Consider the following 144,179-nt stretch of genomic DNA (forward strand, 5'->3'; position numbering starts at 1 on the left):
GGAAGGAAGGAAAGTTTTGCTTGACTTGCTGTCTGTTCAGGCTCCTGTAGCTTGACGCCATTGTTTTGGGGCTTGTGGCCAGGCAGTGTGTGTGTGTGGGGGGGGGGGGCGCGACAATGAAGCATATTCTCACCTCACAGAGGACAAGAAACAAAAAGATCTCAGAAGGAGCCAGAGACAATGTATGTCTTTCCAGGGTGAGTCCTCAGAAAGCTTACTCCAACAGGTCTCTCCTTTTCTGCCACACTCCAATACTCTATGAGGGGATTATTCCACTGCCTGGGGCCTCAGGATCAAGCCTCTCCCCTGAATCCCACCAAGCCTTTGTAGGACATTTCAAATTACACTACAATCAGGAGTAAAGGCAGCTGGTGCAAAATGGAGAGGAAAATCAAAACAGCTGGAGTGGCCACACCCTTGCTGAGGACCCGTGGGGCCTTTTGGGTGAAGGCAGGGGCTGCTCTTTTAGCTTGGGGAGTTGGGGGATGACCTTCTGGGCCAAGAGCATTTACTGTTGAGCTGAATGCAGCGTTTAAGAAAGAGGCCAAGGGGGATTTGTACACTTTTGACCTGTGTAAGGTGAGGTTTGTCCCTGAGGTGTCCTGCACAGAGGAAAAGGCGGGCTCGGTGAGAGGAAATAAAGCATTGGTCAGAACACTTGAACTTTTGCTAATAAACTGTCTTATGCTTGGGGGCATAAAGCTACAGCCTACAGTAGCTCTCAGTTGCTTTTGTTCTTGCAATGTGAGGCACTTGAGGTTCACTCATATGGTTGGCGCATGAGGCTGGCCACTGGCTGGGAGCCCAGCAGGAGCAGTCTGTGGCAGTGCCAAGATAAATTGCCTGCCCTCCTCTGGGTAGGAATTCTCTATAAAACTTTATTCCAAGAGATTTGGGTGGAAGGAAGCTCCACAAAATTCCTGTGACCTAGCCTCATACATAGAAACTGTAATTTGTTGGGAAAATAACTCATTAGGCCTCTAGTCCCCTCTTGATTTAGGGAAGAGGGGGCAAGAAATTGTTGAGGCATTTTGTGCTTTCATATTTATGATGCTGGTGGAGTAATGAAAGCACACGACAGCATCCCTGGACCATGCCTCTTCATTCAAGGGCCCCAGGCAGCTGTAGAGACTTACATTAATGCCAAGAAAATCTGAACTCCACAACATACACTCTGGTTTGTAGTCATTTCGAGAGAAAGAAGGAAGAAGAGTGAAAGGCCAGAGCATCACACGTGTGCACTGTGCACACACACTTTTCTCTTTCAAAATTGTTGTTTCAATTCTTGTAAAACTCTGGACCCAGCTGTTTCTGTTATTGTTGTTTTTCCCACTAAAGGTCTTTCACATGTTTGCGATATTCTAAGGAGATTTGCTCACTGTGCTCTGGACAGACCAGCTATTCTGAGTCCTGAGACTCGGGCCTTGCTGTTCCCATGCGCCACACACCTGCTGTGTCATCCTCTTTCAGAGCACCCTCCCTGCTTCCGTGCAGAGCTAGCTCGTCCTTTCTGATGGCCTCCATTCCCTTTCGGAATGCCCTCCTCAGAGATAGCTAGCTCATCCAATAGTCTCTGTGCAAACATTCCCTTTCGGAATGCCCTCCGTAGCCTCTATTCATAAAGAGATCGGCCTGTCATCCCTGACCATCTCCTTGATTGCCCCTGTTATCACCACAGGATCTATTGGTTAAAATGTTTATGTACTCAGTACCTGCTCGTTCATGAGACTGGAAAGTGTTAAAGACAGGCTCCACAGTCATCATGTTTGTTTTCTTGTGTTTCACGGTGTTGGGGATCTGAGCCACCTAAGCACACTAGACGAGCGAGGGTATGCTCACCCACGGACCTCCAGCCCATAGCCACCATGCTGACCCTTGTATTCTCAGCATCTAGCTCACCCTATGATAGATAAGAAACCGAGTAAACATCGAGAAATACGGCGATCCCTGCATTCTTGATCTAGTGCATTCCTGGACACCACAGCTCCCAGGAGGCCCTTGTGAAAGTGCTGAGAACCAATTCTGTAGAAAACATTCAGTAAGTAAACAGAAAGAGCCAATGGAGGGACAAGAGCCCCTGGGGGAGCCAGATGGCAGAGTGATCTGAAGCAGAGACCGGCTTCCCAGCAGGTGTAGCTTTGCTATTTAAGCTACAATGCTCATTTCTTCTCCTTATTCCCATGGGCTGCTTTGCTCCATGATGCCATGTGAGAGGAGGAGAAACGTACTTTAAGGGCCAGAGTGAGAGCAATGCAAGTTGGTGCTCTGCCCTGGCTAGAAAGGAAAAGCAGTAGGCATTGCTGAGTGCAGCTGAAGTGTTGTTCAGAAGAACAACCAGGTCTTAAACCCCAGGTATTTCCTTACTTAGAACTCTGCTGAAGTGTGTGTTGGATACTTACTGTCTTCGTTAGGGTTTCTATTGCTGCGATGAAACACCATGATCAAAGAACAAGTTGAGGAGGAAAGGGTTTATCTGCTTAATGCTTACACTTCAGCATTGCTGTTCATCACTACAGGAAGTCAGGCCAGGGACTCAAAACAGGTCAGGATCCCAGAAGCAGGAGCTGATGCAGAGGCCATGGAGGATGCTGCTTACTGGCTTGCTTCCCATGGCTTGCTCACCCCACCCTCCAGAACCCAGGACCAGCAGCCCAGGGATGGCTCTACCCACCATGGAATGGGCCCTCCCTCATTGATCACTAAATGAGAAAATGCCTTACAGCTGGATCTCATGGAGGCATTTCCTCAGCCGAGGCGCCTTCCTCTGATGACTCCAGCTTGTGTCAAGTTGACACACAAAACCACACAGTACACTTACCATTTTTCATTGACTCATGTGTCATTTCTTCTGGAATTGATTTTAATAAAAGCTGCCATGCTGTGGCTTACTTAATTAAGTGGCCTTTTTCTTTTTAGAGAGTAGCTAGAACTGTGTGCATTTTACAGTTTATAAAACTTTGGACTCCATTTTAGAAATACAGGGGGTGATGGTCTAGTAGCGTGTTTGGTGAAGGAACTTGGACACATCACAGTAGGAGCCAGCACTAAAGTAGTTTCTCGGTGAAACAAACAAGAGAACTCAGGCTTCGGCAAGGCCTGGAGCAGTTGCTCAGCAGAGGAGTTTTTCAGTTCTGTGTGATTTGGGATGGTCTTACATTTTTCCTTGCTCAGTAGCATGTGGCTGAAGAAAGAACAGTGTGTGATTCCTTGGGCCTTTCAAGTGTGTTCAGGCTTGAGACTCTGCCACCCTAGTACAATACAACCAGAGTGATGAATGATTCCACAGTGGAGAGAGGAACTTGGAAAAGCAAAGCCACACTCTATGTCTTCCAGCCCCGATGATGTGGCCCAGGCAACCCCATGGAAGCTGAGATGAGTCACCCACAGAGCTCTGACTGAGTTTCCCAACTCTCAGAATCATGAACAATAGGGTAGTTGTTATTTTAAGATGCTGAGTTTTAAGGCAGTTTGTTACTAACTTTCCCCTCTCTCAAGGAATCAACTCTCTCCTTCAAATAGCCTTTGATGACATGAGCCCCAGAGAAATGGCTCATGTTTTCTTGCACTAACAAAGCATTGGAGATGCTGTCGGAAGTCACATTTTAATAACAAACCCTGCTGGGATAATTTCCCCAAACACCTTTTCATTGTTCAATGTCACAGTGCATCACTGAGTGCCAAGGGCTCCCAAAAGATGCTTGGCTGCCTAGCCTGATGTAGAGCCTCGGGACTCCCTTATCTAATGCTTCTCCTTGCCTGGCCACAGCAGTTCCTTACCAGAGCCAACTCTGGTGACTTTTTCAAGACTGTAATTGGTAGACTGGCCTGATTTTGACAACTTCCAGGCAGCCAGCAGTCCACTCTTGAGAACTGGCACTCTGAAGAGTCAGCCCAGTGACCAAGCAGGATATCCTCAGTGTGAGCAGCAATTTCTCAATAGGAAGTGTGAACACCAGGGAGGGCCAGCACCCTGAAAGATTAATATCCGGTGAAGTGTGAGAGGGAAGAAAGCTACTTCAGAAAGAAAAAGCTATTTCAGTAGCCAACTGTGGAAAGAGAAAACCAGCTGAATGAACCGCAGGCCATAAAGCTGAGCATGCACAGGAATTTGTGAGTCTGGCCTTCCTAAGATTGTGTGAACTTTTGAAAAAGAGTTTCCTCTATTGTTCCATGAAATATGAGTATGTGTGCGTTTATATTTGAAGATAAGCCACATTGTGTCATTAATTCCTTTATTCCTATCCTGTGGAAGGCTAAATCCATACATGCAATGCAATAACTGTTTATTTAAAACTCTCTCAGCAAACCAACATAGTGGCTTGCTGAGTGACCCACTCAGTTTCTTAAGTGCCCCCTAAAACTGAGAAAACTAAATTACCTTTTGTAGCCTCTGACTGGCACATAAGGTCTTCTGCAGAGACTAACTCCTCCACAAGTCATAGTGTAAACCGATCTGCCAAGCCAGAAAGCACATGGTGCTTCTCCATCAGACTCTAATCTCTGGCATAGTCTGCTGATGTGTGCAGTCAGGCAATGACCAGCACCATCCTTCCTAGAATTCAGAGAAGCATCCTTCTTGGGACTGGGTCATTGTACAACTCTTCAGAGGCATAAGCCCAGGAATTGTGGAATGGAACCATTGCCAAGAAGAAGGAAGTTACCCAGAAGAGTGTGCTGGGGGCCCTCTCAGCCTGCCCTGCCTCTGCTGTCAATGGCTTGCTGTGGGCAGAAAGACCACTGTTCTTTGCCAGCAAGTTCAGAAGTCCATTGTGGCTTGGTCATTGCAAAAGGACGTTGATTGCCATTGTCTAGCAAACCCTCTTCTGAGGTTGGGTAGGCAAGCCCCTCTGAGCCCTCCTGATCCTTTCTATGGCTCCCAGCAGCAGACCCAAAGCAAACAATGCCAAAATGTCATGGGCCACATGCCACAAATCTTCATTTGAGGGCAGTCAATCACCATTGGGCTTTCTTCAAATAAATATATAAGGATTTCACATCAAATCAGTGAAGCGAAGCTGGGTGTCTGGAGTGTGACAGGAGCAGCTAGATGTCACAAGAACAGCTCCCCAGTCCTTGCGTTTCCCCTCACAGCACCTGAGCGCTTTCACTTCTCTTTCTGACACCCTGCTGAAAGACCACCAATTTTACCTCCTTCAGAAGATGCAAATGTCTCTGGAGAAGGCGTTGGGGGGAGCGGTAACTGATTTGACATCTCTGTACTCAGAACAGAAAATAGGGAGAAAGCGGGGCCCAAGAAATGTGTTTAAAGCTTGAAGGCTGGACGCTCATGGGACACTGGTCTTGTTGGACACCAGGTCTGTCACAAGTTTGAACAGTGAGATACAGGAGAAAACTACTGAAATGACGCAGCTCTGGGGGAGGAACAACGCCCCTGAGAGGGGCGGGGCAAGAGCGTGAGGGACACTGGGCAAGGAACCTTCATAGGTGGCTGGGGCTTAGAGAAGTTTGAAAAAGTGACTGTGGTCTGGGTCAACCTGAGATGAGGGGAGGGCATGGGGGAGTGTTCTTCCCATCCCCAGGGCCCAGGAGTACAAGAGCTACGGTCCTGGGCGTTCACATCATGGTAGATTTCATCAGTGATTTGGGCACCGTCGTTGCTGTGGACAAGTCTCGATGAAGGCAGTCAGCCTGTTAACTCACTGCACTACATAGCCTGGTTTCTCTGCAAGCTACCAGTTTCTAAATACATCTCACCACTACTCTGAAGATGATGCTGTGTCTCTGGCCAGAGAAGATTCCCCAGGATCGGTCACATGTGGTCACACCGAGAGCCTTAACAGAGTTAGGTCCCCTTTTGTTTAGGGGCCCAGTTGCTAGCACAGCAGTGCTAGAGACTGCTGAGTAATATGTCAGTTTCTGTTATCTTCCTCTGCATTTCCAACCGTCAGCATGACATGTGACAAATTTCCTCGAAAGACCAAAAAAAAAAAAGACGCAATCCAAAATTCAAAGAATTCTCAGAATACTTTCCATTGCCTGTGGCTCGTGCTATATGTTTTAATATGATTTATAAGTACATAGCATATGTCAAGTTGTCAGTGCTAGAAGAATACCACCGATGATTAAATACAGGTACTGAGTAGTAGCATTTGTTTCTCGTGTATTTTCTAAAGACTTTCTCCCTTAAACAAAGTGAAAAGTAGAAGCTTCCATAGCAAACCAAATGTGAAGAAAAAGACTTAGAATAAGTGTGATCAATCTTGGGAAAGTGGTATGTTTTATTTTGTTCAAGACAGTCTCACTTGCAACTCTAGATGCCCTGGAACTCACTATGTAGACCAGGATGTCCTCGAACTCACAGAGATCTGCCTCTGGAATGCTGGGATTAAAGATGTGTGCCACCACCACCCGGCTTAGATCAGTATTTTTAATGTTAGATTATGGACTAAAATCCTGATGTTTAAAAATCTTTTTATCCTGTGAGTATGTGTGTGTCTAGGTGTATGTGTGTGTCCAGGTATGTGTGTATCTAGGAGTGTGTGTGTGTGTGTGTGTGTGTGTGTGTGTGTATGTTCTTATGTGTGAATCCAAGTGTGTGTGTAGAGGTTAAGGGATAACCTTGGGTGTTGTTTGAGATAGGGCCTCTGTGGTTTGCAGGCACATACACAAGGCTAGCTGGGCTCTGATCTTTCAGTGATTCTCCTGCCTCTGCCCACATCTCTGCACAGGAGAACTGGATATCAGATGTGTGTCTACTGTGCCCAGCTAACACGGGTTCTGGAGATAGGAACTCGTCCTCACACATGCTTGGCAAACACGTACTCACTGAGCCAGTTCCCTGGCTCCTATCGCTTAGGTTGGTGGCTCATGCCTTTAGTTCCAGCACTCAGGAGACAGAGGCAGGCAGATCTCTGAGTTTGAGGTCAGCCTAATCTACAGAGTGATAGCCCAGGCTACATAGAGAAACCCTGTCTTGAAAAAAGCAAAGCAAAACAAACAAAAAACCACGGTCTTTAAGGTCCTTAATATTCTTAAAGAGTATAAAGTCCTCTGATACTGAAATATTTGGAAATGGATACATATATCTTTCCAGTTGGTTTTCCTCAAGTTAATCCTTTAAACTTTGTAGCCATCTGCTGTGGTTTGGGTATGGTTTAAGGATTCATACTTTTGTTTGTTCCTCAATATGGCTGTGGTGAGGTAATGGGCCTAGTGAAAAGTACTCAGGTCACTGGGGTCACTAATCTTGGAAGAGATTAAGGCATCTCTCGTGCAAGTCCTAAGATTTTACAAGAGTCATTTATGAGAACAAATAACCCCCCCGACCTTCTCCCTGGCTTCCTCTTTTGAGATATGGCCTCTTCTTTCACATATTTCTACCAATAGCATCCGTCATGTGGGGACCCAAACGGGGCTCTCACCAGAGCCTGTGCCATGCTGCCTAGACCTCTAGCATCTCCCAAACTATGAGCTAAACAGAACTCACAACTCTTTTTGTTCTAGTTAACCATCCTAAATAGTTCCTTAGAGTGATGAGAAATGGACATATACACCCTCTAAAACCCTTTAGCTTCTTAGACCTCCTGTCTCCACTCTGCTCTTCACCTCCCAACAGTGTGTTCTTTTTTTTTTAAAGATTTTATTTATTTATTATGTATACAACATTCTGCTTCTTGTATATCTGCACACCAGAAGAGGGCACCAGATCTCATAACGGATGGTTGTGAGCCACCATGTGGTTGCTGGGAACCAAACTCAGGACCTCTGGAAGAGCAGTCAGTGCTCTTAACCTCGGAGCCATCTCTCCAGTCCCCCCAACAGTGTGTTCTTATGCAAGGAAATTATAAAAACAATGTAACAATCGGCACAACAATGAAGCAACCAATCGCAGTGTTTTCAAAACCACAAGCAAAGATTCCATCTCTGAGCACCTGGTTTTTCCCTCCCGACTTGTAAACTGTCTTCCTTGAATATATGAGAGTTCCTTCTTCCACACAGACGTCCATTCTCCCCCCCCGGGGGAATCCTGGGGTTTAGCACTGTACCTAGTGCATACCAGATGCTCCCGGATCTGCACTGCAGTAGTCCTCAGAAATTTGGAAGAACACAAGGTGAGGGTTTTATTGTAGCAACAAGAAGGAAAGGGGTCTCCGACATACGGAAATGGTGCTTCAAGTACTGTGATTTGTCCAGTATCTTGAGTTCAGATTCCCTTGACCAAGGATGAGCGAAAAGCCTCAGGGATCTGCCAAATTACTTTAAATAAACCCTGATTAGCACATTGCGGGAGAGTGCAAAGATGAATGTGTCATCAGAAATGCATGGAATGTACTTAGATGTCTCTCTCAGTGGGATGAAATTCTGAGAACTGGAGGACCAGAGCAGGGAATTTCCAGGGGTCTGAGGCTAAACACAAGAATGCCAAGTCTGCACACTTTGGTCATGTTCCTCGGGAGTGAGTGACTCCTCCAGCCCTCGCTCTTCCTTCCTATGCTTTTGTGAATAAAACTGTCTTCCCCACCATGTCCCTAACTCAGAGGCCGAAGTGTAAGTCCTATTTCTACAGCCTATGCTCTTATTTAGAGACAACGTCTTTACAAGTTGTAAAGCACCCTTTACAAGGGTGAGCACCAACCCAAAAAGACTGCAGTTATTATAAGAATGGGAAATTCAGACCCACCAATACATACAGAGACAGACTGTGTGAAGATACAGCAAGAACAGACGTGAGCATCAAGACAGTGTCTTCAAGCCACTGAGAGAGGCCCGGAACCCTTCCCTCACAGCTCTCGGAAGGAATCAACCTTGCAGATAGCTTGATTTTTGGATTTTTCTCCTGCAGACTAGTGACACAGGGATTTTCTGTTTTTAATCCACTCAGCCTGTGGGACTTGGTTGTAGCCTTGGGAAACTTTCCTTCAGGTTTGCAAATACAGCCAAAACATCAGAGACGAGAACTGGCTCTCAGGGGAATAAATCTCAGGAGCCCTTTGCTTTGGTAAATGGGGTCTAGCAGCAACCCCCGTTACAGCCCTGACAGCTGCCTCATGAGTCTTCCTCCACCTAAGACTTAAGGCATCTTCAGTAGGAATACGGGGAAGCCCGGTGCCGGGGCGAGGAGTGTGGCCTGGAACACACGAAGGCCAGACTCACTGATTCCCTAGCTATAACTTTCATTCTTGGGGATTTCTTGCTGTGCTTCTCAGGGTGGCTGGAACCTGATGCCCGTGTGTATCTGGCCCACCCACATACGCTGTGCTGTCTAATCACCAACACTGTGACCTTTCTGAGGACTTTGATGTTGCTTCTGACCTGGACTTAACAGTTGTCCTCTCTCCTCCTGAGCCCACGCCCTCTCCGCCACACCCTCTCCGCCACGCCCTCTCCGCCACGCCCTCTCCGCCACGCCCTCTCCACCACGCCCTCTCCGCCACACTCTCTCCGCCACACCCTCTCCGCCACACCCTCTCCGCCACACTCTCTCAGCATCTTCAGTTCTTCTCATCACTGCCATCCAAGGTCCTCTGTAACCACTGTCACTGCTTCCATCTGTTACCGACTCCTGCAGATCCCGTGGACTCTTCCCTTTGGTCTCCTCTCACCTTTCTGGTCCACAGTCACCAGACTTGCTCAGGCCGTTGGCGACGACGCTCAGACAGCAGGCAGTTTTAACATGAGTACTTGGAGGGGTGATGTAACGTAGAAGGGGTGAGGGCCAAGAGTGGAGCTGGGGATTTGGGACCAGGAAAACCTATGAAAGGACATGGAAAATGGCTTAAGTAAATCCTTCACATGTCTCTAATGGTGTGAAAAAGAAGTTTAAAGGGCTGGAGAGATGGTTCAGCCATTAAGAACACTGACTGCTCTTCAGGAGGTCCTGAGTTCAATTCCCAGCAACCACATGGTGGCTCCCAACAATCTCTAGTGAGATCTGGTGCCCTCTTCTGGCAGAAAGTCAGACATGCAAATAGAGCACTCAAATACATTAAATAAATCTTTTTTAAAATGTTTAAAGTTCAGTGTTTTGTTAGGAGTAATTTAAAAAATGCTGTGAATGTTAAGATGTCAACAACTACCCACAAAATGGCAATATCAGAACATTATGAATTATTGCTGAAGCTCCAACTTGTTTGAATTTCCTCTCCCTAGTATTATATTCCCTGCCACCACATTTAGTTGTTATTTTGGTTAAATGCTCTGTTTCATTTGTTAAAATGCCATTTCAGGGTCAACAACAGGTTAACTGAGTGCACTTCTTAAAATTGAGACTTATAGAAAACAAGACTGACCAAATCCCTGAGTTCAATTCCCAGCAACCACAAGGTGGCTCACAACCATCTGTAATGAGATCTGGTGCCCTCTTCTGGCCTGCAGGCAGACATGCAGGCAGAACACTACACATAATAGATAAATAAATCTTAAAATAAAAAAAAAGACTGACCAAATCCCTGATACTTTCCTACCCTCTTCTCCTACAACTCCTGTTCCAAATGATATTTTAAAGCTGATTCTTAAAGGGCAAATCATCCAGTGTGTGTGCACACACGAAGGTACATATGGCAACTTTAGCCACTCCTGCCCTGACATAGATTTTTCACTCATTTACTATGATGGAGACCAGAGGGTGGATCCTGGATGGTTGCTGGGGCAAGAGCAGGACAGTCATGCTTTGCTCTGGTCCCTTTTCATGTATAGGATGCAATAGGGAAATGTGGGGATTTTCCCCAATGTAGAATCCTCCCCCTTGTACATTTTTGGTTTTCCAGTTCCAATTATTAAGTTTGAGAACTTTTTTGTATAGTGTGTGTGTGTGTGTGTGTGTGTGTGTGTGTGTGTGTGTGTGTTGCTTGGGGGACATGCCTGTGCTTGTGGACATGCACCTGTTCAGGGAATATAGAGGCCTTCGTGCTTCCCCATTGCTCTTTACATGATGAGGCTAGGTCTCTCACTGAAACCAGACCTTATGCTCTGGACTAAACTAGTTAAACAGCTTACTCCAGGGATCCATGCCCCTCCTGCTGTGGTTACAGGGGGTGGGGTGCTGTTACACCCCTTCAGCTCTGTGCAGCTTCTGGTGATTTGAACTCCAGTCCTCACGCTTGCCTGGAAAGCACTTTACTAGTTTGGGGACTCTGAAGCTGACTTTTTAAAGTTTACACAAGGTGAGCCAACACAGTTGCTTGGCTGGTACTGTTCTAACTGCTCAGCAGGTAATGCAGGGCAGTTTCCAGTTTTCACATGGAAAGGCAAGAGTTCAGTTTTTATTGTCTCCATCTTTCTCAATCACTGTCTTTTATAAAGATTATCAGTCAGTCATAATAGTGTGTGTGTGTGTGTGTGTGTGTGTGTGTGTGTGTGTGTGTTAAGGGGTCAATCAATTAAAAATGTGTGATAGTTATATTAATTGTAATGAGGTTTTGTTTTTTTTTTTTTAATGACTACAGCACAGACCTCACAGAAGGTCAGGCATGATAAATTGCTGAGTGCTTTCTGAATTAAGCCAACTAAAGCAAAAGCTTGAAATTGCATTGGGCAAGCACAAAGACGGAGGCTGTCTGTGATGAGCTGCTCAATTCATCATATTCAACATCTCTTCCTGTCTCGGCTGTCTTTATAGATTGAGAAAGTGTTGGGGAGAAAGGGGCAGAGAAAGGAAGCTGCTAGAAAGTGCTCAGTGTTTACCCCCAAATCTCCTAGGAGAAACGACTTGTCTAATCTTGCTTGCATAGTTTTAGAGAAATACCTCAAACATGACAAATGCAGCTCTGGTCACAGAAACAGGAACTTCTTCAGACTGCCCTGGGGTCACAGCAAGAGGGAAGAGAAGCTTCAGTTAAAGCCTGAGCACAGAGAGAGGGGAGGAGGAGGCATGCAGGTACTTTGTGTCACAAAGCCAAGCACACAGCTCCATGACAAACTCTCACACACATACATGAAGTACTTGCCAGCCATACTTGGCATGTGGCTTTAGATTGAATGAGCGCTTTCCAGGAGCCCTGAATACTGCAGTTTGCAGGAACTGGCTTACTCCTTGATAGGTCCTACCTTAGCCCCTGCGCTGGAGCACTGAGACCCACAAAAAGATTTTAGAAATTGCCCAAGCATAGTCAGGTGTAGTGGTGCTCACATTTAATCCCAGCACTCAGGAGGCAGAGGCAGGCAGATCTCTGTGAGTTCAAGACCAGCCTGATCTACAGAGTGAGTTCTAGGACACCCAGGGCTGTCTCAAAAGACAAAAATGAATACATAGATAGATAGATAGATAGATAGATAGATATTGCACAAGTGCTCACGCACGCACGCATGCACGTGCACACACACACACACACACACACACACACACACACACACACACACACACAAGCATTTTAAATACCACCACAGCTCTCAGGGATATCTAGGGGAGGGTTTTCCCTTTTTAAAATTTTCTTCCAAAATCTTTTCTGAGAAATAAAAGCAGAAATTGTCCAGTGTGCCATCAAACTCACTTCCTCCACCATGTTGCATGCTGAGTACTTTCTGAATGGAAATGACAATGCAGGCCTCTGCTAAAGAGGCCTGTCTACTCATTCATCTCTCCACCCATTTGCCTGCCTAGCACACTTTGCCTAAGTGGATTACTACCAGGCTTATACGATCCATAGCCCATGGGCGCCATGTACCACAGGTTAGCTAAGAAGGTGGCTCAACACAAAATTCATAACCTTAAAACATTACAAGTGGTTTTTTGTTTTGTTTTTGTTTTGTGTTTTCTTGTTGGGGGGTTGTTTGTTTGTTTGTTTTGGGTTTTTCGAGACAGGGTTTCTCTGAGTAGTCCTGGCTGTACTGGAACTCACTCTGTTGACAAGGCTGGCCTTGAACTCACAGAGATCCACCTGCCTCTGCCTCCCAAGTGCTGGATTAAAGGGGCACTCCACAACCACCCCGCAGTTTTTTTACTTTTTTAAATAACTCAATTGTGTTGTTTCCAAATGTGAACTTTGTAGATGACGACAGCATATTGCAATGTCAAAAGGCTGAACACACTTGTACGCCCCATTGCTATGTGAGACACAGAGCCAAATAAGATAATATGTTTAAAATTGGCAGTGAAAATAAAGTGCTAATAATGATGTCTGCTATTTCCTGGGCACTTTCCTCTGCCTTTCACTATCCCATGTACCAGCTGTCAACTTCACACAGTCATGTGGTCTTCATGCTCTAGCCACAATCTTCACTGGCTAGAGAAAGAAGCCCAGGGACAGAGGTAGCAATAAACTCATAATGGGCCAGGTGGGGGTGGCGCCGCCTTTAATCCCAACACTTAGGAGGCAGAGGCAGGTGGATCTCTGAGTTCCAGGCCAGCCTGGTCTACAAAGTGAGTTCCAAGATAGTCAGGACTGTTACATAGAAAAACCCTGTCTTGGAAAACCATTAAAACAAAACAAACAAACAAACAAACAAAAAACCCCTTGTGATGGGTCCAAGATTCAAACTCAAGCAGTTTGAAAACCAGACATCAGTGTGAGAAACAAAAACAAGAAAACTTGCTCAGAATGTAGTGACATGAGTGAGAACCGAGGCAAGTCACAGCCCTGAGTCAAGGGAGACAGTGGACATGTGTGCCAGTGCCTGGGGCTCACGGGGCTGTCTTATCTTGTCAGTGGGTGTGTGGCTTTTGGCTTATACAGGTTGTCAGGGTAGGCCTGGAGTGGTGAACTGGGCACTTGAAAGGCAGACTCGAAATCTTTGCACCTCCATGGCAGAGATGGCTTTAGTGTGTCTGGGAAGTGTCAGCAGGGTGGTAGCAGTGTAATTCCAGTAGGAATCCTGGGATGGTTATGTCTCTTATTAGGATTTAAATTCAACTTATTAGGATTTAAATTCAAAGAGGTGGGTAGTGCTTATTATTTTATTTTAATAAACAAATACCGGATAAGTGCCCACTCCACTCCCTGCCTAGAAACCTCCCTAGACATTTGAGATACTCTATGAATAGAACAGAAAAACTATTCTTGTTATCAGAGAGGTTGTGTTCTTGAGAGTGAGACAAGCAATAAAATGAGCAGACTAAATGAGAACACCACAGATTAAGTTGACCTTAATCCCAGCACTATCGAGGTGGAGGCAGGAGAAATTTGAGTGCAAGGCCAGCCTGAACAACATACAAGATCCTGTGTCAAGAACACCAACAAAAAATAAGCTAGAAGACAGTAAGCACTATGAAAAAGACATCAGGCAGTAGCTGAAGATGGTCCTGAAGGAAGTAGGACTAACCAGAGCTGAAGTCCTAAGGCAGGAGATGCCCGGTGTGATACTCAGGAGGCAAGGCTGGAGGAAATGCCTGACGTGGTACTTGGAATGCTGTGAGGACTTTGCAATGCAGAGGACAGTGGTAATGGAGGGACGGAGAAACGAGCTGACGTGACTATTTCAAAGTCCACAAATGGGCAGATGGCGAGTAGGTTGGGTATTGAAGGAGAGGTACTGAGCATTAGGGCAGTTCATTAGTCTAAGGGCATCACCTAAGGATGGAGATGCTATTAACTGTAACCAGTTTAGATCTAGCTGAGCCCTCAGTCTAAAGAAGCCTGGGGTCAGGGAGGCAGCAAGAGAACCTGGAGCAGCTTCCGCAGAGAAAAAAAAACAATGGAGACGTGTGTTCGTGAAGAGGATCCTGGTCCCCTGGTCATCCACAGGGATGGGGACACCCAAGTGAGAGCCAGGGCAACCTTTCTCAGGAGTCAGCAGACAGGGGGTTAGACAGACAGTTTTGGGGTGAGAAACAGCTGCTGCTTTCTCTTTCTCCTTCTTTCTCCTCCTCCTTTCCCTCTGCAGTTTGCTTTGACAATTTGCAGAAGTGAGTCCTGAAAAAATGACAGCTCTGAGTCCAGAGGCCACCAGAGGGGCAGCTAGTAAGTCATTAGTCGTTAACCCCTGTGCACACCAGGTTTCTGGCCAATATGGAATTTGTTTAACAAAACAATGGTGGTCTCCAATCCTACACACGCACCCATTGTCCTTGAAGCAAGCACTTCTTCTAGTATAGACTGGATTATCTTAATTTTCTTTTTCCTAATTTTATAGAGAAAAAAAACATATGGAGCCTTGATAAGCATTTTTGCAATTAAAACTCAAGTTGGGATATATACATGGACATCTTCACCATTTTGTGCCTCCAAAATGTGTTCTCCAGCCCCCTGCTGTCCCTAAGAACTAACACTGCCCATTCTTAAAATGAATCCACTATTTTTTCACTCACTGCTTTTCACTCTCTGCTTTGGAAGGGATCCCAGGGGAATCAGATTTGGTTGTGTCATGGTGTGGAAATGAAATCCAGAGAAAACAGTCTGGATTCTGTGCAGACACTGGCAGGAGGCAGGAAATCATGTGAAGACTTCAGCCACTTAGGCTGCAAGATTGGGCCACAGTAGGTCGAATGGGTGGGCAAAGCGAGGCCCTGGCTGTGAACTACGGGCATTTGGGAGGCCCGGCTCTGGAGTGCTGAGCCTGTGGGTGGAGAGGAAGCTGGTAAGAACTCAAGACCCATCATCCTCCAATATTCGTATCACTCCACGTCTCTTCCTGAGTTAACAGATAGTATGGTTCTTACATTGCAGAAACCAGACATAGCTTCAGAACGGGGCGTCTGGGAATGATGGCACGGTACTTACTGGGGAGGCAGCTCCAGATGTTGAGTCATGCTGGCTGGGGTTCAGTCCTACCCCTGACCAGCTTTCCTTCAAGGCTATGCTTCACTGCCTGGAACCCAGGCGTTTCCTCCAAAGAGGATGTGATGGTATGTGGCTGGAGAGATGTCCATGGGGATCCCTGATGAGCTGTGGAGAACAGCTGATCCTGTAGTGGGACAGCTCCAGACACTCCTGTCAGGACTGTACATGCTGGAAGGTTATTATTGTGTTTGTTGTAGTAGGATATGGGGGAAAGGGGCCGGATGAGTGCTCGGGGTTGAGGCTGAAGGGAAATTTTACTGCCGCAGAAGTTGATGGCGACCGTATCCCATTCAGGAAACTGCTCACAGATCAATCCACTTTTCCCATCAAACTGGGAAATAGCTTCAGTCAGGGCTCCATGGAGTCTGGTACCAACCACTGGAGCTTGTGCTGTGTGGTCCAGTTACCAGCCATCCAAAGTGGAAGACACTTCTTTAAGTGTGTGTGTGTGTGTGTGTGTGTGTGTGTGTGTGTGTGTGTGTGTGTGTGTTGAGGCCATTGTGATGAGAGAAGTGATTTCCCTTGTAGACAGCCTCCAGCAGTGGAAACTGAGGTGAATGTAAGCCTCCACCATCAGCACTGAGCTGTGGAAGGCCACCTCAACAAGGAGCACGCTTAGGAATAAGTTCCACAGTCTCAGGGTTCTCTTCTCAATGGCTCTAAGCAAACTCTCCCCATTGTCCATGCCCCAGGAAAAACAAATTAGGCTGTAGGTAGTCCCACTTGGCCTGCTGTGTCCCCTCAGGCTTGGTACATGCCACCAAGAGGGAACACACGTCTCCTACCCTTAAGTATAGTGTCCCCATGCCATCCCAGCTTCCTGGCTCTCTCCTTATATCATCAAAGTCAACCCTTGCCCAGAGGAGCCAGGAAGGGATGGGAGCTCAGCTTCCTCCACTCTTCAAGCCCTGCCTCAGCTACTGGGAAATGGGAAGGGCATTGTCTCCCCCTTCCCAAGACCAAGAGTGTAGTGCTGAGTGGAGATCCCCATCGAGAGACAAAGTCTGAGCTTGAGGGCATCCACCCCCAAGTACAGGCCTTGAAAGAAGATTCAGTAATGAGTAACTACAACTAGTCAGGAAAGCCAGGGAGTGGGGAGGACCAGGGGATTCTTGGTTTCAAATTCCTAATCTGGCCTCATCCTGAGCAATTCTGTTGCTTCTTAGATGATCTCTGCCCGGACTGGCAGAGTGGGAGAGGCTGTGGCACCTGTTTGCAGATGACTCAACCCATCCCAGGTGCTTTAGAAGGCATTTCCCTGAAGTACCCCCGGCAACACATCTTCAAAGACCCAGGAAACAGAAACTACCCTTCACGATGTTGGGACTTTGGGCGGATCCTTTAATATTCCAGACCTGCCCTGGGGCCAGCATCCATTATGTTTAAATGGGATGAAGGCACCCGTCATGTGAGGCAACGGAGCAGGCAGATGGGATGAAAAAGGCTGGAGAGTCAGTGCACAAGGCAAGGGCCAAAAGACAAAACAACACCCCAGCAAACAGAATGCTCTCTGGGAGATAGACCCGGAAATGCAAGGCGTTTATGGGTGAATGCCGGGGGCCCAAAGCACCAACTATGAGAACAAGGGTAAGCCAATCTCCCAAGCCCTACTGTAAGCGGGAAGACAAGGTGGAACCTCAAAAAAACACTCAGGGAATTCGCTGGGCTCAAACCTGAATCAATAAGTCTGCAGAGACGAACTTTTGAAGAGGCTGTAGATGTGGTTTAGTGAATAAACGGCCTAGCTTGTACACAGTCCTGGGTTCGATTCCCCAGCCCCATATAACAAGATCTAATGGCTCACACCTGCAATCCCAACACTCCAGAAGTGGAGGCAGGAGAATCCAGAGCTCACAGTCATCTTCAGCTTTATAGAGAATTAAAGGCCACCCTGGGCTTTATAATAGTCTTTCTCAGTTGGGTGGCGGTGGCACATGCCCTTAATCCAAGCAATTCTGAGGCAGAGACAGGTGGATCTCCGTGAGTTTGAGGTCAGCCTGGTCTACAGAGTGAGTTCCAGGACAGCCAGGGCTTAAAAAAAAAAGTCTGTCTCTCAACAGCTGTCTAATAGGACTTACAACCAGCCGAATAGGAGAGCATTATTCGTGCACAGTACTATCAACCTAGCCACCTACCTGTGGCTGGAGGGGCTGTAGGCCCTAAAAGAGAACCTGTTACTGCCACCTTCCTAAATTAGTATCATCTGGGGCTTCATTCTGAGTTCTGATCTTATGATCACAAGATGAATGCTGCTCACCTCATCAGAGGCACTTCTGTTGTCAGCAGAGAGGCTACTGCAGAAAGCCACAACTGGTCAAAACACAGAGAATAAGGGACCAAGGAGTGTCTGGCTCCAACTGGTATATCTACAATGCAACCTATATGTAAGGAACACTGCAGACAAAGGGGTGGGAAGATTATAAGAGCCAGAGGACCAGGACACCCTTCTGCTAGATAGCACCTTCTAGACATGACAGGGAAACTGCACCCATGACATCTCAAAAAGTGGCTGCATATTGACACCACCAACTGACATGCCAATATGGATGCGGGGATGTCAGAAGGTCCCACCCCTAGACAAAGAGCTACAGGCAGTCAATGGCTGCTGAGGGGAAGAATCAGTCTTCTCCAGGGCCAAGTCCCTATCGGTCATCCGAATCCAAGTGGTCAGCCATAAACATGTGTATGTAAAAAAGACCAACACTAAATGGATCAGTAGGGTGTGTGTGTGTGTGTGTGAATGTATATATATATATATATATATATATATATATATATATATATATTTAATAAATCTAAAAAAATTAAAATATATAAGAAAAACCTCTCTCAAGAAAAAAAATCACCTCCAATTAGTCTATACAAGAGTGAGACTAGAAAACAACTGGTTTTAATTTACTAATTTTTAAAAGTAAGTGGTCCTTATGAAAAACATTAAGTGCACTGTGTTCAGGGATAAGATCAGTGTGTGGGGTGGTGTGTGGAAAGGGGAGTCTGCTAGCATTGGTGGTCTTACTGGAAACTGACAGGAACCCTTTGCTTTGTTCTAAGAACCATGTGTAGCCTTTTGTATACATTTGTTCCTGTAGTTCTCGATAATGATTTTGAGAATAACATTTCAAAATGGTATAACAGGTTCAGAGAGTTTGGGCATGGCTCCGGGCCATCCAGTACACACCAAAGCAGCCCACACTCAGATCTTCGGTCTTCACTAACTGCTTGGCCACACAGTTACCGAGAGTAGACACAAGACAGAACTATGTGGTCACCAACTCCTCTCCCTGGGCCTCCCACGTGTGGCTCTCATTCTCCAGATCAGTGTTTCTTGGTCTTCCGGCATGAACTCTCAGCCACCTGCAGGGCTGGTACAGCTGAGTGGCTGGGCTTCACCCTAGAGTTACTGTCCTTATATCTGGGGCAGGAGCCTGAGAAGTTACTTCAAGGCCATTCTTAAAAAGCTGGTGGTGGAACAGCGGGGAGCCACAGCTGGGGATGAATTTGCTCCGTGGGAGGGCAGGGTTAGTGTCACAGATGACAACCCCCTCAGCAGTAAATACACAGCACACAAGCAGTGTTAGTGTTTTCGGGATATGGTATCAGTCCCTTGGTGGTGTGGTACTACAGGCTCAGTATGTCCAGGGGTGAGGCTCATATATCCATCAGCAATTTGCTGTGACCATGCGTTTCCCAACACCTGGTTGGTTCTAGGACGTAGCCCACTGCAGAGCCTGTGTTTCCTGAGTCTTTCCCATTGGCTCGTGCTCTAGCTGGATGTGACCCATGAGTGAGGCCTGCAGCTGCTGAGTGTTTCTTTCCAGGCCTGCCAAGATGCCAGGCCTCTGCTCAGTGATAGCAGCAGAATGCTGGGGATCACAACCACCCTGGAGCCTTGTATTCGCTGTCCCTGGTTTCCACCTGTCCTTCCACGGTCATTTCCACCTTCTATGGAGCACCTGTCTGATAAAAATACACTGTGAGTGTGCATTATTTAATCTTTCCCAGTAGCCACGTTAAAATACATAAACAGCTGGACATAGCAGCTCATATCTGTAACCACAACATTCAGGAGGCTGAGGCAGGAGGACTACTGTAAGTTCAAGGCCAGCCTGGGCTGTTGTATTAGTCAGGGGTCTCTAGAACAGGGTTTCTGAACCTTCCTAATGCTGTAACCCTGTAATACACTTCCTCGTGTTGTGGTGACCTTCAACCAGAAAATTATTATGTTGCTGCTTCATAACTAATTTTGCTACTGTTATGAATCATAATGTAAATAGCTGACATCTGACCCCTGCGGGGGTTGGGACCCACAGGTTGAGAACTGCTGCTCTAGAGGAACAGAATTTATAGAATATATATATATATATATATATATATATATATATATATGTATGTATACACACATATATATGTACACATATATATATATATATATGAGTGTGTGTGTGTGTGAAATCGCATAAATATGTATAAATCCCATCTGTATAACATTTATAGGACTGGCTTACAGACTGTGGTCCCACTAGTTCAACAATGACTATCTGCCAACAAAAGATCCAAAAGTACAATTGTTTTCAGTCTGTGAGGCTGGATGCGTCGGCCAGAACCCTGAAGAGGCAGGCGCTAATGCCAGTGAGGGGTGGACTTGCAAAACAAAGAGCAAGCAGGCCAAGGAAAAAGTGTCCTTTTGCCATGTCCTTTACACAGGCTGCCACCAGAAACTGTGGCCTGGATTAGAGGGGGAATTATACCTCTTCAAAGATCTGGATTAAAGCTGTATCTTCCTGTCTCAAAAGATTTGGATTAAAAGTGAGTCTTCTCCCTTCAAATGACTTCATTAAGAAAAAACTCCTTCACAGATGTACCCAGCTGCTTGGGTTTTAGTTAATTCCAGATGTAGTCAAGTTGACAGACAAGAATTGCCATCCCAGCTATATAATGAGACCCAGTTTCAAAAAACAAACAAACAAAAAGACAGGAGGAATTAATTTAAAAATTTGTGTTTAATCCTTTAGAGGATCCAGTGGAACCAGTGCAGAGTGATTAAGGGGGTATTTTTACACACTTTATCTATCTCCATTTCTTAAATGCTCTCTCACATTTCAGCTAAGACGCAGTGCAGCTGCAGGGTGACACCTAGCTTCCTGAGACGAGTGTCTACGAACTGACACTGTAGCTCATCCGCATTTGAAGTCCTATAGGAGGCCGACCTGCAACAAATCACTTCATAAAAGGCAAAAGCATCCAGTACATCTGTGTTCATCAAAACAGAGTTCTCTGGAGACCCTTGTTAAAAATAGAACAGCAGCTTCCTAATCTCAGATGTGCCTCATTAAAATGGTGCAAGGGAGAGCATTGCGCAGTTGTCAAAAGCGCCTTGAGCAATTTTCTGCATCTTTGCCAGAGTCCAGAGAGGAAGGTTCTGAATCACCGGATGGAGGATTGACATCCCACGCAGGGCTGTCAGGCTAGATGCCCAGAGCCAGCTCCTTTCCCTGTGCCCACACTTGCAGCATGGTTTACACGGGCATGTATTCTTCACCAGCGATCATTTTAACTTCCAGGATTAGGTTATCACCCAATTTGTAGAATAAGCACAGATTACAACACTTCTTCAGCTTGCTTGCTTGGGTGGGTTTTTTACTTTACAGCAGGCTTGTGTGTAGCGATTTGTGTATAGGTGCTGCCACCTAGTGGCAAAAGACTACTGGCACCTGTGGAAAGGAATATGGCCTCTGCCTGCCGAGAAACCTTGGGCCAATGTAAAAACAATGCGCCAGCTGATGAAGATCCTGGTTAAGTGTGGCTCACGGACCAGCATTAGTAGCACCCCTTGAAACCTGCTAGAAATGTGAATTACTGGGTCCTGCCCTGTCCTCTAAAAGCAGGATAGAAGTCGTAAACCACAGAGACAACCTGAAATAATGGCTCTCGGTCTTTTTTAAAACACACATCCCGTGGCCATCGTAGACAATCTGAAGTGTGTGCAGGGTTCGTGCCCAGGTGACAGAGGAGGGTGTTAGGTGTCCTGCTCTATCATTCTCTGCTTTATCCCCTTACTGAAGCTGGAACCAGCCTGCCAGCCAGAAACCCCACGCTGAGGTTGCAGGTGCGCGTGGCCATGCTCAGGGTTTGGTTTAGTTTTGTTTGTTCCTGCACACACACCCCACAACCCCACCCTGCCCCGCCCTTTGTGTTTGTTTGTCTGCTTGCTTTTGAGACCAGTTTTCTCTGTGTAACAGCCCTGGCTGTCCTGGCACTCGCTCTGGAGACCAGGCTGGCCTCGAACTCAGAGATCCACTGCCTCAGCCTCAGAGTGCTGGCATTAAAGGCGTGCACCACCACCGCCCTGCTTTTTCTTTAAATGTGGGAGCTGCGAGGTTAGAATCCATGTTCTCATGGCTGAACAGATAGGCCCTGTACTATCTCTTGAAACAAAATTTTAAGAGCACACACAGCTAGACTTGGCAACCACGTGAAGCTGGCCATGGTTCCTAGTCCTGACCCTGCCATGAGCCCGGTCACAGTGAATGTGGGGAAGAGCATGGGTACCAGCACAGAGGACAGTGCCTTTCGGTGTCAAATTCACTCTGGTTTAAGAGCCAGGTCCTGCTTTGATGTGCTAGGATTTTAGAACCACTGCCAGCCTATACTGTAGTTTTGTTGTTATTGTTTTGGTTTTCGAGACAGGGTTTTTCTGTGTAGCTCTGGCTGTCCTGGAACTTGCTCTGTAGACCAGGCTGGTCCCAAACTCGAGAGATCCATCTGCCTCTGCCTCCTTAAAGCTGGGATTAAAGGCATGCGCCACCATGACCTGGCTAAGACTTGTGATTTGTTTAACTTTGGTAGCAGGTATTTGATAAGTCACTACTGGTTTTCCTCAGAGAATTTCTTGACTCTTGATTCTTTAGGATCACTGAGCACAGTGACAAGCTGGGAAGTTGGCTCAGTGGGTAAAGCACTTGCTGTGCAAGCATGAGAGCCTGAGACTGCATGCCAGAGAACCATGTTCAAGAGAAAGGCCTGCGTGGGAGCACATGTCTGTAACCCCAGGACAGATGGACAGAGACAGATCCAGGGCCTTGCTGGCCATCCAGTTTCACCAAAATGACAAGACCCAGGTTCAGTGAGAGACCTATCTCAAAAAGTGAGGTGGAGGCTGGGAATGGAGGTTCATACCTTTAATTCCAGCACTGGGGAGGCAGAGGCAGATGGATCTGAGTCCAAGGCTAGCCTAGTCTACAGATCAAGTTGCAGGACAGCCAGAGCTACACAGAGAACACACACACACACACACACACACACACACACACACACACACACACACACTAAAGCATTATACATATTGGGTTTATTGTTGTATTATTTTCTCTTATGTTGAGGCTTACTTTCTAAAATCTCTATCCACAAAATCAGCAAGTTTTGAAATTAGTATTTCATATTGCTTATTCCTTTAACTCTATCTTTGCTCTAGATTTAGATTTGGTGTTTTGAACTTCTTTTTTTTGTTTTGTTTTGTTTTGTTTTGTTTTTCAAGACAGGGTTTCTCTGTGTAGCTTTGAAGCCTATCCTGCCACTTGCTCTGGAGACCAGGCTGGCCTCGAACTCACAGAGATCCGCCTGCCTCTGCTTCCCGAGTGCTGGGATTAAAGGCCTGCACCACCCTCACCTGGTGTGTTTTGAACTTTTAAACCATTCTTGTCTTATGCAAAATGACCTTCTAGACCCTCTATTATGCAGTGTTTCAGGGCCACAGTCAATTGGTCTGAAATATTAAAAAAAAACAGATGTAAATAGTTCTCATCTTTATAATAAGTTTTTGTAGCACAATTAATAAAAACCCAGAGACAGATATTGGGGTTCAAGCTGAAGATCAGAAAAGCAAAGCAGCCAGCCATTAGCTCTTACTCTACCAAGGCTGAAATGGAGATCCTGTCTTCCCTGTGACTGAAAACTGAATCTCACTGAGACCCTTTGCTTCCTCCTTATAAACCTCTCTAGTGCTGGGATTAAAGACGTGAGCTCTGTTTCTCTTTTAGACTGACTCACTCTTGTGTAACCCTGGGAGGTGGCCTTGAACTCATAGAGATCTGTCTGCCTCTGTCTCCTGAGTCCTAGGATTAAAGGTGTGTGCCACCACTGCCCAGCTTCAACGGCTGTTGTTAGAGCGGCAGACTTTGCATTCTGATTTCAGTGGCTTTCTTAGATCACAAACAACATATCACCACAAGTTTTAATTTTTTATTATTTTTTAATTATATGTGCATGTGTGCTTTGCCTGCATGTATGATACCCTGCATACATGCCTGGTGCTCTCAGAGGCCTGGAGAGAGTGTTATATGTCCTTGAACCTGCATTACAGATGGTTGTGAGCTGTCACGGGGGTGCTGGGAATCGAGCCTGAGTCCTCTGAGGAGCAGCCAGTGCTTTAGTCACTGAACCATTAGCTTTGGCTTTGTTTTTGGAGAGGGTGCATGCTCACACTTTTATTATAGCATGTTGTTGTTCAGGGTTATTGCTAACCACTGAGCCTGGTGTAGAAATTAAATTATACCCAAGGTATGTCTATTAGGAAACCAAAAAGAGGATTCAGGCTGCTCCAGGCAGGCATGCACTTGGAGTCTCAGCACATGTGTTCCGTGTATGAGGCAAGGATTGCTGCAATTCTTCATCTGTGGTTTTCTTTTCATTACTGAGATCTAGGGTTTGTCTCCAAAATAAAACACACTATTATTTGGAGTTGATGTTGGTATTCTGCATGAACTATTTCTATAATCAATATGTGTTATGACTCCTGTCACCTGAAGACAGCACATAGAAGAATGGTCAGGTCATGGTGGTTCCCTGGTGTTTACACAGTGTTTCACCAGAACTCAGAGGTCGTCCACCATGTATGTATGTATATGTCTTCACTCTGCAGCATTCACTCTGTGTGTGGTGTGTGTATGGTGTGTGTGGTGTGAGGGTTCATATGTGTGGCGTGTGTGTGATATGTGTGTATGTGTGGTATAATGTGTGTGTGTGTGTGTGTGGTGTGGTATGGTGTGTGTGTATGGTGTATGTAGTGAGTGTTCATATGTGTGGTATGTGTGATGTGTGTGTATGTGTGGTATAATGTATGTGTGTGGTGTGTATGGTGTATATGGTATGAGTGTATGTATAGTGTGTGTGTATGTGTGTGTGTGATCTGTGTATACGTGTATTTGTGGTGTGTGTGTGTGTGTGTGTGTGTGTGTGTGTGTGTGTTGCCAGGAACTCAATCCAGGGCCTTGCATATGCCAGGCAAGCACTGTGCCCCTAAGCTACATGCCTATACCATTACAAATTTGGAAGAAAAATTTCATCACTGTGTGGTCCTACCATGGTGCTCATCATCTTTTTGTTTATTGTATTTACCTAGAATCCATGATGACTCTGACAGTCACTTATTCATCCTTATGCTTTGATTTTTAATTCATCTACTGGGTTATAACACAGCTACCTGGACTGCTTGGGGAGTTCAGTAAGATAACAAGAATCTAGTGGTGTTCTTTTCTCCTTGTTGGAAAAGATGGCTCTCAGTCTGTCCTATGTGACCCTCAGTCTGTCTCCTATGTGACCCTCAGTCTGTCCTATGTGAGCCTCAGTCTGTCTCCTATGTGACCCTCAGTTTGTCTCCTATGTGACCCTCAGTCTGTCCTATGTGACCCTCAGTCTCAAAGAATAAATTTTTAAAAACCTCTCAGGTGAAAGGAATTACAAGTAGACATAATTGAAGGTGCCCTGGGTTAGTAGATGGTAATTCCTGCAACCCATTTGGCTGATATATATTCACATATTTTGTTCCATCATGTCTCAGACTTCTGTTTTGGCTGCTTTTCAATTGCTATGGCAAAACACCATGACCAAGGCAGCTTATTTTTAAAAACTGTTTAATTTGGCATATGGTTTCACAGGGCTAGAGTCCATGATGGTAGACTAAAGGAACAGCTAAGAGCCCAAATCTTTATCTGCAAACATGAGACTGAATGAGAGAGGCACACCAAGGATGGCTTTTTAAAAAACCTCAAAGCCCAGTGCCAATGACACACCTCTGAATCCTTCCAAGCAGTTCCACCAACTGCAGACCAAGTATTTAAATATATGAGCCTATGGGGACAGTCTCATTCAAACTCCACACTCAGGCACCACTGCTTCACTGCCAGGCCCCTTAGCAACTCCCCTCCAGCATGGCTGCCCTAGCTCCTCACTGAACTGCTCAGTAGTCCAGGTATTTTCTAACCCTCCAGATCCTTGTAAATGTCCCTTATCCAGGTGTTATCAAAAGCATCTGTTGCTGTGGCATAGAACATTTGTTTAACTATGTAAAGATGGTTGTATTTGTTTGCACTGCAGAACAATTATTTAACTGTGTAAAGGTATCTTGCTGTTTTACCTTGCCTATCTAAAGCACCTGATTGGTCTAATAAAAAGCTGACTGCTAAGACGGAAGGAGGAGGTATAGACAGGACTTCCTGGCAGGGAGAGTAAGTAGGAGGTACAGGTAAATGGACTCATGTGTTTTCAGAGGGCACAGAGTACAGTAACGCCTTCCTTTAGGTCTCTTTCATTATAGGGTGATTTGTGTCCCCCTGCACTGTAAGCTACAGCATAGCCAGTACCTCAGAAGGTAACTGTATTGGGAGGTTAAGCTGAGATGAGGTCAGAAGACTAGGTCCTGAAGCAATATGACTTTTCCTTAGGGGAACAGGAAATCTGGGCACAGGCATAGAGAGAGGATGCCATGGGGACATCATTGACTTTGGACTTCAGCTTCCGGGCTGTAGGAAAATGAATGTACAGTGCTTACTCCACCTGGGCTATGGTATTTTTTTAGCATCCCTCCCCACAAACAAATGTGTCTCCATCACTGGGGTTTTGTTCTGACCCATTCAGCCAGTGGTCACTAAAGAGGCATTGATCTGAGGGCTGGAGAGATAGTTCAGTGGTTAAGAGCACCTGACACTGCTCTACAATTCCCAGCACCTATATGGTAGCTCACAGCTGTCTGTAACTCCATTTACAAGGAGTTTCATCTGGCTTCTGATGCCAGCTGGTGGTCTAAGCCAGGAGTGTGTGCTGGGCAGCCAGTGGACCTGCACTAGAAGCTGCCTGAAGGCACACTGCCAAACACCTGTGAGTGCCCCTCACACTGGTGGCTAGCTCAGACTGAAGCAATGCAGTGGTGTCCCCTCAAAATTAATAAGTGTTGAAAACTCTGTTTTTCAGGCCTGCCTCCAACAGGAAACAATAGGGTCGAGTAGAGACAAGATCTTACCCCTTTCCTAAGCTCCAATTCCTGGAGCCAGGAAGATGCAACAAGACTACCCCCACCCCTCCACAAAGTGCCATGAGACTCATTTCCCAGCTCAGCCCACTGGGAACCACAGCTGGATCTACTGTGGCAAATGTCCTGGCTCCCTGCCATCCCTGGAGAAGGCAGAGCCAGGCTGAGAGCGGCTCTCTCCCCGGTTCTGACCCAAACTGTAAATAAAGCATTTCTCTGCTTTATATCTTTTACCCTGATTTCTCTTGTTGCAGCTGAATGACTGGACCAGATCTTTGGGGGCAGGAACTTTGGTAACAGGGTTTGTCAAACATTAAGGGACATCACTGGTCACCACAACCACAGGGTTTCCACTGTGGTTTTCAGTCCTGAACAAAAGGGGAGAAAAGAGGACATCCCTGTCACTCTGTTTTGGGACTTTCCTTCTTTCTCCCTAAGCCAACATGGATGGCCCTTTGTGGTTTGTGATAAAATAGGGGGGAAATGAGTGTTTCGAAACTATGAGCCCAAAGTCTGTTTCCTGAGTATTTGTCTTATCAGTGGTGAGCATGTTAGCTCCCTCTCCTGTGTGTGTGTGTGTGCGTGTTTTCTCATGAGCCAACTTGGGCATTCTCTATTGAACCAATTTGGAGTTCTTTCTGAGCTGTCTTTAAAGGAAGTGTGGATTATTTGTTCTTTGTGCTGTTGCCAACAATCCAAGGCATCCAGGACACATTGAACCTGACAGATTTAGAGAGGTCTCTGTGGTTGGCATGAGGAGAAACCCTAATTCTACTTTGGGGCTCCCTACAGAAATTATGATGAGCCCGGCAGCATGCTGTGTGTAAGCATTCCGGCGGTTCAGGTGGATGGGGATTCTGTCACGCTGGAGCCACAGAAAACTGAGTGTTACAGCTCTGATGGAAAGGTATTCTGGCACTTGGGAGTCAAGGAATGCCACAGGTCCCAGTAAGTATAGCAGCTTACAGCCTTGCTCCAAGCTTACAGCTTTGTTCCCTCAGGGGAGGGCTTCAAGGTCTTACCCAAACCTCATTCAAGAGATTTATTGGGAGGGAAGACTCCAGGACAGTGGCTGCCTGCTGCCAGGATGGCAGAGGACAGCCGGACAGCCTGACAGCCCCAAGCTGAACAGGCACAGGGTTTATATAGGGCTTCTTAGGGGGCACAGTTTTCCAGGGAGATTTCCAATGTGGGGATTGGTCAGATTTCAGTCCCTGAGCTCAGAGTGACTGGATCTCATGCTCAGAGATTGGTTGGTTTTCTGCTTAGGTTCAGGGTCAAATTTGGCTGTTTTCAGGGCCAAAGTATGTTTCTTTCACTGGTCCTTTTTAGCCTTTTGGCTCTAATTTTAGGGCCAGGGTGCATTTCTTTAGCTCTGGTTGCAGGGCCAAAATGCATTTCTTTGGCTCTGCTCAGGGTGTGTTTCTTTGGCTAGCCCTTTTTTTCTACACTGTGTGTCTGAGACAGTAGTATGCCTATGTAATGCAATTGCTTTTTAGAAGTGTCTGGCTGCAGTACCCACATTTTTTTTAACTCTTTTAATTTAAGCTTTTTTCCCCCTCCTAATGGATTCAACTTTTTAGGTCTGCACACTCAAATCTATTTATTTATAAATATGAGGTGTAGTTAGCATGTTTCATAGTGTGCCTGTTTGTTTTGTGTGATTGGAAGTTTTGACTTCCTGCCTGCTTATTTTCCTGCTAAAACAATCTGTTATTCAGACACTATTACTCAGCCAGGCTGGAATGAAACTATTCAAAGAATTAACTCAGCCTGTTTGGGACTGGAAAAATGAAGATAAAAGTTGTGGGGTTCTAAATAAAAAGAAATAATACCAAAAAAAGTCTGGTTTATTGCTTGTTGTTTTTATTTTTAAGCCAAGTTAATTCTACATAAAATTTTTATTCTAGTTAAGTATTAAAGTTCAGTCATAAATCCAAGTGGCCATTTGTCATGGATACAATTTAGGATTTAGCTGCTTGCTTTTAGACTGATGATAAATTTATTACAATTTTCTTTGTCTTATGACTAAAATTTAAACTTAACATCTCTGACAAATGGGTTAACTTAAATGTGTTGGTAAATAAATTAGCAATATCTCAATACCTGTCAAAAGTAAATTAGGTAAATATAAAATGTGATAAATATTCATAAATATAATAGAATTAAAACTTCTGAGTCACTTATAAATATATTAAATAATAAGACATCATCTACTAAGTATGAGCTCAAGTCTCATGCATCTTAAAATATATGAGATGCTAACACATTCAGGTTTACTGTGTTGTATAAGTTTCTAATATATCAAAAGACTTTGTGACATACCATCAACAGCTCAGATCTTGGTTTGTGAATAATTATTTATTCCAGATCCCAGAGGGATAATGTATATCTAGAAATAAAGGCTTCACTTAGAGGTTGCTTTCATCTAACACAAGCTAAGGCAACACAGTTTTAAAATGGTTGAGTGGTCCAGGCAGTGGTGGAGCACGCCTTTAACCACAGCACTTGGGACACAGTTAATTTCTTTTTAAGTTGTAAAATAGCCATCATCTATTTTAAGTACAAGTTGGTTTTAGAAAAACATCTTTCTGTTTTCTCTAAAGGATAATTAATAAAGACTATCCTAAACTATTCTAAGTAGAGTTAATAACTGAACTCAGCTGGCCAGTTAATGAAGTAAGTTCCTGATGGCAGTAGTCGATAGAGCCAGAGAGACTTGCCAGAAGGGGCTCACTTCTTGGCAGAAGGTGGTTAGCTGTTGTTTTCCTAGGCAGTCCTTGCCTAGATTAGATTCTTAGAGACATAATCTTTTTTTATTTTTTTCTCATATTGATTCTTCAAGACAGGATTTCTGTGTGTAGTCTTGGCTGTTCTAGAACTCACTCTGTAGATCAGGCTGGCCTCAAATTCACAGAGATCTGCTTGCCTCTGCTTCCCTAGTGCCAGGATTAAAGGTGTGCACAATTATTTTGATATTGTACCAAAATCTTGCAAATTTCAAAAACAAAAATCTTGAGCTTTTCATACACCATAGATGTTGTGTTTTTGATGAATGTGCCATGTTTGTATTGGTAATGGTATGCATAGCTACTTGGGGCACTGTAAGTATATGTAAACATTAACCAGTTGATAAATATTTGGATGTCTAGAAATGAAACTATACACTAACAGTAACTTTAGATTAAATTATAAAAACTTGTACTTACCTACCTGGTTTTTGTTTCTGTTTTTCGAGACAGGTTTTCTCTGTATATCTTTGGCCACCCTGGAGCTCACTTTGTAGACCAGGCTGGCTTCAAACTCACAGAGATCCACCTGTCTCTGCCTCTGGAGTGCTGGGATTAAAGGCATGCACCACCACTGTCTAGCAAGAACTTTTTAAAGATTTATTTTAATTGTGTGTGTGTGTGTGTGTGTGTGTGTGTGTGTGTTTATGCATGTGTGAATAAAGATGCTTGCAGAATCCAGAAGAGTGCATTGAATTCCTTGGAGCTGGAGTTACAAGCAGTCATTAGCTGTCCAACATGGGTGCTAGGAATAAAACTCAACCCCTCTGCAAGGGTTGTATGTGCTCTTAACTATTGAGCCATTTCTCCAACCTTTTAGCACAACTCTTAAACTCTAGAAATATAGTTTTGTTCATTCTTTCTTTCTTTATCTTAAGCCTAAAGTTGGCCAAAAGAATTTTTGGGGAGGGAGGGGGTAATCACCCCACTGTATCCCACTCCCTGTGACAGGTGATTTGAAGACGTACTGAGTCGGGCAGTGGTGGCGCACGCCTTTAATCCCAGCACTCAGAGGCAGAGGCAGGCGGATCTCTGTGAGTTCAAACACAGCCTGGTCTATAGCGTGAGTTCCAGGACAGCCAGGACTGTTACACAGAGAAAGCCTCTCTCAAAAGGAGGAGGAGGACAAGGAGAAAAGAAAAGAAGAGACATATTGATAGCATACATGTGGTTTCTGACTTCTGGAATCAAATTATTTCATAACAAGTTAAGGACTATATTTTTGTTGCAACTAAAGAGCTAAATAAGTTACAGATGTTCTGATCCATTGTAGAAGATTTATCAGAGATTAAATGAAAAGATTAAGCTGGAAAATGTCTGGGAAGAGGGAACTTCAGTTGAGAAAATGTCCCACCAGACTGACAAGCCAATAAGCAGCAGCCAACTGACGTACCTCCTCAGCCTGGAAAGGGGGTTCTTATGCGCAATTGCCTAAAAGCCGCCATCCTGCCGCTAGATGGAGCTACAGGTTAGCTTCTGATGTTGGCTCCCCCTTGTGTTGACTAATGGTCCCCGCACCTCCCAAACCCGCCTCCAGCAAGCATCTGTCTGCTTTTACATATGCTTTCCCATAGCCTTGATGGAATCTATGCACAAACAGCAGTAGGTGGCCAACTAGAGGAAACCGAATGCCGAATCTCCCACTGAATAATGGACGAGAAAAGGGGTGGCATTGTCCTTTCAGTCCCAACTCCATACAGGAAATAGCTTGCCAAAGACAGAGAGACACCTCTCTGGGGCCCTTCCCCCGGCACTAGAAGGTGCAACAAGAACCCACAAGGCAGGGCTTGTGATTTTATCATAGCTCTAGCACTGGGACCCACAGCTGAAACCACACGCACGAGCTACCTCTCTGTTGTTCCATCCCCTCCGAAGACTGAAACACTGTTATGAAGGAGGAGGCAGACTGAGACTGGCTCTCGTCAAAGTGTAAATAAATCCATTTTATGCTGTTCTTTACAGTGTTTTACAGAGGTTCAAAGATCCCCTGGAACTAGAGTTAATGGTTGTGATCTGCCACGTGGGCGCTGGGAACTGAACTCAAGTTCTCTGTAAGAGCAACAAGTGTTCTTAACCAATGACCCATCCCTCTGGTTCCTGTTTTGTTGTTCTTGTGTGTTTATTTGTTTGTTTGCTTGTTTTTAAAGATTTTATTTATTTATTATGTATACAACATTCTGCTTCCATGTATGTCTGCACACCAGAAGAGGACACCAGATCTCATAACGGATGGTTGTGAGCCACCATGTGGTTGCTGGGAATTGAACTCAGGACCTCTGGAAGAGCAGTCAGTGCTCTTAACCTCTGAGCCATCTCTCCAGCCCATATTTGTTTGTTTTTTGAGGAGGGTCTCACGTAGCCCAGGCTGGAATTTATTGCTTAGCCAAGGCTGGCCATGAACCCCTGACCTTCAGTCTCCAGCCCACAGGTGCTGATATTATTGGCATGCTCCGCTACATCTGGCCTAATATGAGTTCATTGTTTTAAAGATGGGGTGTCACCCGTACATGGTGGTGCACACCTTTAATCCCAGCACTCAGGAGGGATGCAAAGAACTCCCTCCTCCTTAGTCACCTGCCTTCAAAGAGATGTCACTTACTCTGATCTTCAGTCTTTTGCCCAGGCCATCATAGTATTTCCTAATATTCTCTGTATGGATATAGCTAAGAGATTGAGAGAGACAGTCACCATGGATCCCGAAGGGAGACACAAACCCTCCAGTTCCAGGTAAACAAAGGGACCTGTACAGGTCTCAAGGTGTGGGAGGGTTTCCATGCCACGTGACCTAGCCTACCATGCCAAGAATCACAAGGCGGTTTAAGATGCTCTTCATGTGGGTATGGGGGTGGGCCTGTGCTTATAGCTTTGGGGCAGAGGATAGAGTGGGGTACTGCATCAACTGTGAAGAGAGAACTACAACAGGGGCATGGTCTGATTTGGGGAGAGGAAGGGGGAAGGGGAGAGTCACTGTGACCTAACAAGGAAGGAAGGAAAGGAGGGAGGAAGTCCTAGACCAATGAGAGACCTTGTCTCAAACAAAAGGTGAAAGAGGCCCCTTAGAACCAACCCCCAAGGTTGTCTGTTACCTCTGTGTGCACCCCACAAGTTGTGCATACAGTGGCAACTGTGCCCTCCCCCACCAACTAGAAACATACATTACAAACTTTGCATCAGCCCTATGAAGATTTTCCTGAAGACATAAGGGAAATCACCACCCCCGTATCTTTGAAGACACACCGAAGGCACTGATCTTGGCGATGCCCCGAGGTGAGAAGTTGTTTGATTTACCATCTTGACTGAGCAGTTTGCTCCCAATACAGTTCACATGGCCCTTTCAGCCATAAAAGGCTTTATTCCTCAAGACTAAGACCAGTGTAAGCATTCTACTAATGGCAAAGTTGAGTTTACCTACAAACCTAAGCTGGGGACAACTATAGTGAGTGGGAGGGACCAGGTGAGGAGCAGCTTCCATTCAGTGGGAATTTCACGTCTCTGGACATTCATGCCAGTTAAGGGCAGGAACTAACTCTGGGAAATATTTCCCTTTCTCCCATCACAGCTATGGTTAATACTATGGGGAAGCTTGGGGAAGCCCCGTAGACACTAGGGTTGCTCTGCAAAGTTACTCTAGGACTCCAGTTCCAGAAGAAGTTGAGCATCACCCTATAATGAGTTGATTTAAGTTTCTGACTAAAATGTACATATTTCTTTCCCCCTTAAACACCCCCAAATGCATCTTAGTTGGTTACCCATTGATTTCTTTTCTGAAAACAGCGACATCAATTACCCACCATCTTACTTACCCCTGTGACTAGTATGATTGTGGCCACCTTGTGTCTATTGGATGAGGAGTGCCATGTGGCCTCCCCCACACCAGACTAAGTCGTTCTTCTTGAGACCAGGATTGCCATGGAGATGTATGGACATGTTGGAGAACACTAAGAAGGCTGAACAGACTGAGCAGTCAATTCCACCACTCCTATTGCCCTGAGCCTTTGTTGGGAGGCGCTCTCTGACTGTAAGTTACTGTGGTAGGCAGGGTAGTTGAGGTGGAATGATGGCTGCTAGTCAGCTGACCTTAAAGTGATTATCCTAGGAAATGCAAGTAGTTCTCTTGCAGCCTGGGAGGCCAGCTCCCAGCACTGCACCCAAAGTAACGAAAAGAATGTCTTCTCGCATCAGCGAGGAACTTAGAAAAATCTCTTTTCTGTCTTTGGCTAGACTTTTCTATCTGCAGGTAAATAAAGAAACATACGCTTTCTGATAGTAACTTAAGAAAACAAGAATGTTCGCTTTCCTGATGGTAACCTTCTCTTTTACTTCATTTAAATAATCTCTCTTTCTTGACAATCTCTCTACACAGACTTACATAATGCTACCTAACACTTCTCTCATCTTCTCTTTACACACACACACACACACTCACACACACACACACACACACAGACACACATACACACACATACACACACAGAGACACACACAGAGACACACACAGAGACACACACACACACAAAGACACACTCACACACACACACAGACACACACAGACACACACAGACACACACAAAGACACACACACACACACACACACACACACACACACACACACACACACACACAGAAATACACACATTCCTACATCTCCCCCTAACTCTCCTGCTTCTTCTCACAGCAAAAGCCTCTGACCAAATGTGAATCACATCTTCAGGGCCGTGCATCTCTTCTTGAATAAACACAAATATGAATCACATCTTCAGGGCCGTGCATCTCTTCTTGAATAAACAAACAGTAAGAAACAGAGCCAAATTGATTACACGGTTTCTCTCAGGCTAGGGAGGTCATGCTGACCGGCCAACGAGTGAAGTATCTGAGTGAAGTATCTTAGTGGCTGAACCTTGAGGACGGTGAGTATGTGAAGAAAGTCCATTGCTGAGAAGGTTATGTCTCCTAAAGTTGCTTCATTCCTGACCTTGAATCAACAATAAACACCTGGGAAATTGTCCTTGTGTATTTGTCTCCAGGGGCAACCAGTTTGCTTTGAATTTGTTCCGAAGTCTAAAGTTAGCTGTATTTGTGACTGAGAATACTATTACTTTCCTATGTCAGTCTGAGTAATGAAAAATGTCCTAGTATTATTTCTACTCATCAGAATTATACAATTAAGCAGAAATCATCTTCCTGACCTTCCATATTTATGTGTGCCCAGTAGATGGTATTTTTTTCATGAGATAAACACACAAGCAGTGGGGAGAATACCCATAGCTGTTTTCAGTGGCACATGAGAAAAAATGCAGACACAGACAGTTATCTACAGCCAGTGACCCCACAGCCTTGCCAAGTGGGGCTCCCCATCAGAGAATCACTCATCAGGTAGGTTGGCCTATTGAATACTAGTTGACACCTGTTGTATGCTCCCATGGCCTCTGGCATAGTCCCAATATAATCACAGCTCTTTCAATCGAGCAGATGGAGGGAGAAAGTCAGAACCAGAACACTGTCAGCACAAGCTTGAACTAACCCTTGATGGTGCCATTGGAGGGGCCCTGGTGAGGAAATGTGGATAGGGCAGCTTCTAGATGAGGTAAGAAAACGTCTTCTGCTGAGTGGTGGCGCACACCTTTAATCGCAGCACTGGGGAGGCAAAGGCAGGTGCATCTCTGTGAATTTGAGGCCAACCTGGTCTACAGAGTGAGTTTCAGGACAGCCAGGGCTACACAGAGAAACCCTGTCTTAAAAAAAAAAAAAAAAAAAAGGAAGGAAGGAAAATGTTCTCTCTCAGGGATGCCAGCAAGGGGTGCTGCCTTGCCAGCACCTTGATTTCACCTCTGTGAGATCCATTTCTGGACTTCTGGTCTCCTTGGCTGAACGTTCAACTAATATAATTTTAAATCACTTTGTGATTATTTGTCACAACAGCAATAGGAAAGTCATAGGACAAATACCTACTGTCAAATGGGGGGTTCGTTTATTTGGGGGGGGGTTGTTTTTTGTTGTTGTTGGCATGTTTTGCCTGCATGTATATTTATGTGAGGGTGTTGAATCCCTGGAACAGGAGTTACAGACAGTTGTGAGCTGTCGTGTGGGTGCTGGGATTTGAACCCAGATCCTCTGGAAGAACAGCTGTGCTCCTAACCTTAAATTGATTTCACTCCCAGACTTCAAGGTCCACATACTAGATTCTAAATCACAGGTGCTTTTGCCCATGAAAAGAAATTTAGTTCTAGGAATTTTTCATGGGTTACTGGCAGTGTTAAATAGCTCTCAGGCTGGAAAGATGGCTCAGGGGTTAAGAGCACTGGCTGTTTTTCCAGAGGTCCTGAGTTCAATTCCCAGCAACTCATCTGTAATGAGATCTGGTGTCCCCTTCTGGCCTGCAGGCATACATACAGACACAACACTGTATTATAATAAATAAATAAATAAATAAATAAATAAATCTTAAAAAAATAGATCTCAGGAAAAAAACAAAAAACAAAGCAGCCCACCACTGCCCAGCTTTGCTGGGTGCCTCTCCATGCTGAAAGATCCTGTCAATGCATCTGAGCAAACTTTGTCACAGCAACACTGCTGCCTATGCTAGAGCCAAGAGCTGGCCCCAGTGGACACTCAGGGTTGAGACATCCACTCTCAGGGACATAGCCACTGGATGCTGGCAAGGAAAAAAGGATAGGGGACAGAGCCTCAGTCCTCGGTCCCCTGAGGTCAGGGCAGTAGGACGGTACCACTATGCTGACAGTGACCCTGAGGGCAGGCCCTTTGTGTGCAGCCTTCTCTTATCTTCACTTGTGCACACATAAGGCCTGGGCCTTCTGGGGTAGAGGCTGAAAGAGGAGGCAATAGCTGAGGGAAAAAGAAAGAGAGAGGGTCTGAGACCTGGCCTCCGGAGCCGGCACTGTGTCCCAGACGAGAAGGATGGCCACATACTTAGAAAATGTCACACCTAGTATTTACACCCCATTTCACCTCTCAGCACAAAAAGAGAGAGAAAAGAGCGAGTGACCCCTAGGGCCACAGGCCCAGAGAAAATCGTGCTAAGTGCCCAGGACTAATAGCAGAGCCTGGCCAGGCCCGTGTGTGAGAATTATCACCGGCCTCAGCAGAAGCTGCTGCCAGGGCAACTGGGGCTTGGACAAGGCTGCTTCGGATTTAAAACTTATTTTTTTTTTCCCTTAAAAAACCTGAAGAAAAGGGGGTGCTTTGGGCTCATCTGCATTACAGATCAGGCCTCTGAGAGAACCAGCCATCCATAATTCATTACGGGTTTCCTGCCTGGGATGGAGACAGCCTGATCCTAGCAACAGAGTCATAGCAACGGGAGCTGAAGCAGAGCTGCTCCGCCCACCAGGGAGAGGACAGTGATGGCTTCTCGCTCCTCACAAGGGCTGGCAAAGTTCATGGGGTTACACAGAAAGATGGGGGCAGGAAGTGAAGTGGGGATGAAGGGGTGTCTGGGGATGAGAGGAGGAACGTGAATTCAAGCTACATAAATGAGCTAAGGTAGGAAGCCATTAGTGTTTATAAAGAGCCCTGCCAGCTGCCACAGCGCCTGGTGCCCATCAGCACAGTATACAAACGGGGTCACTAGAATGCCATCTCTTTGTCAAGCGCCAGAATCACATAACCTGTGGAGAGTGCCTGACTGCTACTCCATGGACACTGGAGGGGTCACCGTGGAAACCATCTGGTAAGAGATGCTGAGGGAGCCTCTAGACATGCTGGGTTGTCTTAGCTAGGGTTTCTATTGCTGTGAAGAGACACCATGACCATGGCAACTCTTACAAAGAAAACATTTAACAAGGTGGTGGCTTATAGTGTCACAGGTTCAGTCGTTATCCTCATGGTGGAGAGCATGGCAGTGTGCAGGCAGACATGGAACTGGCTACATCTTGACCAGAAGGCAACCGGTAGTCAACTGAGGGACGCTTGAGGAAAAATTGACGCCAAAGCCTACCCCCCACAGTGGCACACTTCCTCTGACAAGGCCACACCTCCTAATAGTGCCATTCCCTTTGAGGACCATTTTCTTTCAAACACACAGCATCAAAGTTCTGTGTGGAGGGTACCATTGGAGCCACTGAAACCTGCGAGCTGTGTAAGTGACTATCAGGGCCACCGAAACCTACGAGCTGTGTGTAAGTGACTATCAGGGCCACTGAAACCTGGCAGCTGTGTGTAAGTGACTATTAGAGCCACCGAAACCTGGGAGCTGTGTGTAAGTGACTATCAGGGCCACTGAAACCTGGGAGCTGTGTAAGTGACTATCAGGGCCACCGAAACCTACGAGCTGTGTGTAAGTGACTATCAGAGCCACTGAAACCTGGCAGCTGTGTGTAAGTGACTATTAGAGCCACCGAAACCTGGGAGCTGTGTGTAAGTGACTATCAGGGCCACTGAAACCTGGGAGCTGTGTAAGTGACTATCAGGGCCACCGAAACCTACGAGCTGTGTGTAAGTGACTATCAGGGCCACTGAAACCTGGGAGCTGTGTAAGTGACTATCAGGGCCACCGAAACCTACGAGCTGTGTGTAAGTGACTATCAGGGCCACTGAAACCTGGGAGCTGTGTGTAAGTGACTATTAGAGCCACCGAAACCTATGAGCTGTGTGTAAGTGACTATCAGGGCCACTGAAACCTGGGAGCTGTGTGTAAGTGACTATCAGGGCCACTGAAACCTGGGAGCTGTGTGTAAGTGACTATCAGGGCCACTGAAACCTGGGAGCTGTGTGTAAGTGACTATCTGAGCCACTGAAACCTGAAAAGCTATGTGGAGGTCATCTCCAGAGTCACAGAAACCCTCAAAGCTGTCAGTTTGGGGTCAGTAGAGACTGTGACCCCTGCCATGTGGACGCCTTGACTCAAACTCAGGTCCTTGGAAGAACAGCCTTTGCTCCTAACCGCTAACCACCTCTCAGGCCCCAGGCACTGCTTCTAAAGGCTTCATTTCTGTTTTTCCTTAGAAATGGTCCCTATCACAGCAGTCACCACATGGTCCAACTTCCTCTTGATGGAGCCAGGGCTAGATGTACAGCAAGCTGCCCACACAGTTCTCTAGGAAGCATAACCACCCTGGACACAACAGTGGCCTCCAGGCAAAGCAGTGACAGTCTGTGTCCGGTGAAGAGAATGTCTCCTTTCTAGCTGGTGTGCCTTACATTCCCAGACTTCACAGGACAGCTTGGTCACGCCCTCCTGAGTGAATGCATGTTGGCTCCTGGGACTCATGGGAAAGTGGCACTGATCGACAAAGAACTCTTTGGTCTGTCCTGTGTCTGCCCAGATGCTGAGTGGACACCACCCAGCCTTCATACTGCCTCCACAGTCAAGCAAAGATGGTGCTCTAGAGCTCACTGCTTAGGCTGAACTGCTGACTGGAAGGTTATCAGGACCTTGGAAAGCACCTAGGACAAAACTGTGAAGCCCTGCAATCCTTCCTAACCCTGCACCCCCAAAGCCAACAGGCACTCTGGCCAGTACAATGCCTGAGTCTGGCAGTCAGACTCAGGCCAGTGTAGGTGCTTTCCTCTGTTTGAAATGATGATTTCCCTAAGGTCAAGTGGAAAAGCCGCTTTCAGCAATAGGTTAATTCTAGAACCGCCCATATTCTGCAGGGTTCATTCGGTCCCTTCAAAGCCCCCCCCCCCAAGGCTCAGCACACAGACACAGATGTGAACACTACTGACCACTGTCCAAGGTGGGGTGGGAAGGGTATCAGAACATCCACAACGTAAGAACAGGATAATTTGTGACCTTGTATTATTAAAATGGCCCAATGACCCCATACGGGCAGGGGACACTGACTTGGCCACACTTGTAATGCCTCCTCAGCTGAATCCTCTACTGAAGCCCCCAAGAACCAACCCCTGGCTGCTCAGGAGCCACTAACACCACAGACCCAGTAAGCATCCTTGCTGTCTGCCTGATTTGATAAAAGTGTACAGCAGAAATCAAAACACATCTGCTAGGTTTTTGTGGGGGTTGGTTTTTTATTTTGTTTGTTTTTTTGTTTATTTCTTTGTTTTTGAGAAAGGGCTTCTTTGTAGCTTTGGAGCCTGTCCTGGCACTCACTCTGTAGACCAGGCTGGCCTCAAACTCACAGGGATCTTCGTGCCTCTGCCTCCCGAGTGCTGGGACTAAAGGCATGCACCACCAACGCCCAACCAGATCTGCTGTTTTAAAGTGCCACATATTTCTCTATGCCATTACATTCCCCACAGAGCAAACAAGAGCACAGTCCCCAGTCAGCCACCTGGTAAGCTCACCTTGGCAGAGAGCAACGTATGCCATGGGTGAAATACAGAAACTATATCCATTCAAAGACAATCAGGTACACTGGGTGCTTAAAGCTGCTCATGGCCTGGCAAGATGTTCTCAGGGGGTAAAAGTACCTGCCTGAATGCCTGAAGACCCAAGTTCAATTCCCAGAACCCACAGTGAAAGAAGAGAACTGACTGACAAGAGTGGTTTTCAGACCCCACCACCCAATACGCACAATAATAATAAAAAACAATTGTAAAAATTGTTCCCTGTGGAACTAACTGCTCACTGGCTGGGCAGGTGTAGCTTGATGGTGCAGGGCTAGTGACTCCCTCTCTGGGTTGTAGCCCTGGGACAAGGCCACCTGCAAGAAGGCTCTGTGGCTGTAGCATGCAGCAGGGGTGCACAGTGGAAGAACGAGCCGTCTTCATCCTTTTCCATCAGCTTCCTGTTCAGTTCAAGCATCATGAGCGACTCTCAGATTCTCTTTTTGTGCGTGTTTGAGTGGCTTCTTTTCATGTCCCAATTGCTTATGAACTACCCTGTTATTTTTGCCGTATGATCTGGTTTTCATGGTGCCTTTTTACATCGGCTATTTGATTGTTAGCAACATGTGGCTGTTGCATAAACAGAGACTGCCTGTTCCCTGGCTCCTGTGGCTGACTTTTATGTCAGAACAGCTCATCGCTACATAGGTGTGGTCAGGGTGACTCTCAAGCCCACAGCGCCCATGTCCTCCTTCCTCTGTGACTGCTCCCAAGCATGGATATGACCACAAACAAAGAGAAAGGGTGGCAGAGAATAGGGAACCATTGTTCCAGAAATGGCAGGTGTGTGTGACAGACTGAGGTATGGGGAGGGACGCTGAAGCCTGTTATTCTTCAGCCAAGGACGTAAAGGTTTGATTAAAACGAAACAGAAGAACATACTCGAGGGGAAGTAAAGGCGGCGACTGCTTCTTCTCCTGCTCCTCCTCCTCCAGTCTTCCTTTTCCTTTCTTCCTTTGTTTCTTTTAGACAGCCTAACTGGCCTGAAACTCACTATGTAGAAAAGGCTAGCCTTGACAAATTTAACAGACCACCTGCCTCCCAGCCCTGGGATTAAAGGCATGTGCCACCATGCCCAGCCCAAATGGAGACTTTGGAAGAACTAAGCTGGCAGCTCCTTCTAGAAACAGCAGATCTGTGTGCCACTAAAGAAAGAACTGAATACTGTTAAGATTTTCAAAGCCAAATGCTTTAAATTCCAGAGTTAGTTTTGTCCAACTACTGCAGTGGTTCTCAACCTCTGGGTCATGACTCCATGAAGGTCAGCCCAACCCTCTCACAGGTGTTACATATCAGAAATTTATATTAAGAGGCATTACAGTAGCAACATTACAGTTATGATGTAGCAATGAAATAATTTTTTGGTTGTGGGGTCACAACATGAACTGTATTAAAAGGTTGAAGCACTAGGAAGGTTGAGGACCTCTGATATACTGTGTTTGGAACTTTTTCTTGACAACCATCAATATCATTTTTGGCCACAATGGTGGCGCATGTCTTTACTCCCAGCATGCAGGAGGCAGAGGCAGGAGAATCTGTAAATTCAAGGCCAGACTGACCTGGTCTACAGAGTGGTTTCAGGACTAAGAAAATGCTGTGGTGGTCCATTCTACTCCCAGCATGTGCCTTCTCCTCAGAGGGCTCCATGGTCTCAGGCAGCTTTCACTGGGGTGAAAAGGGACAGTCCAGGCAGTGCTCAACAGATCTGGAGACTCTGAAGACCATTCCAAACAGGAAGGGAGGTGAGGGGGGTGGAGAGGGTGTGCTGGAATCCAAGAACTGGGGCAAATGTAACAGCCAAATACATCAGGTCACGGCTTTCCCTTGACAGTAGCTTAATAAAGTCAGAGACTGCAACAGTGGAAACTGTTCCCCATGCTTAAAACTGCTCTGGGCCAGTCTCCAGGTGAGAAAACTCCCTGGAGTTTACTCCCGCACAGGTGAGAAAACACAGTGCAAGCTTCTGCTGCTCCCCTTCCCCAGATAGGACCTCCTGCTGTATCAGGCAAACCCCACTGGCCTCCTAGCAGGCACCAGCTTCAGTTCCAGGAAGAACTCTTAGTTGACATTCTGCAACAACAGCAGGACCCCAACAACGCCTACCTATACCTGTAGGACCCCAACAACGCCTATCTATGCCTGTAGGACCCCAACAACGCCTACCTATACCTGTAGGACCCCCAACACCACCTATCTATGCCTGTAGGACCCCAACAAGGCCTATCTACGCCTGTCCACCTGGATCCTGAGGTCGCAGCCCTGTAGGTGGCCTCACATGTGCTCACAGCACACACAATCACATGTGCCCCACACATCCATACACAGGGTTTGTTTCTCTACCTTCTGAGTTTGGTGCCAAAAGATGACTGCCTCTCTACTTTGTGGGACAGAGACAGACCATCAGGGTGCCTATCACCCATCAGTGTTGGCCCACCAATCATAAAACTGCTTCATGTCTTAGCACTGTGCCTATGTAAGACATGGTATGTTTAGACACATCCTCTATGGCACTGCAGAGATGGCTCAGTGGTTAGGAGTGCTCACTGCTTTTCCAGAGGTCCCCAGCACCCACACTGGGTGCTTCACAGTTGCCTGCAACTCCAGCTTCAGTGACCCTGAACCTTCTCTGACTTCTGGAGGTACTCTGTGTACACACTCACGCACACAGTGTCTATGTATAAGTATGCTGACATGTATGTAGGTGGCCACAGAGGTTGGGTCCCTTAGAGCTCAAGTTACAGGTTGATTTGAGCTGCCTGACACAGGTGGTAAGAACTGAACCCAGATCTTCTGCAGGAGCGGCCAGTGCTTTTAACTGCTGAGCCATCTCTTCAGCCCCCATTATTGGGGATTTTTCTTTGTTTCTCTTCTTTGAAACATGGTCTCATGTAGCATAAGCTGGCCTCAACATGCAGCCAAAAATGACCCTGAACTCCTAATTTCCCCACCTCCAAATCCCAAGGGCAAGAATGACAGATGTGTGCCAGGTGTGTGCTGCCACACCTAGAAAAATAGGTTTCTGCTCATTTCTTTGTCCTGGTATTAGGAATTTAACTTGTGGCCTTGGGCTTTCGAGAACACTTTACAACTAAACTAAATCCCCCCAACTCCAACAAAATTATTGAGACTAACGACCTGAATGTCCCCAAACTTACATGGAAAGGCAGGATTCAAAAACATGCACATACAAGATTCAGCTGCCCATGTATGAGGACAGCAGAGGGGACTCCAGGGGACTCCAGGGGACCACAGTGATGTCTTGGGTGAGCAGTTATTGGGGGCTGTCAGACTTCTTTAGTCTCCATATATTTTCCAGCTCTTCAGTGAGGCACTATAATTCAAGAAACCTGTCTCCACTAGAAAGTTCTGGAAAGTGTCACTGTTGGCAGAGACTGGGTTTTCAGAAGCCGGGCACAGATGAGTTTCAGTTCTCACTTTCTGAGGACATCTGTTTCATGTCATCAACATTGAAGAAGATGGGGGAGGGGCCTCATGACAAGTCTCTTCCAAGGAGGGGACTCAAGAACACAGAACACGAGGGACTTGGCTTGTTGTCCCTAAGCAGGGCCTGGCAGCAAGACCAGGGCTGTCTCTTTCCAAAAGGACATGGAGCTAAAAGAGTGATGTGCTGTCCTCCTGTCAAAGGCACAAGAAGGAAACCTAAGCAATTCTCTCTCTCTCTCTCTCTCTCTCTCTCTCTCTCTCTCTCTCTCTCTCTTTCTCCCTCTCTCCCTCCCTCTCTCTCTCTCTCTTTGGTGTTTTGAGACAGGGTTTCTCTGTGTAGCTTTGGAACCTGTCCTGGAACTCACTAAGAAGACCAGGCTGGCCTTGAACTCACAGAGATCCACCTGTCTCTGCCTCCCGAGTGCTGGGATTAAAAGCACGCACCACCACTGCCTGGCCGAAAACAATTCTTTATTCTGCCTCCTTTCTTACTTTTCTCTCTTCTTGTCTTCCCAGTTCAAAGTTGACATTGAACGGAATAAGCCCTTCATCTCTGGGCAGGTGACCTGTCAGTCTCTCCTGAAAGACAGCAGACACTGTGAGTCTAGAGACTTGCCCAGCCAGCTCAAAGTACAGTGTACGGTCACTGACCTTCCCAGAGAGCTCTCAGGGGTGCATAAATCGGGAAGGCAGCCTTTAGTTCTCTCCATCCAGGGAAGCTGAGTAAATGACCTTTGACTCTTGGCTTTGCAGGGGGTAAAGCTCAAGAGAAGTCAAGAAGAAAGGCCCTGCACCTTACACCCTCCCCTGGGACTGGGTGTCAAGAGCTTGGGAGGGCCAGGCGTTGGTGGCACACACCTTTAATCCCAGCGCTCTAGAGGCAGAGGCAGGAGGATCTCTGTGAGTTCAAGACCAGCCTAGTCTACAGAGCAAGTTCCAGGACAACTTCCAAAGCCACAGAGAGACCTTGTCTTGAACCCCCCCCCCAAAAAAAAAATCTTGGGAGGCCAACCAGAGGAACTTCAAGCTTCTGAAAGATGGAACTTTGCATCCCCCATCCCAGGAAACATGCCCCCAGATACAACTCATATCCCTGGAGCTGAGTTGGCTCCAATTGAGCGAGGATATTTCTAACTCTGTAACCTAGAAATCAGAAAGAGTGGAAAAATTTAAATACCAAAACAAGGACAAGGCATGGTGGAATCAGGGACTCGAAACCAGGACTCAGAACCACAAATTGTGATGTTTGGTTAAAGGACAAATCGCACAGCCAGCTTCCGTCTGTGTCTCCCCTGGCAGCTCAGGGCAAAACAGGGTGGATCCAAGAGTGGCAGGTGAGGAGGAAGCAGAAGGGACTGCCTTGTCACTCAGTGTTTATTTTCCTGAGAGTTGCCCTTAGCCTCCACCCACAAGTCCTCAGAAACAACCAAGCTGGGGCCAATCTAAGGAGCCAGGTACAGCTGAGGAAAATACCAGCCAATGCCCAGGCAGCAGCTAACTGAAGGACATCAGGGAAGTTCAGGCATTGTCTACTGTGTGGACTATATAAAGGACACCCCATGTACATGCTCCACAGCAAGACTCCAAAAGGCAAGGGCTTGAATGTAATCCTAATATAAAGGAGGTGTGGGCCGGGAGCAATGAGTACCTATCCAGCCTAGAGCATGAGTAGGCTATCCCTATAGTATCTCAGGTAGGGAGCACAGTGCTCAGCCTCCTCCAGAGCCATCCATTGCCTGAGAGCCACTGGATCCACATACAGGCTTGTGAGCCCCTCCTCTGCCAGAGCCCCACTCACCTTTACATCCCTTTAGGGAGCCCTCTCCCTGGTCCCCAGCCTCCCTTAGGACTTCTCAGCATCCCACAATATCACTCACACTCTGCTTCTCCATGCAAGCATCTGCTTCGGGCTAAACTCTTCATCCCAGCCAACCAGAACTGCCTTTGGGTCAATATACCAGATCTGAAGCAGGGAGACAGGTACTGAAACTGTGAGTGTCCACAAGAACTTAACAGACCACAGAACCCTCAGGAAGTCCCAGCAGTCAGTACTATACCCATTCACTGTGGCGTGGGGTCAGCAAGCCTCTTCCCACTGACACAGCTAGAATTCAAACTCCCATCCTCTGGGATAGCCAGGCTGGTCCCAGGAGGAGTCTGAATCTGCCCACATATCTTGCACGTGTTAGACTTCTGATAAGTCATTCCCTAAATTAAAAACACTGTGAGTTAAGGTATTGTGGCCCTTGGGGGAAGACTCCAGGTCTGAAGGTCTAACCACTTCCTTGAAAGCAGTGGAGTTTGAACAGCAGCCCTCAAAGGGGTGAATTCACATGCCACCCCAATTTAACAGACATCCAAGTGGAAACCAAGCCTGGCTCCTGAGGAACACTAGGATGGGACCCCACTATGTCTGTGCCACCCAGGACTAAGCCATGACCACTCTGCACAGTTGACAGGGCAGGAGTAGTCAGTGCTCTTAACTGCTGAGTCATCTCTCCAGCCTAAGATATACTGTAATGTCAGCTACCGGAGTGGTCATGGCTTAGCCCTGGGTGGCACAGACATAGTGGGGTCTACAAGAGCTAGTTCCAGGACAGCCTCCAAAACCACAAAGAAACCCTGTCTTGAAGAAAACAAAAACAAAAACACAAAAACAAAAAACACAAAAACAAAAAACCCATAAGAACAACAACAACAACAACAAAAAGCTGAATTCGGGGTCTCCTTTTCCCACTCAGCTCCCCAAACAGCACAGAGCAGATGGACCTGCTGTAAATGCTCCTTCATCCTTACAGATGTGACTAGGGACAAGGCCCTGCCCTGCACAGATACCTATTGTCTCATCCATCCATCCATCTCACCTCCCAGCAGCCTCAGCTTGTCCTGATGCACAGCCTTCCTGCTGCCCTCAGGTGAAGGGTTCAGGGATTGTCCCCACCTCAGCAGCTCCTTGAGTGGAAATGAATTGGAGCAAGGGGTGGCACTTTGTCCTAAATCATTGGCCATGACCTTGAGGTTGTGTGTCCTGAAGCGGGTGTGACTGGGGCAGCTGTGGGCATGCTGTACATAGCACCACCACTTGGGGAGCTGAACCTGCTCTCTAGGGCCTCTATATACCCAAGGAAGACTTTCTACCCGCCATGGAGTAGCAGGCAGAGTCCCTGGGCCTGCTGGGTCAGCTTGATCCTGCTATATAAGACAAGAAAGGGACTTAATCCCCATGCTGGTGAACCACCCCTAGCCTATGGAATACCTTTTGCTTGGGAGTCTCCCTCTAGTGGCCACTTCCCTGTGCCGCTGGCCTCAGAGCGTCGTCTGATACCTGAGCAGTATTGCAGACCTCAGGGCTGCCACAGGCTGCAGCGGAGGCGGCTGTGGCATGGGAGTGGATCTAGAGCGGTGCAAAGCTCTGTAGTGATTGCACCATGAGCAGACCTATCAGGAGGGTGTGTCCTGACCCTACCTGGGCTCTGTACCATGTGTGTACACTGAGGATGGGCGCCTGACTCAGCTCCCAGACATCCAGTCCCTGAGTGGTATTGCTTTCCACCCAGAAAGAACGTGCTTCTCTTGTGAATGTTTTATACCTGCTCCCAAAAGTCCCTCATTACTGAAATGAAAGCATTTGCAACTAGATAATGGTGAAAAAGGAAAATTTCAAATTCTTCTTAAGGAAGACGTGTTCCTGGCTCATCACACACGGAGCTCGTGTGAGCAGCCCACAGAACAGCTCCATCAGGATCATCAGTCCCCACGGAACGAGATGAGAGTCACGACTCCTGGAAACTTCCAATTGTTGGTAAGCATTTTTCTCATTGGTAGCCACAGATGGTGAGTGACAAAAGAGCATCGAGCCAACGTGAGTCTGTCACTCAGTATTGACTGCCTCAGGCAGTTTGATCTTTCACTTCACAGAAGAGGCTTGCTTTGGACTTTCAATCTTGTCCCATATCTACCATTTGGACTTTTGTAAATGGCTCCTAAAATTCGAAGAACTGGCTTGTGTCCATGCATGAGCATTCTTTTTAGCAATGCTGTATTTTAATTGACTACTGACAATCAGCCTTTGGGAATGTTTTAGACTCAAGTTCCATGATTTCTTATGATAGGCATGATCTACTGCCTCTCATATCAAATTTGAAACTTTTTGTTGAATGTATGTCCTTGGAAGTAGTAACAAAAGCATCTATTTCAAAGCAATTACTGCTTCGTCCAAGTGGTCATTATTTTATGACAATTTATTTTTTGCGGTTTTGTTTAATGACCTGACAACCTAATTAAGTCCCACTCTGACTAAACTGGATATGATACACAGAACCAGCACTGAAGAGAGATACCAGAGGCTGCCAGGTAGGCACAGGAGAGTCCCTTTATACCGGGCTCAGCCTGACCCAGATGTTGACATCTGGATGGATACACAACCTTGTTTAGCAGAGATACAGAGAAATACAACAGTCTCTGGGTCTAAAAGAGCTGCCTAGCACTGTGTGCCATGACCTCAGCCTGAATCTGTCTTAGATTTCTGTCTTGGATTTCTGTTCCCCATGGCGTATGGATAGCACTTACAGCTAAGTGTTTATCAGTATAGCTAAAAACTGAGGAGCAAGGTGTAAGAGCACTTAGAGAGGAGAAAGTGAGTGTCCTTCTAGCTATACCCTCCCGGGTCCCACACCAACCAATCATAAGATGAGCACACTTATGAGCCAGAAACATAGTCTATATGCTTCCTAAACTATGCCAAGATGCATTCTGTGGCATGGGAAGACAAATGTCACCCCAGGTCCCTGCAGCCAGGGGCCAACCCCAGCAGCTCTGTGGACACTGGTTAGTTAGTCAGTGTGCTCAGGTATCAAGCTCAGCAGGAGAGGCAGGACTATTGTAACTAGGAAGGACTGGGAATATTAACAATAGGTTTTATTTTTCTCTATTAACCAGGAAACACAAATCACTGTTTGTCCTGAGTGTGGGAGAACAGAATGACTCTGTCATTTACTCCTTTGATGCGACACTTGTGGGGTTTCAATGATGACTGGTGACTCTTGGAAGCAAACCTCCCACTCACGCCTCAGTAACAGGACCAAGGGGACAGCAGGACTGTCATTCTCTCACCCTGCAATTCAATCTCAACCTCAAGTAACTTGAACATAATTAAAGGCAAACCAATTTACATGTGTGTGTGCAAGTGTTCGTGTGCATGCACACAAATATTCACATGTGAGCATACGAGTGCGTGTGCGCCTTTGTGAGTGCTCGTCGTGTGTGAGCATGTGTGTGTGCTTGCATGTTTGTGAGAATGTATGTCAACCGTATGTCCATGCATGCATTTCTGTATGTGAGCATGCATATGTGAAGATGTCTATAAGTGTGGGCACACACACACACAAGTGTGCATCTTCAGGAGCAGGAGCCAAATCCATGTGGTCCTGGTTTCTTTTGTTAAGGCGCCCTCTTGTGACCACCTAAAATATTGCATCCCGAAACAAGTGGGCAGAGGACTTATTTCTCTCTGAAAAACACTTAGGTTTTTAGTGTACAAATAAAAATTGCACTAAGCTACATAGACATATGGGATTTTCTCACAAACTATTTTATTTGTGGCTGAATACCATGTTTGGAGGTTAAGAGCACTCACTGTTCTATCAGAGTTCGGCTCTCAGCATCCATGTTAACGAGTGCCCTATCACTTGCAACCCCAGCTCTAGATCTGATGCCCCTTCTGACCCCTGTGGCTACCTGCACACACATGCACAAACACACAAAATAAATGTTTAAAAATTAAAAGCCAAGCAACAAAAAACCTTACCTCAAGAAGGATCCATCCAGGGCTAGTGCCGGTGAGGTGGCTCAGCAATTAAAGACCCTTGCCACACAGCCTGACAACCTTAGTTTGAGCCCCAGAACTCACAGGAAGGTGGAAGGACAGAATCTACTCACAAGGTTGTCCCTCTGACCCCCACATGTGTGCCCCATAAGCACACATGAGTGTGCCCCATAAACATATCACACACAATATAAATAACCAGTGTTCTTATGTAGTGGTGCTTAAGGGCTAAGACACAAAAGACACATTCTCAGCCCAGTTTCCAGTGGACAGCAGTATGTCCAGGACACACAGTTGGTGTCCTGTGCCTTAGCCTGCCATGACAACTGGCCCTAAACTTGGAGGTCACACCTATTGTCTCGTGACAGGTCTTGAGAGGTTCCAGGTGGCCTGGTTCCTGCCACACACATTCTTCTGCTGTCTTCACACAGCTGTCTGTGTTTGTCTCAGCCCCCATCCCTTCCCCCTTTCTCCTACACCTAGCAACCTAGCACTGACCCCAGTGTCTACCCTAAGGCAAACAAAGGCTTGTCTAGACTGTCTACCAAGACTGGGCTCCCCATATGTCACATCCAGGGGCCCCAGGGTGTGCAGTTTCTCAAGAGCCATTTTCAATCTGCAGAACACCCCAGGAAAGGGCAGAGATAGCAACCATCGTAAGGAACACATCACACACAGTCTCTGGGTGACAGGCTTCAGGGCTCCATAATACAACAATGGCATTATTATGTTCATGTCCTGCCGGTCCTTATCTGATGTGGTCCTTTTGCTCTCCTGTCTCCTCTCCTACCTCCGAGATCTGTGGGGCCTGAGCACATGGTGGGAAGTGGAAAGCAGCACCAACAGGATGCTGAGGCAGGCTGTAGGCTGTCCTCCCTTGCACCAGCTACCAGCTCCAGGGAACCTAAAGGCTGCCCCTGGTCTCAGGAATGAAGGACGGAGAAGGAAACCTCCCCAGGGAGGCCCATGCTACAGAGCCAGCCCCAGACCAGTCAGGCTAGTGGATGGCACTTTAGCCCATCTGCTCAAACCTACAGCTGAGCACCAATTCCATAAATTAAAGTCACTTTCTCGGCATCAGGAAGACTCACTGTTCCATGTCACCAGTGCCAGCTACCCCATGTCACTGCACAAAGGCTAATCCATCAGAGAAAGTCTTTTTTTTTTTATGCCATAAAAACCAAATTCAGCCGGGTGTTGATGCTGCACGCCTTTAATCCCAGCACTCGGGAGGCAGAGGCAGGTGGATCTCTATGAGTTTGAGACCAGCCTGGTCTACAGAGCAAGTGCCAGGACAGCTCCAAAGCCACAGAGAAACTCTGTCTGTCTTCCCCCTTCCCCTTCCCCGCCCCCCAAAAAAACCAAAGTCTACGTGTCTACCACAGATCCACACTGTGGGGAAAGCAGAGACTCATGACAAAAGGTAAGAGATGAAGCTGGGCAAGCTGGCCGCTCCAAGTTGGAGAAGCATGTCTGGAGGCCTCGCCAGGCAAGACATGTACCACCATGCCCAGCAAAAAATATTAGTAAGAAAATAAATAAAACTAAAAATTTTAAAAAAGAGGGGGAAAGCGGTGCATGGCAACTTTTTTAAGCAGGTGATCTTTGATGGCTCCCAGCACTCTAGGAAAACCACCTCTCCTAGACAATGTTATCTGACTGTGGGCTACTTTCTTGTGGTTTACAGATATGCAGCCCTGAATGTCCATCACAACCTCCAGCTGTGTGAGAAAGAAACTGAGGAAGGTGTAGGTAGACACACAGTCAGAACTCTTGTTTGGTTCTTCCTCAACTTATAGAAATGGAGCCAGATGAACAGAGACTGTGACAGCAGAGCTAGCCCACACAACTCCCACCCACCACGGGGTCACAGTAGGGCCAGGAACTGGCTTCAACCTGTTATAAAGTAGTACACACCAGATCCTCAGGTTTCCCTGGGGGGGGGGGGAGCGTCCTTCCCTCACAGCTGAAGCCACAGCTTCCTCTCACTTTCACTCCTGCCCTCTCCAAAGAGCCTCAGTCCACCTGGATACAGCATGGGCACTAGAACTGTCCCAAACCCCAGCTTCTCCATAGCTGGCCCTTTGCAATGTGCAGTCAGAGCTGAGGCAGATCACCTCCCTCAGCCTGTTACTGTACCTTTAAGGGTGGCCAGGGTGCTGTGAGTGGAGGGTTTGGCTCTTCCAAAAGTGCTGGGTACTCAGCCCAGCAGGCAGGAAACTACCCACCATTGATTGGCAGCCCTAGGTTTAGGAGGCAGCACAAGTGACGGAGAAGCACTCTTCATTGAGATAGACAGCATGAAAGATTTTCAGACACTCCTAAGGCGATGCCACCCACCTGTCTAGAGAAAGCTCCAGACACTTCCAAGGCAGCATAGGGAGGCCACTGTCATAGTCCCAGGCCATCTTCTCAATCTGGGGCCTCTGGGGAAGCAGATAGCTTGTCCACATGGAGCCTGCCATATACTTGACAAAGCCTACAGCGACCAATCCTGGGCTGGCTCTCACCAGGTCCCACCTGTGTCATCGTGGCTCTCAGACAGGGTGGCACCATCCTGGGTGAGTCAGTTGACTGGAACATTTCAGGGTCAGCAGCTAGTCACAGACCCATCATCACCTTAGGATGGAATGGCCCACGGAACACACACACAGGACATCATCTCGAGATGATACTCGAATAAAGGAAAGGAAAAATCTTCACCATTGGTAGGAGCTGCTCTAGACCTAGATCTGAAGATACTAGATGACCCCAACAGCCAAGTAGGACTCACAACAGTGAAGATCCTTGAGGTACAGGCAAGGACTGAATATGGAAGTCAATGGAATAAACTAGGTCCCTCTCCAAAATCATCTGCAAAATAAAACGTTATTCAGTCCATATATTACCACTTTTTTTTTGCCGGGGGTGGGGGGGGGGGGTGGGAGGTGGGGAAGAGTGGTAGGACGGCAGGTGAACTGGGGCAGGCAGGGTGTGTCTTACCGAGTAGCCCTTACTAGCTTGGAACTATCTACATAGACCAGGTTGGTCTCGAACTCAGATTTCAGTCTACCTCTGCCTCCTGAGAATTGGAATTAAAGCCACATGAGACTACAACTGTGACTTTTAATACCACTTTGCTGAAACACTGGGTGATAACTAGAGAGCCTGTCTAGAGTACAGCATCATTTCTGGGGCTTTTCTATCTGCCCTACAGCTGTGAGACTCTATGGGCCTTCACTGAGCTCAAAATGATTGCACTCACTCACGCAGAGGGTGGGCTCTGAAGCCCACCATCAGAGTGGAGGAGTCCAGGCAGTACCAGGGCATGGTCCTGATCTTCCAGGTCCCCTCTCCCTAGACCCACAGGGCATCTCCACAGCAAGAAAGCCACCTTCTATCCAACACATCAGAGATGGAAAAGATGGCTGGAGAGAAGCCACACACAGTGTCATTTGAGAACCACAGGAATTTGCCAGGTAGCAATGCTGTTGTGCACTCACTGTCGTCGTCGTCCCCCCCCCCCAATCTGGAAGGACCCTGCACTGACACACCAAGAGGCAGCGGCCAGCCTGGGCTGACTGGGTAATGCCCCAGCTCAGGTATGGACCAGCAGCCCTGGCTTTTCTGTGTGTCTCCTCACCTCAGCATAGGCCCACAGCAGGCCCTACACAGATGTTAGCACCTCCCTTTTGGCTGTCACACTGCAGCAGCATAGGGAAGAGCGGTCCTTGGACTTGAGTTCACCTGGAAAGCCAGACTAACTGAAGACATGTAAAGACTCGATGCAAACATGAACACTGTGTGCCTACTGGCTATATACCTGTGACTCGCCATGAGGAGTGCCTTGAGGAGTGTCTATAGCTGAAGTAGTGGTAACTCTGTCCCTAAAACCTCTATGACCAGCCTGTCAGTGGTGGTGCACGCCTTTAGTCCCAGCACGGCAGAGGCAGGTGGGTCTCTGAGTTCAAGGCCAGTCTGCTCTACAGAGCAAGAAACCCTGTCTCTCATCCCCACCCCCCACCCCCGCCAATAAAAAAACCCCAAATCCCTCTGTAACCATGACATCATCAGCTAGGCTGTGGGCTGAGTGGCCAAGGAGCTTCATCTGAAGTGGTCCCTCATACATACATCCCAGCACCTTCCTCTTCAGTACTGGAGACTTGATAGTATCTTGTTACAGTCATGGGGACTGGATGAGAAGGGATCTCTCCTCCAGGCTCAACCAGGCTGCTGGTCCATAAAGCCATGTTCACTAGGTTACAACTTGTATGGGACAACATCACATCTTTTGCCCCAAAAATGTCACTTTATCTTCCTTAATTTAAAATGAAGGAGCTGGTGAGATGATTCAGTGGGTGAAAGTGTTTGCCATCAAGTTTGACCACCTACACTGGGCCCCCAGGAAAACACATGGGAGGAGAGGACCAACTCCCTCAAGCTGTCCTCTGACTTCCACACGCTCACATAGCACGCCTTTGCACATACATTCAAGCACATACAGAATAAATATATAAAACTGTGTTAAAAAAAAAATACAAGACCTGATTTTATTCTTCATAGTAACAGTTCAACTCACAGGCAAGGAATGACCATAAGAGAGCTGGACTCAGTGACGTTTACATTTTATTCATGTCAGTAGCACTGAATACATTATGCCTTGTGGGTCACATTTCCAATAACACACATTAACACCAATCCACACTCCATGGTAACTGCCCACACCACCTCCCACCAAAACCAAGCAAACACAGCAAACACTTCCGTGGTCATCCCCTCAAACCTCAGGTGACTCTGTTCCAGGCTCCTAACTGTGGCAGTGCCAAAAATTCACAAAACTCCCCTTTCCATGCTACTGGACCCAACTGCTGGCATCTCAATCCCACCAACACTTTTTAGGATGCTCTCCTTTGCAAGGAGACAAAGTTCAAGCAACAGATCCTCTCAGCCAAAAGGAGCACATCCCCAAGAGACACGTGTGGCCCAGAAGTGCGACGGCATCAGAACTACTTGGTGCTTAGTGCAAATGGCAGGTTAGGTGGAAGCGTGGCATAAATCTGTGACAGGATGACACTTTTGAAGGGCCAATACTTGCAATCTCAAGAACCAAGGTCAAGCTTCTTGCTGGATAGCTGACTATTCTGCACGCAGCTGTGTGTGCTGTGTGTCTGTGTGAATAGCCAGGTGGCCCTGACCTACGAAAGCTAGAAACGATATTGCTACGTAAAACCTTTTGACTGAAGGACAAATATTTCTCCAAGAAGAAAAGACAAGATTTCCCAAAAACTAAACTATATTTGGTGTCAAATCTTGACTACCAGGAGACGATTAAGAGTAGAACAATAAATACAAGCAAAGAGTCTACATCTGAAGTAGCTCACGGTGGCCTATGTGTTGCCAGAGTACTGAATCAAAAGCACCCTAACACCCATGGCTCAAGGCGCAGCTGATATTACCTGTAAGTTCCGATGTACTAAAACTGCACCTAGTACCGCCGCCGCCAGGAGACAGTCATGAATGCGTACCCAGCTCCCTATGGACCCTACTGGCCTCCTACAGCTACAAATACCTGGTTGTGGGAGCAGGGCTTAGACTGCTGAAAAGAATGAGGCAGATCCTTACGACTCAAGAGGAAAAACGCTAAGGACTTAGTGTTGGGGGAAAGCAGTTACAAGGCTGAGGCTATGTCACTACTAGCTTATACTATACAGGCCACCCGGGATTGTCACCTCCATCTCCAACACCCCTGATCCTACCGATCCGTGGGCACATGTCCATAATCCTGCTAAGCGAAGTAGCCCTGGGCGGCACCGAAAGGATGCCGCTGCCGTGCGCGTGCGCACCGCACACGAGAGCGGCGGCTGCGGCTGCCGCCAAGTCCAGCCTAGCGGTTCCCTTTGGTCGACTTCTTCTTCTTCGAGTCCTCTTTCTGCTTCTGCTTCTTCCTCTTGCCACCTTCCTTGAGCCCTAAGGAAACACGGCTTGTGAAACACTGCACACCAACAACTGCTTCCCCACGAGGCGGGTCACTCACTAGACACTTCCCCATATACAAGAGAGCAACAGAGCAGTCATTCATGGTGTCCACATCAAAAATGAAAACACCAGGACAGCCTCCAAAGCCACACAGAAACCCTGTCTCGGAAAAACCCAAAAGGGGTGGGGGTGGGGGGATATGAAAACACCAACTTCTGTTTGGAATAGCACACTGAAGACCTTCCATGTAATCACATAACTATACAGGGAAGTGTGCTATTCACAGCAAGCATCCTGCCACAGAAACAGCTCTGTGGAACAGGCTCTCAGTCCTCAGAGGCCCTACCAAGGCCCTACCTGCAGAATACACAACCCTGCCACCTACACAGCCCGGTCAATCAGAGACACTCCCTTCTGCAATGGACAGCCCACTCTTCCTTATAGACCATTTTTCTTCCTTGAAAACAAAGCCTCTTGTTTTTCCTGTCATTAAAGCTAACAAGTGCAACCTTACCACCCAGGGCCACAGTAGACTGATGGAGGCTCAGCCTCTGGACATTCCAATGAGCCAGAAATGAAGGGCTCTGCCTTCAGTCCTGCGGAAGCTCTCAGACCCTGGCCACAATGAAGTAGGTAGGATATGGGCCTCATGTTGAACAGGAGCCACAAGAGATCTCACAACTCCAGCTTCTAGGACATGCCCACAGACACCTCAAAATTCCTGTGGTGAGATGCACCAAAATCTTAGCGCATGAATTAGTTTGGGGGGGTGGGGTGCACAGTAGCAGGGTTAGATGCAGGCTCTAGCTCTATGAATTGCAAGCCGTGCTCTGTGAAGAGGTCCACACTCCACAGTGATACTGAGCAGGGCCAAGTTCAGCAGAAAGAAGGAAGGTTTTCCTCATGTTGAATAATTTCCATCTTTAATGGTCATGTGTTCTTCACAGTTCACTGGCCCTTGTTGCGTATTGAATACACAAATGAAAAATGCCACTAATCTCCAAGAAGTGCAGCACACAGAACAGCCCATAAAGAAAAAAAAGGAAAAGCCAACGCATACTAGGCCCAAGACTCAGCAATCCAGAGCTTACCTTGCATGTGGGCAATTCATAGTCACAACACACACACACACACACACACACACACACACACACACACACACACACACACACACACGAGCGCGCCCGATCCAGAGAGTCTGACACCCCTAGGCGGCTTGAATTGTAACAGTAAGTCATTCTCTATGAAGACACCTCAGCGAAAATTGTTTTCATCTAGAAAAGCCCCTCCCCAGTGCCAACCAGCCTGGCAGCATCTAGACTGTACCTGGCCTGGCAGCTCTCTAGCTGCCAGCCAATGGGAGCTGCAAATGGGGTGATCTGCACAAAGTTTCTCTTTCTGTGCTTTTTAAGGAAAACTTGTCCAAGACTTGCAAATCCAATCAAAACCAGTAATAAGGGCAAAACCACTCACTGGAGGCTGCACTGGGTGAAGAAGTGCAGGAAGCCTGGCCCAGACAGGCTGTTCCTCAACATGGCTCTCAGAATTCAAGAGGAAAGGTCTGGGCTTGGTCAGCTTACCCAACTGTAGAGCACAGACTTTGCAAAGGCCTCTGCATTGCCTAGAGGGCTGTGTCTTGCAGTAGGGAGCAAGCTATGCTGCCCAGAGGCCACAGCTTTGTTGTGGAAACCAGAAACTGCCTTTGAGTCATCGTAGCTAAGTTTCTAATGTCCTTCTTGACGGGCTTTTGTTTGTGCTCTGTTGTTAAGCCGAGCTCTTATGCAGCTCAGGTGGCAATTTGGAGAACCCCAGTTCAAAATGAGTCATTTCTGAGAAGGCAAGTGAAGGGCTGCTCACACACTTTTCTATAGAAGGTAAGTGAAGGGCTGCTCACACGCTTTTCTATAGAAAGTAAGTGAAGGGCTACTCACACACTTTTCTACAGAAAGTAAGTGAAGAGCTGTTCACACACTTTTCTATAGAAGGTAAGTGAAGGGCTGCTCACACGCTTTTCTACAGACACACTTTTCTATAGAAGGTAAGTGAAGGGCTGCTCACACGCTTTTCTGCAGAAAGTAAGTGAAGGGCTGCTCACACACTTTTCTACAGAAAGTAAATGAAGGGCTGCTCACACACTTTTCTACAGAAAGTAAGTGAAGGACTGCTCACACGCTTTTCTATAGAAAGTAAGTGAAGGATTGCTCATGCACTTTTCTATATAAACGAATGGTTCCTTAAAAAACATGGGAACAAAGGGATAGAACAGAGGAAGCACTGGCTACACCCAGAGCCATGCTAGCAGGTGTTCCTGACTCCAGACTCGGGACACACAGGGAGACAACCTCATTCACAACTTTTCTAGCCTCTCGGCCAAGAATTTCTATAGGAATCCACAAGCTCACTAGTTCCCCCCCACACACACAGAGAGAGAAAAGGTCTACATCAGCACTGACAAAGCAACAAGGGGAGAGTGATTTGCTGTTCTTACTACTCTAGTGTCTCCAGATTCTTCGGCCTTGGCTGATCACCTTTTGCTTAAGAGGCGTGGCCCAGGGCCAAGAGAATGGCCATCTGCTGCAGTCATACTTCCTGTCCAGATCCCGCTGTGGGAGGCCTGTGTACCTGTAAACAAGTTCTACAGGCAGGCCTGTCCCTGTATACCTTCTAGAAACCAGGAGATTAATGACTCGGCACCTCACAGGCCAGCCTTATGATGCCTTTACAACCCAAATGAGGGGATAGGAAGGTGCAAAATCTACAAGCCTGCTAGTCTGTATTTTTCACCACCCCTCCCAGTCCTCTTGGGAGCACTGAGAGTGGACAAGACATCGTAGGAGGTGTCCACAGCCACTGAGGCACATGAAAGCCTCTAGTGCATTCAGGCAAACCTGCCCATCTGCCACTAAGTTGCACAAACTCATGTCCCAGTCGCCCAACTGTTTGCTGGTATCTCCCCACTGCCCAGTTCCAGGTGTGCCTCACCCAAGGGGACTCGACGTAGTGTGTGCTTTTTTTTTTTTTTCCCTCTAGAACCCTAGAGGGCTCTCTGCTTCATTCTCTTCTGAGGAGAACCAGAAGGGACTTGGAGACTTGACTTTAATACAAAATTCTGGGAAGCAATGAAATTGACCTTTGCCCTGTTTCCCACTTGGAGCACTTTACAACACAATCAGACATGGACTACCAAGCTACATCTCCTCTGTAGTTTGGCCTACTGTGTTTGCGCAGCCATGGGCACAAACCTGTCTCACTTCTGTGCAACAAAACTACACTAATACAGGGCTTAGGTCTAACTGGGAAAGCTCTATTTGTACATGCTGACCATCCAGAATGTTCTATAGGAAATACTCCTGAAGATGTACAAGCTGCTGGCTGAGGGTAGAGCTGGGAAGTGGACAATCCCATCATGAGCACAGGGGCAGGAAGGAGCCAGGCTTCCATCTTTACCTATGGCTCACCTGAGAGAGCTCCACTGGGTACCTGCCTGCGTCTTTTGTGTAGAAAGTGAAGCTAATATAGTAAGTGTGGCCTTAGGGCAAGTCAGGTTAAGTGACAGATCTCAAGATCTAGGATCAAAATTATAAAAAGGAGCCTTTAGGGACAGAAGCAGCACCTAGCATTTCCTCAGCAGTCAACTTGACCCAGACAACATACTCCATACACATCAGAATACTGGGACCCCCGTTTTAATCATGGGGTGGTCTAGGCTGTACAGAGTGGCTGTGGGAGGTGAGTTGGGTGCAGGGATCTCCTCTACCCCTGCTCGGCAGGCCTGGCACCTTCCCGCCCCCACCCAGGCACCCTGGCTCCCCATGCCTGGCTCAGGTCAGAATGCAGCAACACAGGCCTGACTTCTGTTGTCGCTGTCCTGAGTCTGAGGAAAAATCACTTTGGGGGTGCTTCACACCAGCTCCCTTCTGCACACCTGCTGAGGTCATGGGGGCATCCCAGTTGCCAGGAACCCGCTGCCTGTCCTGCTCTTGATCTTCCCAGTTGCTTTTAGACACAAGTTTGGCCATCGGGGCAGGCCTGGGTGGCTTCTGTGGGCGGGTGCTGACAGAAGGGGCCGAAGACGGGGCTGAAGTCGGGGCTGGAGACGGGGCCGGGGGCCGGGCCGGGGAGGGGACCCGGACTGTTGCTGGGGCCGGGCCATGATGGGCCAGAGCTGGTATGTGCTGGCCTCTCCGCTGGCATTCTTCTGCAAGGGCGTTCTCGTCGGCCACACCTGAAAGCACAGCACACCAGGGAGAGCTGTGAGCTGCAACCCTCCCTTGAGAGCAGAAGGCTTCACCAGCCTTCTTTCCCAAAAGATGGCTCCATCTCGAGAGCCACCATACTGCCATGAACTCCACTGCACTGCTGGGCCTGAACATCATCTTCCCAGGGGGGACATAAAGCAATCCCAAAGAAACCAATTGTCTTGTCTGTGCTGCAACACCATTGTCTAGAGTCTGAGTATACAATCAAGGCACAAAGCCTGGCAGATACTGCTTAAAATGGTTCTTGCCAGCCCAATAATGCAGCCCTGCAAAAAGGCACCAGAGTCAGCCCAGGCACGTTCATAGGCCTGCACCAAGGGGGCATCACCTCTGCACAAGCAGGAAGTGGCTTAGGAGGACTGAGAAGCCTCAGGCACTCTGCACACCATGCTTGCAGGGTAGAGCCAGATCCCAGACAATCTCCCAGAGGGCTCCTGGCCAGGTCTGTAGCACAGCTTATTACACCCCCTCAACACTCGCCCATCATCACTCAGAAGGCTGTTATCTTTGGAGAAACAGAAGAGGGTTCTAAAGGTTTACACACTAGATGGATACTGAAAATAAAACAAGAAAGCAACAATTAAAGGACTGACTTCGATTCCCTGGAACTTTGAATAACAGTGCTGTTATAATTCGTACCAATCATAAAACTGGAGGCAATGGCTCTCCAAAACTGAGCTCCAAGGAGGGTGAACCTTTGCTCGCCTCCCGAGCAGCTGCCCTGCTACATCTCCCACAGTCTGCAAGAGACCTGCAGCAGCCCCCTTCCTATGGTGGAAAAGGGAACCAGACACAACCACCTACATGTAGCTTCTCCTTTCATCACTGGGAGGCACTTGCTCAAGGAAATGTGTGAAGTATTTAAGACCAGTTCTCATTTGGACACCTCCCATGAACCCAGGCTCTGCTGGAGCCAGGCCTGTGGAGAAGCCATTCCCGATGGGCAGAAACTCACCCATCTTCCTGTGGTAATATCTTGCTTGTGCAAGTAAAGCCTGTCTGAGAGTCAGAGAATGGAACTAACCATAGAGGTCTGTAGGTCTGTATAGACAGACAGGAAGTGAGGTAGCTAGGCACAAACAGGATATAAGCAGGGAGAAACAGGAAATTTCTCTTGTATGCTGAGGCACTAAGGAGGTAAGGCGTGCTGTAGCTCTCTGATCTGTCAGCATTTCCCTCTATATCTAACTCCAGCTTATTAAGAACTCCATTAAGAACTCCATTTAGAGTGTCAGGACAGGCTTCAAAGCTACACAGAGAAACCCTGTCTCCAAAAAAAAAAAAAAAAAAAAAAAAAGAACTGCATCTACATCTTTCCACTGTGTGGAGACACTACACAGAATGGAACACATTTCTGAAAGATATTAAAGCTGGGGTCAAGTATTACACCTGGGACGACAGTCACAAGGTTCATTAAACCCCCAAATCCAAGTCAAGCGGTGGTGGAACACACCTTTAATCCCAGCACTCAGGAGGCAGAGACAGGTGGATCTCTCTGAGTTTGAGGCCAGCCTGGTCTACAGAGCGAGTCCCAAGACAGCCATGACTGTTACATAGAGAAACTGTCTCAAAAAACTGGGGTTGGGTTGAGATAACAGTCCAGGGCACTGAGCTTGCAAGCTTCAACAAGGCTATTTACAGGCATCCAGTGAACCAACAATGCACAAAGGTAAGCCAGCAGCAGCAGCCTGTCCAGAGTGCCAGTCTCGACCCCATTGTTTACACTCATCCTACATAATCTGGGGGGTGACCTAGAGCCTGCGGACCCTGCTGAGCCACACAGTTTCTGCATTGAGCTGAGGGCAAAATGTGACATGGGCAAACTTGCAAGTCCATAGACGTATCTGTAGACAAGAAACATGTCTGAATGAGACCAAAACCTGAGGAAGGAAAATTACCCCATGTTAAGACATCATGCTGAGGCACTGTTTTCAAAGACTATACTGAGGGAGAGGCACAAGTTGGGAAGCAACAGAGGCTAGCACCACCCCATGGGGTTTCTGAAACAACACCCAACCCATGAGGGTCAGCAAAGAGAATAATGTCCTAACTACTCAGCTGTATAGTGGCAGGCAAATAGTGACAGGGTTCAGAACCTGACTGACATAAATGATGGCATGTAAGAGGATACTGTGAAAGCTCACTGGTCCCTTGGCGTATTGCCAATTATCCCTGGGGTACCCCACAGCTGGCCAATCACCCAACTATGGAGAGACTGGGCACTCATCAGGCCAGACTATTCTCTTCTGAGCAGAGAACACCTGTGAAATCATTCCATGGACTGTTTAAAAAGCTAAATAAGCCAGGCGGTAGTGGTGCACACCATCAATCCCAGAACTGGGGAGGGAGGGAGATCTCAGTAAATAAATGACGAACAAGAGACAGGCATGGTTGTGCATACATATAATCCCAAAAGAGGAGGCTGAGGCAGAATGACAGCGCACTCCCTGGACTATCAGTCTAGACTACACAGTTCGAGGTATATATACCAACACCCTATAGCTAAAAAAGGGGGGAAGGTAGAAAAGAATGACAGGAAGAAGAAAAGGAGGGTGAGCATGTTGATTGCGTGTAACTCATGAAGGAAATCACTTTTTTCATGCGTGTGAAAACCCCCACAAACTTTTTGTGTATGTGTGTGTGTGGGGGGGGGGGAATTATGCAGAGACTCAGGACAGCAGCCTCTTGCTCTTGTCACTTACCTCAGTACCAGGATGGTGTCCTCAGGTTCGCCCAGAGCCAGGTCTTCCCAGGCTCCCATCCAGCCACAAGGGGAGATAGGATGCTCCCCACATTCTCCTTTAGAAGCACCCTTCCCAACAGTCCTGCTGGATCTGCAGGCTCAACCCAGACACACCCAATGGGGTTCATCACCCAACAGAAATAACCAAACTTCCTCCAATTGACTTACAGGCAGTGGCCCTCAGTGGAGCAGTCTTACAAGCTCACCACCCCTGTTGGGCAAATTCCCCACACTCTGGCTTTCAGAGCTTGGCTAAGACATCTATAGCAGACACCCGTCAATGGGGAGGGTGGCACGCTTCCTTCTCCATGCAGGATCTCTGTACTTCAAACGCCTACCTTCCCTAGCCTGGGAATGCACACCATACCTGCTTTCAGAGCACTTTCGAAGAGCTCTGTGTTTACTCTTAAGAGTGAAACAACTCACCATGCAGAGAAAACTGGCTTTTTGCTGCCTCTGAAGTAGCTAAGGGCAAGATGGCTCCGAGGGTAAAGGCACTTTGCTGCCAAGCCTGATACCCTAAGCTTTACCCTAGGGCCCTCAAATTGTCCTCTGATCTGCACAGGCACACTTGTGCATGCTCTCTCTTCTCTCTCTCAAATAAATGTATAATTTTTAAATGTGTAATTTTAAGAACTGAGATTTTAAAAAGATGACTAACAGAAAGCTCAACAAAAATTCTACATGCTGTGCCTCAGAGTCCTTCCAGAATGTAGCCTCGTTCTCATGACAGGCACATGGCAAACCAGTATTCAGGCACATGTGGTTTCTCTGTCTATGCTTGAGGGCCCAGTGGTGGAAGGCCAATACTCAGTGGCCTATGGGAGCCACCCACAACCCCTTTCATGGGTACCACCTTCCTGCTCAGAGTGTCCTCCAGCTCTCAGGACTTTCTTGAAAATGCCCACTAGGAAATTCCCTGGCCCAACACTGGAGAGCATGGGACTGTGGGGCACAGGTTGCCACAAACTGAAGTACCTAGGATGGAAATAAAGGTGGGAAATAACTAGACACAGGCCATTTCTCTCCTCCAGAATTCTCACTGGGCACTTCTTAGGAGGGCTCACTTGTATTCATCCAAGCAAAGCCCTCCTTGCAGGTAGTGGCTGGTGGCCAGCACCCAAATCAATGACCTGGTTGCTGTGACAAGAGCCCTGAAGCTTTTTCACCTAGCAACTGCTGCCTCTAAGGCAGTGTGGACCAGAGCAGACACAGCGTGACCACTGGTGTCTGAGACATTTCCAGGCCTGACTCCTATGTGAAAAAAGCTGGGCTGGGCTGCTGACCCCAGCACACAGTATGGGCCCAGCCCCAATACAGATGGTCCTGCAGACAGGCTGCTTTGTGCTTGCAAGTTTCAAGAGCAGAATCCCAACAACAAAAGCATTAACAGTACACCAATTTTTCTCAAGTACCATGCTGTGACCTTCACACTCTGCACCATGATGTCTTCCTGCCTTGCTTCAGAACCTCCTCTTGAACCTTCTGTTTTCTGTTTTCATAGCTGCCTATAAGCAGAAGTATTGGGCAAGTGCTCTATGGGCCCAGAAGCATGGCCAGTCTGACAACAGCCCATGGAAACTAAGCTGCTTTTCCCATGGGATGCTGTATTACAGTTCTGATGACTTTTCTGTCCTGTTATAGTGGGAACCCACAAAGGTGCAGAAAACCATTACACCACCACCTTCAAAATGATGGCAAGCACGTGGGCTCAAACACCATTCATCCTTATCCCTTAATGTGAAGATGCCTTACAAGCTTTGAGAACTTGGCAGCTGAGGGAGGACCATGCCTGCCATCCTGGCACATCACTCCCAATTTACCTGGTTGATTATTTTCCAACCACAGCCTTCACAGCAGATTGTAGCAGAACTGGACAGGCACCAGACAGACAGACAGACAGACAGACAGACACGCCCACCAAGCACTGCTGCCTTATCACAGAGTAGCCAGGGAGACATCACAGAAGCCAGAAGTAAGGCTTTGTCCTGAACAGCACCTATCACAGAAAGGACTTCATTGCCTGTCCTATTTAGCACCCTCACAAGCACCTGCAAAGAGAGAGAATGGTCCCCTGCAGAGGCAGGGACAGTGAGTGGATGTGTGCCCTAGCCATGCTGTTATGTTAGTGAGCTTCCGTCTGAAAGTAAAATCACGTGTGTGTGGCACTGCTACCACCAGCCTGTCACCCACCCCCATTTATCCCTGGACACCCAATCAGGCCTGGCCTGTCAGGCAAAGCTGAACCATAGCACCAAGGGTGGGTCTCAGAGCTCATCCACAGGGCCCTCAAGACACACCCTTAGGCTGTGCCAGCAGCTGGGAGAAGACCAAATCTTGAAAAGCAGAGCAAGGGCTGGCGCTAATTTAGCAACTTGAGTTCATGTATTGCACACCCAGGACCCAACACACTAAAAAAGAATGAAATCCTATTAAACAAGGGTGAACTTCATAGTGTCCCTGAGAGCAAAACAAAGAAACAGCACCATCACCAGCAGTTCTCAACTATGGGTCACAACCCTTGGGGGTCACGGGACTCTCTCACTGGGGGTGCATATTAGACATCCTGCATACCAGATATTTACAATTCAGAATAGCAGTGAGGTTATGGTTAGGAAACAGCAACAAAATAACTTTATTGTTGGACGTCACCATGACATGAGGAACCTTACTAAAGGGTCACAGCATTAGGAAGCTTGAGACACACTGCCATAATAAACTCCAACAGCAGATGTCCTCCACACTTGCTTCTTAGGAACGGGGAAGGTGTGGTGCCAGCCTACACTATGGCTTGCAGTGTGGAGCTCTTCCAGGGACCCATATGCCAGGAGCCTAGTATTCTCCGTAGTGCTGTGGCTGTAACAGTGGGGCAGGCTGGAGAATCAATCTGCAGTGTCTGAGACTGGAAAGCATTCACAACTCAAGACTACAGGAGCAGCCCTCAACTTGTAATCACATTAGGTATGTTTTCAAGATCAAACAGAGATATATTTTAGAAAGAGGTCATCTTCAAACACTTCAGAGATCTTTAGAATGTGGCATTTAAAATATTTTAATGACAGATATTTTTATGAAAATGAGACATGCCTGCTCTCTCAGCACCAATCTACTGAAGAGATGATGGACATCAAAGAAACCTACCATGGAGTTTACTTTATGGCAAAAGTAGGCCAATAAGCAAGAAAATGCCCTTGCCTCAACTGTTGACAGTATGCTGTCCAAATTGGACAAGCAGTATGCAACATAGGAATAACTGAAAACTTTGTCAAGTGGGACAGTCCTTTAAAATCTAGCTTCCCAGGAAAGTCTGTCAGAGATGATAGGCCGAAGATGGATACCCAAAAGTTGGGGAAGAACTTGGTGACTGTCCAGGCCGTCAGCTGCTTTTATCCTTTCTCACAATTTCTGCAAGTCGCTTACTCAATAATACTTCCTTCTTGAGTCTCTGAGGGAGTTGAAGACTAGTTAGTATAGTTATAGTTTTCATTATTTGCCAGACTCAGAAAAGAAACTCACTAAAGTGGTCTGAAGTGTAAAAGTTTGAGAGACATTAAAAGATAACTTGATAATGCAAATTAGAATAAAAATAAATTAGGTGCAAGACTTTGGACTCACCAAGATAGATAGTATTTTCTCTAAATTTGTCAAATGCAAATGGACTAGACATTATTGACAAACTTATTGACTAGATACACTGTATGGACTTATTGCACATACTGTATATAGTTTTTGTTATAGCCGCCTTTTTGTATTAGACAAAAAAAAGGGGAATTGTAGTGATATATTACTTGTAATTATTAAAGCTTGCCGAGGATTCAGAAAGCAAAGTCAGCCATAAGCCACAGAAGCCAGGCGCACACCTGTAATCCCAGCAGCCAGAAGCTAGGAGGTGGTGCACACCTCTAATCCTAGGACTCAGGAGAGGTATATAAGACAGGAGAGAGATCTCAATCCCAGGCATTCATTCTCCATCCGTGCTGAGAAAAGGCAGCGACATCAGTCCACTCGCCTGAGGGTAGTGCTTAACAGACTTTGCTTTTCTGACCTTCAGCTTCAAGTGTGAACCTAAAGATCAGTCTCTGGGTCGTTTATTTATTGTGCTACAGTCTCATCTACAGAGCCAGTTGAGCACTAGTTACAGGACGCCTAAGGCTGTTGCACAGAGAAACCCGGAAGGAGGGATGACTTCACAATTTTACAGATCAGACTGGAATAAGGACTCCAAGTACCAAGTAAAGCCCACACTGACAGGGAAACACAAGTACAAGGGAGTTCACTTATGCCACAATGCATAGTACCTTCACAAGACCCATCAGAACCCCAGGGAAGAAGAACATGGTTCCAACTCCCCAAACAGCAGTTTTACTTCACCTCAAGATAAGCAAGAGCTGAGCATGGTGGCACAAGCCTTTAATCCCAGCCCTGGGAGGCTGGCAGAAGCAGATTGCTTGTGAGTTCAAGGCCAGCCAGGTTTACAGAGAGTTCCAGGACAGAAACACTGTCTCAAGGAAAAAAAGAAAGAGAGAGAGAGAGAGAGAGAGAGAGAGAGAGAGAGAGAGAGAGAGAGAGAGAGAGAGAGAGAGAGAGATTAGCAAGAGATTTTGTTCTACCATTCAAGTTCCTAAAAATCCATACAGCTGCAAGGTGGCTAGACCCCAGGGAAATCTGTCCAAACCTGCATGGTTTGAAGGCTTCCTCCTCCACCCTGGGACAAACACTTTGCACCCCAGCTCCAGATGCCCAGCAGCAGGTAGACCCAAGTCAGTGGAACAACCTTTTTACAGCTATGTGCCTGGAAGCAAAGCGAGTAAGTAAATGACTGGAGAAGGGCTGTAAGCCCAATCCAAGGAATATTCTGAGTAGTAGAAGCTCCTGAAAGCCAACATGAGAACCTGACTTGCAAAAGACACAAAAGTTCCAGTGAGAAGTGCCCTTGATGTCACACAGGCAGGAACCACACCACTGAGTCAAATGCCATACAAGGAAAATAAGCCAGGCTCACTCACAGCCAGCATGTCTCAGAGCACTCACAACTGCCAGCTTTAGCATGTCTAGGAGGGAAAACACAAGTCAAGCTGAGCAACCCAGAGCTTGCTACATTTAACTCATCTCAGACACAAGGCCTTCTGCATTTAGGATATACAGAGGTAGAGACAACAATAAAGGTCAGAGCAAAGGTGCTTGCCACAAAGCCTAATGACTTGAGTTTCCTGGAAGCCACCAACTCTTGCATGCTATCCTCTGTCCTCCAAAGGTGATAGAATGTACATGCACATACAAGCAAGTGTAATTTAATAAAAGATGTGCAAAGCCTTTTCTGGAAGAATCAGAAGTGCATTTTTCCACAACTGAAACAAACACCAGGTCCTCCTGGCAATCCTTCAAAACCAGGAAAATCATCTGAGACTCAGGAACACAGCCTTCTGGGTAGCATGTTACCAGGAAGGGCTGGAAGAGTCAGCATGGGTGCCAGAAGTATGGTCTATTACAGACCTGAGCACTCTGTAGTAACTCTCAGGCATGCAGGGACAAACAACTTTAAAGACTCAGAGCTCACGATCTCACCCAGAGCCACCAGTTCCTTCCTGATGGCAGCCTGACAGACCTCCGTCAAGCTCCCCAAACTAGCCATGTGATTGCACACTACCGCTCTTCTTTGGCCACTCTATCATAGAAAAATTGGCAGAAAAAAAAAAATCATAGGATAAAAGTGACCAGATTTGTTCAGGGGTTAGGAGCACTGGCTGCTCGTCTAGATGATCCAAGTCTGCAATCTTCTGGCTTTCGTTGGCACCGGGCATGAACATGGTGCATAGAAATAAATGTAGCTAAAACACCCATATACAATTTAAAGAAAAAAAAATTAAAAATTTCACACAATTTGTCCTAGACAATTCTTGGGATTTTTTTGTTTGTTTTAAATTCAGAGGTATGGGGAGGGTCTGGAATTCTGTGTAGCCCAAGCTGAGTTTGAACTCAAAAGATATACCTTTCTCTGCTAGGACTAAAGGTTGTTACCACCACATCAGCCATTGATACATTCTTTTGTTTTGTTTACAGGGATTCTGTGTAGTCCTGGTTGGTCTCAAACTCAGAGATCTACCCGCTTCTGCCTCTAGAGTGCTGGGATTAAAGGCATGTACCACCACTGCCTGGCTCCATTTTTTTAATGGGGCTGTTTTTGGTGTTAGGGATCCAAGCCAGGGCCTAATGCAAGTCAAGTACTAGGCCACATCCCAAGTCACACTGATGGAAATATCCAAATTGCTCAATACAGAGGTTGGTTTATGAGAGCTCACATTTCCACTTGGGGAACACACCACAAAACATCCTGCTTTTGAACAAGCTAAATGAGTTTAAAACAGACCCATGACCTGTCGGCGTCTTGAGCCAAAATACTGAAGTCACCCAGAAGTTATGACAGAAATACTCAGCAGCTGTCACGAGTGTGGCATGACTTCAGATGCCATGGAGTCTAGTTGAATGTGAGTGTACTCCTACTCCACAGAGCCTCCTTCCCAAGTACATGAAGTGAGGAACAACAGTCCATTTCACTCAAATCATTAATGCCACCTGCATCACCTGCTAGCCCACAAGATGAAGTTACACAGCTGGTGTCTGCCATGTGTCAGGCTCAGGGACACAACCCTGTTCTTGTTCTTTAACTCAGTTGTAAACAGTTCCAAGTGAGGGGAACTGTGTGCAGCCAGTCTCAATTGAACCAACAGAATGGGGAGCAACTGTGAGAGAAGGACACAGCAGCCAGAAAGGGGGAACCAACATAAAAGGCCAGCCTGGAAGAAATGAGGGTGGGAGACAGGGAGAAAACAAACTGTGTGCACAGGGGCAGCAGGGGGAATGCCATAATCTAGGAAATAAACAGCATCTTATCAGGGTACCTAGGAGCCAAGGAATCCCTAAAGCATTGATTTCAAACAGGACATAATTTACTCCTAACACAGGTCAGACAAGTACAGCACCATTCAATTAAACCCTCAGACTTACGAACCATCTTTAAAGACTACTAATTATGATCTTTGGAGTCAGAGATGCATACACTGGTTATTTTTATAACTAGTAAGCTGTACACAACACCTGCAATTCTAGCATTTAGGATGCCAAAGCATGAGTTCCGTAATTATGAGGCTAGCCTAGGCTACCAAGTGAGGATAGAGACCCTGACGCTATGGTTAAAAAAAACTATGAAAAGCACCACAGATGATGACAGGAGGTGCCTAGCTTCTGTTGGGAACTGTGTGTGTCACAAGCATCCTAAAGCTCCTGAGTCACAGTGAACAAAGACAAAGGGACAAATGACTTCCAGCAGTCGCAGAGTAGTTGATGTCCTCTAGATGTAAAAAGTTATCTGTTCCATGTTGTTGTTCCCTAAAATCATGTTGCTCATCATACCCATCAAAAACCCTGGGTGAGGGTGGTCATAACCAAGTCAGTCCTCAGGCAGCCAGGGCTGGGACTTAATGGGCATCTTAAAAACACCAACTGTTCCCCATGACTGAGGCCAAATGTTGTTACTACAGGAGAGTGCTGCTTAGCAACCCCCCACACTCCACAGCTGTGGCCACTCCTGAATGCCTGCCTCCTGGAGCACTCTCTATCTAGGACCAGAGCCAGGCTTTATTTATGGGAACACATGCAAGGTAACCTGCACCCAGGCAGCCAAGCCAGGCTCCACTGCCTTATGCCACATGCTCACCAGTTAAGGGAAACAAACAGGGCTCAAAAGTGCTAGACATAAACCAGATGCCACTTATTAAATGCTTTAGTTTAATACATATTTTGGAGCTGGAGAAATGGATCAGCAGCTAAAAATCTGCCCCTTGGGGCTAGAGAGATGGTTCAGTGGTTAAGTGCGCTGACTGCTCTTTCAGAGGACCTGGGCTTAATTCGCAGCACCCACATGGCAGTTTTACAGCCACCTGTAATTCCAGACACCCATGGCAAAACACCAATGCATATGAAATAAAAATAAAAAAAATCTCCCCCCAAAACCAAATAATGTTGGGTGGTCATGGCACATGCCTTAGAAGGTAGAGGGCCCGTCTTATACAGAGAAATTCTGTCTGAAAAAGGAGGGGCAGGGGAATGAATATGAATCTGCTCTTCCAGAGTTAGAGTTTAGTTGCTCATTCGGAGCAGTAATGTAACTTCTTCCCTTGTGAAACTCTTAAAAAATGTTCAATAGAGAGCATAGCCCTTTTAGAGTGGGGAGATACAGGACAGATACAGACACACATGCTGATAAGCCAGTGGCCACACAAGAAAACAGTGGAGGAATTCAAATCTGGCTTCACTCTTGGTCAATTAAGAGGAAGCCTTTTTTTTTTTTTCCTTGATATACTATCAATACAGGTTACACAATAAGACTTTCTTTCCCCAAAACTGGGAAAAGGAGACTTTTTATATACTATGCTTTCTAAAACCAGCCTTTAACAGAACATAGTGCGGCAGTGGGCTGAGCTGTCGAGATGGCTCAGCATTTGGCATTCTCCCAGAAGATCTGAATTTGGTTCCCAGCACGCACAGCAAACTTCTCAATACCATCTACAACTCCAGCTCCAAGGAATCAGGTGCCTTTTTTTGGCCTAACCCTATACTCACATATACACACAGAGAGAGACACATAATCAAAACCAAACCCCCAGCTGTAGAGGAGGATCAGAAGTTACAGTGCCCACTCTTCTAGAGGATCTGATTCTATTCCCAGCATCCACATGGCAGTTTACAACTTCCTTTAGCTCCAATTCAGGGGAACCAACACTCTCTTCTGGCTTCCAAAGCTACTAGACATGCACAGTACAAACATACATATGCAAGACATAAATGTAGGCAAAACACCCATAGTTTTCATGTTAAACTCACTCTCACCTAAACATGTACGGCATTAGTTTTACAGTGTGTGTGTGGGTGTGGGTGGGGGGTGGGGGATGTGTGGGTGGTGTGTCTGCATGTGCGGGTGTGTGTGCCTGTGACTCAAGAATGGGAGCTGGAGAGATAGCTCAGCAGTTAAAAGCACTGGCCACTCTTCCAGAGAACCAGAATGGACTTCTCAGCACCCACACAGCCACTACATCTGTCTGTGACTCCAATTCCAGGATCTAAATGCCCTCTTTTGGCCACCTCAGGCACTGCATACACATGATACGCACGCATATATACAGACAACACACACTTCATTTTTACATGTGTACCCTGCACATGGAGACACAGGCACACACAAACATGAATGTACAATGTTTTTTAAGGGAAAGCTTTGAAAAGGGCATTTCAATACTCCCCACCACTTCTTCCTCACCCCAAACAGGGTCTCATACATCAGTGTCGTCAAACTCCCTACACAACTGAGGTTGAGGTTATGATTTATTCTGTGCTAGCAGATGGTACATGCTAGGGAGATCAATCTATGGTTTGTGGTTTGTGCCTATAATAAAAACAACTGGAAAGTTGCAATCGGCTACACAATGAATTTCAAGTCCAACCTAAGCAATAGTGACACCTTGTCTTCCCAATCCCCAGCAATACAGAAAACCTAAACTACAAACAGAAGAATCGGAGAAAATATTCTGGAAGAGGACTGGGGAATACAGCTTGGGTACACCATGCCAAATCTCTGAGTTCTATCCACAATACACTTAAAAAAAAAAACAAAACAAAACTGGGAGCCAGGCGGTTGTGGTACCTGCCTTTAATCCCAGCATTTGGGAGGCAGAGGCAAGCAGATCTCTATGAGTTTGAGGTCAGCCTGGTCTACAAAGTGAGTTCCAGGACAGCCAAGGATATACCAAGAAACCATCTTGACCCCCCCCCCCAAAAGGGCTGGGAGTGATGGTCCACACTTTAATCCCAGCATTCAAGAGTCGGCCAGGTACATTTCTGCGTTCCCAAACTATGTAGGCTGTACTACTATATATGTAGACCTGGTTGTTTTGAGAACCTGTCACAAAAACAAGAGAGGCTGGCAGTGCATGTCTGTAGATCATCCCAAAATTTGGGGGGTGAGGGTAGAACTACTGAACAAGTCCCTTTCTCTACCATCATCACCCCCAACATACACACACCAAAAAAAGAGGGGGGGGCAGAGAGAGAGAGAGAGAGAGAGAGAGAGAGAGAGAGAGAGAGAGAGAGAGAGAGAGAGAGAGAGAGAGAGAGAGAGATATGAGAATTCTGGAAGAGATAATATTCCTCAAGAGACCACACACACACACACACACACACTGAATAAAACTAGAGTTGTTGCCAAGAGGCTCATCGCACTGCACCTCAAACCTGAGTACCTGGATGTACTGCACGCACACTTTAGCAGTGTAGGCACACAGACTGAGAACTCTGGTGTATGACCAGTTTAATTACACAGTGCTACTGAAATCTGCTCTTAACTTTTCCACAAGTAAATCCACTTAATATTACTGTTTGTACTCAGCTCCAGAAGCAGTCCTAGAACTTTTGTAAAGCACCACAGAGAATAATCATTCACCACATTGACTGAAACCAAGCTGGGGGGCACAGAAGAAAATTTGTGGGGAAAAGAAATTTATAGAACACAGGCACCTCCTATGCAAGGACTCTGCACATAGTAGCCAGCTTCTGAGGATGGCCTTGAACAGAAACTGAGCATACCCTCAACAAGCTTTCAGTCAGATTTTCTAAGACCAAACACTAAAGAGAAACTTCCTTTTCAAGGAGGCAAAGGGACCTTTTTCAATTATCAAGTCACTGATGAATAACACCACCACCACACAGCAATTCAAACCCTTGCAAAGTGTGGTCCACTCTGGGAAGCAGATTTAGTTTAACAAGTAGATTGTGTAGCTGCATAGCCAGCAACAGAGGAACAGACAGACAGACCAACAGCTATCAAGTGCAAATATCAAGCACTGGTCCATATGCCGCCCGTGCCCCCCACCCCGCCCAAACAATCGTCTTTGGGCCCTAGCACAGCTGCATGACCTCCAATGCTCCCAACATCCCAGTGCACTCAACCATATGCAAATACAAAACTGAGGACAAGCACTTGTGGTCTCCTTTTCATTCCCATATCCTTAGGCGACACCAGAGCTTCTGTCTCATCCTGTTTCCAAATACCCACATGATGTACTTAAGGCTTTCTGATCACAAATTATTTGGGAAGTAAAACAACAGACGCCCACTGTCTTCAGATTTGCAGTGTGTTTGCATACCCACCTTATCCAAGGGCATTGTAGTTACAAACACCTTGCTCTCTCCTAGCACATGTCCAAGTGCTTAACCCTCTGCCATTTTTAGATCATTCATGTTAGCTATGCACTTTAAGATTAAAAACTTTCCTTCTCTCCTATGAAAGTTTGTAAAATGGCTATTCCAGGCAGTGTCAAGAGTCCTTACAGTCCCAGGAGAAATTTTTACAACAATCAGTATCTACACACTACTCACTTATTAAATAGGGTGGGGGCGGGGGTAAATGTAAGGTTTCATTTAAAGTCACATAACTTTTAGCTAGAATGGTTGTAACTAAAGGCTATTTTTATAGACTGAAAAACAAGATAAGTTCTTTAATTATACCATGATGTTCCATGCACAGTGCCCTAAACTACAATGGAGTTTTCAATTAAAACTTCTGGACCAGTTTCTTTTCCTCACACAAACTGTTATACTAAGACTTGTAATAGCAAGGCATGACGGAGCATGACTATAATCCCAGCACTTTAGGTAAAAGCAGGAATATCTAGAGTTCAAGACTAGACTGAGCTGCTTAGAAGATATTTCAAAAATACAAGGATGAGGGTATCAGTGGTAACTGCCTGTCTAGCATACAACAAGCTCTGGATTCAATCCCCAGAATGCCCCCCATCAACAAATCACTAAATTGTTGCTCATTATTTACACAGGTCTTCATATAATCTGAGCGCCGCCGCACCTCCCCCCCCCAACACACACCACACTAAATTATTGGGTCACTATTTACACATCTTCATACATTCTCTGTATACACTGAAGACAGGTCTATATGTAACTTCCACTCAGAATCCACCTTGATGATAGAAATAAACACAAAAAGGGCACTAGAAGCCCAGGCACAAAATCACACAGACACAAGAAGGCTGTAGACCCCACTCGTGAAAGAATGCACCAAACACATTCGCATTTATTTTCTTTTTTTTTTTTTTTAAGCAAATGACAAAGACCCAAATTACCAGATTTTTTTTAAACCTAAGCTTAACATTACATATTTAAACAATTGTCAGAACTGACGAATTTGCCAGCATCCATGCACAACTAGAAAACATCCTTAATTTACACTAAACCAGAAATGTGTTACCATTGATGCAGTAATAGCTTTCATTACTAAATACTGAAAATAAACTTGAAATATTTCTGTAGCAGGTTCATCTGGCAATGTTAACGTCACAGCAGGCTGACACTACTCACTCACATTTCAACACAATGGGAAGCAGATCCATGCTGGTGTCAAAGAACAATCTTGTCCTAGCACTACTCAAGAGTCACAGGGCTCACCTCAGATTACGTCTTGTTTTGTTTAAAGCAAAGTGCATACAGATATTACAACAATTTTAAAGACAAAAAAAAAAAAAAAAAATGGTCCTATTTTGTGGTCCCAACAACAAACTCAAAAGTCTATGACAAATAGGGGCTCCGATGAGCTGTTTTATAAATACTTTAGATTAGGTACAGTTATACAGAAAGTCGAGTTCGTTTGAAATCTTCAAAAAAAAAAGTTCCTGTTATTCCTCAAATGGTGCTTGTTATGGTTTTAACATTTCTGTGAAATGTGGCGTTGAATTACTTGTTATCCAAGCGTAGCAGGTGCTCCTTACCATTTATCGTCAAGGACTTTAACTGTCCATCTTCTTCAACTTCTACTCTTTCTTGACCATTCTCCACAATTCTGTAAGAAAATAACTCATTTAGAAACCTCTATTCAATTGGGATATAGGAGGAGTCTGCCTAGCAAACTTAAGGCCCTAGGCTCAGTCCTTAGAAGCATTAAAAAAAGCTTTCATACTATTATAAAATATGAGTATTTATAGAACAGGCCCATGAAAACAAAGCTCAAAAATTCACCTCAAGAGTTGTTTTTTTGTTTTTAATTCCTGTCCTGTCAAAATTAAGTTTAGACTCTATAAATACTATAAATCTGTCTACTAACTATATGCAAAATGTTACTAACCACAAAGTGTAGGGCTGGGCCTGGGGTAGGGCTAAATAGCACAGCACCTGGATCCTGGGTTCCAGCCCAACTCCACCATTAGAGTTTTCCTATTCAGAGAGCCACTTTCCCTTTGCAACACTGACAATGCCAGGAAAACCCATCACACAGAACCACATACTGGCATGCCTCAACATAAACATTGAGCAAATATTGAAAGCAAAAGGTTTTAACCCTTTAGCTGAAGTAGAAACTTGGCCCTGCTCTGGGAGCTGTGCACAGCAAGCACATGAAACACTATGCCATCAGACTCTGGTGGCTAAGAAAAAACACTAAGTGATGTGAAGGACCACAACCCAACGTCAGCAAGACAGAGGTTGTTCAAGGTCGTCCAGTTCTACCAAGCCTCAATAAAATTAAAACAACTTTTAAGTGGAAAAATAGTAAGGGCTGGAGATATAGCTCAGTTTATAGGACACTTGCCTATTCTAGGCAAGGTCCTACATTTCAAGCAACAGCACAATAGTGGTATCCCAAACTTCTAACCACATTATTGTAATCATAAAAGGCAGAAAAGTCAAGAAATTCGAGATCTTGACTGAACAAAGAGCAGAAGCAGTCTCTCTCTCCTCTCCTCCCTCTCCTCTTCCCTCCCTCTCCCTCTCCCTTTCTCAATCTGAGGCCAGCCTGATTGAGATAAGTTCCTGTTCTAGGTGAGTTCACTACCTCAACAGTAAACTAATGAATTCATAAATAAATACCTCTTTGTAGTGATTTTTTTGCCATTAACAATCTTAGTAGAAGTTGATATTGATTTGAAGTTGCCCATTCCACCGCCACCAAATGATGCTGAAGAGAATGAAGTGAGACCCCCATGCCCTAGTGACCCAAACGAAGTGAATCCTATAGAGAAACAGAACATAGTTTCAAAAAAATGCATACTTCTCAAGTATTCATGCAAAAATTACTAAGTTCAAAACTTATTAAGCCTCCAAGAGGGCCAGTGAGATGACTCAGTGGGTTAAGGTACTAGTTATCGGGCCTGAATTTGATGCCCGACCCACGAGGTATGAGACTGACTGCACTCTCCATCTCCATCCAGGACATGTGTTGCCCAGCAAGCGTCCACACAAACACAAGTAATTTAAAACATTTTTGAGACACAGTTTCTCTCTGTAACAGCCCTGGCAACTGTTGGCATCGAACTCAGAGAGACCCACCTGCCTCTTCCTACTGAGTGTGCCACCACCACCACCTGGCTTAAACATCACGCCACCATCCAAAAGCTGCTTTAAAGAGCAATGTCAAGGTCCTGGAATGGTGACACAAATTAATCCAACCAAGTGGGGGGAAGAGGCAGGTGATCCCCATTAATGCAAGACCATTATAGTCTACAGACAGATCTGGAGTGGCAGACACTGTCTGAACAGCATGGCCATCACCAGAATCACTACTGTATAGCAAAAGCCACTTTTTTTCCAGGGCAGACAAAACACCCATTTACATAAAATAAAAACTTTACAACAATTTTATGAACAGTATAATTATCTTTGAGAAATCATGCCCTTACAGTAAGCATGTGCACACTGCTCTGAATCATACCATGATTACACTATGGGTTGTAAGAACTATTAATTTTTACAAGATAACAAAGCATACCTATTTTCTGATATGAGGTTTGGTTTTGTTAAAGACCTCAGTACTTTTCCTGTTTCTTAAATGTTCACACTAAAGCAGCTCATATTCCTAAGCACGTCTCAATCATTTACACAATAAGGCTGCCACAGGAAATGAGTGCTGGGAGTCTAACACTTACATTTTTGAAGCCCACATCAAAAATGAAATCTCAGTATTTTGTTTACTTTGCCCAAAATATTATTACTAATGATTCTCTAGAGCAGTGATTCTCAGCCCTCCAAATGCTACAATCCTTTAATAGAGTTCCTCATCCTGTGGTGGTGACCCCCAAGCATAAAATTAATTTTGTTGCTATTTCATAACTGTAATTTTGCTAGTTATGAACATCTGATTTCTCCAATGGTCTTAGGTGACCCCTGGGAAAGGATTAGTTGACACACTCCAGGGTTGCAAGCGATGGGTAGAGAACCACTAGGGCCAACCAGATGCATCATTTATCAGCTGAAAAAATCTTGCCATTAAAACCTGATGACTTTAGTTTCATACCAAGAACCATTGTGGAAGGAGAAAAATCAGCCCCAGAGATCTCCCTCTGGGCTACAAACACACACAGTGGTATGCATATGCCCAAGTACTCATATACAACAATAGAATTTTTTTCAAGATGGAAAAAGTCTGTTTTCTATATACAGACTTTTGAAAATCCGGCATGTACTTCACTGCTGGGGCCACACCTTATGAGCACCTTAATGAAGGGGAAACTACATGCCCCACATTCCCATAATGGTGGGATGGCTTTCTTATTTTGAGACAGGATGCCATTACAAACCCCAAACTTGGAAATCTTCCTCAACTGGCATCCAGTGTCATACATGAGATTATAGGCATTACCTTCATACCTGTCTACATAAAGCCCCTGACCATCTTACACACTTGCCCTAAAGACAGGAAATAGATTTCCAAACAAAGAGACCCACCTGCCTAGACCCCTACAAACTCAAAATGTGCCAGCAAAAAGATTTGTTCAAACTGATCAATCTAAGGCTTTAATACCTGTATCAAAAGCAGGAAATCCACCTCCAAAAGAAGGAAATCCACTGAAGGCAGAGAAAAATGAGCCTGTACCTCGGTTTCTATTTCCTCGGGAACCCCTCCGGTTCCCAAAAAAGTCATCAAATGGGTCTTCTAGAAACAAATGAAAAGCTGTGTTACAAAAATAATTTCAAGCATATTTTTTTCCATAGGAGAAGAAAAATGGGTTAATGTCCTGATACACATCAATCAGTCCATTAGAAACAAACATCTTACTAAGAGCTCTTAACAGGTCTGGAGCACATGCCCAACACTTTCACTTAATGGTATCATTCAAATAAAGCCCAATGCTACAAAGCAAATAACCAGACCCATAATGAGAACGGTACACCCATATACACCTGGCTCTTTATCCAGCCTTCACAGAGCTACTTAACAGTTTTTTTTGCTCAGTATACAAATAGGCTCTAGTCACCACGGAGCTCAAGTTAAAGACAGTAGTGAGATGCTTGACTTGAGTCCTGGAAACCAATCTTTTAATTATAACTGAGGCAGACAAGCCTGGTCTGCAAAATTCCAAGACAAAAAAGCAACAGGTAAATGTTAACTGCTAGTGAGCCTGATGAAGCTGTCCCAAGAATCTGTAATTTGTTTCCCATTTCTGTTCAATGTGATGGCTCAGAAATTTTTAAATTTAAGATAAGGCTTGAAAGTAGACTCAGACGTGTTATTCATACAGGTTCAGTTCCAGCACCTACATGGAGGTTGACAACCATCTCAACTCCAATTCCAGGGGATCCCACACTCTCTCCTGGCCTCCAGGGGCAGTACCCAAGTTATATACAACACAGGGAGGCACAACACTCATAGGAACACACAACAATCTTAAAATTTTATAAGACCAGTGGAATCTGAAATACTCTGCCTGGGACAAATGACAATCATTTAACTGACAACATGATGATGCTCCTGAAAAAAAAAAGGATTAAACAGTCAGACATGGTGGCACACACCTTTAATACCAGCATGTGGGAGGCAGAGCAGGAGGACCTCTAAGTTCAAAGCCAACCTGGTCTATAGGAGTTCCAGGACAGTCAAGGGTACCTAAAGTCAGCGGCAAGTTCAGTTTTTCATTATGGCAGCTAACAACATACTATTTATAACTACTGCCTTTTAAACTTACCTTAGTGTTTTCATTTCCCCTAGGAAAATGGGAAATCTGTAAAGAATGATACACTACATACTTTTAAAAACAAATGAATGCATACAGAAGGATATCAGACTCATAAATGACACAAGGACAAGAGAGAACAAATCGAGAACTGGCAGTCTACCTGCTGTCAGATGAACACAACAATCCAGTGAGCCCTGGTTCCAGAACAGCATTCCTTCAAAAAGGCTACGATCAAGAGTGAACCACGGGGACCAGAGAAAAGGTATAAGCTGGACAAGGTTATTCTGCATAGAACTGGCAAGGCAGCTCTGCCTAAAGCTGAGTCCGAAGAAAACAGGACAACCGTCCATGTCATCAAATAGCCCTGGCTAGCTACTTCCAAGGTTTGGCAGTGGTTCGATGAAAGGAACTTGATGTGTTCACCAAACGGACCTGCTGTGCCCCAAGCTCAAGGCTAGAAGATTTAATAATACATGGTAAACAAATGAAATATACTGTTGTCTGAGCTATGACTGAGAGATGTCATCTTTTATGGGGTTCATTATGTACTTTGAAAACAGAATGTTTTTAAATTTCTAAGTGTATGTCTCTGTATGGGTTTGTTCATTTGGGTATAGTGCCTAGAAGCCAAGAGGGAACTGGACGTGAGCTGTCTGCCCCGAGTACTGTGATACTGTATGGCCCAGCCCTTCATCACTGAGTCATCTCTCCACCCTTTGTTCAGACTCTTTCCTATTCTTCCATCATTTAAAAAAAAAAAAAAACCCAAATAAGCAATTTTTTCCAGTAACTACAAAAATTACAAATAAAACTTAGGCCATTTCATTTACTAAATGGCTTACAAATTGATTGGCAGCCAATAAACAAAAGTATGTATACCACCGAAGTTTCCTAGACAGAAGACCTGCAGCATGGATAAGCAATTAGTGTATTTATAATGCCCAAACTGAGGAACAAAAGAATCCCAAGGCAGTATGGTAGACACACTGTTATCCTAGCACTTGGGAGGCAGAGGTAGGGAATTAGAGGCTAGTTGGGACTACATAGTAAGACCCTGTCAGAAAAGAGAGGAGGGGAGGGAGAAGGAGAGGGAGAGAGAGGGGGGGAGAAGGAGAAGGTGAAGGGGAGGGGGAGAGAGGGGGGAAGGAAGAGAGGGAGGGGAGGGGGGAGGGGGGAGAGGGAGAGGAAAGGTATCTCAAATGGCTGGGTTTCATCCCCAGCAACTCTGAACCCAGAACTAGATGTTCGGGTTCATCCTTGGCAACATAGCCCAGTTTGAAGCCAGCCTAAGACTCTGATACCCTGATTGTCTTCACAATTAAAAGCATCAAAAACACACTATGTAAAAATTGGCAAACTGGGGTCAAACCACATCATCCGTAAAACAAAATTCTTCAAAGCTAATCTCAAACTAACCAAGCTAAATTAATGTATTTTCTGAAATCATTGAAAGTATGTCTTCGTACACAATTGGAGTGGGGATACTAACACAGCAGGCATGTGAAGGTCACAGACAGGACCACTCTGGAGTCAGTTCTCTCCTTCCACCTTTACTGTTTGTTGTTCATGGCTGTGTTTAATTAAGCACAGCAAGTGCTTCCACTAGCTAAGCCATCTTCTGCCCCACCCCAACTATGTCTTTGTTTTGCAAAGGTTAAAGTTTTATTTAGTGGTCTGATTTTCATTGTTTCTTTATTGTTTAGTTTATACTAAACTCAAAGGATGTAACCTGCAATTAATTTTCCTTAATCACTTAATCTGGATTATTTGAGGGTTACAGTGTAGCTCAGTGATGGCGCACTTGCTAGGCTATGTATGTGTTTCATTCCATGAAGTACCAGAATATATGGTGTTTCACTTACAATGTTAGAATACATTTATCCTCTAATAGCAATCAGGAACTGGTGAGATCACAAGTTTGAAGCCAGCTGGGGTTGTTACATAATAAGACCCTATCTCAAAGAATAAAAACAAAACAGGGCTGCTAAGACGCCTCAGTGGAAAAAGACACCTGCCAACATGAATGCAATCCTAGGAACTACCAAGGTGGATAGAGAAAACTGCATGTCTTGACCTCTAACAGCCAACCCCAAAACACACACACACACACACACACACACACACACACACACACACACACACACTATAAGAGGGGCTGGAGATGGCTCAGCAGGTTAGAGCACTGACTGCTCTTCCAGAGGACTCAAAGAGATCAATCCCGCCCCCACATACATGCTGTGGCTCACAACCATTCATAACTTCAGACACAAGAGATTAGACTCCCTCTCCTGACCTCCATGAGCACCAGGCATGCACCCACATACACACAGGCAAACATATATACGTATGAAATTTTAAAAATGTTTTAAGGAGAAACTGTATGGTCCTGTTTTCTGACACTGAAGAAACTAGCACTCTACAGTAACTAATAAAAATATCTCTAAGAGGGGGATCCCTATTACACACCACATTCACACACTCACATTCTCACATACACGAGAGAGAGAGAGAGAGACGAGAGAGAGGAGAGAGAGAGAGAGAGAAGAGAGAGAGAGAGAGAGAGAGAGGGAGGGAGGGAGGGAGGGAGAGGGGGGGCAGAAAAGATAACAAAAAGCCTAAAGGAAGTGATGAAACACTCAAATTGCAAATTTCACAAGGCTGCTTGCTAGCTTCGAATCTGATTATCCTGCCAGTGAAAACTCAGAAGCAAAGCCAGGCACTCAACACAGCTCACACAGCATGGAGAATGTCCTACTGTCTCATAGACCAAACACTCCATCCCTGTGCTTCCCTTCCCTATCAACAGCCAAATACAAAAGCCAACAAAACAAAGGGGGGGGGGTGCGCGACCATCAACATCTTAACATTCTGTGTGATTGACTTTGAAACCAAATTACCAGTACTACTCAGTAGCCTAGGCCTAAAATCCCAGCACTTGAGAGACAGCCTGGGCACTTCACTGGGACCTCCCTCACCCCAGACTGCTCAGTAGTTACACATGCCCCTAATCCTAGGGGTAGGGAAGAAAAAGAACTACTATAAATTCTCAGCCAGCAAGGGCCGCATTGTAAAACTAGTTTCAAACAAAAATAGAAGAAAAATACAGGAATGGCTCGGAGGTTTAAAACATTAGCTGCTCTTCCAGAGGTCCTGGGTTCGGTTCACAGCTCAAAACGATCTGACACCCTCATACAGACATACACACAAGCAGAACACCAATGCACATAAAATAAAAATAAACACAGCCAGCCATCCTAAGGAGACACACAAGGCAAACACTAACCCCACTGCCTAATAGCTGAAATTAAAGTGGCTACTCATTACAACTACAATTTTTCTCAAGTGGTATCTTTTACATTTCAAGAGTAGAAAATAACAGCATGGAATTAACAGAAATGAAAACCAGCCAGGAGCCACACTAACCCTGGAGACAAATGCTAGGTAAAAGAAGTCAAGTATGTCAAGTCCTCTGTCACTTTCAATTAGTGCAGTTCATGAGGAGCCCTGGAGATGGATTATCTCAGAACTTGCCCCTAGAAGAAACACACTAGGACACAGTGGCTCTGTTTAGAGATGGAGAGGGTCCTTTCTGCTCTGATATGACAATTCGGTATTTAGTGATAGTGCTAACTGCTCTATCACGCAACCTGCTGCTTATCTTCCCCAAGATAAACTTAAGAGCAAGACAATGCTCTTCTTATCCAAGGACAGCATCATAGATGCCCACCTGTGAGCTGTCTGTGGCCACGAGTGCAACATAAAAGTATACCAACTAGGCCAGTTGTGGTGCTCACCCCTTACCTTTGTTAACACTTAGAAGAGGCAAAGGTAGGCTAATAAGTTTGAAGCTAGGCCAGATAGCAAATTCCAGGCCAGATAGGGCTAACGTGTGAGTGACCCTGTCTCCAAAAAAAAAAAAAAAAAAAAAAAAGTTCAATCAAACAAGGTACTTATTTGCTTCACATCCAGTTTGGGGGGGGGGGGGGAGTTAAATGGGAAATGCTACCAAAAAAATCTCAAAAAGTACATGAGACCCTCAAGAACACTGTGGGGTGGTCAAGTGTCAGGCTCCTGCAGCAAAGAACACAGGCCTCAAAAACTTCAAATAGCACATCCTCTACTTCAGCACTCTTAAATTACCCAGTTCATTCATTCCAGTTAGAAATCACCAGTCTCCATCCTCGCAGTTAAACATCAATCTCTAATTTAATGTGGCCTGTACACCTCACAGTCCATTTTCCTTTAAGAACAAGCAAGAAAGCTAGTGAAAGACACAGACAAGCTGCTGCATTTTAGTAACCAGCTAGAAGGAAAATGGTAGAACATGTTTCTATACACCTTTAAATCTTATATCCACTACTTTCTTTCAAATCCCACTGGGGAGACAGAGTACTTTTGTTCTTAAGCCAATTAAGAGCATTTGTGATCAAGCTGGAGATGTAATCATCCCACATGCAGTATTAAGCCATCCATTTTGTCACTTCCACTCTGATCTCTGAATTACTCTTTTTTCTAACTTCCAACTCTTCTAATATCCCCAGGTTTCAAGATTTTCTACTTCTAAGTTTATTACCAGCTCCCAAACTGCATAAGACTAGGATTTAAACCTAAGCAGCTGCAAAAAGTCTGAGTAATCTCAAAAGATGTTTGTTTTTTTAACTAGCAGCTCCCTAAAGTAATCAAGATCAAATGAACTCATGAGCCAGGGATCATCAGTGGTCACAGGAGAAACTAGGTGTGGAGATGGTATGCAGAGTCACTAGAAAGCTGTCATATCTACCTCAGCTCCCAGGGGCCCTTAGCATATCTTTACCTTGGACCTGCAGCACTGAGAAGTTTGTTGTTTAAAACCACTAGGACTGAGTACTTTGTTACAGCAGCCCAGTGCTACCTGGGCTGCTAGTCCAGCCATCCTACAAAGAGGGCTGGCCTGGGGCATCTGGGCCCTCTACCCTCCCTGATTTTCATGTCAACTCTGGGAATCTGACCACATACAACATGGTGGTGATAAAAAGCAATTTCTCTTTATTCTATATACTCTTTAAATAAAATAAACCTTCTTATATAAAACAGAGACCCAGGCCATTCCTTTTTGTTTATTGTTGAACAAGCAGCGCCTCGGGTTCCGGCCCACTGTGCTCCTCCTCGCTCAGCAGCTCCTCATACTCCTCGCTGAGCTCCTCCGCATCCCCGAGACTGGCTTCCTCCTCGCTGGAGACGAGGTCCAGGTCCTCACTGAGAAGTCCGCCCTGGCCCCAGCTACAGCCTTCACTTGACTCATCTTCACTAAGGTCCAGCTCCTCACTGGATATCACATCCAAAACCTCACTGTGCTCGTCACTCAGGGCGTCTTCTACTGACTCCTCAAAACAGGGCTGGTCTAGTTCTTCACTAGGCTCCAAGTCCTCACTGGCCACTTCCTCGAATCCTAGGGAGTAAAATGACTGACTCACTACATTAAATTTATGGCTCAGAAAAATTACCCTCCACACAATCACCCTCCCCCAAAAGGTGTCCTCCCAAGGTTCTCCTCACCATGGGCTTTTCCAGTGGCCTACTACTTCCTTCCCCAGAGTTCACAAGAAAGAAAAACCATACTAAGTGGTCAAGGGAGAGAGAGAAAAGACCCTCTACCAACAATGTCAAAGGCAGTTTGGGCATTCCAAAGTGAGAACAAAAATAAAATGTGGTGTTAAACCCACACAGTTCTCTAAGAGATACTTCCTGCCATGACTAATAAAAATCAAAAGCCCACAGCTGGGTACTTGTCGGTCTTACACTACCAGGATTACATAACCAGGACACAAGTAATGCTGTTCTGAGTGAGTAAACACATGAAGAGATCATCCTAATTCAAATTCATACACATCCTGTTTTCAATCAACATTTCAAGAAAGGCTCCTATGTGGGTGAGATCCATATTCTGGGAAATGTAAAGGCCAGGTAGCTTCAACATTCCATTTACATCCCCCTCCACTGCTGAGCACCTTGTGGAAACTGCCTATAGGGGACAGGCCTTCCTGAAAAAGTGGCTCATCACAGGAAGTATTTCAGCTTCTGCAGATCCCAGAGCATCTTCCTGCTCCAGGTCTTTGAATATGAGGACCCCATCTCATAACTAAGGTAAAAGACCTGAAAATATTGAGCACAGTGTGTGGCTCAACAATGCCTTACAACAGGTCATTGTGTGATCCCAGCACTTGGAAAGCTGACCAGGAATACAGAGACAGCCTGGACTATGTTTTAAAACAAAATCTTTAAAAATCACTTTTTGAGAGACAGAAAAATGGATAGGGGCCAGACAGTGGTGGCTTATGTCTTTAGTCCCAGCACTCACTCAGGAGGCAGAGGCAGACAGATCTCTGTGAGACCAGCCTGGTCTACAAGAGCTAGTTCCAGGACAGCCTCCAAAGCCACAGAGAAACCCTGTCTCTAAACCCGACCCCCAAAAAAGAAAGAAAGGAAGGGTTTACAAGGGCTCTGGACGCTGCTGACCATGCACTAGGTCCCCCAGCCCTGCATGAAGGACCCAGTCTACACTCCACATACCACCAGCAGGTTGCACGGTCACCTCATACACGTAGTAGCCATGGAGCAGCTTCTTTTCCTGTGCGAAAATCCTTACTGCCTGAAAATGGAAGTCCCCTAGAAGACCTACAAGAATGGATTGAAGAAGTATCACTGCCATACTCATCACGGCAATGCAGGGAGGGAGTGCCTACCTGAGCCATACCTGAGATTGAGCAGATCTCAGCAAGCCTAGTACATTCTTGCACTACTGATAAAAACTTAAGCTTATCTAATTGAAAGCTTTCTTCCAAGCCAGTTGGTGACGGTACATGCCTTTAATCCTAGCACTGGGGAGGCAGAGGCAGGCAGATCTGAGTTAGAGGCCAGCCTGGTCTACAGAGTACGTTCCGGGGCAGATTCCAAATACAGAGAAAACCTGTCTCAAAAAACAAACAAACAAACCAACAACACCCCCACCCCAAAAAAGAGCTTTATTCTATAGGAAAAACTGTCCAAAGGCTAGCGTGTCAGATTCTTTTTCTCAAGGAGAGGCACTAAAGTTCACTTAAAAAGGAACGAACGAACACATACACACACATACACCCACACATACCCACACACACCCACACACACACCTGCATTGAGATTAACTACGGTATCACACCATGCGCAGTCTAAGACCTACCAGATCCAGGGTGACGTGTTCCTCTTCATACCCATAACATCATGACATTCAGGGCTCCCACCTGTCTCCCTCTGGTATTACTGGCAGACACAATTGTCTTTTTTCCTCATGGGGAAGTGCTGGTGATGCTCGAGTCTCTTCAGCCACACAGGATGTGTTTCCCTCTCAGTGCACCCGGACAAAAAGATGCAGCAACAGCACGTTCAACCCAACCTCCCAGGTCAAACACTCAAATAGGTCTCAGCAATATGAAACATCCCTAGTAACTGACAATAAAAATGTGGAAAAGGCACCTGTGCACAAACCCTCTAAGAGTCTACGGTCGAACATCAAACCAAAGGCAAGAGATGGGAGGTTTTATTTCCCCACAATCCAACAACTAATCACTCAAGACCATATATCCCTTAACAACATCACCCTCACCCTCCTGACTCCCGCCTGCCTTGCTCTAGATGCATACTCTCTTCACAACTCTAAGTGGGCTGCAGTAACAGAAAAGGGTATTGTTTATGGAACCTGTATGTTCTGAACAGCATCTATGATGCTTAGTGAATTTCACAAACTCACAAATACACACATAACTAACTTTTGGAGTGCTGGTATATCAGTGCTAGAAAATGTCAGTATATCCAAGATCCCGGGTTCAAATCCTCAGTACCAAAAGCAAGAAATAAAAATTCTTAAAAGATAAAACATTTTAAGATCAGATTTCCAACATCCTGTCCTGTCCCCAAAACTAGGATAGAACAATACACATGGAAGAGGGGAAAAATACACCAAATTCTTTTATTTCTGAAGTCACAAATTCGAAAGTTCTGAAAAGGTTGGCAGAAAATATGTGATGATTCCACTGGTCTGTAAAGATAAAGGTTAGTAATACGACACAGTGTTAAATGCAAAGGGCACCACAACCACAAGCCCTCACCAGGCCAGACAAAAGTAGTCACTTACCAAAGAAGTCAAATGAAAATGGGTCCCTTCCACCAAAAAATTCCCTGAAGACATCATCTGGATTCCGGAATGTGAAGCCAAACTCAAATGGACTGTCAAAATGACTTCCACCTGTACAAGCACAGTAAAGTATGTTTAGCCTATCAATTCTGGCATTTCTAAGCAATGTTTATTTATAAATCATTGTATGCTTCATGGGCTAAAAGAGAACATATTCCACACATCTGGGATTCTAAAAGCCATAGCCTTCTTTATGTTAGATGCACTTGCATATAGCACTGGCCATGAGTGCTCAGATCTCTAGCCCTATTTCTCTCCCAATCTGTCTACAGTCCTGTTTGCATCTCCAAAGCGTGATTATATCATTGCCCTCTGTTTTTGTCACTGATTATAAAGGCTTATGAAAGTCGATAATACATTCACTATAATTTCTCTTTACATACAACATGTCACATTAGGTCACAGAAAGAATTCTAAGGACCATGATGAAGCAGCACCATTTTTATCAGTTTAAACCCAAATAGGTTCACCACAAATACCTCAACATAAATAAACATCCTAACTTGACAAACATGTGGCCCCCAGCACCACCTTTTTAAACAGGTCTCACTATACAAAGGAAGCAGGCTGGCCTTGAACTCTCAAAGTTCCTGTCTAAATCTCTTTTGGTTCCGGTCTTTTTATTTGTTTTATTTTTTTTATTTCTTTAAGGAGGCAAGACCTGGCACACAAGGACTATAATCATACAGGGTGTGAAACCCACCAGGCAGGATCTCAATTCACAGCACTTTCCTGCCTCAGCCTCCCAAGGTGCTAAGACTATAAGCATTTCTCCATGTCTACCCAAATTTACCACTTTCTAGGCTAATCTGTACTGACTAACAGGTACTAATCATATGAACTCAACAAACACAGATGGCTTGTTAAGACCTCTGTCCCCAAAGAGATAATTCATAGACATACCTCCTCCTCCAGAATTTAATCCTTCTTTGCCGTATTTGTCATAGATGTCCCGCTTTTTTGCTTTAAATTTGAGAAAAACAATCATTATGGACAAATTCTTTCAAACCTTCAAATATCAGTCAGTATTTCCCAAATTTTAAATCTAGGTCCAGAGTTGGGAGACCCTGACTTTAAAAGAAAAGAGGTAGTCTTACTTAACTCTCTCCCCTCTCTCCTGAAAGGCCAGTTGGCAAACTTATTTTAAGTGCTACAAATGCTTAAAGCTGACTTCCTACAAAGTCCAGAGGAAGTTAAGGGTAGAGTGGAAAGCGGGTTAGCACTCCATAAAGGAGACTGCCTGTGCACCTCAGAGGTACTGTGCTGGTATCCAGAAGGCCCTGCTGCCACCTGTATACATCCTTCTGTTTCCCCAACAATCTCCTTCTACAATAGGGGAAACAAAATAACAAACAACCCCATTTTGAATAAAAGAGTCCTTGTAAGAACAGTGACACAAGCTGAGGCCCAGGCTGCAGCCACTGGACCTCAAAAGTCCCAACAGTTAAGGCCTTGCCACATTTGTAGGATTTCAGCTATCAGCATCTTAAGTAAAACAAACAAACTTGTGAGGTTTCCAAGATTGCCTTTAAAGGTGGGGAAAAGGGGACATGACAAAGTATAGATTATGCAAGGGGTTGTATGCCAATAATCTGGCTCAGTGAGTTTTACCTCAGGTTCTGTCTAGAAACACATTCTTAAAGATAGTAACCTATTTGTTATTTCCTGTGGTCAGTGACTCAGTACCTAACCTTTTAAAGTCAAGCCTCTGCCTTGACTCATGCCAGGCCACCCAGCAGGACAGCACTTAGGATGTGGGCAGTACTTTTCCAGTCTCTGGCACTGCCCCAGCCCTGTAGATGCAAAATCTTTCCTTTACACAAACTCAAACTTGAAGTCTGCCTCTAGTTGACAGCTAAATCCTTCACCCATCTTCACAAAGGCACCTAATTAGTGCCTAATCAAAGACTAAACTGGAGCAGAATGTTTGATTTCCTTATCCAAGTAGTAAACTCCCATTAATAAGGTCCTGCTGCAGTAGAAAAATGGAGATAAAGCCAAGACATTCAGGAGCTGAAACCTCTCAACTCCAGCCCTAGTAAAACTTTTCAGAGCCTATAGCTCCTCAGCACTAGTGGTTAACTGTACCAGATGCAAGGTCATCAAGAAAATGAAAGCCTTTGGGAGGGAGGAGCACTCTAGCTGGGAGTAAACACATCCTGTGTCTGTATTCTGCTATCTCTGCAAAGGCCTATCCTGACTCCCTCTTAAGAACCCTTCACAAGCTCAGGTTTACTTACCATCTGATAACACCTCATATGCCTCAGCTACTTGTTTGAATTTCCGCTCTGCCTCTTCTTTATTTTCAGGATTTTTGTCTGGATGCCATTTAAGTGCCTGTTTCCGATACCTTGAAAGATGAAATGGGTGAATACTGAGCACATATGAAGTCCACAGAACTTTAGTAACTAACAGCTGGGTGTGGTAGTACACACCCTTAATCCCAAGCACTAGGAGGCAGACATAGAAGGGTCTGTGCCTTGAGAACACGTGACCTACATTCTACATAGTGAGCTCCAGACACATAGGGCTATAGACACTGAGACTCTGATTCAAAAGACAAGGGTAAGCCGGGCGTTGGTGGCGCACGCCTTTAATCCCAACACTCGGGAGGCAGAGGCAGGCAGATCTCTGTGAGTTCGAAGCCAGCCTGGTTTCCAGAGCGAGTGCCAGGATAGGTTCCAAAGCTACACAGAGAAACTCTGTCTCAAAAAACCAAAAAAAAAAAAAAAAAAAAAAAAAAGAAAAAAGAAAAAAAAAAAAAAGGGGGGGGGCTGGAGAGATGGCTCAGTGGTTAAGAGCACTGGCTGTTCTTCCAAAGGACCTGGGTTTCAATTCCCAGCACCCACATGGCAGGTCACAACTGTCTATAACCCCAGTTCCAGAGTATCTGATACCTTCACACAGACACACCACAGAATGCCAATGAGCATAAAATAAAAAATAAATCATTAAAATAAATAAATAAATAAAACTATCTTAGCACTCTTAATTGTTTTCAAATATTGCTGGGAGATTAACTGGCCATAGCCCACCATTAGATTAAAATTCAATAACTAAGTAATTTATTTCAAACCTTACAAGGTGATAAGGACTTAAATACTCCTAGATAACTATCAGCTAAGGCTGAGAGATAATTGGCTTTGGTAGAAAAGAAATTAAAGAATGAACATGTGGATCACTTGAACCCAGAGCTTGGTTATTTTACCTTCTACACATTATCCCACAAGAATTATTATGCAACAAGAAGATAGTATTTTGGAATGGATATTATTGCCACATGGAGGAAAAAACTAAAGACCCAGCAGAAATTGCCTGGTGGTGGTACAGGCCTTTAATCCCAGCACCAGGGATGCAGGGCAGGCAGATCTCTATGAGTTGGGGGGGTGGGGGGGAGAACGGGACAGAAGGACGACTTTTTCTGTTGCCAAAAAAAAAACAAAAAAATTTTTTTTTGCTTTAACAAAGACATAACTTGCCAAAAAAGGGACTCCATCCAACTAAAGAATCTAAGACCAGCCAGGCGTTGGTGGCGCACGCCTGTAATCCCAGCACTCGGGAGGCAGAGGCAGGCAGATCTCTGTGAGTTGAGTCCAGCCTGGTCTCCAGAGAGAGTGCCAGGATAGGCTCCAAAGCTACACAGAGTACACAGAGAAACCCTGTCTCGAAAAACCTTCCAAAAAAAAAAAATCAGACCACTAAGAAAAAACTGTCCCAAGAAAAACAGCAAACTGGCCTAATAGTATAGCTCACCTCCAATATGGTAGAATTTCACCCAAAGTTTTTATCTGCTGTTCTCTACAGACATATAAAGCAAATGGTCCTTTTGTGGTTCCAATACAATTAAAAACTAAAGCTGGCTTTTAGAGTTGGAGTGTGGCTCTCTCTGTCTCTAATATAAACCCAAGCATGCTTGTTAAAGAAAAATGCAAAATCTGTCTCATGTCTCATGGTACGGGGCAGAAAAAAACAAAAAGGAGGTCCGGTGGTAGTGCCCGACTTTAATCCTAGCACTGTAGCAGAATGTACAATCCTAGCAATGTAGCAGAAACAGACTTCTGAGTTCAAGGCCAGCGTGGTCTGGTCTTCAAAGTTCCAGGACAGTTAGAACTGTTACACAGAGAAACCCTGTCTCAAAAAGCAAAACAAAACAAAAAAAGGACTATTCTATTGCCACCAATCTCAGAATCCTTTGGTTTTATTTTGGCTCTTTAAAACTTTTAAGGTACAAATATTATCTCAAATAATTTAAGGATATATATGTTTGTATCCTTAATATATATATCCTTAATATATAATGACATTAATGGTCATATAGAGTACTAATTCTAGAAATAACCTTCATCTAGCTTCCTGTACACATTTTCCGGCTTGAGTATGAATCAGGTAACTAGGAACTAAATTTGTGTACACCGGATGTTATGTAATAAATTGTGATTCTTTAACCTTTTGGAGATCTGATGCACATTAAATTTAAAATGTTTAAGTTTTCTGCAGTGAATCGTGACCATTCCTGGCAATGACATTTGAGGTGTACAAGATGTCATGAGGCCCTGTCACAATGAATCCACCTAGACTGAGATAACACCACTAAGCTGACAAACATCACCCCAAGATCAGCATTGGACTACAAACTGCTCAGACAATTTCAAGGAAGTTAGTTAAGATGGTCCAGCCTGAGAGGGTGGCACACAACTTTAATCCCAGCACTTGGGAGGCAGAGGCAGGAGGATCTCGGTGAGTTCCAGGCCAGGACTGTTACAGAGAAAGAACCCACCCCCACCCCCACCCAAAGAAATGCAGGTTTTAGTAATCCGTTAACAATCAACTTTGTAGCCATGCTGGGCATGTTTTCAAAACCAAACAGATGCATATTTTAGATAGATGGTCTTCAAACACTTCAGAGGTCTACAGAATATGGCATTTAAAATGTTTTAATAACATAAGGCTTTTCATGTGAGACACGTCTGCTCCTGGCAGCACCAATTTACTTCAAAAGGGGGGATGAGCAAAGAACCTCCATATGATGTTTGCTTTCATTGTGGTAGTTAGCCTCTCGGCGAGAAACAGCCCTGGCCAACGAAGGTGGCTGCTGAACTTTGCCAACATAAGGCACGATAGTCCTTCCAAATTTCTGCCTCACAGAAATCTGTCAGATAGATATTCTAGGCCAATAGGCCAAAGATGGATGCCCCAACGTTGCAGAGGAACCTTGGGAGGATTGTCCAGGCAGCCAGCTGTTTCTGTCATTTCTATAGTTTGGGAAGTTGTTTTCCTCTGCAGTTCCTGTTTACTCAGGTAATATTTTATCCTTCTTGGGTCTCTTACGGGGTTGAAAACTAGGTAGTTAATACTATTTTCCTTGTTACCAAATTCAAAAAAGAAACTTTAAAAAAGAGATGTAAAGTTATGGGGGTTTTTGTTTTTTGTTTGTTTTGCTTTCAAGATAGGGTTTTCTCTGTGGCTTTGGAGGCTGTCCTGGAACTAGCTCTTGTGGACCAGGCTGGTCTCCAACTCACAGATCCGCCTGCCTCTGCCTCCCAAGTGCTGGGACTAAAGGCGTGTGCCACCAACGCCCAGCTGAGATGTAAAGTTTATAAGGTTGAGAGACATTTAAAAAAAAAAAGTTTAAATATTTTAAGGTCTAAAAGAATATTTTAGGGGGGCTGGAGAGATGGCTCAGAGGTTAAGAGCACTGACTGCTCTTCCAGAGGTCCTGAGTTCAATTCCCAGCAATCACATGGTGGCTCACAGCCACCTTCAATGAGATCTGGTGCCCTCTTCTGGTGTGCAGAATGTTGCATACAAAATAAATAAATAAATAAATAAATAAATAAATAAATAAATAAATAAATTATTTTAAGGAAAGGCTGGTAATACAATATGATAGAAAGTGGTCTAGGTATAAAACATTGGTAAGGGCATTTTCTCCAAATTTGCCAAATGCAAATGGACTAGACATTGTGAATGTAATTCTTATCTGATAATTGTTCTTCTTGTATACATACAATTTTAGAGGCTAAAACCTTTCTGATGTGGGATAATGCTCTTGTTCACTGTAAACTGCTCATATTGGTTTAATAAAACACTGAGTGGCCAGTAGCCACACAGAAGTATAGGCAGGGTACCAGACTAGGAGAACTCTGGGAAGAGGAAAGGCAGAGAGACATACAGGGACCAGTCAAACCAGCCAGACACAAAGGAAGCAAGATGAGAATGCCTTACTGAGAAAAGGCACCAAATCCACATGGCTAAACATAGGTAAGATTTATGAATTAATTTAAAACTAAGAGTTATTACTAATAAGCCTGAGCCATAGACCAAACAGTTTATAATTAATATAAGCCTTGGTGTGTTTATTTGGGACTGAATGGCTACAGGACTGGGCAGAACAGAAACTTCCATCTACACCTTTCCTTTCTATTTAGACAATGGGAGAAATGTTGCAGAATATGTGATGACACTGAATAAAGTTAACTTGAATTAGGGGGCAGAGTGAGCCACTAACTGACTGCAATTAGCCAAAGAAAAAAGGCAGGAACACAGATGCACAGGAAAAAGAAGGAACTTGGATATTTTTACCCTCTTTTCTATCTGGAAGTGTGGGGTGCAGGTCAGCTGGTCATCTCTGTCGATTTTATTTTATCAGGTTTTTACCCCAATGTCTAACTCCTGTGTTTTTATTGGTCATAGCACAACTTACATAAAAGCTTCAGTGGAGTGCTGTTCTAATAATTTAATTGACATGGGAATACTAGGGGCAGCAGCCTTCCACACACAAGAGTCCTAAACTGCAGAGAAATCAAGCTGGACACAGGCAAGAACACAGAACTATGGACCCTGCTGTATCTTTCCCACAACGATGGACTATGACTTTGCTCCTCTGTTTATTTTATTTGTCTGTTTTATTTAAGACAGGGTCTCTCTGTGTAGCCTTGGCTGTCCTGGAACTCACTCTATAGACCATGTTGGCCTCAAACTCAGAGATCCACCTGTCTCAAATGCTGAGACTAAAGGGGGGTTACCACAACCACCACCACCAGGCTTGTCTATATGGGGGGGGGGGGACTTCCTACTGTTTCTTTCTACTGTGATATTTTTCATCACAACAACAGAAATAAACCAGAGCGCCAAGACTCAACTGATACTACACACCAACATTTAAAACAAATCATGGTGAAGTGTTTCAGATACAGTTCAGTAGAAACAACAGACCTGAGTTGGAATTGAGGCGGGGAAGTGGCCACAATAAAGTGTCAAAGAGTAAAGATAGATGGTACCAGGAAGTGGGGATGAAACCCAGGGCCTCTAGCAAGCAAAGACAGACTTATTTTTTTTCTTTTTTTGGTTTTTCAAGACAGGGTTTCTCTGTATAGCTTTGGAGCCTATCATCATGGCACTCGCTCTGTAGACCAGGCTGGCCTCGAATTCACAGAGATCTGCCTGCCTCTGCCGCCCGATTGCTGGGATTAAAGTTGTGTGCCACAAATGCCCAGCTATACAGATGTTCTTATTTTAACAAGAGTCTGTTATCAAGTTTTTCTTTTCTCACCCTTATGTGTGTACATGCATGTGAGGTCAACTTCCTAAGTGCCAACCACATTCTTTTAAAACATTCACAGAAAACAATTTTACTTTTTAAAAAGGAAACCAAAATAAAGGGTTTAGTAGATGACACAAGCTACACTATCCAATTACCAATGGACCATGGTACAGAATATCATTTCAGAAATGAAAATACTTACGCCTTTTTAATGTCCTCAGGTGAGGCATGTCTCTGCACGCCCAGAACTTCATAGTAATCCACCATGTTTTAACAGATTGTTGGAACAAATCCTGTTTAAAAAAAAAAAAAAAAAAAAAAATTACAGTCCGTAACACTACCCAATCACAGTGAAAAGTGAGAGAACGGGTGAGAGGTAGTTCCTTCTTAGCATCACTGACTCAGAAAGAACTTCTGGTAGCCAGCCACTGGCTTGTATGTGTAGGGCAGGACCTTATGCAGAAACTGTTCAAGAATCATTCCCAGCTGGATAGTGGTAGCTCACACCTAAAAGCCCAGCTAGCAGAGGAAAATGGATCTCTGAGTTTCAGGCCAATATAGTCTACAAAGTGGAGTTCCAGGACAGCCAGAGCTGTTAAACAGAGAAAATGGAGCAGGGGGGAGTGGCGGGAGGTCATTTCCAGCAGGGTAGTGGTGCACTCCCAGCACTTGGGAGGCGGAGGCAGAGAGAGGCAATAGGATCTCTCAGTTAAGATACCAGCCTGGTCTGCAGAGCAAATTCCAGTACAGAGATAGAGAAAGCTTGTCCTGTGGGGAAAGAGGGAGTGTCATTCTCAAAAAAAAAAAAAAAAAATTATATAGAAAAGAATGCTTGGAAATGACCTAATAGCCTCCAACTATGAAAAAAGGTCACTAGGCTCTGAGGCAGAGATCAGGTACCTCTTGACCTAAGGACTGGCTACATCTGCTTTCTTAGACCACAATGCACTTGGGGAGATTTGGTTACTTCTCTCCTCTGATGAGTTCCTGCACCAGGAATTAGGTAAGATAGCAAGGAAGAACACAATCCCTGCCCTGAGAAGCACCCTTCCTCAGCCCTCTTTCATGGGAATGGCAGCAGTCCTTGCATGCAGTTAATTAGGAACATACTTGACCAGTCAGTCATATAACTACTCTGTCCAGTATCCAACTACCAAACCAACACAACACTTCTCTAATGCCATCCTTCAGACTGTGCCTTCAGCCAGGAAGAGAGCACAGTTTCCTTCACCTGTGGATTACACCTGGTCTCCTTAGAGCAGCACAATGGAACTCATTCAGCTTCTAACTACCTCTAGTATGTGGTCTTGCTGTAACACTGTAAATCACTTAATCACTCTCCAGAGAGATAAGGGTCCAGGATTAAGAAAGAGCTCTTGCTCTTTCAGAGTTTGCTTCCCAGTATCTACAACAGTCTACATACCCCGATGTCCTCTACACATGCCCACAAAAATAAAACATGGCATAATGCCACCCTTTAATCACAGTACTAGGATATCAACTGAGCCATTTTTCCAAACCCCAAATACCCCATTTGTATACCTCTACCTTCCAAATTGAGAAACAACTCCCTTTTTCTTAACTTTTTAATGATCCCTCTTTTTATTTATTTTTTTTTTAACGTGCACTGGTGTTTGACTTGCATGTATGTATGTATATCTGTGAGAGATGTGAGAGTGTCAGGTCTCCTGGAACTGAAATTACAGAAAATTGCCACCTACCATGTGGTGGCTGAGAAATGAACCCCAGTCCTCTGGAAGAGCAGCCAGTGCTTTTAACCTCTGGGCCATTTTCTCCAGCCCCAGGAGGGGTTTTTGGTTTGGTTTTTTCGAGACAGGGTTTCTCTGTGTAGCCCTGGCTGCCCTGAACTCTTTGTAAACCAGGCTGGCCGAAAACTCAAGAGATCCATCCACCTGCCTCCACCTCTTCATCCTGCTGGAAATATACACTCATTGTGCAATTCATATTCAACGTGTATAGACTGATTCTAACTACTGTTTTTAGGCAGAAGAGCCCAGCAGCTACTGCTGAGAGCCCTACAGGAAAGGTGATTCCTCAAAAGCTATCACCCTCAGGAAGGAAAACAAGAAAAATTCCCACTCATCTTCAGAAGGGGGGGGGGGAGACCATGAGGCTTGTAAACCATTTTGACATGCAGAATGGAAAATCAAAATCTTTCACTACAACAAGTACCATTGGTGACAAACACCCATTATCCTATCCTTCAGAGTTCTGTACCCTGGATGCACAATGAAGACACTGCCTCAAACACATACAAAACTATCAAATAATATAAAAATAAAGACTGGAGATGTGTTCAATAGTACAGAGCTTGTCTAGCAAGTTCGAAGCCCTGGATTTGGTCACCAATGTGAGAAACCCTGTCTGGGGGGAAACTTTTTTTTTTTTTTTTTTTTAATTTTAGGGGCTGGAGATCTCTCTGCTCTTCCAGAGGACCCAGGTTCAATTCCCAGCACCTACATGACAGCTAACAACTATAATTCCAAGATCTGTCATCCTCACACAGACAGACATACATGTAGGCAAAAACACCAATGCAAATGATATATATATATATAATATATATATATATATATATATATATATATGAAAAAGAAAAAAGAAAAAAAGTGCCTGTTGCCAGGTTTAATTCCCAGGACCCTCACACATGGTAGGTAGCTCACAATCATTTGTAATCCCATTCCAGGGCATCAAACAGGCACACACGTTGCTTACATTAATGCAGGCAGGCAAAAAATTCATACATATCAAGTAAATCTTTAAAAAACAAAAATTAAAAGCTGTTGCAAAAACTGGGGGGGGGGTAGGGGAGAGCACACGCATGCATGTCCTAAGAAGTCAAAGAGGTGGGACCTCAGAAAAAGAAACAAGAATTTGCCTGTGTCAACTATGTTCATAGAAACACTATTTGTAATAGCCAGATCTTGGAAACAGCCTAGATGCCCCTCAACTGAAAAATGGATAAAGAAAATGTGGTACAGTTACATTACCACATTTTCTTTATCCATTTTTGCTGGCAAATGGACAGAACTACCCCAAGGTAACCCAGAACCAGAAAGACAAATATAGTATGTACTTACTCATAAATGGATACCAGACATAAAACAGAAGATACCCAGCCTACAATCCACAGCCCCAGAGAAGCAAGAAATCTCTTCCAGAAATAGATGGAAGCAGATGCAGAAATCCACAACTAACCAATGGGCCAAGCTCCTGAAATACAACTGAAGTGAGGAAGGAGCGATAATATGAACAAAGAAGTCAAGACCGTGATGGGGAAACCCACAGAATCAGCTGACCCGAGCTAGTGAGAGATCACTGACAGGGGTTTGACAAATCGGGAACCTGCATAAGACCAAACTAGACTCCCTTAATATAGGTGACAATGGTGTGACTGGGACAATATATGAGGCCACTGGCAGTGGGTTCAAGATCTAACACTAATGCACAAACTGACTTAGTGGAGCCCATTCTATATGGACTCAGCCTAGACACCAGGTGTGTGTGGGGGGGTGTCTTGGTCCTGACAGACTTAGTAGACTTCTAGGGGAGGCCTTACTCTTTCTGAGGTAGGGAGGTGGGGGAGAGGGGGAGCCGGAAGAGAGGAGGAAGGTGGAACTGGGACTGGAAAGTAAAACATAAATTTTTTTTAAAAAAGTAAAATAATTTGCCTGTAGGTGGTAACATTTTCAAGAAAATGCTAACAAAAAATTAGGTAGGCCGGATATCAAGGTACAGGCGTTTGATCCCAGCACTTGGGAGGCACTTGGGAACTCTGAGTTCGAGGTCAATATAGTCTACATAGCGTGTTCCAGGATGGAGAGGGTTACAAACAGACCTTGTCTCAAAAAGCAGGGGTGGGGGTGGGGTTGGAGGTGGGTATTTAATCCAGTAAAATTACAAGACAAAGCAGTGAGCACCCTTTTATAAAAGATTTCCTTCCTACTTATAAGTAGGAAGGATTGTTAGCAAAATATGGATAGCTCCACTAACTTAGTGGCTAAAGAGGCAATCAACTCTCACACAACCAAACAGCACAATCAATAGTCTACCAGAAACCAAAAGGGCTGCTCAGTAAAAAGAAAGCAGGAGAGCCAACACCTCCACCTGGCTACCTCATTAAGTGGCACAGGGTTGTAGCGGCAAAGGATGTGAAGCAGCATTTAGGGGAGCTGAGACAGGGTTTCTCTGTGTAGCTTTTGGAGGCTGGCCTCCATCACAGATCAACTTGTCTCTGCCTCTTGAGTGCTGGGATTGAAGGGGTGCACCTGCACCTTCACCCCACCCCGCAACAAATGCTGTTCATCTTAGATGAAGAATACCCCTTGAGTTTAAAAAAAAAAAAAAAGCCTGACACTGCTAGAGCTGCCAACTTGTCAACCACAAAACCCCTTGAAATGGACACTGATTTAAGATCAATGACAGTTAACTATTTCTCCACAGCCTTGACTCACTCACTCACTCACTCACTCACTCATTCCCACTTCTGTCCTACCTATCACTTGAAATCACCCAGTGTAAGCTCAGGAACTCAGAACCTAAGCCTCACAGTCCCACCTGTACTTTGAGAGCTCTCCTGAATGCCCAAATCTCTTTGCCTTCATCTTCTCAGATCTGCCTGTTTTCCTCACTGAAAGGGGCTCAAAGCCTCCTCTCACCATCTCTCTTTCCTTATAGAATACTGAGTCCCAAATGGAAGCCTAACCCAGCAAACGGGCACATGACTGTGCAAAATAGCTACTTGGATGCTGAGCAGCTTGTCTGAAATAGAACATGAACACTCCTGAGCATGTTTCTTTATTCTACCTCGATTGCTGCAATGTTGTTACACCCACCAACAAGCAAAGAAATTATGCACAAGTAGTGCCTATGGCTCTTCCAAACATCTCCAGCTCCACTCTCTTCAGCATGGTCCTCTGGGCCACCCTCTTCTCAATCAAGACAGACTCACAAGTGTAATAATATACTAGGCAATACCAGCCACAAGGAACTCTACTAAGTCAACTGTGAAATTAAAAACACAATCACTAAATGTACTGACTATTGTCAGGTATGAGAAGTAGGAGTTACAAAAAAAGCCAGAGGACATCACCCAAGTTTAAGAGCTCTCCCAACTTGTTATATCAAGTTGGGTGTGGTAGGAGAGGATCAGGGACTTTAAGAGCATAGCCTGACACATAGGTTTGTGGCCAACAGGAGATACACGTGACCCTGTCTGAGAAAACAAATGAAAAAATATCTTTTGGATTGATTTGGTTTTTGTCAGGGTTTCTCTGTGTAAGCCCTGGTTGTTCTAGAAATAGATCTATAGACCAGGCTGACCTCAAACTCAGATCCAGCTTCCTCTGCGGTGGAACTAAAGGTTGTTTGCTACCACTGCCTGCCAACACTTAACTTTAAAACTACCTTTCAATTCTAAACAAGCATCAATACTAGCAAACAAAAACCCATTTGCCCTACCAAAAATGTAAACCAATTTGGAGTGTGAGGTGGTGCACACCTTTAACCCCAGTGCCCAGGAAGCAGGGGCAGGAGGATCTGAGTTTGAAGTCAGCCTATTCTACATAGCAAGACCTAGGCCAGCAAAGGCTAGATAATGAGTCTGTCTCAAAAAATAAAATGATGGAGATGACCAAAACAAGTATTTTCCTTCCTGCTGACAAATATTTCTACAAGAACGGCACAACCATATCATACTGTAAAAGCTTAGGAATTACAAGTTAGCAACATTTTTTTAAAACCAGGCATAGTGGGGGAGGGGAAAAACCAAAAAAAAAAAAAAAAAGGCACAGTGGTACGCATTTTAATTCCAGCACTGGGGAGGAAGAAGCAGGCAGATCACTGTGTTCTAAGCCAGCTACAATTACATGGTGAGATCTTATCTCAAAAATAATTTTGAAATATATAAATAAATTAATCATTTTCCCAGTCAAACAATTCCTCTTGGTACCTGTCATATTCCTACTTGGAGGTATCCAACTTAATGGGAGAACATTTGCCTGGTATCACCAAAAAATAAACCAAAACAAGCATATCCTGAAAAATACCTGACAAATGAGTCAAAATATTCATGCCCTTCCTTTCCTTCCATCCCGAGTCTCTGTGGATGAGGCATCTTTAGGTTTAGTGAGCATCTGACTTCTCTTCAGGTACCAAAGCACCCACATAGCCAAACTGTGACCATTTAAGACATTGCTAGAAGCTAGGTATGGTGACCCACACCATTCATCCCAGCATGGGGTCACAGGTGGCTCTCTGTAAATTGGAGGCAGCCAAAGGTACACAGTGAGACCATCTCTCCCCTCCCCCAAAAAAGGACATTCCTGCGAGTCCCCTGAAGGCGGCAGCTGCACCCAACCTTCCTGGTCTGGAAGATTCTTCCAGAGGCAGGTGGATTGCTAAACAAAGTCTTTAGTAGAAGCTTCTCCATCATAGCAGGGACTAGTAGTGCAGACCTATAATCCCAGCTACCAGGTAGACTGTGACAGATATTCAAGACCTGGGATGAAGATGGAATTCAGAGGGCAGATGCTTGAACAAAGCCCTGGGTTCGATTCCCAGCAACTCATGACCTGTAATTCCAGCACTGCAGTAGAGAAGGGGGAGCTGAAGCTATCCTTTACAAAGTCGAGTTCAAGGATAATATGAATATATAAACAAATGATTCTTGACTGGGGGGTGGGGGTGTCACTGCCCAGGTGGCAAGGTACTTGACTAGAAGAAGGTTGTTTGACTACAATATTTAAGGCCCTAGGTTCCACCCAAAACATTAAATTTCAGCTCAACAGCCAGAGGTGGAACCACTTTTCATTTTGAACTATCAGTTTCAGAAACAACTCTGCACACCAGAGGAACACAGCTCTTAAATCCCATCCACTCCAGAGGTAAAACCTCGGCAAGGACTTCAAGCTCCTCCTGTGCTACTCTGGACTCTATGTCAAAATAACAAAAGAAAGGCTAGATCTTCTGTCCTTGTACTTAAGCACCTTTTCATGCTTGTGGTGATATACTGCTTATGATTAAAACCTGCATGAGGATTCAGAAAGCAAAGTCAGCCACAGGCCATTGAAGCCAAGCACCAAGCTGGGCAGTGGTGGTGCAAGCCTTTAATCCCAGCACTCAGGAGGCAGAGGCAGGCAGATCTCTGTGAGTTCAAGACCAACCTGGTCGACAAGAGCTAGTTCCAGGACAGCCTCCAAAGCCACAAAGAAACCCTGTCTCCGGAAGAAAAGAAAAAGAAAAAAAGAAACCAGGCGCACACCTTTAATCCCAGCAGCCAGAAGCTAGGAGGTGGTGGTACACACCTCTAATCCTAGGACTCAGGATTAAGAGATAGACATATGTCTGTCGGTGAGTCCAAGGCCATGCAAGAAGCAGTCTAAAAGAGAATTATAGCTCACACCTTTAATCCCAACATTAGGGAAGTATATAAAACAGAAGCAAGGTCTCAAGAGAGGTATTTGTTCTCCAGCCACACTGTGGAGAGGCAGCAGTTTGAGACTTGGTGAAGAGCTCCTGCGTGGATCAGTCCCCTCAGCCTAAGCTAGAGGTGAAACCTAGTGGCCAGCTGCTTTGCTTTTCTGATATTCAGCTTGAAGTTTAAATACCAATATCAGTCTCATGTTACACATGTTAGCACCTTCTACAGGGGATATGGCTCCATAGTAAAGCACCTGCCCCAAATGCACAAGCATACATGAATGCACATGATAATGGTAAGTTTGTGTCCAAAGTGGGGGGGGGGGGCTCACCAACCCTACAGCTTTGATTACTATGAGCTGCTTATCTACCCTTTGTTTTCCAACTAACTGTTGGCCCTTCCTGCTGAGATTACAAAAAAAAAAAAAAAACCTTTGACACAGTCTTCCAGTTTTTACTCTTTCAATGCAGGAATCCCCAGCAGGGAGCACGTACTGCTAAGTATGGGGGAGGCGTTTACAGTGCTTCTACTGAAATGACTGCATGCAGCAAAAAAACTGAACTAAGATCAAAAAAGAAAATGAGGCCAATAATGAACAGAGATGAAACTCCAAGAGCAGGTGCAGACACACAGAAATGAAGATGCAAGATTACTGAGGAAAGACTGCCACTGGAGTGTCAATGAAAGCTCAAGAAACCTGTCCCAAGGAGGACCCACAGGTGGATCCAATTCCACAAGAGGATTACATCCATGTTAGCCTGCCAAGATACACTTCAAAACACAAGCACTTATGACCAATACTACATACTGCTTGATCCACTTCGAATGAATTTAGACTAGCCACACCAAATTAGTAAAATGTTATCCAATATCCAAATACACAGTAAATAAACATTAACAGGGAACAAGTTTTACTCTATTTGAATCCACCAGAAGCCCACTGCCAATGTAATGTCCCCCAGATGTCTGACAATCAAATGTCAAAGCTCAACCAGGCATGGTGGCAAACTACTTTAATCCCAGCCCTAGGAAGTCAGAGGCAGGTGATCTCTGAGTTCAAGACCAGCCTGATCCACAGCACTAGTTTCAGAACAGCTATGGCTAAAAAGAGAAGCCCTGTCTGGGGGAGGGGGGGGGAGAGGAAGATGTCAAAGTCCCCTCAACTCTAATTGTGTTGGAAGAAGGAACATGGTGATGCTAGGCATTGAAGATGGACCTCCCACTGCCAGACAGCACTCTACCTTCAACTAAGCTAGACCAGGTTGAACCATGCCCCTTTGAAACAAGGTCTCAGTAAATTGTCCAGGCTGACCTTGGACTTGTGTGGTCTTACAAGCCTCAACTACCAGGTCCACAATTCTTAATTTATTATTCACAATTCTTTTTTAAGATCTTATTTATTTATTATGTATACAACATTCTGTTTCCATGTATATCTGCACACCAGAAGAGGGCACCAGATCTCATTACAGATGGTTGTGAGCCACCATGTGATTGCTGGGAATTGAACTCAGGACCTCTGAAGAGCAGCCAGTGCTCTTAACCTCTGAGCCATCTCTCCAGCCCGCCTTATTCACAATTCTTAACGTATTAAAGTTCCACTTAGTCCTGAAACTTTTTTAGTTTATCCCAGAAACTGCTGCCGGAAGCTTCTGTCTTATAACTCAACAAGCAGCGGCAGTGTGAGACCTTCCTCTCAGTCTACTCATGGTAATCTCCCACTTCCAACTCCAGGGTCATGGCCTGCTTGGCCAACATTCTCACTTCCTCCAGACAGACCTGACAATATAATCTGAAGCCAAGCCTGGCCTACAGAGAAGTCCCAGGACAGGCTCCAAAGCTACAGAGAAACCCTGTTTCAAAAAATAATACATACACACATACATACATACATACATACATACACACACACACACACACACACACACACACACACACACACACACACGCGCGCGCGCGCGCGCGCGCGCGCACACACACACACACCCTATAACAACCATAGCAGTACTAGGATCAGGAGTTCAAGAACAATCTGGGCTACCTATCAGATCCTCTCCAAAAGAAAATAATAATCCCCCACCCCACCCCCCAAAATACAGTGTGGGTATGGAGAGAGAAAAACAGACACTAAATCTAATGTGTTCAGACTTTTACACAAGGTTCTAACTCAAGAGAAGAAAATCAACTTTCTAGTATCTTCTGCATTTCTTCTGTAAATACAGGTGTACTAAACTCCTGGCTGACTTAAAAACATTCTGGGGCCACACCCACACCAGAGTGACACGTTTTTCTCTGAACACCACATGCATGCTGTGATATACATGTGTCTGAAACTCATACAATAGCAGGCATAAAGTAATTTTAACAAAGAAATAGAGGGGGTTGAGGAGGTGGCTCAGAGGTTAAGAGCACTGGCTGCTATTCCAGAGGACCCGGTATACATAATAAATCTTTAAAAAAAAAAAAAAAGGCCTCCAAAGCCACAGAGCAAACCCCATCTCCAAAAACCAATGAATGAATGAATGAATGAATATGAAGGGGGGGGGGTCGAACTTATGAATGAGTCCAGGTGCCTGAGTCCAGAAATTGCATCTCTGGGAGCTTAAATTACAGGTACTTGTGGGCTAGCTGGTTGTGGGTGCTGGGAACTAAACTCAGATGCTTGGCAACAGTACCAGCTGTTAACTGTGCCATCACTCCAGCCCTAAAGTAATTTAGAAGTTAGTGAAGGAACCGGGCGTTGGTGGCGTATGCCTTTAATCCCAGCACTTGGGAGTCAGAGGCAGATGGATCTCTGTGAGTTTGAGACCAGCCTGGTCTACAAAAGCTAGTTCCAGGACAGCTTCCAAAGCCAAAGAAACCCTGCCTCGAAAAACCATGAAGTTAGTGAAGGAAACCATGTCTTTTTTTTTTTTTTTTGGGGGGGGGGTTCGAGTCAGGGTTTCTCTATAGCTTTGGAGGCTGTCCTGGCACTCACTCTGTAGACCAGGCTGGCCTCAAACTCAGAGATCCGCCTGCCTCTGCCTCCCACGTCTGGAATTAAAGGGGTGCGCCACCACGGCCTGGCGGGAAGCCATGTCTTAACCATGGTAGGCAAGCAAATCTAAGGCAACTTTGCTAAGTCATGGGGTTCCTTTAGGGAAGCTGGCCCTTACTACCTTCTACTCACAACGGGGCACAGCTTCTGAAAAGGCTGTTAACTGACAGATGTGCCTGCCTCTGGGATTAACAATCTTTTTCTTCATTTAGTTTATGTGCACTGGTGTGAAGGTGTCAGATGCCCCGGAGCTGGAGTTACAGTTATGAGCTATAATGTGGGTGCTGAGGATTGAATCAGGGTCCTCTGGAAAAGCAGTCAGTGCCCGTAACTACTGAGCCATCTCTCCAGCCCTGCCCCATTTTCTTAATGAAAAGAGCATGTATCAGCAATACATGTCCCTTTCTGGTGGGTTACACATCATTTCAGGAGTCAAGGGCCTCAAAGGTACATGGTTTCATAAACTCTGTCCCAAATTTTAGCCATCCACCTACTAAGCTTTAACCATACCGGACAGACTTTATTACCAAAGATGAGGCCCTGTCAAAGGTCTTTCCATCTAGCATCTCAGAAAATTGGGTGTGGGGGGAGTCTCGGCAAGATATAAGCTGGGTAGTGATGACACTTGCCTTTAATCCCAGCACTTGTGAGGCAGAAGCAGGAAGAACTCTTGAGTTATAAGCCAGATTGATTTACAAAGTGAGTTCCAGGCCAGCTAGGGCTGTTACAGAGAAACCCTGTCTGTCTCAAACAAAACAAAAAGAAAAGATGATTTTCCCAGGTCACCAACAAAAATAGCTTTCTTCCTTTCCCACAAAGGAGATCAATACTGAAAAGGAGTAATGAAACCCAAGGCCATATCCACTATGGCCTCTCAGCTAGCTTTTCTGGTTCCTTTTTTCCTCTTTTTGGTTTTTCCAGGCAGAGAATTCTCTCTGCAGATCAGGCTAGGCTCAAACTAACAGAGATCCGCCTGACTCTGTCTCCAAAGTGCTGGGTCTAAAAGGGCTGCACCACCACCACCCTATCTTTTCTCTTAAAATAGGACATGGTGGTAAACACCTTTAATCCCAGCATTCTGGAAGCAGAAGAGATATTTGAGTTCAAGGCTAGCATAGTCTACATAGTAAGTTCCACCCCAGCTAGGGCATCATAGAGACCTTGTCTCCAAAAAAAAAATAAATAAATAAATAAAGACAAAATAAAATTACTAAGTTTTACTAGGTATAATGGCAGACCTTTAATCTAGACACTTGACAGGCAAGTATGAGTTCAAAGTTAGACTAGTATACATATCCAACTACAGGCCAGCCAACAATACACATAGTAAGAACTTGTTTCAGAAAAAAAAATAATAATTAAAATCATAAAGGGAGTTCAATTTATGTTGTGGCATCACACAAACTTAATGCTGTACTGTTCGCTTGACAGAATAGAAGCAAGGGCAAAAAGATAAAGACCACCAATCCAAGTAAGGCAGGTCTACAAAAAGCTAGCACCTAGGAGGCTGACTGCCAAGCCATGTAAACATTAATATAGTAACTCTCAGCCTGTCAAGTGTGTATTCAAGGTTTAGGAACAAGTTTTGAGACCAACTGAGAACAACTTAGTGAGACTCTGCCTCAAAACTTAGCACTGGGGAAAATCCTGGGGTTGGGAGGTAGGGTGTAGTCGATAGAGGGAGGCTGCTAGGTCATTAAAGTGCCTGCCAAGCAAGCAGCTAGAACTGAGTTCAGATCCCCAGCACACACATTTAGCCAAGTGTGGCTGGCAGTCTTTTTATCCAAAAAAGAAAAGAAAGGTTGAGAGCAATGGGACACAAATGGCTGGCTACCTCTGGCCTATACAAGCACATGCACACAACCACATGCAACTTTTTTCAGGTCCTCATTTTTTTTTTTTTTTTTGAAACCAGAACATTTAATTTTATGACTGACTGAAATCCTCAAGATGAACTGGATGCTGCAACAGCTGCCCTCTTGGGTTTAGGTGTTCCTTCACGGAATCCATGTCTGCGAATCTTCGATAGACAATTTTTAGGTGCCTCATCTGCCCAGTCCCGGTAGTGTTTTGCCTCTTAGCCTTGGCACTCCAGTTATACTTTCTCTTGCGCTTAGCAAGGTAGCCACATTTGCCACAGGTGGACTTCTGAAGGTGGTAGGCCTGAGAGCCACAGCGGCGGCACAATGTGTGCGTTTTATTTCGACGCTTTCCAAAGGATGACGTTCCTTTCGTCATCTTGCTTCTGCCGCCGAGGCCAAAGAGACCGGAAGAGCTCAGGTCCTCATTTTAAATATCCAATATGTCATCCCCTTCTGCCCCAAAATACAAATTTTACAGGAGACAAAAATCACATACTGCCTAAAGAAACCACCCTTCTGAAGGCTCAACATTCCTAAAATACAGAAGTATTTTAATACAACACAGTTCAACAGTGTTAAAGCCAGAAGCAATGGCCTTTGTTTATTCAGAATGTCCTTAAGGTCCTTACGACTTGGATTTATAAAATCACTTTAAAAGAAAACCAGGCTAAAACCAAATGGCCTTAGAAACATACATATGGACTGAAACCTCCATTTGGATGAACATTGTGACTTTAGGGAGATAAAAAGTATTTTTTAGGGGCTGGAGAGATGGCTCAGAGGTTCTTCCAGAGGTCCTGAGTTCAATTCCCAGCAACCACATGGTGGCTCACAACCATCTATAATGAGATCTGGTGCCCTCTTCTATCCTGCAGGCAGACATGGAGGCAGGATGTTGTATAAATAAACCTTTTTTTAAAAAAATGACAACAACAAAGCATTTTTAGATTTTTGCATTCTCAGGTAAGAAAGTAAAATGGAAGCAGTTAAGTGTGATCTTCCTTAACTATCCAAAGTTTGACAAAACACCTTAAATCCACAGTATTATCTAATAACAAAATTATTAAGCCAGACATGGTAATAGGCTCCTTTAATACCAGCCCTTGGGAGGCAGAGACTGGGGGATATCTGTGAGTTTGAAGCTAGCCTGCTCAACCAGGACAGCCAGGACTACAGAGATCCTGTTCTCAAACAAACAAAAAAAACATTGCTAGCTGGGCAGTGGTGGCACATACCTTCTTTAATCCCAGCACTCGGAAAGGCAGATGGATCTCTGAATTCAAGACCAGCCTGGTCTACAGAGTTCCAGTACAGCTGGGACTACACTAAGAAACGCTATTTCAAAAAAATAAAAAAAAAAAAGCATTCCTACTAGCTGACTTAGCTAATAAGTCAGTCTCCAGGCTCTCGGTTTTCCCTTAAGCAGAGTTGTAGTTCATTAAGGGATTTTTTTCCCCCTAAATTTTAAGCATGCTTAGGGAGCATTCAGCAAAGTACACACCCCGTGTGTGGTAGTTTGGCCCCAGGAGAAAGTTGCCCATTTCTCCCTCCTACTCGATCTTATTGGGGGAGGGACACGCAAGCAAAGTGTCCGGAAGACAAGTTTAAGCAACCAATTCCCTCCTTCCACTCTTATATGGATCCCAGGGATCAAACTCTAGTCCTCAGACCATGGTACCTGCTGAATTATCTCACTAGCTTGATATTACTATTTTTGTCACGTGCCTTTTATCCTCTTTCCTTCTCATTAACCTCAGGTTCCTGTTTGCGCTCTCTCTCTCTCTCTCTCTCTCTCTCTCTCTCTCTCTCTCTCTCTCTCTCTGGTTTTTTGAGACAGGGTTTCTCTGTAGCTTTGGAGCCTATCCTGGCACTTGCTCTGGAGACCAGGCTGGCCTCGAACTCAGAGATCCGCCTGCCTCTGCCTCCCGAGTGCTGGGATTAAAGGCGTGCGCCAACAACGCCAGGCTTGTTCTCTTCTTAATAAAAGTAGTAGTCTCACAATACAGACCAAGATGTCTCCACCGAAAATTCTCCTGCCTTACCCTCTTAAATACTGGTATCACAGACCCACAATACACAGCTCACTGACCTTGTTTTTATTCCCAAGGATAAACTCTCTTAAATTCTATACAGGAGAAAAGAAGCATGACATTAATTCCCCACTCTAATCCCTCCTTCACACTCAACGTCTGCAATTGCAGGCCCTTCACCACCAGATGGTGTCCTGGGTAAATTTAACTAGCCTTAACATAGGACCACTTGCAAACAAGTAAAAGTTTTTTTTAAGAATCCTGCAAAGCTGGACAGAGTGATACACACCTGTATCCCAGCAGCTTGACAATAGAAACAGAAGGAATTCAAGGTCATCCTTGGCTACAAAATGAGTTCCTGACCAGCCTCAAGTACCTGAGACCCTCTATCTAAAACAAAGGAGGAAATGGAAATACTCACTTGCTCTTTGAGAAGGCATCAGAAGTGGTCTGAGTGTCTGAGTATCCTTAAGCATTGAACAATGTAAATAAAAGACAGTCATACCAGGTATCTAGTGGACAATGTTAACGAAGTATCTTCTTCAAAACTCTCAGGATATATTACACTGGACTAGCCCTAATATAGACAGTCAGGGAACAATGCTGCTGGTCTACACAGGGTAATACTAACAGGACTGCTTAAAGAGTGGGGCCAGTATTCAGAAGATTTCCTAATTCAGTCTTCATAGTAGGTAAGAATATTCACCACCCCAGTACACTATTTGTCTGTCCTTAACCCAAATCTCATACACCTAATGCTGATACCAGTAAGAAAAAAATGCATAGTTTGTTTTGGTTATTTGAGATAGGGTTTCTCTGTGTAGGTCTGGCTGTCCTGAAACTCGCTCTGTAGACCAGAATAGCCTCCAATCCACACCATCCCCCCCACCCACACTACAATTAAAGGCAGTTTTTCTTTCTGTTTTGTTTTTTGTCAGGGTCTCTCTATGTAGACCTTACTGACCTCAAACTCTGGAGACTAGCCTGTCTCTGCCTCAAGAAATGATTTCTTTCTTTTTTTCCAAGATGGTTTCTCTGTGTTTGCCCTGGCTGTCCTGAACTCCATCAGTAAAACCAAACTGGCCTTAAACTAGAAACCATCCTGCCTGTTTGTCCCAGTGCTGGAATGAAAGGTGTGTGCCAGCTGGGCATTGGTGGCGCACGCCTTTAATCCCAGCACTCAGGAGGCAGAGGCAGGCGGGTCTCTGAGTTCGAGGCCAGCTTCTCCAAAGCTACACAGAGAAACCCTGTCGGGGGTGGGGGTGGGGGGTGGGGATGGGGGGTGGGGGGGGTGCCACCGCCAGTGTCCACCCTAAAACTCGGTGATATGATTCCATCTTTCACTTCTCCAGGAGGCAGGAACTTGATCTACAGAGCAAGTTCCAGGACAGCCAGCACTATTACACAGAGGAGACTTGTCTCAGAGACAAAAAGAGGCCAACTTCTCAAGCTGTGGAGCTGGGTCAACTGGCCGAATAATTTGGTCGCACAAGTCTGACAACTTGAGTTCCACCCTAGTAATCCATGAAAGGAGGAGAACTGACTCCAAAAGTTGTACTCTGGGCCAGGCATGGTTGAACACTACAGGCAGACACAGGTGGATCTGTGAACTCCAGACTAGCCTAATCTACATACCAAGTTCTAAGCCAGCTAGAGCTAAAAAAAAAAAAAAATGAACCCTGTACCCAAAAGAAAATGAAGAGGACAGAAAAAAAAAACGGGGTGGGGGGTGGGGGAGAGAGACACAAAACAACAACTTAATCCCAGCACTCGGGAGGCAGAGTCAAACTGACCACTGATTTCCAGAGCTACAAGTGAGAGACTAAAATCTAAAAAACAAAAAAGAATTAATTCAGATATGGTACTGTAGAGCTATATAAATGCAGAGGGTTGGAACTAGCAGAAGAGAGACTGATGGATGGAGGATTCCCACATGTGTGCTGTAACACTCGCTTCATAACCACACAAAGTGGGAGCTAACTTCTTAGCGGGGTGTGGTGAGGCACCCCCTTAGTTCCAGCACTGGGGAGGCAGAGGCAGGCAAATCTCAAGAGTTCAATACAGAGTGAGTTCCAGTACAGCCTAGGGCTACACAGAACTCCTGTCTCAAAAAAGCAAAACACAATGCCAACTTCTTCAAAAAGCAAACACATGAAAAGCCAAAATTTCCAAAGTCTGCTGTGGAAAAAGTGATGGGAAGAGAAATCACAAACATTTCTTCCTTTCTATCAAATCAACCCGTACCTACACAAAGGCAGCATATTTCTTCCCAGATTTCTTATTTCTTCTAATTCCAAAGGTCCACTCGCAGTTCACGGCAAGTGTCTGCACTGATCACTGGCGGCGTAGTAATCACACACCGGAGGGCAATTCCCCCTGTGGTGGGAATTGCCAAAGAACTTCCCAAAGAGAGTCCCGTAACAGATGTGCTCAATTACTTCACGACCAACGTTCAACGACTAGGATGCATTTTCGTTAGGGCCGTTCCCTTCTTGGCTGCTTAAGTCTAGTTTTTCTACTAAAGTAGCTGGCTTTTAGTAGCCATCACTCCCCTAGCAAGCAGTAAGTACGGAGTTCAATTCCCAGGATTGCAGGGCCTAGAAAGGGGGATACAGTGGACTTACTAGCCATAAAACCTGACCACAAATCTATGGTTCAAATAAAGACATTAATAAAAACAAAGTGAGTGCATTGGACCTACACTCTCCACCTGCTTGGGCGTGCCTGAGAAAGTGGGACCATCCCCTCCGTTCCCTTTCGACAATTCACACACAACTTCGGTAAACAAGTTTTAAAATGTCTAACAATTCATTCTATAAAATAAAAACCGCCAGCCCCCCCCCCCAGTTTTTTGTTTTTGTTTTGTTTTGTTTTCAGGACAATCTTAAGGCTTGCAGCGTAGGGTTCCCTTTTCCACAGGACCGAAGCGAATTAAGACTTAATGTAAACTTCAGTTACATAAACTTTTAGTTACATAAACCCACAGCGAGGCACCCTGGAAGGCTAACAGCAAACGGGTTTTGAAAGTAAACGGCGCCCAGTCAGGTCGCCTAGCAAAACTTCCCAACAGTCCTGGGCCGGGAGAGCCCGGCCGGCAGCCTGAGCCCGTGAGCGCGCCTCCCCGGCGAGCCCCGCTCCTCTTCGCCTGCCACCTGACCCCCTCGCTTGCAGAATGCACTGGGGACGCCAGGACAGGGTGACACCGGCCTCGCCGCCTCCCGCGGCCCTGTGGCGGAGCTCGCGCGTGCCGGGCCCAACCGCCACTACAGCCCCGGGAGGCAGGGAGCGGAGCCCGGCCGGGGCCGGCTAGGCCTGAGCGGACCGGCACGGCCTTCTCCACCGAGCCGGTCTAGACCCGGCCCACGCCAGGAAAGCCCCAGGCCTCGGGCCGCGACGCCGGGCCGCCGCTCCGACTGGAGCCCGCCCGTCCGGCCCTGGCGAGCGGCCCCCCGTCGGGCCGGCGTCCCCGCGGCCGTGTGTGTGTGTGTAGGCGCCGAGCAGGTCACCCTACCCGCGCCAGCCGACGGCCCGCCCCGCCCGCGCAGTGGACCCTGCCGTCCGCCCGGTCCGCAGCCCCTCACCGAGGACGCGGCGGCCGGCGAGGGGGGGAAGTCGGGCGGCTGGTCTCCTCGCGGCTCTGGCACAGCTGCGCTGGCGGCGGTGGCGGCGTCTCCTCGCGCTTTCCTTTCTCTCCTTTTCTCCAACAACAAACAGGAAGTGCGTCATGCGGTGGCGGCGCGGCGACGTCCACTTCCGCCCGGTCCTGACGCCACGCATGCGCAGCAGCGGTTACCGGCTCGGGCTCGTGCCGGATTCGAAAGCGCCCCCTTCGCACTCGGAAGAACCTGGCAGCCTTGGTCGCGGATTCCGTGGAGTCGCTAAGGAGGAAGTCGAGAAAGCAGAACGAGCGGGAAGCGCCACCCTGCGCTAACCCTCGGTTTGGAGACCTCCGGAAGCCGGCGGCGACTCCCGGGCGAGCCTGCCTGACTGGCCCCGGGGCCTGCGGTTGCCCGGAAGCAGACTGGGAGGAAGGACGCTCACGGCCTCTGTGGAAACTGACCCATAAAGTTCGCAGATAGCGAGCGACCAGATAGATAGCTTCGTGTGACTCACGCTCTGTGGACGTGGAGTTGTAGTCATGAGGTTTGGAGGAAAGGCTCGCACACTTGAGGCTCTGCCAGGCCGACAAGCAGCCCCGATTTAGGAGATCCTCCTTGGTGTCCCTGTCCCCAAACTTCATCACTTATTTGGAGCAGGAGAGACCCGGTCATCACCAGCATGGAATGCCAATAGAATCCACTGTCTGATTTTCAACGACCTTCTCACCACAAAGGATGTTTTTCCCCTGTTCTTTTAACCCCCTTTGGCTTTCCGTTGAATGAAATCTTTTTCCCAAATGTTAAACATTGACCCCTCCAAGGCCCAGCACAGGCTAACCGAACATTGTACCCGAGGGCCCAAACCCGCCCTCTTTTAAGATGAGGCGCCTCTTGAGTTTCAACCTCTGACCTTGAACTTTCCAGCTCAAAACGGTTAAGTCCCTGGAATTGCAGGTTTTGTTTTACAAACCTCCACCAGGCTCAGTTTACCCGAGATGCTGGACAGAAGGCATTTTGCACATTTCTTCTGCTCAGTAATAAGAAACAGCAGTTTCAGTGGGGCTTCCCCAAGTGTGGCTCATCTACCTAAAGGCTCAACCTCCGAAACTAAGACCTTAGCCTTAGGGACTAAGGTCAATACCACATTCAGTCTGCCCTGACTCTAAGGGTCCCGTGCTCTGGCTGATTCCTCTCAGTTGCCCACACCCTCTGCGCATCTCCCCGGTGGAGAAGTTATAAGCTTCTAACGCTAACAAGAGTTCTGAATATTGATGTTCATGTGCTGTCCTCCTGAGCACAATATCGTATATACTTTTCTTTTGTTAATGTGCCTACTGCACATCTATTTAATAGACTTGCTAGATAAAAATTACAACAGGTCGTCCGGCAGTGGTGTCGCACGCCTTCAGTCCCCACTCTCGGGAGGCAGAGGCAGGTGGATCTCTGTGAGTTCGAGAACAGCCTGGTCTACAAGAGCTAGCTCCAAAGCCACAGAGAAACCCTGTCTCAAAACCCTTCCCCCCACCAAAAAAAAAAATTACAACAGGGCATTTTCATAGACTGAGCTTTTTCACTAAGGAAACTGGGCTAAAATTCAAAATGGAATCACGGAGATCAAATGTCAAACAGAAACTGACCTGTTACCTGTAAATGCTGGCTAGTATTACATCAACTTAACACAAGCTAGAGTCATCAGAAAGAGGGAGCCTCAACTGAGAAAATGATTGGGCTGGAGGCAAACCTGTAAGTCATTAAAAACAAATTTTAATTTTATGACTATCGATTGGTGCTTTGCCCACATGTCTGTCTGTGTGAGGGTGTCAGATCCTCTGGAACTGACGTTACCAACAGTTGTAAGCTGCCATTTGGGTGATGGGAATTGAACATGGGTCCTCTGAGAGAGCAGGCAATGTTCTTAACCACTGAGTCACTGCAACAACCCCAGGCATTTTCTTATTAGTGATTGATGAGAGAGGGCCCAGCCCTTTGTGGATAGGGCCACCCCTAAGCGCTTGGTCCTGAGTTCCACAAAAAAAGGACTTTGAGCAATCCAGGAAGCAGCACTCCTCCACAGCCTCAGCATCAGCTCCTGCCTCCAGATTGCAGTCCTTATTTCCCTCTATGTTGAACACTGTTGTGGAAGTGTAAACCAAATAACTAACCCCCACCCCATGTTGCTTTGTCAGGGTGTTTCATCACAGCAATAGTAACCCTAACTAAAAACTGCTCTCTCTAGAAAAAAAAATTCTTCCCACTGGACAGTTTCAATTAACATGATAATAAAGTTACTTGACTTAATCCTTACATTTAGACAGTAACTCACTATTACCTATATGCTTTCTATTGCTGGGTCTCCCAGGCCCATTATGCTAGTAAAGTAGCATTGAAAGGCCCATGGCTTCTTTTTTTAATTCCTTCTTCAGCCTTTCCTGGATCATCCCATCAAACACTACCAATGGAAGCCTTGCCTGATTCTGAAAACAGTCAGAATTGATCCTTAACAAAGTTGTTAAAATTGGTCTTGGGGGCCCTGCAGTGGTAGCACATGCCTTTGATCCCAGCACTCGGGAGGCAGAGGCAGGCAGATCTCTGTGAGTTCAAGACCAGCCTGGTCTACAGAGCGAGTACCAGGACAGTCAGGGCTACACAAAAAAAAAAAAAAAAAAAAAAGCAAAACAAACAAACAAAAAAAAAAAAAGATTGATCTTGGGGCCAAGCAGTTCCAGGACAGCTAGGGCTGTTACACAGAGAAACCCTGCTTAGGAAAAAAAAATAAAAAGATTGAGTTTGGGCATAACAGCACACACCTATGATCCCAGAATTCTGGAGAATTATGAAGAGTTCACAGTGACCTGAACTATGTGAATTAGTCTCTGTCTCAAAAAATAAATACATAAATACATAAAAGTAGCATTGTTGTACTTAAGAGACTGAGTGGTTAGGAGACTGAAGCAGGAGGATTACCACACAATCAACCTGGACTACAGAGTTGAAACCCTGTTTCAAAAATAAGTGTAGCCAGTCATGGCAGCCCACATCTTTAATCCCAGCACTCAGGAGGAAGAAGGTATGTCTCTGAGTTTAAGGCAGCTTGGTCTACATAAGGGTATTCCAAAGCTACATAGAGAGACCCTGTCTCCAAAAGAAGGCGCGGGGGGGGGGGGGGAACGGGGGACAACTAGCTGGGTGGTGGTGAGTGTTATCGTGGAACTAAGTTCTACCCAAGCCCCTCTCCCCTATCTCCCTCCAAACCCTGCTGCATCTCAGAAAGCCCACCAAATGATGACCCCCTCCTCCAGAGATGCTCAAGACCATTCCCACAGGGTATTTACTGCCCCCCAGAAAATAGACTCATCGTTTTCCGGTCCCTCTTTCTTGTCTCCTCTCTAGGGGACTGGAAAGCCATCTGGGAGCCTTTTCTAATTCGGTTTGATCTGGCCTAATTTGGATGGCTGCATATGGCAGAGAGGCTTATCGGGGTACAGAAACTTTTCAGTGAGTTCAAGGCCAGCCTGATGTACTGAGTGAGTCCCAGGACAGGGTCCAAAGCTACAGAAATCCGTGTCTGGAGAAGTGGGGAGAAAAAAAAAGTAAACTATTATAATGTGACTCACACCCATGACTGAGCATTTGGAAGGCTGAGGCAGGAGAATCAGGAATTCAAGGAAAATGTGTGATGCCTTGAAAAGAAACGAAAGATTGTTGTAATTTTGTTTTTTGACAAGTCAGTTCTAGAGCCCTCAGAGGGTAAAAGGAACTTTTTATACCGTGCTTATGCCCTCTTTTTAGACAACCTGAACGTCCCCTTGCTAGTTAGTGCTAGTTAGTGTGTTTTCCTCAGTACCTTGCTGACTGGGGAGGGGTGTGATTTAGTAGCCTAGGAAGATGTCCTGATGGAGAAGGAAATATTCAGATAGACCCTTGTGTCCTTTTCTTCAGCTGTCAGACTTGGATACCCCAGGAATTAAAATTTCCCCAGGTCCCCTGCTAGAGGGAAGGAAAGACAAGAATAATTTGTCTCCAGATGATATTATCTCACAGAGCAGCACATTCCAGCCAGTTCCTGGCTTCTAGTTCATCTCTTCTGTAACATAATACTGCCACAGAAAAAGGAAAGTATGAGTCTTTCCAGTTTGTTCAAGTTGCAAATAAATGCATCCATTATCCTAAATCAGGAATAGAACCACATATCTAGAATTCCAGCACTTGAGATGTGGAGGCAGAAAAATATTCAAGGTTATTATCAGTTACATAGTGAGTTCTAGACCAGCCTGAGACACATGAGATCCTGTCTCCAAAAACTATAAAACCGTGTGTGTGTGTGTGTGTGTGTGTGTGTGTGTGTGTGTGTGCATAAGAAAGGAAAATTTGAAAAAAAAAAAAAGAAAGGAAAATTTGCGGGAGGCAGAGGCAGGCGGATCTCTGTGAGTTCGAGGCCAGCCTGGTCTCCAGAGCGAGTGCCAGGATAGGCTCCAAAGCTACACAGAGAAACCCTGTATCGGGGAAAATAAGAAAAAACAAAAAGAAAGAAAGGAAAATTTGATTAGAATTTCAAAAGATAAACCTGAGTGAGTATGGAAAAATGGTTCAGTAGTTCAGAGCATTTGTTCTCTTGCAGAGGACCTGGATTCCATTCTCAGCACCACAACAGCAGATGATGAATGCCCACCCATAGCTCCGCCCACCCATAGCTCCATCCCCAGATCTCCACAGGCACCAGGCATGCACTTAGTGCATACACATAAGTATCAGCAAATCATTCATAAAATAAACTTTTTATTTAAAAGAAATCCCAGAGTAAGCAAGCTATAAGAGAATGGAGGAGGGGCTGGAGAGATGGCTCAGAGGTTGAGCGCTGACTGCTCTTCCAGAGGTCCTGAGTTCAATTCCCAGCAACCACATGGTGGCTCACAATCATCCGTTATGAGATCTGGTGCCCTCTTCTGGTGTGCAGATATACATGGAAGCAGAATGTTGTATACATAATAAATAAATAAAATCTTTTAAAAGAGAGAGAGAGAGAGAGAGAGAGAGAGAGAGAGAGAGAGAGAAGAGAGAGAGAGAGAGAATGGAGGAGAAGGGGGAAAGCCATGCATTTAAGCTGGAATAGGGGTCAGACATAAGCTAACAAGCAGTCATATGGAGGGAGGGAAACTATAGAGAGAGTACATTGTCAGGCATGGTGGTGCACATCTTTAATCCCAGCACTCGAGAGGCAGAGGCAGGCAGATCTCTGTGAGTTCAAAGCCAGCCTGTTCTACAGAGAGTTCCGAGAGAGTCAGAACTACACAGAGAAAGGGAGAACATGCTTAGAAGAGAGATAGGCTGGGGACAGTGAAGAAGTTTTACAGTTATAGGTTTCAGGACTATTCAAAAGAGTAGCTGATTTAAACCTTATATGTTTTCGGTCTGTAATCTGCCGAATTTCTGTTCTTAATTTTATTTGAAATATAGAAAAAGTAGACTGAGACTAGTCTCAAACTTAGTGTGTGTGTGTATGCTCCCTGGGAGTTGAAAGCAGGGACTTACGAATGCTAAGCAAGTGTTTTATCAATGATCTATTAAAAAAATTAGCAAGCATGGTGGTTCATGCCTTTAATCCCAGTAGTGAGAGGCCAGTCTGGAATACACAATAAGACCCTGCCTCCCACAAAAACAAAAAAACAAAATTTAAATCAGGCACAATGCTGTATATATTTTTCTTTTAGTAGGTTAAATAATGCCTATGCAAAAGGAAAAAATGTCACAAGTATTTGGCATCTCATAAGACAGCCTAAGGTCAACTCATCAAAGACTAGGTTTTATTCGCTACTGGACAGTCACATGTAACTCTTTCTGCCAACAGGTTGATGGAATTGTATTTCTATCTGGGTGTTGACAGTACTATCTTGTGACATTTCACATTCAGACATGTCCCTGCGGCCACTGTGAGCTAATCTTGAGGTGCAGGGACATGGATTTTAAATAGTACAATGGCGAGGAAAACCAAAGATAGCCTCTCTTCCCCCTACAAAATAGATAAATAAATAATAAAATGTATAAATATCTGGTGCAAAACAAACCCACAAAGAGCCTCCAGCAGTTAGGGGAGAACAGGAGTGAAGACTTGATACTGAGCAAATGTGGTGTACATGAGTGAATTCAGTTAAAAAAAAAAAAAACTACAGAGCTGGGGAATAAGAGTAAAAACACCATGGCTAATGTCACCCAGAAACCCAGACAATGGAATAAGGTGACCACCACATGGACCAGAAAGGATTCAGACTGAATGAAAAGTGTTTGCAGAGGAGATAAAGACAACATACCAATGAGAAGAAAGGGCTCTGACCCAGACAGCATGTTGTCTTGGCAAGCAGAGCTCCAACAGGGATGACAGGAGATAGATAGAAGGGAATGGAGTCCATTTTAAAAGTAATACACGCTCTGAATGGTTCACTGTGAGAAAAGCCAAACAGTGACCAAGCTGTAGTTTCCAAAAGGATCCATGGGAGACCCAGCTGTGCCCTAGGGTTCTCTTCCCTCATCTGTAAAGCAGGGATAATGGGCTTGGGTGAAGTTCACTTGGGTGTTTAGCTCATTGCTAGACACTTACTCACACCCAGTAACCAATATCTCCTCTGTATCACTGGCCTCTGACGAACTCAGGAAAGGGATGGCTATCCCCAGAGAAAGAGTGCCAGTGACAAAGATTTGTAGATAAACACACATGTATGCCCCCCTTCTGTCCCCCCCACACACACACACATTGCCCAGCCCTCCCTGAATCCAGGGACCTCAAATGAAAGTCCCAAAGGACAGTCTGGCAATTTCATCAAACTGTAAAATTTATCTTTGTTCTAATAACACAGAAAGTTGTCCTAAGGCAATAAGTGCAGAAGTTGGAAGAAAAACGTAAGACACACACAGGTCAGAAGAAAAACTGCATATAATCAGTTCCTCCTTCCTGTGAATTGCATGTAAGGCATAAAGGTTAACTGTTGAGGACCTCTTCCCAACTAGAAGGCGGCCTGTGTTCCTGTCCAACTCTGCACAAAGTAAAAACATCAGGAAGAGAAATACAGCTACGTTTAGTGACATGAAATGTATCCAGGATATGTTTCTTCATGTGGTTTTTAAAGTTTGCTTTTTTTTTCTTTTCTTTTTTTTCTTTTTTCTTTTTTTTGAGACAGGTTTTCACTGTATAGCCTTGGCTATCCTGGATCTCACTCTGTAAACCAGGCTGGCCTCAAACTCACACAGATCCACCTGCTTCTGCCTCCCAAGTGCTGAGATTAAAGGCATATACCACTACTACCCAGTAGTTTTTAAGTTTTTTAAATTGTTTTTTGGACTCTGGGCTGGGGAAATGGCTCAGCAGTTAAGAACACTGGCTGAGCCGGGCGTGGTGGCACACAGTTTTAATCCCAGCACTTGGAAGGCAGATGATGGATCTCTGTGAGTTTGAGGCCAGCCTGGTCTACAGAGCTAATTCCAGGACAGCCAGGGCTGTTCTGCAGAGAAACCCTGTCTCGAAAAAACAAAACAAAACAAAACAAAGAGCACTGGTCCTCCAGAGGACCCAGGTTCAATCCCCAGCACCCACACGACAGCTCACAGCTCCAGTTCCAGGGGATCTGACACCCTCCTGCAGACATGCAGGCAGGCAAAAGCACCAATGAACATGAAATAAAAATAAATAAAATTTTAAAAATTTGTTTTTGGTCTGTATGTATTTGTGTGTGTGGCAGTCAGAGAAAAGCATTGAGTGTTGGTCCTCACCTTCAACCTTGTTTGAAACAGGGTCTCTCCATTTTGGTTTTTTGTTTTGCTTTTGTTTCCATTACATACATCAAGCTGACTGGTCAAGAGCTTGCAAAGATTCTCCTGTTTGACCTCCCAGCTTCCCATAGGTACGCAGGGATTACAGATTATCAAACTACTGTGTCCAGGTGTGATATGGATTCTAGGGATTTGAACTTAGGTCCTAATGCTAGCTGTTAAGGTGAAAAGAACAGCAGTTCACGGTTTGGATAAGGAAAGGAGATGAATCACCCTCCAGAAAATGAGCTTTACTGGAAAAGAGAAGCCATATAACCTCAGAGGCCATGATCAGGCTAGGAGACAAGTAGCACCATAGGTGGTGGTTGGAATTAAAATAGCCCCCACAGACTGATAATAGCACTCTTAGGAAGTGTGACCTTGTTAGGGTGGGTGTGGCCTTGTTGGAGAAAATGCATTGATGCATTTATCTAAATTAGTCTAATATCAATAAAAGTTCAGGAGTCAGATATTGGGGTAAAAAAAACCTGATAGATCCAAAGAGCAGCAGAGGAATGGTCAGCTAATCCTAACTCTCTATGCTTCCCAGGTTGAAAAAGACTGCAAATTTAAGTCCCGGGGGCTGGAGAGATGGCTCAGGGGTTAAGAGCCCCGACTGCTCTTCCAGAGGTCCTGAGTTCAATTCCCAGCAACCACATGGTGGCTCACAGCCATCCCTTATGAGATCTGGTGCCCTCTTCTGGTGTGCAGAATGTTGTATACATAATAAATAAATAAAATCTTAAAAAAAATTAAGTCCCTATATCTTCCTCTGTACCCTAATCTTGGTCCTCCAAAACCTCTATGGCTAACTCTGGTCAACCTATTGCTGACTCTGCCCTCTGATTCAAAGTAAACTATATTACTAGTCTCAAAGTGTCAGTGCAAAGAAACATCAAACATCCAGCAACAGGGCATCACTAGGGGGAGGGGGTATCTTTGAGGTTTCAGAAGCTCAAGCCAGGCCTAGGGCCAACTGTCTCTTCCTGCTGTCTGTGAATCCAGATGTGGAACTCTCAGCTATCTCTCCAACAACATGTCTGCCTGAAGTCACCATGTTTCCTTCCATTATGATAATGGACTAAACCTCTGAACTGTAAACTAGCCCTAATCAAATGTTTTCCTTCAAAAGAGTTGCCATGGTTAAGCTGAGCAGTGGTGGCACATGGCTTTAATCACAGAGGCAAGTAGATTATGGCCAGACTGGTTTACATAGTGAGTTCCAAGCCAGTCTGGGCCATAAACTGAAATCTCTCAAAACACACACAAAAAAGTTAGTTTAGTGCCTTACATACAGTAAGCATATACGATCTCTACCACTGAGCTGCATACTAGCCACTTTTACTGTTTGAGACAGCATCTCACTAAGTTGACCAGGCTGACCTTGAACACACTCTGCAGATGGCTGGGAAAGATGCCGAGAAGCCACAGGATAAAGATCTTATAGGGCAGCTCACTTCTGATTGGTTCCTTGCCATGAGGCAGGCATCTGACCTCTTAGTGACCAAGACAAGGTCAGGGCAAGAACGTGACAGGGTCGCTGGTCCCTTCATGATATATTGCTTGTGCTTTAACAAATAAAGCTTGCCTCTAGATCAGAGTGTGGAGCTAGCCATAGAGGCCAGGCAGTGGGGGCACACACCTTTAATCTCAGGATTCTGGAGACAGAGGCAGACAGATCTCTGTGAGTTCAAGGCCACCCTGGGCTACAGGAAATTGATTCAGTCTAAAAGAGAAACTGATCCAGGAGGTTGTGGCTCTCACTTTTAACTCCAGCACTAGGGAGGCGGAGACAGGAGCTCACGCCATTCAGTCTGAGGATTCACAGAGACAGGATCGCCCTTTGGTCTGAGGATTCAATAGAGGTAAGAACTAGTGGCTGGCTGCTCTGCTTCTCTGATCTTCAGCATTAACCCCTGTTGCTGGGGTTTTCTTGTCCCACCTGCTCCCGCAGTCTCTTCAGCCCCAAATAAGCACACAAAGACATATTAATTATAAAACTTTTGGCCAACGGCTGGGGCTTCTTATTGAGTAGCTCTGTGTTAATTATTAACCCGTAACTATTAATCTATGTATTTCTGCATGGCCTTATCTTACCAGATACCTTCTGGTATCTACATGCATCTCTTTGCTGTCCCTCTCTGCCTACCTTTCCCAGAATTCTCCTCGTCTCTTAGTCCCGCCTATCTTCCTGTCTCTATTGGCCAAACAGTGTTGTATTCATCAACCAATAAGAGAAACATATACACAGAAGGCCCTCCCCTTCAAACCCCTATATCCTATTAGATTTGTGCTGCAGGTACAGGGCTGTCAGGGTGGGTTACAGGTCTAGACACAGTGCAGTATCTCAGAAAGCACAGTCACACCTTAGTCAGCAGCACAGTGAAAGGCTGTCCAGGGCGAGTGACAATGGAAGCACTAGGAGGATAGAGAGTGCCAGAGGCAGAGACCATGTCTGTGGGTGACAGAAAGGAAAAAAGATATTGTACTATTTTTAAAGCAAGCTATTCCACATTCTCAGGATTCCTTTTAGAAAATTCTTTTCTGGATATTGGAAAGTAGCTCTGCTAGGCAAGTAGCTGAGTAGAAGAGCTTTGATTGATGTGTGGGAATACTGGGTTAGATTCCCCAGTACTAATGCAAATTAAACAGACAATAGTAGAAGGCAGCCGGGAGGTGGTGGTACACTCCCTTTAATCCCAGGCAGTGAGTTCAAAGCCAGCCTGGTCTACAGAGGACAGCTTACGCTGTTACGAAGAGAAACCCTGAAGCAAAAAAAAAAAAAAAAATCAAAAATACAGAAAGAAAAAATAGACAGATGTGGTGACACACAGTAACCCCAGCATTCCATTCCAGAGGCAGGGTGCTTGGGTCACTGTGATTCTGGGGCCAGCCTGGTCTACAAAGCAAGTATGGGATCATCCAGGGCTACATAAAATAAAATAAATTTCAGGAGGTGGTGGTAGATGCGTTTAATCCCAGACTGGGCAGTCAGAGGCAGACCTGGTGTACAGGCCAGAGTTCCATGGCTACTGAGAAGCCCTGTCTTGGGGAAAAAAAAAAAAAAAGACACTGCCTCAAAAAAACAATGCAGCTGAGACTAACCTTAAACTCATGATCCTCCTGCCTCCACTCCCCGAGTGCTAGGGTTATTGACATGTGCCAACAACCAGCCAGGCTTTAGAAACAGATATGATAATTAATGAAGATAGTCAGAGCCTGACCCCTGTTTCTGGTCATCTTATGAATGACTCTCGGTTCTCACCTTGTCTTTCTCCTCAGCCAAGGCCACCCTTGTCTCTCAGTGAACTTTTAGTCTCCACTTTGGAGTATACTTTACCAAGCCACCCCAGTTCACTGCTGTGTCCAGAAGCTCAGCAGGGCAAATAGAATGAGGAGACCCCAATAAAGGAGGCAGGAGAGTTTGTAATGAATTCCAACAGAGAACTGACCTGCCCAGGCCCTGCATGCACAAGGCCCTAGAGCCCAGTTCTAGCATGTTCAAAGCCCTGGAGCCAGTCTTAGCATGCTCAAGGCCCTGGGGCCCAGTCCTAGCATATTCAAGGCACTGGACTCAATCTCCAGCAACACACACACATACCTCTAAGAAAACAAGATTTTTAAAATGAACTGGAAAGTAATGAGAATCTTGATGCCAGAGGTGATCAAGCAAAGTTTTTGTGGATAACATGTCCCAAAAGCCCCACAGTCCATGGGCTTCCTTCACGTTCAGCCATCTGTGCACTCACTCGTTCGACCAACACTTACTTGTGTGTGCACGAGGCTCTGCACTGGAGTGGCACAAGACAGGCTCACAGCGCAAGTCCTTGTCTCTTTTTAAGTTTGTGGGAAAATTGCTCACATTCATCCATCAAAGCTGTCTTCGGCCTCCCAGAAAACACTCACTAACCATACAGAGCCCCCAGCAGAGTGGTATGTCAGACACAAAGTATTCTGACTGCCCATTAAGGAGCCTCCAGCCCCAGCCTGGGTGAACGACCAAGCCTGACTTGTGTTTCTTTGAGACTGAGTCTCACACACCCCAGGTTGACCTCTGCCTCATTGTGTGCCAGAAGATGGCCTTGAAGTCCTGATCTTCCTGCCTCCACCTCAAAAGCTGAGCTTTCAGGCACTTACCACACATGTCTTGAGGGAAAGTTTCAAATTCACACAATTCTAGACAGGCCAGGTTTTAGATAGAAGCATTGAGATTGTAGGAAGTTCCCAAGCAGTCCCTTTCGTTTTTTTTCTAGAGCGCTAAGCAGGGTCCACTCTACAATGACACTCATTTGGCATGAAATAAACCAGACTCAAAGCAAAAGGGGCCTCGGAGATTGGCAGAGCCAGACTCAATTGTCCAGACCAGAGAAGAGGCTCTGAGATCATTGAAAGGCTCGGGCAGATAACTAGGCGGCTCAAAGGGCCTGGTGTTGCGTGGCCACATCATGGCTATGTCACTCGTTTCAGGGCTGCATAGGGACTCTGCACAGGCTCGAGCTCCCCCCTTTAAGCCTGCGCCCACATCTCTCCTCTCTCTGTTTCCGGTGGTCGACCACTCACCCCCCTTCTCTCCTCTCTCCTCTCTGCTCGGTTCCTGGCCTGTAATAAACTTCATGTTTAATGTACTCTCTACGGTTCATCTTCCATCGGTTTCCATCTCGATGTTTTCTGTCTCTCTCTTTTTTTTTTTCTAATTTTTAAACTTTTACAAAATAACGTCAACAGTCAACAATGTCAACAGCTTCCCAGCTGTTCTGGGCTCTCAGAAGTGAGAAGAAGTGGGTCAGGATGGCCTCACCCCATCCCCACTTGCTCAGCACCCAGAAGGACTCTGCCTAGCAGAGTTCAAAAGGCCAGCTAACATTGAACTGGAGAGTAAGAATGAAAGTGAATGCCCTGTTCTCAGAACCCTGAGGCTGGCCACTTTCACCCCAGAGAATGACAAGCAGACAGAAGACAAGGGTCTGTGCCCTGAATTCAGACCCCGGCTTCTCCTGCACATAAGGACACATCCACCTCACCAGGCAGAACCCTCCAGAATGGCCCCTTGTCTCCTTGCTTTTGTTCTACCCCAGGGTTCCCAAACCCTGCACTTCCCCTTTTGTGAACGGTGGAATTTGCAGAGTTCTGTTTTCTCACTGACTTTCAGCCCTATGAAACGGCCTGCGGGACTGAAATAAAACCCACAGACACAAGAATTCCCACCCTTCCCTTCACTCCCTCCCCCTCTCCTTCCCACTCTCAATCACCCCACCTATGGCATGAACCAGGGAGCTGGACCTAGTGACCAGTGGAATATCTGGGTGTTCTTGCACACTGCAGGGCACAGCAAGGGTCCCCTACCCTCCTCCTGACTGCCCACCGACACAAGCATTCCACCGAGGCAGCACAGAAAGGCAAGGACAGTCACTAGGCAATGAGAAAGGAAACCCTCACCCCAGAGTCTGGTTGAAGCCTCTTGCCAGCTGATGGTTAAGAAATCTAGTACAGGGTCAAAGTGACTGAGAGCACTGGCTGCTCTTCTAGAGGACCTGGGTTCAATTCCCAACACACACATGGAAGCTCACAATTGTCTAACTCCAGTTCCAAGGATCCAATGTGCTAACACAGACATCCATGCAGGTAAAACACCAATACTGCTAATAATAAGAACAGAATTCTATCACAAGGTCTGAAGAGATGGCTCAGTGGTTAACCAGGTTGCTCTTCCAAAGAACCTGAGTTCAAGTCCCAGCAGCTATATCAGGTGATTCACAAACTGCCTGTAGCTCCGGCTTCAGGGATATGAGACACTCTTCTATACCTCACCTAACATGCATGGCTTATCCTTCCCCTGAGCTCCTCTCTTTCAAAAACCTGAGTTTTCAAATCTACATTATAGTCTTTTCTTAGGCTGGGAATGAATGCATCCTTGATCCCAGAATTTGAGAGGCAGAGAGAGGCAGGAGGATCTCTGTGAGTTCAGTCCATCCAAGATTATATAATAAGATCCTGTCTTTAAAATAAACAAAAATAAAGGATTCCCACCTTCACTTGAATAGCAGTCTCTGAAATGAAATCCTAGGCTGCTGCAGGAGGCAGTGTAAAAGACATCACTGGCATTGTCACCTCCATCTTTGTTTTTCTTTTTTGAGACAGGGTTTTACTATCTTGCTATGTAGTTCTGGCTGGCCACAACGTAGAGATAACCCTCTTCCCTCTTGCCTTAGCTTCCCTAGTTCTGAGAGTATAGGTGTGAGCCACCATACTCAACACCTCTTGACCAAAAAGGGTTCATGGATCTGGGAGTGTAAACCAGAAATCCAGGCGAGCCCAGTGTGCACAGATCCTGGGTTAGTCTCTCTCTCTCTCATTCTCTCTCTCTCTCTCATTCTCTCTCTCTCATTCTCTCTCTCTCTCTCTCTCTCTCTCTCTCTCTCTCTCTCTCTTTCTCTGTCTCTCTCTCTTTTTTTTTTGAGACAGGGTTTCTCTGTGGCTTTGGAGGCTGTCCTGGAACTAGCTCTTGTAGACCAGGCTGGTCTCGAACTCACAGAGATCTACCTGCCTCTGCCTCCCAAGTGCTGGGACTAAAGGGCTGTGCCACCACTGCCCAACCCTGAGTTCAGTCACTTAAAAACAAATATTCCTTGTCAACAAAGACACACAAACAGAACTAATTTCTCTTTACAAAAATGGTATACCAAGCTGGGTGGTGGAGGCGCATGTGCTTTAATCTCAGAATTCAGGGGCAGAGGCAGGCGGATCTCTGTGAGTTCAAGGCCAGCCTGGTCTCCAGAGCGAGTGCCAGAATAGTCTGCAAAGCTACACAGAGAAACCCTGTCTTGAAAAACCAAAAAAAAAAAAAAAAAAAAAAAAAAAAGAACCAATCAGAAATTAGCTGGCAGGGCTGTGCTTTACGGCTCTGGGTGTGCTTTAGGGACAAGTGCACAACAACAGTGATGTGCAGAGCATAGCAACCACCCTGGAAGGGCCATAACAACCAGTTGACCAATCAACACAGGGCAGGTCATCCAAGCCTGGAGGTGCACCAATGCCCCTTACGCTGTCCTATAAGCTCCCTGTCTCTCGTGGTTTCTCAGGATCTTTTCTCCAAGTTTTACCAGGTTGGAGAGATTAAGAGATGCTTAGAAAAGTTTTACAAGGTGGGAACAATTTGTGGAATACTGGCCCTTGGCAGGTTAGCTATCTTAGGTATGGAAAACAAAACAAAACAAACTCTCCTAAATCCCCCCAAAAAGAAAGAATAGACAGATAAAAAAGTAAGAATACTGTAAGCAGGGTCCAGATGTGATGCATCCCCTACAGGCATTTATCATGTAACCTAGGGACTGCTGTGACTGTGTGAGTATCTGGGGGGAGGAGAGGCTCCTCTATAACCTCATGGCTAGCTCTCCATTGAAACAAAGCTCTGGTGGAGATGCTTTGGGCTGAGATCCTGTATAGGACCCCCACAAAGTAAATCAGTCAAAAGCCCAAAGGCAAACTGTAATGATGGAGCACCAAGCAGACCAACTCTTCCTGAAAACAGGGCCTTTGACTCCATCCAGCTGGGTCGGTGAATGGGGGCTGTTGCTGGAATGCACAGCAATCCTCCTGCATGGGCTTCTCCGGTACTGAGATAACAGGCATGAGCCACTACACCCACCTTGCTTCTTTCTTTCTTCCTTTCTTTCCCCTGCCCTTTTTTTGAGGCAAGGTCTCACTCTGTAGCCCTGGCCTTGAACTCCGAGTTCTGCTTCTGCCTCCTGCTTCTGCGGTAAGACCCTCGGAAAGCTGAGGCTTCCAGAATCTTAGCCCAGAACCTCGGCCACCCCAATCACAGAATGGAGGTGAAAGCTTGATGCAAATTGCATGAGCCTTTATTGTAGTTTAATGAGCTAACCCCATGTTAGCTCGGGTCTTTGACCCAACCGCCATGGCGGATGGCTCGAAAAGACAGTTCGAAGCCGCTGCATACAGATCTTTATAGGGCAGCGTAAGGGGAGTGTCTAGGAGTATGCACAGGCTCAGGATTGGTGTGCCTCCAGGCTTGGAGGGCTTGCCCTGTGTTGATTGGTCAACTGGTTGTTATGGCCCATAGGCCCTCCCAGGGTGGTTGCTATGCTCTCTACGTCATTGCTGTGCGCTTGTCTGTAAAGCACACCCAGGGTCGTAAAGCATAGCGCCACCAGCTAACTTCTGATTGGTTCCTTGTCACGAGGCAGGAATCTGACTTTCTAGTGTCTAGGACAAGGTCATAGAAGCATGTGTTCGGCCGTTATGGCTGCCAAAAGGGAAGCTGGTCCCTTCACTGCCTCCTGAGTCTTGCTTGGGACACCATGCCCAGCCATCCATTTGTTTTGTTTTGTTGTGGCTTTGTTTTGTATGTGCCTGTGTGAGCTACAGCATTCCTGGGAAGGTCGGAGGACAACTTTCAAGTCTCTTCTCACTCACCTCATAGAAGCAGGGCTCTCTCTTGCTGTTCTGCTACCCTGTGGACTCCAGAAGAGCTGACCCATGAGCTTCTGGGAACTTCTGGGGTCTCCACCTCCCATGTCACCATAGGAGTGCTGAGATTATAGCTATCCAGTTTTGTATGGGTTCTAGAGAGCTAACTCGCATCATCAGGCTTGCACAGCAAACGCCTTTCCCGCTGAAAGCTGAAGGGACCAGCTCCCCATTTCGGCAGCCATGACAGTAACACGTGCTCGCCATAACCTTGCGTTGGTCACTAAGAGGTCAGACGTCTGCCTCGTGACAAGGAACCAATCAGAAGTTAGCTGGTGGCGCTATGCTTTACGACCCTGGGTGTGCTTTACTGACAAGCACCCAGCAATGACGCAGAGCATAGCAACCACCCTTGGAGGGCCTATGGGCCATAACAACCAGTTGACCAATCAACACAGGGCAAGCCCTCCAAGGCTGGAGGCACACCAATCCTGAGCCTGTGTGTACCCCTAGACACTCCCCTTATGCTGCCCTATAAGATCTCTCGGGAGCCCCTAGGAGCTGTCTTTTGTAGCCATCCTCCAAGGTGGGTGGACAAAAGACCGGAGCTAACATGAGGTTAGCTCGTTAAATTACAATAAAGCCTCGTGCAGTTTGCAGCAAGCTCTCGAATCCACCTGGTGATTGGGGTGACCTTGGTCATGGCCTGGGACCCCGGATACCTGAGTTTCTGGGGGTCTAACACTGTCCTCTCAAGCTCCCAGTCAGTGTTACATGACTGGATCTTAAGATAGTTCAGACAAGTCACCTTGTGGAATGTCCAGCATACAGCCTCTGTCAACTGCTTCCTCGTGACTGTTCATCTAACTGTAGCTGAGAGAGCTGTGAATGTGCATGATGCCTGGGAGAGCCTCTGCCTGTTCAAGGATGGAGACTGTGATGAAAAGAAATGGAAAGCGAAGGGGAGGGGAAGGAAAGTGAGTGCTCCTGGGTACCGTGGGGGAGAAGGTTTATTGTAGATACATGGGAGAGCGTAGCCAGAGGCAGGGACCTCTGGGAGAGTCCAGAGTGAACAGGACCCAGCCAGGCCATGTCAGGAGAGAAGGAGGGGAAGAAAGAGGGGAGAGAGGGAAACCAGGTGCAGCAGCCAGGAGTCCCTGAAGTACAAAGAGCAGGTAATCAAAATGGTTGTATTTTATAGGGAAGGGAAGCCCAGCCTCCTGGGCTGCAGAGTTCAGGGCAGGAGGCTGGATATGCCAACCAGGAGGGCCCTGTAACAGGTGGAGAACCAGGGATGCAGGGAGAACCTGACTGCGGGTATGGTATTCTCTTTGATGTGTTAAATAGACCTTAGTCACTGTCCCTGGTTTGAAGCCTAACAGAGGTGGACAAGGGGGAGGAGACATGAGAGACCAATACTTAAAATTTCAAACACTAGATTCAGCTTAAGGTTTTTTGGTTTTTTGTTTTGTTTTGTTTTGTTTTGTTTTGTTGATACAGGATTTCACTGTGTAGTCCTGGCTGCCCTGGAACTCACTCTGTAGCCCAGGCTGGCCTTGAACTCACAAAGATCCTCTGAATCTGCCTCTGACTCCCCAAGTGCTGGGATTGAGGACATGCACCACCACCACCTGTCCTCAGCTCGGGCTTTTGCCGCCCAGCCTGTCTGCCCTCAATCTGGAGACTCAAAGCACTTTCCACATTTGCTTTCTCACCCATGAAATAAACCGTGACTTTTTGATTGCTCTGCCTGTCCTCTTGTGTAAATCCTCCTCAGAGACCACAAAAATTCAGACTGATGCCAGTGCTGGAGTCTGAGGAGGTGTGGGAGGAGACATTGTTTCTCATCCATAGTAGGTAAGTGTCCTTTTATAGCAGGAGCAAGAGAATCCTGGAAAGAGCTGTGCCTGTAGTAGTTGATTAATTAAAACCTTAATGATTATTTGGGATGCTTCGGATCCAGAGCCTAATTACAGTTTATCTTGGACTCTCTTTAGAGTACTTAGTGAAATAGCCATTCCTTGACCCCCTTGTCATATCCCTAACAGTATGATACACAGATGAAACCCTTTGGAATCTCCTAACAAAACCCTATTCTGCACTAATCAAAGGGTTAAGAATGCTACCTGATAGCAGCTGAGACATGTAGGAGAGTTCTCTGATGTTTGTGTCAATGTGTTTTATTTTATTGTAGGTTTTTTGAGACAAGGTCTCTCTGGGAAGTCCTGACTGCCCTAGAACTCACTATGTAGACCAGGCTGGCCTGAACTTAGAGTTTTCCCTGCCTTTGCCTCCTGAGCACTGGGGGAAAATGTTCAATTAGTCCTTTGTATATGATGTCACATAGTCACATACTTGCCTCCAATTTTTTCTTCCTCTTTGTATTATATTATTATTATCATTATTAGAGGGGTTGTGGTTGCTGAGGCTGAACCCAGGGCCTCTGACACTCTAAACAGGAAGTGAGACCTATCTGTTAGCAGCATCCAGCCCTGATTCACTTCCTGTTTCAGATGCTGTATCTTGTCACCCCGAAGTGTGAAGGTCAGAGCCTGGGCCTAGCTTCCCTGACAAGCTAGTGTCAACTACTCATCCTTAATATGCCAATTAATCAGGCAAGTAATATCAGAGAAGCAGAGAAAGATTAATTCAGTGTGGGCCCCAATAGGAGAGGGACAGACAAAGGGGTCCTCTAATCACATACACACACACACACACACACACACACACACACACACACACACACACTACTATTTTCAGCATTAGGGTTTGTGTATTTGTTTGAGACAGGGTCTCATAGCTGTCCTGGAACTAGCTACATGGGCCAAACTGGACTCAAACTCAGAGATCCACCCTCCTGTGCCTCCCCAGTGCTGTAATTAAAGGCCTGCGCCACCACACCCATTGAAGTTTGGGCTAAAGTATAAGGCAAGAGGTGTGTGTAGTGCCTGCCTTTGCTACAACACTTTTCACAGATTCGGGCAAGGGGTCTGAGGATTCAAAGACAAGACAATGGATCATTCTTGCAAGGAGAATGCCTTTTATTTCAAAGGAGGGAAGACTTATATACCAGTCCACAGGCACAGTGGAAAGCTACCCAGGTCAGAAGTTCAAGTTTCTAAACATGTGACAAGTCACTGTTTAATAATGTTTTCCTTACATGGCAGTTCCAAAGGTAATAAAAACAGACAATATATAGACACTATAGTAAGACATCTCAGTTATTCTGCACTCAGTGGAAAATAATGAAAAAACAGACATTCCTTTTGATCTTCCAGGACAAGGAATTGTGAAGCATGCTCATAGCTCCTTGAAAATGCAGCTTCTAAGAATTAAGAAGGGGTAGAAATATCCCTAGTCTCCACATGATGCATTAAATCACGCATTCTTCATTTTAAATTTTTAAATATGGATGTCAGTAAGCAATCTGCTACAGACAGATTCTGGCATGATGGAACCTGAGAGACTTTTTTTTGCTCAGGCCAGATGGAAAGCCTTGCCTAATAAGGCCATAGGAGACCAACTTTCTAAGGTCCTACCGGGACCATCTAAATCCTATTCTGACTTTGTGGTTCGGCTCCTACAATTAATTTGCAGGGCATATATTTGGGGATACTGATAATGCCATGCCTATCATAAAACAACTAGTTTTCAAAAAATGCCAACAAGTACTGCAAGGAGGCTTTACGACCTCACAAGATCAGAAGGCTCAATGACTACATTCACATTTGTAGAGCTATAGATGGACACCACATTATGGGACAAGTTATCGATTCTGCTATGCAGGAATAGGAAATAGGAAATAGGAAGACTGGTGGGGGGGAGCAGACCTAGGACATGCTTTGCATGTGGACAACCGGGCCACTTTAAGAAAAATTGTTCTACTAAACTCTGTTGCACCCCCTCACCCAGGGCCAGGTCTTTGTCCCTGCTGTAAAAAAGGTTACCTTACAAACTTTTGGTAAGGAGCCAGATCAGGTTGCTACACCTTGGTCCCATCAACAAATAGAGTGGCTACAAAATAATAGCTGTGATTGGGCCATTTTTCACTCTACCCAGAGTGATTTTGATAATCATTACCCATACAATAATTTGGTTTACAAACTGTTCAAATAGTTACGAATTGCCTTCTTTGTGTAGAATTTCTTCCTCGGCCTCACTTGGGAGTTAATCCCTGAGGACTTCTGCCCAGTCCATTCTGGCAGACAGATGTAACACATATGCCATTGAAGGGACCAGCTCCCCATTTCGGCAGCCATGACAGCCGAACATGTGCTTGTCTGACCTTGCCTTGGTCACTAGGATGTCAGATGCCTGCCTCATGGCAAGGAACCAATCAGAAGTTAGCTGGTGGCGCTATGCTTTATGGCTCTGGGTGTGCTTTATGGACAAGTGCACAGCAATGATGTGCAGAGCATAGCAACCACCCTGGGAGGGCCTGTGGGCCATAACAACCAGTTGGCCAATCAACCCAGGGCAAGCCCTCCAAGCCTGGAGACACACCAATCCTGAGCCTGTGCATACCCCTAGACACTCCCCTTATGCTACCCTATAAGATCTTTATGCAGCCGGTTCGAGCTGTCTTTTTCTAGCCATCCGCCATGGTGGGTAGGTGAAAGACCCGAGCTAATATAGGGTTAGCTCGTTAAACAACTTCCATAAAGCCGAGTGCAGTTTGCATCAAGCTTTCAACTCTGCATGGTGATTGGGGTGACTGCAGTCCTGGGCTGAGATCCTGGAGGCCTGAGCTTTCTGGGGGGGGTCTTATACCATCCTTTGGTAAATTACAATTTGTCCATGTTTTGGTAATTTATCCTGTCTGATATTCACCTCGTCCCATTCTGGTGAAAAGGTGAAAGATGTTAAGAGCCACTGTCTACAGGCTTTTGCTTACATGAGGGTTCCGGAAACAAATTAAGACTGATAATGGCCCCGGCTATGTCAGCAGAGGTTTCAATCAATGTTGTCAAGATTTTGAAATTACCCCAAAAACTGATATTCCTTACAACCCCCAAGAGCAGGCTATTTGGAATGCACCCATCGCACTATGAAAACCTATTTGGCTAAAGTAAAGAAGGGGGGGCCTCGAGGGTCACCTTGGCTCCCCTCACTCTACTCTATCACTTATCCTTTATATCTTAAATTTTTTAATTGTGGCTACTTCTGGCAACTCCGAGGCAGACCGTCATGGTGGTCCTCTACACAGAAAAAAAACCTCTGGTTAAATGGAAAGACCTTCCCTCCGGCCTTTGGAAAGGGCCAGATCTGGTTTTGGTTTGGCCCTGGGGGGTCTGTTTGTGTCTTCCCACAGGATGGCGAGTCCCCAGTTTGGGTTCCAGAGTGTTTTGTGTGTCCCGTTCCTGCTAATACACATCAGCCATCTAAAGACCCATTGGGCTTTCATGAGGAACCTGCCTGTCCTGATGCCGGTGTGTCTTCAGACTCAGGTGAGGCCGGTTATGGTCAGCTCCAACCTTAGCCTGGGGAAGGCAGCTGGCAGAAAGAGTTTAGAAGAAGCAAATGTCCTTGCTGTTGGCCTTAAGATCACCCCCTCAACCTGGCCCAAGGTGTTAGCCGAATCTGCTTAATTAATCCTCTTCAAGCTGTAGTCAAGCCAACTTTTTCAGGTATGTTCCTTCGAAGGCTTTATTCCTGCTTAGACTCGGTCTCTTTCGCTGCCCAAGAGAATAATTTAAAATTTGCAGTGTGTGTTCTTCCACCCTTTTCTTTGTTCAATAACACTCCCTCAGGAGAAGTGCTTAATTGTTCACTCCAGGAATGCAGCTTGAGCTGTTGGAATGGTAAAATATCAGCCTTGGTGGTTCCTGTACCTGGTATTGAAGGACCCCAGCCTAAGATGTTTCCTTTGTAGATATGTGAGAATCTGAATTTATGACCTTAACAGGAAAGGGCCATTAGGGTTGAGAAATTCCACCCTGACAAATGATTCCCGGAGATAGAGATGTTACTGCCCTGAACGCCCCATGAGCCCGGAGATTGCAGTCGGCCACCTGGATCGAGCCAGTCAGAACTTTCACCCCAGACCCCATCTGTTTGCAGTTTTTGCCTTTAAGAAGTCCCTAGACCCCAGCTTGGGGTCCAGCTCCTCTGCTCTGGCCCACCGGTTGCTGAATAAAGCTTCTTGCTGTTTGCATCAAGTCCTCACCTCTGCCTGGTGATTGGGGTCACTGAATTCCCGAGTGGTTACCCTGGGGTCTCATCCCGGGGGAGTCTTTCAGTATCATGCCTACGCCAGTGGAACACCAGGAGAGAACCAGCTCATCCTTACATGACACGAGAGAGATTTTTTGATATGACGGCAGCCACGGCGGGAGCTATAGTTTCTGACATCACTGTCTCTTCAGTCAGTTGCCACAGCAGGCATGCTGGATAAGCTCTTGTGTGTGTGGGGGGGTGTCCCTCTGCCTTAAGTTCCCCAAATAATATTAATTCTCTAAACAAATTAGGCACTTTAAATCTTAATCAGTAAACTTCTCTCTTAAATTTCCCAAATTACAGGGCACAATTGGGTGTTCAATTTATTTAGAGTTAGGAGACCAGGGTGCCTCCCCTTTTGGGAGACTCTTTTTAGGGACTGCAGCTGACAGGTCAATTAAGGAATGGAGTAGATTGCTAGCCCTTGAGATTATGGCTCTGGGCAGCACTGTTTTAGCCCTAGTCTACCCTTGTTCATGGATCTGGGAGTAAAACCAAAAATCCAGGTGAGCCCAGTGTGCATAGATCCTGGGTTTAGTCTCTCTCTCTCTCTCTCTCTCTCTCTCTCTCTCTCTCTCTCTTTGTTTTTGTTTTTTGTTTTTTTGGGTTTTTTTGAGACAGGGTTTCTCTGTGGCTTTGGAGGCTGTCCTGGAACTAGCTCTTGTAGACCAGGCTGGTCTCGAACTCACAGAGATCTGCCTGCCTCTGCCTCCCAAGTGCTGGGACCACTGCCCAGTGAGACCCTGTCTAAAAAAAAAAATAAAAAGAATAAGATTTCCTAGTTGGGTGTTGGTGGTGCACACCTTTAACCCCAGTGCTCAGGAGGCACAAGCAGTCTAGACAGATCTCTCTGAGTTCCAGGCTAGCCTGGTCTACAGAGTGAGTTCCAAGACAGCCAAGGAAATACAGAGAAAGTGTTTTGGAAAAGAGAGAGAGAGAGAGAGAGAGAGAGAGAGAGAGAGAGGGAGAGAGAGAGAGAATGACTTCCAAAATGGGTCTCATAACACTCCTGGAAAGGTCCTGTCCCAACCCCTCACTGAATGTCTGGTGACATGAAGAGTAGACTGAACACGAAGAGCAACTGGCCAAGAAGGGCCTGACTCCAGGATCCTGTGTGACCTAGAAGGGCATTTTTGTGGCTGGCAATAAAATCTTGAGGATCTTTAAGTCACAATGACTTGCTTCTGACCCAAGCACCAACATCGTTCAATGAAGACAGTGGTATCAGTTCCAGACCTCTAGACAGGAGCCGAAAGGCTGAGGATGCTAATCCCCCACCTGACTCTGACACAGAGCTGATGGCAGTATAACACCAGAGGCTCCTTCTCCAGTCCTGGAATTAGGAGTCTTTGTAGGAGTCTTTGACAGCCTCTGTCTTAGGGGCATAAGTCTATCTTCAAGCAATAAAATCAGCTTTAAGACATTAAAGAGAAGGGACCTGGAAATGTCTCAGTAATTAAGACCACTGACTGCTCTTCCAGAGAACCTGGATTTATTATCCACCCAAACCAGTGGTGAAAAACTACTGTAACTCCAGTTCCAGAAGATCTGTAGCTCTCCCAGTCTGTATGAGTACCAGGCACACATATGGTGCACAAACATGCATGCAGACAAAACACTCAGATGCATGAAATGAAATGAAACAGAGTCCTGGTTTCTTCGTTATTGTATGTGTTGGGGCCCACAAAGATGGCTCCACTTCATCTTTTTTTTTTTTTTTTTTTTGGTTTTTTCAAGACAGGGTTTCGCTGTGTAGCTTTGGACCTATCCTGGCACTTGCTCTGGAGACCAGGCTGGCCTCGAACTCACAGCGATCCTCCTGCCTCTGCCTCCCGAGTGTTGGGATTAAAAGCATGCGCCACCAACGCCCGGCCGGCTCCACTTCATCTTGACTTAAGGTCATGAAGGAACCGGCTTCCCTTTTGGCAGCCATAACAGCCGAACACGTGCTTGCCATAAACCTGCCTTGGTCACGTAGAGGTCAGATGCCTGTCTCGTGACAAGGAACCCATCAGAAGTTAGTCACTAGAAAGTCAGATGCCTGTCTCGTGACAAGGAGCCAATCGGAAGTTAGCTGGTGGCGCTATGCTTTACGACCCTGGGTGTGCTTTACGGACAAGCGCACGACAATGACGTAGAGAGCATAGCAACCACCCTGGGAGGGCCTATGAGCCATAACAACCAGTTGACCAATCAACACAGGGCAAAGCCCTCCAAGCCTGGAGGCACACCAATCGTAAGCCTGTGCGTACCCCTAGACACTCCCCTTACGTTGCCCTATAAGATCTTTTGGGAGACCCAAGGAGCCGTCTTTTCTAGCCGTCTGCCATGGCGGGTGGGTGAAAGGCCCGAGCTAACATGGGGTTAGCTCGTTAAATTACAATAAAGCCTCGTGCAGTTTGCAGCAAGCTCTCGAATCCGCCTGGTGATTCGGGTGACCAAGAACCTGGCCTGAGACCCCGGATACTTGAGTTTTCGGGGGTCTAACAGTCAGAAAGTTCAAAACTATCCTTACTCTTCCAAGGTTAAAGTCATTAAGACCTAATTGTCGAAGATGTGGTTACTGTAGGATGTTTGATCTTGGTTGTGGGTGTCTTATCTAAATAACAAGACTTGGTCTGAGGTGTGGTTACTCTCGACCCTCAAGGCCTGATAAACGAGAAGTTGAGTCTAAGGTGTGTTTACCAAATGTTTAGAAAATTAAAGTAAGAAAGTCTATTTGTTCCTTATACGTGATAAAAAAGTCTTTTGCCATGTTCCCCTGATGATTGGGGTACTTAATGTTGAATAAACTTGGGACGTCCAGTGTTGAGTATTCACTGGATTGCCCTCCTGGCTCTATCCTGCCATTTCTTAATCTACACTCCCCCTCTCAGGTACAAACCAGGCAAGTCGGCTGGATCCCACTGAAGCCCCACAAAGACTGGTTACAAAGTACATGTATGTGGGTGTATGTGTATCTGTGTGCCACACCCATGCCTGGTAGCTGAGGAGGCCAGAGAGGGTGTCTGATCCCTGAAACTGGAGCTATGGACAGTTGTAGGCCTCTACATGGGTCCTGAGTAAGTACCTGGGTCTTCTCTGCAAGAGCAGTATGTGCTCTTAACCATGGAGCCATCTCTCCAGCCCTTCCCCCCTCCTTTAAAATTGTGTGTATCATTGTATGTGGGTTTGTAGATGTATTGATCCCTACAAGCACTTTTGAGCTGTCTGACTGATGCTGGACATGTTTGTTGAGAATTGAACTCCGATCCTGTGGAGAAAAATATGTGTAACAGGAAAAGTAAAAACCCAGAAACAGATATTGAGGTTCAAGCATCAAGCTGAAGATCAGAAAAGCAAAGCAGCCAAGCCAGTAAATCTTACCCCTACTGAGGGGACCAGCCCGCCATTTCGGCAGCCATGACAGTAACACATGCTCGCTATGACCTTGTCTTAGTCACTAGAGATTAGGTGCCTGCCTCGTGACAAGGAACCAATCAGAAGTTAGCTAGTGGCGCTATGCTTTATGACCCTGGGTGTACTTTACAGACAAGCACACAGCAATGACGCACAGAGCATAGCAACCACCTTGGGAGGGTCTCTGGGCCATAACAACCAGTTGACCAATCAACACAGGGCAAGCCCTCCAAGCCTGGAGACACACCAATCCTGAGCCTGTGTGTACCCCTAGACACTCCCCTTATGCTGCCCTACAAGATCTCTCTGGAGCCCCTAGGAGCTGTCTTTTGTAGCCAACCGCCATGGGGGGTGGACAAAAGACCCGAGCTAACATGGGGTTAGCTCGTTAAATTACAATAAAGCCTCATGCAGTTTGCAGCAAGCTCTCGAATCTGCCTGGTGATTGGGGTGACCTTGGTCATGGCCTGGGACCCCGATACCTGAGTTTTCCGGGTGTCTAACACTACCAAGTTGAAATGGCAATCCTGTCTCCACTGTCCTCAGAGGCAAAAAGTTCTGAGGTTCTGTCTCCTCTTGCTTATATTCCTTTCTCCACCCAGCCATATCACTCCTGTCTCTACCTCCCTAGTTCTGGGATTAAAGGCGTGTCATCCCAATTGCTGGGATCAAAGGCATGAGCTCTGTTACTCTTCAATCTTGTGTAGGCCTTGAACTCAGAGAGATCCATCTACCTGTCTCCTGAGTCCTGGGATTAAAGGTATGTGCCACCTCTGCCTGGCAATATGGCTTGCTAGTATGGCTGTTGGGATTAAAGGTTTGTATCACTATTGTCTCATCTCTATGATTTGTGGCTAACTTTGCATTATGAATCCTCAGGCAAGCTTTAGTAAATCATGAATAATATATTACCAAAAGTGTGCATTCTTTTTGTTTGTTTGTTTTTCAAGACAGGGTTTCTCTGCATAGCTTTGGAGCCTGTCCTGGAACTCTGTAGACCAGGCTGACCTGGAACCCAGAGATCCACCTGTCTCTGCCTCCTGAGTGTTGGGATTAAAGGCATGCGTCACCACCATCCATCGAAGTATGCATTCCTTTTTTTTTTTAATAAAGGAAATGCTCATTTTATCACATGCAGCACATGCTATATACAGTACAGACCAACAGAAGTTTAAAAAGTACACTATGCTTCCACTGCAAGTTCACAGTACAAAAGATAAATATATAATTTTGAATTATGCATTCTTAATTGCTGAGCCATCTCCTTCCAGGGAGTCTATTTTCAAGTGGAATCACCTAGCCCTCCTGCTCTTATCTTCTCTGTTGGTATAAGGCCTGTGAACTAGAAGGACTATGTCCTGAGAACTTTGGAGTGTAAGGGCTCAGAGGAGGACAGGGCACATGCCACCCTGTGTGAGCATAATATTGTTGTCCTCAGAGTTTTGCCACTGACACAGCTGCATCCAGAAGTTTTGGAGTTTTATTGTTGTCTTCTGTGAGATTGGACCTCATGTAGCCATAACTAGTTCTGGTTCTGTGCTCTTGAACCTTCTGCTTCTCCCTCCTGAGTGCTGAGATCACAGGGGGCAGGGGGCAAGGGGCAGGGGCCACACCCCGCTCAAAGACATTCTTTTTTTTTTATGTATTTAGGTAAATGTATATAGGTGTTTTGCCTGTATACATATTTGTGCCTGGTACCCTCAGAGGCCTAAGAGGATGCAGGATCCTGTGAGGCTGGAGTTACAGATAGTTAGTGAGTCATGTGGCGGCTGGAAATTGAACCCGTGTCCTCTGGAAAAGCAGTGTTCTAAGCCACTGAGCCATTTCTCCAGCCTCTCAAAGATATTGTTAACTCAGCTATAACAGATTGAGTCTGCCCACAATTCAAGAGACATTATTACATCATAAAAATAGGCTTGGTTGAGCACACAAGAATTCTTCCACAGTGGGGGCTGGAGAGATGGCTCACAGATTAAGAGCATTGGCTGTTCTTCTAGAGGATCTGGGTTCAATTCCCAGCACCCACACGGCAGCTCCCAATTGTCTATATCTCCAAGGGATCTGACAACTTCACACAGACATACAGGCAGGCAAAACACCAATGCATGTAAAAACAAAACTAAGTCATTTAAAAGCCAGAGAGAGCGCCAGGTGGTGGTGGCACATGCCTTTAATCTAAGCACTTGGGAGGCAGAGGAGGCCAGCCTGGTCTAGAGGATGAGTTCCAGGACAGCCAAGGCTCCATGAAGAAGGCTTGTCTCAAAAAAAAAGGAAGGACCTGGTAGGACAGCCAAGTCCAAAAGGAGCCTGAGAATAAGAAGGTCCAGTTTCCCCTAATTTGGTACTTTTCCTTCAGAGTAAAAATAGTTTTAGAGTGGGAAAATTACAGCAGCTGTGTTGTTCATTCATGAGAATGAAGTTACAATGGTCTCATTGTTAGGGTGCCAAGGTGACAAGTGATGAAGCCCAACAATGACTCTCATCCTCTCCACCTCAGGTGACTTTGTTCTGCACCTCAGTTCTGCACTAAGGAACCTGAAAAGAACACCTAAATTGCAAGATGCTCCTGCTATGCTAATGGGGCTGTCTGACCCTCCTGGTCACTTCAGCACAGAACTTCAATGTCATGCCACAGCAGCCTTACCCCATCTGCTCAGGCACCCCCAAACTGTCAGTCAATGCCTCTTTGGTGGCTGGGGGTGTGTCTCGACCTGTAGTGTCTGTCAGGCTGCAAGGTCATCTTTTGGGGATAGATGGAGCCTGATCCCAGTTTCCCCCCGGGGGTGGCTACATTCATTGGGGGTGGGGTGGGGGGTGGAGTTTTAGGGAGCTCATAACACAGATCACCTGGGTTGGAGAGTGTCATGGATTCCAGAGCAGACTGGATAAAGTAGGAATTGTATTCTCAGAAATAGAATCTCAGGTCTGGGCTTTTAGCCAGCATTCCTGTAGACAATCCCAGCCAGCCATGTAACTAAGGCGGCCAGGTGGAAAGGGTGGCATAATTAGGAGCATCAGAACTTTTTTTTGGTGGTGGTGGTGGTGCTGAGGGTTAAACACAGGGTCTCACACAAGCCACACCCCCAGACCCTCGTCCTTTCCTTTGTCTATGTGGCTTTCTCCGTCCTTCTGTCTTTCCTCATCAGGGTCTCTCGTAGCCCAGGTGAGCATCAGTCTTCATACATGACTAAGGATAACCTTAAACTTCTGCTCCTCCTGTGGCCTTTAGCATGAAACCCCTATGTACAGTGAGTTCTTAACACTCTGATGCTGAGACACTGGGGAGCCTGCTGTTGTAGAGGGCTGGACAGACAGGCATATCTCCTGTGGATACTACTGGCCTAAGAGACAGTTGAATCCAGGGTCCCCTCACATGTGCACATAAACTAAAACACAGCCCTTGCTTCAAAGGGAATAAGAGTTCATTCTGAGCGCTGTGTGTGTGTGTGTGTGTGTGTGTGTGTGTGTGTGTGTGTGTGTATGTGACATAATAAGCAAAACCTAAAGTTTAGCTGGTGGTGGTGGCATACACCTTTCATAACTTTTAGCACTTCAGAGACAGAGGCAGGCAGATTTCTGTGAATTTGAGGCCAGCCTGGTCTACAGAGTGAGTCCAGGAAAGCCAGGACTACATATATAAACCCTGTCTCAAAAAAAAAAAAAAAAAAAGGAAGAAAAAGAAAAACTTAGAACACAGACTCAGTTTGCCTTAATGACATGTCCCAGGTGGAAGTTGTTGCATGAACTTTTATAGTCACAAATCAAAACACTACAAATCAATGCATTTGCCAAATACATACATAAACAGAGACATTAAGCAGGACAATTCCAGCAAAGTGGGATGTCTCTTCTGTGGGTCTCACACTAGCTGTACAGATCAGCTATCTGAGGACAGTTGGGTGCCTTTGGATTAGTGGAAGCTGGTGGTCTAAATGAATGCACCTCTAGGGTGCATTAGCAGTTAATTTCACTGAAAAGTATTGGTTTCTCAATTTTGCACCTGAAATAGGAGGATCATTGAGTTCTAGGCCAGCCTAAGGAAAAAAAGAGCACACCCTCCCACCCCCCAGTAAAACAAAAGCAAACCAAAGGTTTTGTTTGTTTTGTATGTTTGCTTGCTTTGTTTCTGTAGACAGGGTAGCTAGGACTGTCCTAAGACTTGCTTAGGAGACTCAGAGTTCTGTCTGCCTGCTGAATGCTGGGATTAAGGCGTGTGCCAACACCTAGACCATGCCTAGCCCTAAAACAAAACAGTGAGCCATCTCTTCATTTTGTGATCATGCCTTTTACTTTGGCTGATGGCACAGATAAATAGAGATAACAAACACCTTAGAGTAGAAGTGACCATGTTGTAGGAACCAGGTGACCCTGCTGAAGTGAAGACAGGGAGAATCTTTTTTGGGGGGAGGGGCACCTTGCAGAGCTGAGGCGAGAAGGTGATGAACAGGACCACTCTGTGACTGGAGCTGCTTAATGTGCAGACTCTTATCCTTGCCCCAGGTTGTTCTCTGCTAAACCTAAAACCCATGTCAGTACCTTGAAGATGGACTTGTAGGTCACTGGACTTGGGTGCTCCTCTTGCTTATGTGGCCACACTGAACAAATCTCTGTGCATTTCACCATTGCTTCCCTCTTTATCCGATGTTAAGGACAGTACCAGCCTAGTTTGTAGAGGCTGCTGATCCTGTGTTTTTGTCCTAAAATCTCCAGTTAGATCTTTGATTTGTTTGTTTTAAGAAAGGGTCTCTGTGTAGCCCTGTCCAGGAACTTTATCTGTAGACCAAGCTGGTCTTGAACGCAGATCCACCTGTCTCTGCCTTCTGAGAACTGGATAAAAGGCAGCACCACCACATCTAACCTGACAGTCACTAGCATGTCAGCTCAGATCTGGGAGTGGGTAGCAACTCCAGGGAGGACAATTTTGGCTCTGGATTAGCAACATTTTAACTCTGCACAGTCAGGAAGTTCTACTCAGCCCCAGTCTCCAGAATCCTCTAAACAGGTATGTCTTTTTCTGGGAATTTCAGCTCTTGAGTGGGTCTCTGCCTCTGCCTGGCTCAGTACTGACTCATGCATACAGCAGAAAGTACCTTGGAGTCGGTCCCAGTAAGAATTAAGGCAAAAAGAGATAAGGGAACTCAAATCTAGAGGTCAGCCAACCAGGTGGTTTCGGTGACTGCCACCAGCTAGATAGGAAGAAAAGCAACCCTTTACTTAATGCACCCGGCTCCACCAGAATCTTTGTTTTAGTCTCCAGGGTCAATTGAAATATCTTATTTAACAGGAGAAAAAGTTTAATTATGCACATATGTAGAATCCCA

General features: G+C 45.7%; 1 protein-coding gene and 1 pseudogene across 6 annotated transcripts; both read right to left on the minus strand.

Moving 5' to 3' along the window:
- Positions 1 to 19,422: 19,422 nt before the first annotated feature.
- LOC100758507 (dnaJ homolog subfamily B member 6) lies at positions 19,423 to 113,158 on the minus strand. Of its 6 annotated transcripts, none has more exons than XM_027429566.2 (10): positions 113,002 to 113,158; positions 95,253 to 95,343; positions 89,748 to 89,857; positions 88,411 to 88,470; positions 87,448 to 87,558; positions 78,149 to 78,277; positions 76,219 to 76,360; positions 75,126 to 75,196; positions 59,219 to 59,518; positions 53,926 to 55,284 (listed from the first exon to the last, which is right to left on the minus strand). In XM_027429566.2, the coding sequence occupies exons 2-10, from the start codon at positions 95,315 to 95,317 to the stop codon at positions 55,202 to 55,204; spliced, it is 1,071 nt and encodes a 356-aa protein (XP_027285367.1). In that variant the 5' UTR covers positions 95,318 to 95,343; positions 113,002 to 113,158; the 3' UTR covers positions 53,926 to 55,201. The 6 variants fall into 6 exon arrangements, with proteins under 6 accessions (XP_035304840.1, XP_027285367.1, XP_027285365.1 ...); XM_027429564.2 differs by having other exon boundaries at positions 78,149 to 78,280; XM_035448949.1 differs by lacking the exons at positions 53,926 to 55,284; positions 59,219 to 59,518 and adding an exon at positions 19,423 to 19,631 and having other exon boundaries at positions 78,149 to 78,280.
- Positions 106,636 to 109,195, minus strand: LOC118239285 (annotated as a pseudogene).
- Positions 113,159 to 144,179: the final 31,021 nt, after the last annotated feature.

This window comes from Cricetulus griseus, chromosome 8, assembly GCF_003668045.3.
Source record: "Cricetulus griseus strain 17A/GY chromosome 8, alternate assembly CriGri-PICRH-1.0, whole genome shotgun sequence".
In the NCBI taxonomy this organism is placed as follows: Eukaryota; Metazoa; Chordata; class Mammalia; order Rodentia; family Cricetidae; genus Cricetulus; species Cricetulus griseus.

Excerpts from the sequence above, each read along its gene's own strand:
- LOC100758507 (XM_035448947.1), bottom strand. The coding sequence starts at position 95,317 with ATGGTGGATTACTATGAAGTTCTGGGCGTGCAGAGACATGCCTCACCT. Across the intron at positions 89,858-95,252 it reads CCTGAGGACATTAAAAAGGC|GTATCGGAAACAGGCACTTA; the intron begins GTAAGTATTTTC and ends TCATCTTTCAAG. Across the intron at positions 75,197-76,218 it reads AAAAAAATCACTACAAAGAG|AATTGTGGAGAATGGTCAAG; the intron begins GTATTTATTTAT and ends ATTTTCTTACAG.